This window comes from Dama dama, chromosome 12 (genome assembly GCF_033118175.1).
Source record: "Dama dama isolate Ldn47 chromosome 12, ASM3311817v1, whole genome shotgun sequence".
In the NCBI taxonomy this organism is placed as follows: Eukaryota; Metazoa; Chordata; class Mammalia; order Artiodactyla; family Cervidae; genus Dama; species Dama dama.
The window spans coordinates 102057538-102201716 of record NC_083692.1 but is presented as its reverse complement, the minus strand read 5'-3'; positions in this window follow the sequence as shown (position 1 = coordinate 102201716).

The window sequence follows — 144179 nt, the reverse complement described above, 5'->3', positions numbered from 1 at the left end:
AAAAGTGTGAAAAATATGAAGAGCTTCAAAAGTGTCAAAAATATAAGGAGCATGAAACGGCCTGAAAAATAGGAGAAGCAAGAAGCGGGGTTGAAAAACATGAAGAGACTGAAAAGCTGTGAAAAATATGAAGAGCTTCAAAAGGTGTGAAAAATATGAGAAGCATGAAACAGCCTGAAATTTAGGGAGAACATGAAGCGGTGTTGAAAAACATGAAGAGCCTGAAAAGGTGTGAAAAATATGAAGAGCTTCAAAAGGTGTCAAAAATATGAGGAGCATGAAGCGGTGTTGAAAAACATGAAGAGCCTGAAAAGGTGTGAAATATATGAAGAGGTTCAAAAGGTGTCAAAAATATGAGGAGCATGAAACGGTCTCAAAAATAGGAGGAGCATGAAGTGGTGTTCAAAAACATGAAGAGCCTGAAAAGGTGTGAAATATATGAAGAGGTTCAAAAGGTGTCAAAAATATGAGGAGCATTAAACGGTCTGAAAAATAGGAGGAGCATGAAGCGGTGTTCAAAAACATGAAGAGCCTGAAAAAGTGTGAAAAATATGAGGAGCTTGAAAAGAAGTGAAATACATGAGGAGCATTAAACGGTCTGAAAAATAGGAGGAGCATGAAGCGGTGTTGAAAAACATGAAGAGCCTGAATATGTGTGAAAAATATGAAGAGCTTCAAAAGGTGTCAAAAATGAGATGAGCATGAAACGGTCTGAAAAATAGGAGGAGCATGAAGCGGTGTTGAAAACCATGAAGAGCCTGAAAAGGTGTGTAATGTATGAAGAGTCTCAAAACGTGTCAAAAATATGAGGAGCATGAAACGGTCTGAAAAATAGGAGGAGCATGAAGCGGTGTTGAAAAACATAAAGAGCCTGAAAACGTGTGAAAAATATAAAGAGCTTCAAAAGCTGTGAGAAATATGAAGAGCTTTAAAAGGTGTCAAAAATGAGGAGAGCATGAAACGGTCTACAAAATAGGAGGAGCATGAAGTAGTGTTGAAAAACATGAAGAGCCTGGAAAGTTGTGAAATATATGAAGAGCTTCAAAAGGTGTCAAAAATATGAGGAGCATGAAACGGTCTGAAAAATAGGAGGAGCATGAAACGGTGTTCAAAAACATAAAGAGCCTGAAAAGGTGTCAAAAATATGAAGAGCTTCAAAAGGTGTCAAAAATATGAGGAGCATGAAACGGTCGGAAAAATATGAGGAGCATGAAGTGATGTTCAAAAACATGGAGAGCCTGAAAAGGTGTGAAAAATATGAAGAGCTTCAAAAGGTGTCAAAAATATGAGGAGCATGAAACCGTCTGAAGAATAGGAGGAGCATGAATCGGTGTTTAAAACATGAAGAGTCTGAAAAGGTGTGAAAAATATGAAGAGCTTCAAAAGGTGTCAAAAACATGAGGAGCATGAAACAGTCTGAAAAATAGGAGGAGTATGAAGTGGTGTTGAGAAACATGAAGAGCCTGAAAAGGTGTGAAAAATATGAAGAGCTTCAAAGGGTGTGAAATTCATGAGGAGCATGAAACGGTCTGAAATATAGGAGGAGCATGAAGCTGGGCTCAAAAACATGAAGAACCTGAAAAGGTGTGAAAAAATGAAGAGCTTCAAAAGGTGTCAAAAATATGAGGAGCATTAAACGGTCTGAAAAATAGGAGGAGCATGAAACGGTGTTCAAAAACAAGAAGAGCCTAAAAACGTGTGAAAAACATGAAGAGACTGAAAAGGTGTGAAAATTATGAAGAGCTTCAAAAGGTGTCAAAAATATGAGGAAAATGAAACGGTCTGAAAAATAGGAGGCTCATGAAACGGTGTTGAAAAACATGAAAAGCCTGAAAACGTGTCAAAAATATGAAGAGCTTCAGGCTGGCGGGTAAAGCTGGGAGGTTCCGGCCGGGGGCGCAGGTTGGAGACATGATTGCAATGTGGGCCTTAGGATTTGAGCCAAAGAAAGAAGAAATTAAAAAGATGATAGCTGAAACTGACAAAGAAGGAATTGGCACCATTAATTTTGAAGAATTTTTTGCCATAATGAGTGTAAAAATGAGTGAAAAGGATGAAAAAGAAGAAATATTGAAGGCTTTCAAACTATTTGATGATGATGATACAGGAAGTATATCATTGAACAATATCAAGAGGGTTGCTAAGGAGCTTGGGGAAAATTTAACAGATGATGAACTTCAGGAAATGCTTGATGAGGCTGATCATGATGGGGATAGAGAAATAAACAAGGAAGAATTTTTGAAAATGATGCAAAAGACCACTCTTTATTAACACTGTCTTTTGTGCCTTTAGGAAAGTTGTTAACAAGTTTGTATTTGCTATAAGTTCCATAATAGCTGAATATATTCATTTTCAGTGTTTAAGTTTAGATACATAAACTGGTCTCTTGATGTCTAATCCATGTGAGAAGTTACATGTTGCTACCAATATGTTGTTAAATCTATAACATCAAGAAATAAAATGTAGTGACTTCCTTAAACTATGAATCTGAAGAACAGTATTAATTACAAGTGCTATTTTTAGAGCCCCAGTTTCTAAAACTTGGATTTTTTATTTAACTTATGGAACTTGGCCCCACATCATAAGCCAGCCATCACTTTCCGTATTATTTTCATTTTGTGCAACTCTAAAAATGAACATTTGCTTTTTAACTGATTATTCAGATATGTAAAGTCTTAAATAAAACTGGCAGCATCAAAAGGTGTGAAAAATATGAAGAGCTTCAAAAGGTGTCAAAAATGAGATGAGCATGACACTGTCTGAAAAATAGGAGGAGCATGAAACGGTGTTCAAAAACATGAAGAGCCTGAAAAGGTGTGAAAAATATGAAGAGCTCCAAAAGGTGTCAAAAATATGAGGAGCATGAAAACGTCTGAAAAATAGGAGGAGCATGAAGCGATGTTGAAAAATATGAATAGCCTGAAAAAGTATGAAAAATATGATGAGCTTCAAAAGGTGTGAAAAATATTAAGAGCTTCAAAAGGTGTGAAAAATATTAAGAGCTTCAAAAGGTGTCAAAAATGAGATGAGCATGAAACGGTCTGAAAAATAGTAGAAGCATGAAGCGGTGTTGAAAAAAATGAAGAGCCTGAAAAGGTGTGAAATACATGAAGAGCTTCAAAAGGTGTCAAAAATATGAGGAGCATGAAGCGGTCTGAAAAATAGGAGGAGCATGAAACGGTGTTCAAAAACTTGAAGAGCCTGAAAAGTTGTGCAAAATATGAAGAGATTCAAAAGTTGTGAAATACATGAGGAGCATGAACCGGTCTGAAAAATAGGAGGAGCATGAAGCGGTGTTGAAAAACATGAAGAGCCTGAAAAAGTGTGAAAAATATGAAGAGCTTCAAAAGGTGTCAAAAATATAAGGAGCATGAAACGGCCTGAAAAATAGGAGAAGCAAGAAGCGGGGTTGAAAAACATGAAGAGACTGAAAAGCTGTGAAAAATATGAAGAGCTTCAAAAGGTGTGAAAAATATGAGAAGCATGAAACAGCCTGAAATTTAGGGAGAACATGAAGCGGTGTTGAAAAACATGAAGAGCCTGAAAAGGTGTGAAATATATGAAGAGCCTCAAAATGTGTCAAAAATATGAAGAGCTTCAGAAGGTGTGAAAAATATGAGGAGCATGATACGGTGTGAAAATTTAGAGAGGCATGAAACGCTGTTCAAAAACATGAAGAGCCTGAAAACGTTTGAAAAATATGAAGAGCTTGAAAAGGTGTCAAAAATATAAACAGCTTCAAAAGGTGTCAAAAATGAGATGAGCATGAAGCGATCAGAAAAATAGGAGGAGCATGAAGCGGTGTTCAAAAACATGAAGAGTCTGAAAAGGTGTAAAAATATGAAGAGCGTCAAAAGGTGTGAAAAATATGAGGAGCTTCAAATGGTGTCAAAAGTATGCGGGGCATGAAACTGTCTGAAAAATAGGAGGAACATGAAGCGGTGTTCAAAAAAATGAAGAGATTGAAAAGGTGTGAAAAATATGACAAGCTTCAAAAGGTGTCAAATATGAGGAGCATGAAACGGTCTGAAAAGAGGAGGATCATGATGCGGTGCTGAAAAACTTGAAGAGCCTGAAAAGCTGTGACAAATATGAAGAGCTTCAAAAGGTGTCTAAAATATGAAGAGCATGAAACGATCTGAAAAATAGGAGGACAATGAAGCGGTTTTCAAAAATATGAGGAGCCAGAAAAGGTGTGGAAAATATGAAGAGCTTCAAAAGTTGTCAAAATATGAGGAGCATGAAACGGTATGAAAACTAGGAGGAGCATGAAACGGTGTTCAAAAACAGGAAGAGCTTGAAAAGGTGTGAAAAATATGAAGAGCTTCAAAAGGTGTGAAATACATGAGGAGCATGAAACGGTCTGAAAAATAGGAGGAGCAAGAAGCTGTGTTCAAAAACATGAGAGCCTGAAAAGGTGTGAAAAATATGAAGACCTTCAAAATGTGTAAAAAATATGAAGAGCTTCAAAAGGGGTCAAAAATATGAAGAGCTTCAAAAGGGGTCAAAAATTAGATGAGCATGAAATGGTTTGAAAAATAGGAGGAGCATGAGGTGCTATTGAAAAACATGAAGAGCCTGAAAAGGTGTGAAATATATGAAGAGCTTCAAAAGGTGTAAAAAATATGAAGAGCTTCAAAAGGTGTCAAAAATATGAGGAGCATGAAGCAGTCTGAAAAATAGGAGGAGCATGAAACGGTGTTCAAAAACATGAAGAGCCTGAAAAGTTGTGAAAAATATGAAGAGATTCAAAAGTTGTGAAATACATGAGGAGCATGAACCGGTCTGAAAAATAGGAGGAGCATGAAGCGGTGTTGAAAAACATGAAGAGCCTGAAAAAGTGTGAAAAATATGAAGAGCTTCAAAAGTGTCAAAAATATAAGGAGCATGAAACGGCCTGAAAAATAGGAGAAGCAAGAAGCGGGGTTGAAAAACATGAAGAGACTGAAAAGCTGTGAAAAATATGAAGAGCTTCAAAAGGTGTGAAAAATATGAGAAGCATGAAACAGCCTGAAATTTAGGGAGAACATGAAGCGGTGTTGAAAAACATGAAGAGCCTGAAAAGGTGTGAAAAATATGAAGAGCTTCAAAAGGTGTCAAAAATATGAGGAGCATGAAGCGGTGTTGAAAAACATGAAGAGCCTGAAAAGGTGTGAAATATATGAAGAGGTTCAAAAGGTGTCAAAAATATGAGGAGCATGAAACGGTCTCAAAAATAGGAGGAGCATGAAGTGGTGTTCAAAAACATGAAGAGCCTGAAAAGGTGTGAAATATATGAAGAGGTTCAAAAGGTGTCAAAAATATGAGGAGCATGAAGCGGTGTTGAAAAACATGAAGAGCCTGAAAAGGTGTGAAATATATGAAGAGGTTCAAAAGGTGTCAAAAATATGAGGAGCATTAAACAGTCTGAAAAATAGGAGGAGCATGAAGCGGTGTTCAAAAACATGAAGAGCCTGAAAAAGTGTGAAAAATATGAGGAGCTTGAAAAGAAGTGAAATACATGAGGAGCATTAAACGGTCTGAAAAATAGGAGGAGCATGAAGCGGTGTTGAAAAACATGAAGAGCCTGAATCTGTGTGAAAAATATGAAGAGCTTCAAAAGGTGTCAAAAATGAGATGAGCATGAAACGGTCTGAAAAATAGGAGGAGCATGAAGCGGTGTTGAAAACCATGAAGAGCCTGAAAAGGTGTGTAATGTATGAAGAGTCTCAAAACGTGTCAAAAATATGAGGAGCATGAAACGGTCTGAAAAATAGGAGGAGCATGAAGCGGTGTTGAAAAACATAAAGAGCCTGAAAACGTGTGAAAAATATAAAGAGCTTCAAAAGCTGTGAGAAATATGAAGAGCTTTAAAAGGTGTCAAAAATGAGGAGAGCATGAAACGGTCTACAAAATAGGAGGAGCATGAAGTAGTGTTGAAAAACATGAAGAGCCTGGAAAGTTGTGAAATATATGAAGAGCTTCAAAAGGTGTCAAAAATATGAGGAGCATGAAACGGTCTGAAAAATAGGAGGAGCATGAAACGGTGTTCAAAAACATAAAGAGCCTGAAAAGGTGTCAAAAATATGAAGAGCTTCAAAAGGTGTCAAAAATATGAGGAGCATGAAACGGTCGGAAAAATATGAGGAGCATGAAGTGATGTTCAAAAACATGGAGAGCCTGAAAAGGTGTGAAAAATATGAAGAGCTTCAAAAGGTGTCAAAAATATGAGGAGCATGAAACCGTCTGAAGAATAGGAGGAGCATGAATCGGTGTTTAAAACATGAAGAGTCTGAAAAGGTGTGAAAAATATGAAGAGCTTCAAAAGGTGTCAAAAACATGAGGAGCATGAAACAGTCTGAAAAATAGGAGGAGTATGAAGTGGTGTTGAGAAACATGAAGAGCCTGAAAAGGTGTGAAAAATATGAAGAGCTTCAAAGGGTGTGAAATTCATGAGGAGCATGAAACGGTCTGAAATATAGGAGGAGCATGAAGCTGGGCTCAAAAACATGAAGAACCTGAAAAGGTGTGAAAAAATGAAGAGCTTCAAAAGGTGTCAAAAATATGAGGAGCATTAAACGGTCTGAAAAATAGGAGGAGCATGAAACGGTGTTCAAAAACAAGAAGAGCCTAAAAACGTGTGAAAAACATGAAGAGACTGAAAAGGTGTGAAAATTATGAAGAGCTTCAAAAGGTGTCAAAAATATGAGGAAAATGAAACGGTCTGAAAAATAGGAGGCTCATGAAACGGTGTTGAAAAACATGAAAAGCCTGAAAACGTGTCAAAAATATGAAGAGCTTCAGGCTGGCGGGTAAAGCTGGGAGGTTCCGGCCGGGGGCGCAGGTTGGAGACATGATTGCAATGTGGGCCTTAGGATTTGAGCCAAAGAAAGAAGAAATTAAAAAGATGATAGCTGAAACTGACAAAGAAGGAATTGGCACCATTAATTTTGAAGAATTTTTTGCCATAATGAGTGTAAAAATGAGTGAAAAGGATGAAAAAGAAGAAATATTGAAGGCTTTCAAACTATTTGATGATGATGATACAGGAAGTATATCATTGAACAATATCAAGAGGGTTGCTAAGGAGCTTGGGGAAAATTTAACAGATGATGAACTTCAGGAAATGCTTGATGAGGCTGATCATGATGGGGATAGAGAAATAAACAAGGAAGAATTTTTGAAAATGATGCAAAAGACCACTCTTTATTAACACTGTCTTTTGTGCCTTTTGGAAAGTTGTTAACAAGTTTGTATTTGCTATAAGTTCCATAATAGCTGAATATATTCATTTTCAGTGTTTAAGTTTAGATACATAAACTGGTCTCTTGATGTCTAATCCATGTGAGAAGTTACATGTTGCTACCAATATGTTGTTAAATCTATAACATCAAGAAATAAAATGTAGTGACTTCCTTAAACTATGAATCTGAAGAACAGTATTAATTACAAGTGCTATTTTTAGAGCCCCAGTTTCTAAAACTTGGATTTTTTATTTAACTTATGGAACTTGGCCCCACATCATAAGCCAGCCATCACTTTCCGTATTATTTTCATTTTGTGCAACTCTAAAAATGAACATTTGCTTTTTAACTGATTATTCAGATATGTAAAGTCTTAAATAAAACTGGCAGCATCAAAAGGTGTGAAAAATATGAAGAGCTTCAAAAGGTGTCAAAAATGAGATGAGCATGACACTGTCTGAAAAATAGGAGGAGCATGAAACGGTGTTCAAAAACATGAAGAGCCTGAAAAGGTGTGAAAAATATGAAGAGCTCCAAAAGGTGTCAAAAATATGAGGAGCATGAAAACGTCTGAAAAATAGGAGGAGCATGAAGCGATGTTGAAAAATATGAATAGCCTGAAAAAGTGTGAAAAATATGATGAGCTTCAAAAGGTGTGAAAAATATTAAGAGCTTCAAAAGGTGTGAAAAATATTAAGAGCTTCAAAAGGTGTCAAAAATGAGATGAGCATGAAACGGTCTGAAAAATAGTAGAAGCATGAAGCGGTGTTGAAAAAAATGAAGAGCCTGAAAAGGTGTGAAATACATGAAGAGCTTCAAAAGGTGTCAAAAATACGAGGAGGATGAAACGGTCTGAAAAACAGGAGGAGCATGAAGCAGTGTTGAAAAACATGAAGAGCCTGAAAAGGTGTTAAAAATATGAAGAGCTTCAAAAGTGTCAAAAACATGAGGAGCATGAAACGTTCAGAAATATAGGAGGTGCATGAAGTGGTGTTCAAAATCATGAAGAGCCTGAAAATGTGTGAAGTATAGGAAGAGTTTCAAAAGTTGTGAAAAGTAAGAAGAGCTTCAAAAGGTGTCAAAAATGAGACAAGCATGAAACGGTCTGAAATATAGGAGTTGCATGAAGTGGTGTTCAAAAACATGAAGAGCGTGAAAAGGTGTGAAATATATGAAGAGCTTCAAAAGGTGTGAAATGTAAGAAGAGCTTCAAAAGTTGTCAAAAATGAGATGGGCATGAACCGGTCTGAAAAATAGGAGAAGCATGAAGCGGTGTTGAAAAACATGAAGAGTTTGAAAAGGTTTGAATAATATGAAGTGCTGCAAAAGGTGTCAAAAATAAGAAGAGCATGAAACGGTCTGAAAAATAGGAGAAGCATGAAGAGGTGTTCAAAAACATGAAGAGCCTAAAAGGTGTGAAAAATATGAAGAGCTGCAAAAGGTGTGAAAAATATGAAGAGTTACAAAAGGTGTCAAAAATGAGATGTGCATGAAACGGACTGAAAAATAGTAGGAGCATGAAGAGTTGTTGAAAAACATGAAGAGCCTGAAAAGGTGTGAAATATATGAAGAGCTTCAAAAGGTGTCAAAAATATGAGGAGCATGAAACGGTCTGAAAAATAGGAGGAGCATGAAACGGTGTTGAAAAACATGAAGAGCCGGAAAACGTGTGAAAAATATGAAGACCTTCAAAAGGTGTGAAAAATATGAAGAGCTTCAAAAGGTGTCAAAAATGAGATGTGCATGAAACGGACTGAAAAATAGGAGGAGCATGAAGTGGTGTTGAAAAACATGAAGGGCCTGAAAAGGTGTGAAAAATATGAACAGCTTCAAAAGGTGTCAAAAATATGAAGAGCTTCAAAAGGTGTCAAAAAATGAGGAGCATTAAACGGTCTGAAAAATAGGAGAAGCATGAAACGGTGTTAAAAAAACATGAAGAGCCTGAAAAGGTGTGAAATATATGAAGAGCTTCAAAAGGTGTCAAAAATATGAGGAGCATGAAACTGTCTGAAAAATAGGAGGAGCATTTAGCGATGTTCAAAAACATGAAAAGCCTGAAAAGGTGTGAAAACTATGAAGAGCATCAAAAGTTGTCAAATATATGAGGAGCATGAAACGGTCTGAAAAACAGGAGGAGCATGAAACGGTGTTCAAAAGCATGAAGAGCCTGAAAAGGTGTGAAAAATATGAAGACCTTCAAAATGTGTAAAAAATATGAAGAGCTTCAAAAGGGGTCAAAAATATGAAGAGCTTCAAAAGGGGTCAAAATTTAGATGAGCATGAAATGGTTTGAAAAATAGGAGGAGCATGAGGTGCTATTGAAAAACATGAAGAGCCTGAAAGGTGTGAAATATATGAAGAGCTTCAAAAGGTGTAAAAAATATGAAGAGCTTCAAAAGGTGTCAAAAATATGAGGAGCATGAAGCGGTCTGAAAAATAGGAGGAGCATGAAACGGTGTTCAAAAGCTTGAAGAGCCTGAAAAGTTGTGAAAAATATGAAGAGATTCAAAAGTTGTGAAATACATGAGGAGCATGAACCGGTCTGAAAAATAGGAGGAGCATGAAGCGGTGTTGAAAAACATGAAGAGCCTGAAAAAGTGTGAAAAATATGAAGAGCTTCAAAAGGTGTCAAAAATATAAGGAGCATGAAACGGCCTGAAAAATAGGAGAAGCAAGAAGCGGGGTTGAAAAACATGAAGAGACTGAAAAGCTGTGAAAAATATGAAGAGCTTCAAAAGGTGTGAAAAATATGAGAAGCATGAAACAGCCTGAAATTTAGGGAGAACATGAAGCGGTGTTGAAAAACATGAAGAGCCTGAAAAGGTGTGAAATATATGAAGAGCCTCAAAATGTGTCAAAAATATGAAGAGCTTCAGAAGGTGTGAAAAATATGAGGAGCATGATACGGTGTGAAAATTTAGAGAGGCATGAAACGGTGTTCAAAAACATGAAGAGCCTGAAAACGTTTGAAAAATATGAAGAGCTTGAAAAGGTGTCAAAAATATGAACAGCTTCAAAAGGTGTCAAAAATGAGATGAGCATAAAGCGATCAGAAAAATAGGAGGAGCATGAAGCGGTGTTCAAAAACATGAAGAGTCTGAAAAGGTGTAAAATTATGAAGAGCGTCAAAAGGTGTGAAAAATATGAGGAGCTTCAAATGGTGTCAAAAGTATGCGGGGCATGAAACTGTCTGAAAAATAGGAGGAACATGAAGCGGTGTTCAAAAAAATGAAGAGATTGAAAAGGTGTGAAAAATATGACAAGCTTCAAAAGGTGTCAAATATGAGGAGCATGAAACGGTGTGAAAAGAGGAGGATCATGATGCGGTGCTGAAAAACTTGAAGAGCCTGAAAAGCTGTGACAAATATGAAGAGCTTCAAAAGGTGTCTAAAATATGAAGAGCATGAAACGATCTGAAAAATAGGAGGACAATGAAGCGGTTTTCAAAAATATGAGGAGCCAGAAAAGGTGTGGAAAATGTGAAGAGCTTCAAAAGTTGTCAAAATATGAGGAGCATGAAACGGTATGAAAACTAGGAGGAGCATGAAACGGTGTTCAAAAACAGGAAGAGCTTGAAAAGGTGTGAAAAATATGAAGAGCTTCAAAAGGTGTGAAATACATGAGGAGCATGAAACGGTCTGAAAAATAGGAGGAGCAAGAAGCTGTGTTCAAAAACATGAGAGCCTGAAAAGGTGTGAAAAATATGAAGACCTTCAAAATGTGTAAAAAATATGAAGAGCTTCAAAAGGGGTCAAAAATATGAAGAGCTTCAAAAGGGGTCAAAAATTAGATGAGCATGAAATGGTTTGAAAAATAGGAGGAGCATGAGGTGCTATTGAAAAACATGAAGAGCCTGAAAAGGTGTGAAATATATGAAGAGCTTCAAAAGGTGTAAAAAATATGAAGAGCTTCAAAAGGTGTCAAAAATATGAGGAGCATGAAGCAGTCTGAAAAATAGGAGGAGCATGAAACGGTGTTCAAAAACATGAAGAGCCTGAAAAGTTGTGAAAAATATGAAGAGATTCAAAAGTTGTGAAATACATGAGGAGCATGAACCGGTCTGAAAAATAGGAGGAGCATGAAGCGGTGTTGAAAAACATGAAGAGCCTGAAAAAGTGTGAAAAATATGAAGAGCTTCAAAAGTGTCAAAAATATAAGGAGCATGAAACGGCCTGAAAAATAGGAGAAGCAAGAAGCGGGGTTGAAAAACATGAAGAGACTGAAAAGCTGTGAAAAATATGAAGAGCTTCAAAAGGTGTGAAAAATATGAGAAGCATGAAACAGCCTGAAATTTAGGGAGAACATGAAGCGGTGTTGAAAAACATGAAGAGCCTGAAAAGGTGTGAAAAATATGAAGAGCTTCAAAAGGTGTCAAAAATATGAGGAGCATGAAGCGGTGTTGAAAAACATGAAGAGCCTGAAAAGGTGTGAAATATATGAAGAGGTTCAAAAGGTGTCAAAAATATGAGGAGCATGAAACGGTCTCAAAAATAGGAGGAGCATGAAGTGGTGTTCAAAAACATGAAGAGCCTGAAAAGGTGTGAAATATATGAAGAGGTTCAAAAGGTGTCAAAAATATGAGGAGCATGAAACGGTCTCAAAAATAGGAGGAGCATGAAGTGGTGTTCAAAAACATGAAGAGCCTGAAAATGTGTGATAAATATGAAGATCTTAAAAAGGTGTCAAAAATATTAAGAGCATGAAACGGTCTGAAAAATAGAAGGAGCATGAAACGGTGTTCATAAACTTGAAGAGACTAAAAGGTGTGAAAAATATGAAGAGCTTCAAAAGGTGTCAAAAATATGAGGAGTATGAAACGTTCTGAAAAATAGGAGTAGCAAGAAACGGTGTTCAAAGACAAGAAGAGCCTGAAAATGTGTGAAAAATATGAAAAGCTTCAAAAAGTGTGAAAAATATGAGGAGAATGAAAGGTTCTGAAATATAGGAGTAGCATGAAACGGTGTTCAAAAGCATGAAGAGCCTGAAAAGGTGTGAAATATATGAAGAGCTTCAAAAGGTGTCAAAAATATGAAGAGCTTCAAACGGTGTGAAATACATGAGGAGCATGAAACGGTCTGAAAAATACGAGGAGCATGAAACGGTGTTCAAAAACAAGAAGAGCCTGAAAACGTGTGAAAAACGTGAAGAGCCTGAAAAGGTGTGAAAATTATGAAGAGCTTCAAAAGTGTCAAAAATATGAGGAAAATGAAACGGTCTGAAAAATAGGAGGCTCATGAAACGTTGTTGAAAAACATGAAAAGCCTGAAAAAGTGTCAAAAATGTAAAGAGCTTCAGGCTGGCGGGTAAAGCTGGGAAGTACCGGCCGGGGGCGCCGGTTGGAGACATGATTGCAATGTGGGCCTTAGGATTTGAGCCAAAGAAAGAAGAAATTAAAAAGATGATAGCTGAAACTGACAAAGAAGGAATTTGCACCATTAATTTTGAAGAATTTTTTGCCATAATGAGTGTAAAAATGAGTGAAAGGGATGAAAAAGAAGAAATATTGAAGGCTTTCAAACTATTTGATGATGATGATACAGGAAGCATATCACTGAACAATATCAAGAGGGTTGCTAAGGAGCTAGGGGAAAATTTAACAGATGATGAACTTCAGGAAATGCTTGATGAGGCTGATCATGATGGGGATGGAGAAATAAACAAGGAAGAATTTTTGAAAATGATGCAAAAGACCACTCTTTATTAACACTGTCTTTTGTGCCTTTTGGAAAGTTGTTAACAAGTTTGTATTTGCTATAAGTTCCATAATAGCTGAATATATTCATTTTCAGTGTTTAAGTTTATATACATAAACTGGTCTCTTGATGTCTAATCCATGTGAGAAGTTACATGTTGCTACCAATATGTTGTTAAATCTATAACATCAAGAAATAAAATGTAGTGACTTCCTTAAACTATGAATCTGAAGAACAGTATTAATTACAAGTGCTATTTTTTGAGACCCACGTTCTAAAACTTAGATTTTTTATTTAACTTATGGAAATTGGCCCCACATCATAAGCCAGCCATCACTGTCCCTATTATTTTCCTTTTGTGCAATTCTAAAAATGAACATTTGATTTTAAATGATTATTCAGATATGTAAAGTCTTAAATATAACTGGCAGCATCAAAAGGTGTGAAAAATATGAAGAGCTTCAAAAGGTGTCAAAAATGAGATGAGCATGACACTGTCTGAAAAATAGGAGGAGCATGAAATGGTGTTCAAAAACATGAAGAGTCTGAAAAGGTGTGAAATCCATGAAGAGCTTCAAAAGGTGTGAAAAATATGAGGAGCATGAAACGGTCTGAAAAATAGGAGGAGCATGAAGTGGTGTTGAAAAACATAAAGAGCTTGAAAAGGTGTGAAAAATATGAGAAGCATTAAACGGTCTGAAAAATAGGAGGAGCATGAAGCGGTGTTGAAAAACATGAAGAGACTGAAAACGTGTGAAAAATATTAAGAGCTTCAAAAGGTGTCAAAAATATGAGGAGCATGAAACGGTCTGAAAAATAGGAGGAGCATGAAGTAGTGTTGAAAAACATGAAGAGCCTGAAAAGGGGTGAAAAATATGAAGAGCTTCAAGAGGTGTGAAAAATATGAGGAGCATTAAACGGTCTGAAAAATAGGAGGAGCATGAAGCGGTGTTGAAAAACATGAAGAGCCTGAAAAAGTGTGAAAATTATGAGGAGCTTGAAAAGAAGTGAAATACATGAGTAGCATTAAACGGTCTGAAAAATAGGAGGAGCATGAAGCGGTGTTGAAAAACATGAAGAGCCTGAAAAGGGGTGAAAAATATGAAGAGCTTCAAGAGGTGTGAAAAATATGAGGAGCATTAAACGGTCTGAAAAATAGGAGGAGCATGAAGCGGTTTTCAAAAATATGAAGAGCCTGAAAAAGTGTGAAAAATATGAGGAGCTTGAAAAGAAGTGAATTACATGAGGAGCATTAAACGGTCTGAAAAATAGGAGGAGCATGAAGCGGTGTTGAAAAACATGAAGAGCCTGAATATGTGTGAAAAATATGAAGAGCTTCAAAAGCTGTCAAAAATGAGATGAGCATGACACTGTCTGAAAAATAGGAGGAGCATGAGGCGGTGTTGAAAAACATGAAGAGCCTGAAAATGTGTGAAATATATGAAGAGCTTCAAAAGGTGTCAAAAATATGAGGATCTTAAAACGGTCTCAAAAATAGGAGGAGCATGAAGGGCTGTTCAAAAACATGAAGAGCCTAAAAAGTTATGAATAATATGAAGAGCTTCAAAAGGTGTCAAAAATATGAGGAGCATGAAACGGTCTGAAAAATCGGAGGAGCATGAAACGGTGCTCAAAAACATGAAGGGCCTGAAAAGGTGTGAATTATATGAAGAGCTTCAAAAGGTGTCAAAATATGAAGAGCTTCAAAAGGTGTCAAAAATACGAGGAGCATGAAACTGTCTGAAAAATAGGAGGAGCTTGAAAATGTGTTGAAAAACATGAAGAGTCTGAAAAGGTGTGAAAAAATATGAAGATCTTCAAAACGTGTGAAAAATATGAAGAGCTTCAAAAGGTGTCAAAAATGTGAGGGGCATGAAACAGTGTGAAAAATACTAGGAGTATGAAACGGTGTTCAAAAACATGAAGAGCCTGAAAAGGTGTGAAATATATGAAGAGCTTCAAAAAGTGTGAAAAAATGAGGAGAATGAACCGGTCTGAAAAATAGGAGTAGCATGAAACGGTGTTCAAAATCATGAAGAGCCTGAAAAGGTGTGAAAAATATGAAGAGCTTCAAAAGGTGTCAAAAATATGAAGAGCTTCAAAAGCTGTCAAAAATAGGAGGAGCATGAAACGGTCTGAAAAATAGGAGGAACATCGAACGGTGTTCAAAAACATGAAGAGCCTGAAAAGGTGTGAAATATATGAAGAGCTTCAAAAGGTGTCAAAAATATGAGGAGCATGAAACAGTGTGAAAAATACTAGGAGCATGAAAAGCTGTTGAAAAACATGAAGAGTCTGAAAAGGTGCGAAACATATGAAGAGCTTCAAAAGGTGTCAAAAATATGAGGAGCATGAAACGGTCTGAAAAATAGGAGGAGCATGAAGCGGTGTTCAAAAACATGAAGCCTGAAATGGTGTGAAAAATATGAAGAGCTTCAAAAGGTTTGAAAAATAGGAGGAACATGAAACGGTCTGAAAAATAGGAGGAGCATGAAGCAGTGTTGAAAAACATGAAGAGCCTGAAAAGGTGTGAGAAATATGAAGAGCTTCAAAAGGTTTCAAAAATATGAGGGGCACGAAACGTTCTGAAAAATAGGAGGAGCATGAAGCGGTGTTGAAAAACATGAAAAGCCTGATAAGTTGTCAAATATATGAAGAGCTTCAAAAGGTATGAAAAATATGAAGAGCATGAAACGGTCTGAAAATAGGAGGAGCATGAAGCAGTGTTGAAAAACATGAAGAGCCTCAAAAGATGTGAAAAATATGAAGAGCTTCAAAATGTTTAAAAAATATGTGGAGCATGAAAGTGACTGAAAAATAGGAGGAGCATGAAACGGCGTTGAAAAACATGAGGAGAATGAAACGGTCTGAAAAATAGGAGGAGCATGAAACGGTGTTGAAAAACATGAAGAGACTGAAAATGTGTGAAAAATATGAAGAGCTTCAAACGATGTCAAAAACATAGGGAGCATGAAACGGTCTGAAAAATAGGAGGAGCATGAAAAGGTGTTGAAAACATGAAGAGCCTTAAAAGGTGTGAAAAATATGTAGAGCTTAAAAAGGTGTCAAAATATGAGGAGCATGAAACGGTCTGAAAATTAGGAGGAGCATGAAGCTCTGTTGAAAATATGAAGAGCCTGAAGAGGCGTGAAATATATGAAGAGCTTCAAAATGTGTCAAAAATATGAGGAGCATGAAACATTCTGAAAAAGAGGAGGAACACGAAGTGGTGTTGAAATACATGAAGTGCCGGAAAAGGTGTGAAAAATATGAAGAGCTTCAAAAGGTGTCAAAAATATGAGGAGCATGAAACGGTCTGAAAAATAGGAGGAGACATGAAGTGGTGTTGAAAAACATGGAGAGCCTGAAAAGGTGTGAAAAATATGAAGAGCTTAAAAAGCTGTCAAAAATATGAGGAGCATGATACGGTCTGAAATATAAGGGAGCATGAAACGGTGTTCAAAACCACGAGCAGCCTGAAAAGGTGTGAAAAATATGAAGAGCTTAAAAATGTGTGAAAAATATGACGAGCATGAAACGGTCGGAAAAATAGGAGGAGCGTGAAGGGGTGTTCAAAAACATGAAGAGCCTGAAAAGGTGTGAAAAATATGAAAAGCTTCAAAAGGTGTCAAAAATATGAGGAGCATGAAATTATCTGAAATATAGGAGGAGCATGAAGCGGTGATGAAAAACAGGAAGAGCCTGAAAAGTTGTGAAAGAAATGAAGAGCTTCAAAATTTGTCAAATATATGAAGAGCATGAAACGGTCTGAAATTTAGGAGGAGCATGAAGTGGTGTAGAAAAGCATGAACAGACTGAAAAGGTGTTAAAAATATGAACAGCTTCAAAAGGTGTGAAAAATATGAGGATCATGAAACGTTCTCAAAAATAAGAGGAGCATGAAGCGGTGTTGAAAAACATGAAGAGCCTAAAAAGGTATGAATAATATGAAGAGCTTCAAAAGTTGTCAAAAATATGCAGAGCATGAAATGATCTGAAATATAGGAGGAGCATGAAATTGTGCTCAAAAACATGAAGAGCCTGAAAAGGTGTGAATTATATGAAGAGCTTCAAAAGGTGTCAAAAATATGAGGAGCATGAAACGGTCTGAAAAATAGGAGGAGCATGAAACGGTGTTCAAAAACATAAAGAGCCTGAAAAGGTGTCAAAAATATTAAGAGCTTCAAAAGGTGTCAAAAATATGAGGAGCATGAAACGGTCGGAAAAATATGAGGAGCATGAAGCGATGTTCAAAAACATGGAGAGCCTGAAAAGGTGTGAAAAATATGAAGAGCTTCAAAAGGTGTCAAAAATATGAGGAGCATGAAACCGTCTGAAGAATAGGAGGAGCATGAATCGGTGTTTAAAACATGAAGAGTCTGAAAAGGTGTGAAAAATATGAAGATCTTCAAAAGGTGTCAAAAACATGAGGAGCATGAAACAGTCTGAAAAATAGGAGGAGTATGAAGTGGTGTTGAGAAACATGAAGAGCCTGAAAAGGTGTGAAAAATATGAAGAGCTTCAAAGGGTGTGAAATTCATGAGGAGCATGAAACGGTCTGAAATATAGGAGGAGCATGAAGCTGGGCTCAAAAACATGAAGAACCTGAAAAGGTGTGAAAAAATGAAGACCTTCAAAAGGTGTCAAAAATATGAGGAGCATTAAACGGTCTGAAAAATAGGAGGAGCATGAAACGGTGTTCAAAAACAAGAAGAGCCTAAAAACGTGTGAAAAACATGAAGAGACTGAAAAGGTGTGAAAATTATGAAGAGCTTCAAAAGGTGTCAAAAATATGAGGAAAATGAAACGGTCTGAAAAATAGGAGGCTCATGAAACGGTGTTGAAAAACATGAAAAGCCTGAAAACGTGTCAAAAATATGAAGAGCTTCAGGCTGGCGGGTAAAGCTGGGAGGTTCCGGCCGGGGGCGCAGGTTGGAGACATGATTGCAATGTGGGCCTTAGGATTTGAGCCAAAGAAAGAAGAAATTAAAAAGATGATAGCTGAAACTGACAAAGAAGGAATTGGCACCATTAATTTTGAAGAATTTTTTGCCATAATGAGTGTAAAAATGAGTGAAAAGGATGAAAAAGAAGAAATATTGAAGGCTTTCAAACTATTTGATGATGATGATACAGGAAGTATATCATTGAACAATATCAAGAGGGTTGCTAAGGAGCTAGGGGAAAATTTAACAGATGATGAACTTCAGGAAATGCTTGATGAGGCTGATCATGATGGGGATGGAGAAATAAACAAGGAAGAATTTTTGAAAATGATGCAAAAGACCACTCTTTATTAACACTGTCTTTTGTGCCTTTTGGAAAGTTGTTAACAAGTTTGTATTTGCTATAAGTTCCATAATAGCTGAATATATTCATTTTCAGTGTTTAAGTTTAGATACATAAACTGGTCTCTTGATGTCTAATCCATGGGAGAAGTTACATGTTGCTACCAATATGTTGTTAAATCTATAACATCAAGAAATAAAATGTAGTGACTTCCTTAAACTATGAATCTGAAGAACAGTATTAATTACAAGTGCTATTTTTAGAGCCCCAGTTTCTAAAACTTGGATTTTTTATTTAACTTATGGAACTTGGCCCCACATCATAAGCCAGCCATCACTTTCCCTATTATTTTCATTTTGTGCAACTCTAAAAATGAACATTTGCTTCTTAACTGATTATTCAGATATGTAAAGTCTTAAATAAAACTGGCAGCATCAAAAGGTGTGAAAAATATGAAGAGCTTCAAAAGGTGTCAAAAATGAGATGAGCATGACACTGTCTGAAAAATAGGAGGAGCATGAAATGGTGTTCAAAAACATGAAGAGCCTGAAAAGGTGTGAAAAATATGAAGAGCTTCAAAAGTGTCAAAAACATGAGGAGCATGAAACGTTCAGAAATATAGGAGGTGCATGAAGTGGTGTTCAAAATCATGAAGAGCCTGAAAAGGTGTGAAGTATAGGAAGAGTTTCAAAAGTTGTGAAAAGTAAGAAGAGCTTCAAAAGGTGTCAAAAATGAGACAAGCATGAAACGGTCTGAAATATAGGAGTTGCATGAAGTGGTGTTCAAAAACATGAAGAGCGTGAAAAGGTGTGAAATATATGAAGAGCTTCAAAAGGTGTGAAATGTAAGAAGAGCTTCAAAAGTTGTCAAAAATGAGATGGGCATGAATCGGTCTGAAAAATAGGAGAAGCATGAAGCGGTGTTGAAAAACATGAAGAGTTTGAAAAGGTTTGAACAATATGAAGTGCTTCAAAAGGTGTCAAAAATAAGAAGAGCATGAAACGGTCTGAAAAATAGGAGGAGCATGAAGAGGTGTTCAAAAACATGAAGAGCCTAAAAGGTGTGAAAAATATGAAGAGCTGCAAAAGGTGTGAAAAATATGAAGAGTTACAAAAGGTGTCAAAAATGAGATGTGCATGAAACGGACTGAAAAATAGTAGGAGCATGAAGAGTTGTTGAAAAACATGAAGAGCCTGAAAAGGTGTGAAATATATGAAGAGCTTCAAAAGGTGTCAAAAATATGAGGAGCATGAAACGGTCTGAAAAATAGGAGGAGCATGAAACGGTGTTGAAAAATATGAAGAGCCTGAAAACGTGTGAAAAATATGAAGACCTTCAAAAGGTGTGAAAAATATGAAGAGCTTCAAAAGGTGTCAAAAATGAGATGTGCATGAAACGGACTGAAAAATAGGAGGAGCATGAAGTGGTGTTGAAAAACATGAAGGGCCTGAAAAGGTGTGAAAAATATGAACAGCTTCAAAAGGTGTCAAAAATATGAAGAGCTTCAAAAGGTGTCAAAAAATGAGGAGCATTAAACGGTCTGAAAAATAGGAGAAGCATGAAACCGTGTTAAAAAAACATGAAGAGCCTGAAAAGGTGTGAAATATATGAAGAGCTTCAAAAGGTGTCAAAAATATGAGGAGCATGAAACTGTCTGAAAAATAGGAGGAGCATTTAGCGGTGTTCAAAAACATGAAAAGCCTGAAAAGGTGTGAAAACTATGAAGAGCATCAAAAGTTGTCAAATATATGAGGAGCATGAAACGGTCTGAAAAATAGGAGGAGCATGAAACGGTGTTCAAAAGCATGAAGAGCCTGAAAAGGTGTGAAAAATATGAAGACCTTCAAAATGTGTAAAAAATATGAAGAGCTTCAAAAGGGGTCAAAAATATGAAGAGCTTCAAAAGGGGTCAAAAATTAGATGAGCATGAAATGGTTTGAAAAATAGGAGGAGCATGAGGTGCTATTGAAAAACATGAAGAGCCTGAAAAGGTGTGAAATATATGAAGAGCTTCAAAAGGTGTAAAAAATATGAAGAGCTTCAAAAGGTGTCAAAAATATGAGGAGCATGAAGCGGTCTGAAAAATAGGAGGAGCATGAAACGGTGTTCAAAAACATGAAGAGCCTGAAAAGTTGTGAAAAATATGAAGAGATTCAAAAGTTGTGAAATACATGAGGAACATGAACCGGTCTGAAAAATAGGAGGAGCATGAAGCGGTGTTGAAAAACATGAAGAGCCTGAAAAAGTGTGAAAAATATGAAGAGCTTCAAAAGGTGTCAAAAATATAAGGAGCATGAAACGGCCTGAAAAATAGGAGAAGCAAGAAGCGGGGTTGAAAAACATGAAGAGACTGAAAAGCTGTGAAAAATATGAAGAGCTTCAAAAGGTGTGAAAAATATGAGAAGCATGAAACAGCCTGAAATTTAGGGAGAACATGAAGCGGTGTTGAAAAACATGAAGAGCCTGAAAAGGTGTGAAAAATATGAAGAGCTTCAAAAGGTGTCAAAAATATGAGGAGCATGAAGCGGTGTTGAAAAACATGAAGAGCCTGAAAAGGTGTGAAATATATGAAGAGGTTCAAAAGGTGTCAAAAATATGAGGAGCATGAAACGGTCTCAAAAATAGGAGGAGCATGAAGTGGTGTTCAAAAACATGAAGAGCCTGAAAAGGTGTGAAATATATGAAGAGGTTCAAAAGGTGTCAAAAATATGAGGAGCATGAAACGGTCTCAAAAATAGGAGGAGCATGAAGTGGTGTTCAAAAACATGAAGAGCCTGAAAATGTGTGATAAATATGAAGATCTTAAAAAGGTGTCAAAAATATTAAGAGCATGAAACGGTCTGAAAAATAGAAGGAGCATGAAACGGTGTTCATAAACTTGAAGAGACTAAAAGGTGTGAAAAATATGAAGAGCTTCAAAAGGTGTCAAAAATATGAGGAGTATGAAACGTTCTGAAAAATAGGAGTAGCAAGAAACGGTGTTCAAAGACATGAAGAGCCTGAAAATGTGTGAAAAATATGAAAAGCTTGAAAAAGTGTGAAAAATATGAGGAGAATGAAAGGTTCTGGAAAATAGGAGTAGCATGAAACGGTGTTCAAAAGCATGAAGAGCCTGAAAAGGTGTGAAATATATGAAGAGCTTCAAAAGGTGTCAAAAATATGAAGAGCTTCAAACGGTGTGAAATACATGAGGAGCATGAAACGGTCTGAAAAATACGAGGAGCATGAAACGGTGTTCAAAAACAAGAAGAGCCTGAAAACGTGTGAAAAACATGAAGAGCCTGAAAAGGTGTGAAAATTATGAAGAGCTTCAAAAGGTGTCAAAAATATGAGGAAAATGAAACGGTCTGAAAAATAGGAGGCTCATGAAATGGTGTTGAAAAACATGAAAAGCCTGAAAACGTGTCAAAAATATGAAGAGCTTCAGGCTGGCCGGTAAAGCTGGGAAGTACCGGCCGGGGGCGCCGGTTGGAGACATGATTGCAATGTGGGCCTTAGGATTTGAGCCAAAGAAAGAAGAATTTAAAAAGATGATAGCTGAAACTGACAAAGAAGGAATTTGCACCATTAATTTTGAAGAATTTTTTGCCATAATGAGTGTAAAAATGAGTGAAAGGGATGAAAAAGAAGAAATATTGAAGGCTTTCAAACTATTTGATGATGATGATACAGGAAGCATACCACTGAACAATATCAAGAGGGTTGCTAAGGAGCTAGGGGAAAATTTAACAGATGATGAACTTCAGGAAATGCTTGGTGAGGCTGATCATGATGGGGATGGAGAAATAAACAAGGAAGAATTTTTGAAAATGATGCAAAAGACCACTCTTTATTAACACTGTCTTTTGTGCCTTTTGGAAAGTTGTTAACAAGTTTGTATTTGCTATAAGTTCCATAATAGCTGAATATATTCATTTTCAGTGTTTAAGTTTATATACATAAACTGGTCTCTTGATGTCTAATCCATGGGAGAAGTTACATGTTGCTACCAATATGTTGTTAAATCTATAACATCAAGAAATAAAATGTAGTGACTTCCTTAAACTAAGAATCTGAAGAACAGTATTAATTACAAGTGCTATTTTTTGAGACCCACGTTCTAAAACTTAGATTTTTTATTTAACTTATGGAAATTGGCCCCACATCATAAGCCAGGCATCACTGTCCCTATTATTTTCCTTTTGTGCAATTCTAAAAATGAACATTTGATTTTAAATGATTATTCACATATGTAAAGTCTTAAATATAACTGGCAGCATCAAAAGGTGTGAAAAATATGAAGAGCTTCAAAAGGTGTCAAAAATGAGATGAGCATGACACTGTCTGAAAAATAGGAGGAGCATGAAATGGTGTTCAAAAACATGAAGAGCCTGAAAAGGTGTGAAATCCATGAAGAGCTTCAAAAGGTGTGAAAAATATGAGGAGCATGAAACGGTCTGAAAAATAGGAGGATCATGAAGTGGTGTTGAAAAACATAAAGAGCTTGAAAAGGTGTGAAAAATATGAGAAGCATTAAACGGTCTGAAAAATAGGAGGAGCATGAAGCGGTGTTGAAAAACATGAAGAGACTGAAAACGTGTGAAAAATATTAAGAGCTTCAAAAGGTGTCAAAAATATGAGGAGCATGAAACGGTCTGAAAAATAGGGGAAGCATGAAGTAGTGTTGAAAAACATGAAGAGCCTGAAAAGGGGTGAAAAATATGAAGAGCTTCAAGAGGTGTGAAAAATATGAGGAGCATTAAACGGTCTGAAAAATAGGAGGAGCATGAAGCGGTGTTGAAAAACATGAAGAGCCTGAAAAAGTGTGAAAAATATGAGGAGCTTGAAAAGAAGTGAAATACATGAGTAGCATTAAACGGTCTGAAAAATAGGAGGAGCATGAAGTGGTGTTGAAAAACATGAAGAGCCTGAAAAGGGGTGAAAAATATGAAGAGCTTCAAGAGGTGTGAAAAATATGAGGAGCATTAAACGGTCTGAAAAATAGGAGGATCATGAAGCGGTTTTCAAAAACATGAAGAGCCTGAAAAAGTGTGAAAAATATGAGGAGCTTGAAAAGAAGTGAAATACATGAGGAGCATTAAACGGTCTGAAAAATAGGAGGAGCATGAAGCGGTGTTCAAAAACATGAAGAGCCTGAAAAGGTGTGAAAAATATGAAGAGCTTCAAAAGGTGTCAAAAATATGAGGAGCATGAAACAGTGTGAAAAATACTAGGAGCATGAAAAGCTGTTGAAAAACATGAAGAGTCTGAAAAGGTGCGAAAAATATGAAGAGCTTCAAAAGGTGTCAAAAATATGAGGAGCATGAAACGGTCTGAAAAATAGGAGGAGCATGAAGCGGTGTTCAAAAACATGAAGCCTGAAATGGTGTGAAAAATATGAAGAGCTTCAAAAGGTTTGAAAAATAGGAGGAACATGAAACGGTCTGAAAAATAGGAGAAGCATGAAACGGTGTTCAAAAACATGAAGCCTGAAATGGTGTGAAAAATATGAAGAGCTTCAAAAGGTTTGAAAAATAGAAGGAACATGAAACGGTCTGAAAAATAGGAGGAGCATGAAGCGGTGTTGAAAAACATGAAAAGCCTGATAAGGTGTCAAATATATGAAGAGCTTCAAAAGGTATGAAAAATATGAAGAGCATGAAACGGTCTGAAAATAGGAGGAGCATGAAGCAGTGTTGAAAAACATGAAGAGCCTCAAAAGATGTGAAAAATATGAAGAGCTTCAAAATGTTTAAAAAATATGTGGAGCATGAAAGTGTCTGAAAAATAGGAGGAGCATCAAACGGCGTTGAAAAATATGAGGAGAATGAAACGGTCTGAAAAATAGGAGGAGCATGAAACGGTGTTGAAAAACATGAAGAGACTGAAAATGTGTGAAAAATATGAAGAGCTTCAAACGATGTCAAAAACATAGGGAGCGTGAAACGGTCTGAAAAATAGGAGGAGCATGAAAAGGTGTTGAAAACATGAAGAGCCTTAAAAGGTGTGAAAAATATGTAGAGCTTAAAAAGGTGTCAAAATATGAGGAGCATGAAACGGTCTGAAAATTAGGAGGAGCATGAAGCTGTGTTGAAAACATGAAGAGCCTGAAGAGGCGTGAAATATATGAAGAGCTTCAAAATGTGTCAAAAATATTAGGAGCATGAAACATTCTGAAAAATAGGAGGAACACGAAGTGGTGTTGAAATACATGAAGTGCCGGAAAAGGTGTGAAAAATATGAAGAGCTTCAAAAGGTGTCAAAAATATGAGGAGCATGAAACGGTCTGAAAAATAGGAGGAGACATGAAGTGGTGTTGAAAAACATGGAGAGCCTGAAAAGGTGTGAAAAATATGAAGAGCTTAAAAAGGTGTCAAAAATATGAGGAGCATGATACGGTCTGAAATATAAGGGAGCATGAAACGGTGTTCAAAACCACGAGCAGCCTGAAAAGGTGTGAAAAATATGAAGAGCTTAAAAATGTGTGAAAAATATGACGAGCATGAAACGGTCGGAAAAATAGGAGGAGCGTGAAGGGGTGTTCAAAAACATGAAGAGCCTGAAAAGGTGTGAAAAATATGAAGAGCTTCAAAAGGTGTCAAAAATATGAGGAGCATGAAATGATCTGAAATATAGGAGGAGCATGAAGCGGTGTTGAAAAACATGAAGAGCCTGAAAAGTTGTGAAAAAAATGAAGAGCTTCAAAATTTGTCAAATATATGAAGAGCATGAAACGGTCTGAAATTTAGGAGGAGCATGAAGTGGTGTAGAAAAGCATGAACAGACTGAAAAGGTGTTAAAAATATGAACAGCTTCAAAAGGTGTGAAAAATATGAGGATCATGAAACGTTCTCAAAAATAAGAGGAGCATGAAGCGGTGTTGAAAAACATGAAGAGCCTAAAAAGGTATGAATAATACGAAGAGCTTCAAAAGTTGTCAAAAATATGCAGAGCATGAAATGATCTGAAATATAGGAGGAGCATGAAATTGTGCTCAAAAACAAGAAGAGCCTGAAAAGGTGTGAATTATATGAAGAGCTTCAAAAGGTGTCAAAAATATGAGGAGCATGAAGCGGTGTTGAAAAACATGAAGAGCCTGAAAAGGTGTGAAATATATGAAGAGGTTCAAAAGTTGTCAAAAATATGAGGAGCATGAAACGGTCTCAAAAATAGGAGGAGCATGAAGTGGTGTTCAAAAACATGAAGTGCCTGAAAAGGTGTGAAAAATATGAAGAGATTCAAAAGGTGTCAAATATTTGAGGAGGATGAAACGGTCTGAAAAATAGGAGGAGCGTGAAACGGTGTTCAAAAACATGAAGAGCCTGAAAATGTGTGATAAATATGAAGATCTTAAAAAGGTGTCAAAAATATTAAGAGCATGAAACGGTTTGAAAAATAGAAGGAGCATGAAACGGTGTTCATAAACTTGAAGAGACTAAAAGGTGTGAAAAATATGAAGAGCTTCAAAAGGTGTCAAAAATATGAGGAGTATGAAACGTTCTGAAAAATAGGAGTAGCAAGAAACGGTGTTCAAAGACATGAAGAGCCTGAAAAGGTGTGAAAAATATGAAGAGCTTCAAAAAGTGTGAAAAATATGAGGAGAATGAAACGTTCTGAAAAATAGGAGTAGCATGAAACGGTGTTCAAAAGCATGAAGAGCCTGAAAAGGTGTGAAAAATATGAAGAGCTTCAAAAGGTGTCAAAAATATGAAGAGCTTCAAAAGGTGTCAAAAATACGAGGAGCATGAAACTGTCTGAAAAATAGGAGGAGCTTGAAAATGTGTTGAAAAACATGAAGAGTCTGAAAAAGTGTGAAAAAATATGAAGAGCTTCAAAACGTGTGAAAAATATGAAGAGCTTCAAAAGGCGTCATAAATATGAGGAACTTGAAACGGTCAGAAAAATAGGAGGAGCATGAAACGGTGTTCAAAAACATGAAGAGCCTGAAAAGGTGAGAAATATAAAGAGCTTCAAAATGTTTCAAAAATATGAGGAGCATGAAACGGTCTGAAAAACAGGAGGAACATGAAACGGTGTTCAAAAACATGAAGAGCCTGAAAAGGTGTGAAAAATATGAAGAGCTTCAATTCTTGTCAAAAATATGAGGAGCATGAAACTGTCTGAAAAATAGAAGGAGCATGAAACGGTGTTCAAAACATGAAGAGCTGGAAAAGCAGTGAAAAATATGAAGAGCTTCAAAAGGTGTCAAAAATATGAAGAGCATGAAACGGTCTGAAAATTAGGAGGAGCATGAAACGGTGTTGAAAGCATGAAGAGCCTGAAAAGGTGTGAAAAATATGAAGAGCTTCAAAAAGTGTGAAAAATATGAGGAGAATGAAACATTCTGAAAAATAGGAGTAGCATGAAACAGTGTTCAAAAACATGAAGAGCCTGAAAATGTGTGAAAAATATGAAGAGCTTCAAAAGCTGTCAAAAATATGAAGAGCTTCAAAAGGTGTCAAAAATAGGAGGAGCATGAAAAGGTCTGAAAAATAGGAGGAACATCGAACGGCGTTCAAAAACATGAAGAGCCTGAAAAGGTGTGAAATATATGAAGAGCTTCAAAAGGTGTCAAAAATATGAGGAGCATGAAACGGTGTCAAAAATAGGAGAAGCATGAAATGGTGTTCAAAAACATGAAGCCTGAAATGGTGTGAAAAATATGAAGAGCTTCAAAAGGTGTGAAAAATATGAAGAGTTTGAAACAGTCTGAAAAATAGGAGAAGCATGAAACGGTGTTCAAAAACATGAAGCCTGAAATGGTGTGAAAAATATGAAGAGCTTCAAAAGGTTTGAAAAACAGAAGGAACATGAAACGGTCTGAAAAATAGGAGGAGCATGAAGCGGTGTTCAAAAACATGAAGCCTGAAATGGTGTGAAAAATATGAAGAGCTTCAAAAGGTTTGAAAAATAGGAGGAACATGAAACGGTCTGAAAAATAGGAGGAGCATGAAAGGTGTTGAAAAACATGAAAAGCCTGATAAGGTGTCAAATATATGAAGAGATTCATAAGGTATGAAAAATATGAAGAGCATGAAACGGTCTGAAAATAGGAGGAGCATGAAGCGGTGTTGAAAAACATGAAGAGTCTGAAAAGGTGCGAAAAATATGAAGAGGTTCAAAAGGTGTCAAAAATATGAGGAGCATGAAACGGTGTCAAAAATAGGAGAAGCATGAAATGGTGTTCAAAAACATGAAGCCTGAAATGGTGTGAAAAATATGATGAGCTTCAAAAGGTGTGAAAAATATGAGGAGTTTGAAGCAGTCTGAAAAATAGGAGAAGCATGAAACGGTGTTCAAAAACATGAAGCCTGAAATGGTGTGAAAAATATGAAGAGCTTCAAAAGGTTTGAAAAATAGAAGGAACATGAAACGGTCTGAAAAATAGGAGGAGCATGAAGCGGTGTTCAAAAACATGAAGCCTGAAATGGTGTGAAAAATATGAAGAGCTTCAAAAGGTTTGAAAAAGAGGAGGAACATGAAACGGTCTGAAAAATAGGAGGAGCATGAAACGGTGTTGAAAAACATTAAAAGCCTGATAAGGTGTCAAATATATGAAGAGCTTCATAAGGTAAGAAAAATATGAAGAGCATGAAATGGTCTGAAAATAGAAGGAGCATGAAGCAGTGTTGAAAACCATGAAGAGCCTCAAAAGATGTGAAAAATATGAAGAGCTTCAAAATGTTTAAAAAATATGTGGAGCATGAAAGTGTCTGAAAAATAGGAGGAGCATGAAACGGCGTTGAAAAACATGAGGAGCATGAAACGGTCGGTAAAATAGGAGGAGCATGAAACGGTGTTGAAAAACATGAAGAGACTGAAAATGTGTGAAAAATATGAAGAGCCTCAAACGATGTCAAAAACATACGGAGCATGAAACGGTCTGAAAAATAGGAGGAGCATGAAACGGTGTTGAAAACATGAAGAGCCTTAAAAGGTGTGAAAAATATGTAGAGCTTAAAAATGTGTCAAAATATGAGGAGCATGAAACGGTCTGAAAATTAGGAAGAGCATGAAGCTGTGTTGAAAACATGAAGAGCCTGAAGAGGCGTGAAATATATGAAGAGCTTCAAAATGTGTCAAAAATATGAGGAGCGTGAAACATTCTGAAAAATAGGAGGAACACGAAGTGGTGTTGAAATACATGAAGTGCCGGAAAAGGTGTGAAAAATATGAAGAGCTTCAAAAGGTGTCAAAAATATGAGGAGCATGAAACGGTCTGAAAAATAGGAGGAGCATGAAGCGGTGTTGAAAAACATGAAGAGCCTGAAAATGTGTGAAATATATGAAGAGCTTCAAAAGGTGTCAAAAATATGAGGATCTTGAAACGGTCTCAAAAATAGGAGGAGCATGAAGTGGTGTAGAAAAGCATGAACAGACTGAAAAGGTGTTAAAAATATGAACAGCTTCAAAAGGTGTGAAAAATATGAGGATCATGAAACGTTCTCAAAAATAAGAGGAGCATGAAGCGGTGTTGAAAAACATGAAGAGCCTAAAAAGGTATGAATAATATGAAGAGCTTCAAAAGTTGTCAAAAATATGCAGAGCATGAAATGATCTGAAATATAGGAGGAGCATGAAACGGTGCTCAAAAACATGAAGAGCCTGAAAAGGTGTGAAATATATGAAGAGCTTCAAAAGGTGTCAAAAATATGAAGAGCTTCAAACGGTGTGAAATACATGAGGAGCATGAAACGGTCTGAAAAATACGAGGAGCATGAAACGGTGTTCAAAAACAAGAAGAGCCTGAAAACGTGTGAAAAACATGAAGAGCCTGAAAAGGTGTGAAAATTATGAAGAGCTTCAAAAGTGTCAAAAATATGAGGAAAATGAAACGGTCTTAAAAATAGGAGGCTCATGAAACGGTGTTGAAAAACATGAAAAGACTGAAAACGTGTCAAAAATATGAAGAGCTTCAAAAGGTGTCAAAAATGAGATGAGCATGAAACGGTCTGAAAAATAGGAGGAGCATGAAGTGGTGTTGAAAAACATAAAGAGCATGAAAAGGTGTGAAAAATATGAGAAGCATTAAACGGTCTGAAAAATAAGAGGAGCATGAAGTGGTGTTGAAAAACATAAAGAGCTTGAAAAGGTGTGAAAAATATGAGAAGCATTAAATGGTCTGAAAAATAGGAGGAGCATGAAGCGGTGTTGAAAAACATGAAGTGAGTGAAAACGTGTGAGAAATATGAGGAGCTTGAAAAGAAGTGAAATACATGAGGAGCATTAAACGGTCTGAAAAATAGGAGGAGCATGAAGCGGTGTTGAAAAACATGAAGATCCTAAAAAGGGGTGAAAAATATGAAGAGCTTCAAGAGGTGTGAAAAATATGAGGAACATTAAACGGTCTGAAAAATAGGAGGAGCATGAAGCGGTGTTCAAAAACATGAAGAGCCTGAAAAAGTGTGAAAAATATGAGGAGCTTGAAAAGAAGTGAAATACATGAGGAGCATTAAACGGTCTGAAAAATAGGAGGAGCATGAAGTGGTGTTGAAAAACATTAAGAGCCTGAATATGTGTGAAAAATATGAAGCGCTTCAAAAGGTGTCAAAAATGAGATGAGCATGAAACGGTCTGAAAAATAGGAGGAGCATGAAGCGGTGTTGAAAAACATGAAGAGCCTGAAAAGGTGTGTAATGTATGAAGAGTCTCAAAACGTGTCAAAAATATGAGGAGCATAAAACGGTCTGAAATATAGGAGGAGCATGAAGCGGTGTTGAAAAACATGAAGAGCCTGAAATGGTGTGAAAAATATGAAGAGCTTCAAAAGGTGTGAAAAATATGAGGAGCATGAAACGGTCTGAAAAATAGGAGGAGCATGAACCTGTGTTGAAAAACATGAAGAGCCTAAAAAGGTGTGAAAAATATGAAGAGCCTCAAAACGTGTCAAAAATATGAGGAGCATGAAACGGTCTGAAAAAGAGGAGGAGCATGAAGCGGTGTTGAAAAACATAAAGAGCCTGAAAACGTGTGAAAAATATAAAGAGCTTCAAAAGCTGTGAGAAATATGAAGAGCTTTAAAAGGTGTCAAAAATGAGGAGAGCATGAAACGGTCTACAAAATAGGAGGAGCATGAAGTGGTGTTGAAAAACATGAAGAGCCTGAAAAGTTGTGAAATATATGAAGAGCTTCAAAAGGTGTCAAAAATATGAGGAGCATGAAACGGTCTGAAAAATAGGAGGAGCATGAAACGGTGTTCAAAAACATAAAGAGCCTGAAAAGGTGTCAAAAATATGAAGAGCTTCAAAAGGTGTCAAAAATATGAGGAGCATGAAACGGACGGAAAAATATGAGGAGCATGAAGCGATGTTCAAAAACATGGAGAGCCTGAAAAGGTGTGAAAAATATGAAGAGCTTCAAAAGGTGTCAAAAATATGAGGAGCATGAAACCGTCTGAAGAATAGGAGGAGTATGAATCGGTGTTTAAAACATGAAGAGTCTGAAAAGGTGTGAAAAATATGAAGAGCTTCAAAAGGTGTCAAAAACATGAGGAGCATGAAACAGTCTGAAAAATAGGAGGAGTATGAAGTGGTGTTGAGAAACATGAAGAGCCTGAAAAGGTGTGAAAAATATGAAGAGCTTCAAAGGGTGTGAAATTCATGAGGAGCATGAAACGGTCTGAAATATAGGAGGAGCATGAAGCTGGGCTCAAAAACATGAAGAACCTGAAAAGGTGTGAAAAAATGAAGAGCTTCAAAAGGTGTCAAAAATATGAGCTGCATTATACGGTCTGAAAAATAGGAGGAGCATGAAACAGTGTTCAAAAACAAGAAGAGCCTAAAAACGTGTGAAAAACATGAAGAGCCTGAAAAGGTGTGAAAATTATGAAGAGCTTCAAAAGGTGTCAAAAATATGAGGAAAATGAAACGGTCTGAAAAATAGGAGGCTCATGAAACGGTGTTGAAAAACATGAAAAGCCTGAAAACGTGTCAAAAATATGAAGAGCTTCAGGCTGGCGGGTAAAGCTGGGAGGTTCCGGCCGGGGGCGCAGGTTGGAGACATGATTGCAATGTGGGCCTTAGGATTTGAGCCAAAGAAAGAAGAAATTAAAAAGATGATAGCTGAAACTGACAAAGAAGGAATTGGCACCATTAATTTTGAAGAATTTTTTGCCATAATGAGTGTAAAAATGAGTGAAAGGGATGAAAAAGAAGAAATATTGAAGGCTTTCAAACTATTTGATGATGATGATACAGGAAGTATATCATTGAACAATATCAAGAGGGTTGCTAAGGAGCTAGGGGAAAATTTAACAGATGATGAACTTCAGGAAATGCTTGATGAGGCTGATCATGATGGGGATGGAGAAATAAACAAGGAAGAATTTTTGAAAATGATGCAAAAGACCACTCTTTATTAACACTGTCTTTTGTGCCTTTAGGAAAGTTGTTAACAAGTTTGTATTTGCTATAAGTTCCATAATAGCTGAATATATTCATTTTCAGTGTTTAAGTTTAGATACATAAACTGGTCTCTTGATGTCTAATCCATGTGAGAAGTTACATGTTGCTACCAATATGTTGTTAAATCTATAACATCAAGAAATAAAATGTAGTGACTTCCTTAAACTATGAATCTGAAGAACAGTATTAATTACAAGTGCTATTTTTAGAGCCCCAGTTTCTAAAACTTGGATTTTTTATTTAACTTATGGAAATTGGCCCCACATCATAAGCCAGCCATCACTTTCCCTATTATTTTCATTTTGTGCAACTCTAAAAATGAACATTTGCTTTTTAACTGATTATTCAGATATGTAAAGTCTTAAATAAAACTGGCAGCATCAAAAGGTGTGAAAAATATGAAGAGCTTCAAAAGGTGTCAAAAATGAGATGAGCATGACACTGTCTGAAAAATAGGAGGAGCATGAAACGGTGTTCAAAAACATGAAGAGCCTGAAAAGGTGTGAAATACATGAAGAGCTTCAAAAGGTGTCAAAAATACGAGGAGGATGAAATGGTCTGAAAAACAGGAGGAGCATGAAGCAGTGTTGAAAAACATGAAGAGCCTGAAAAGGTGTTAAAAATATGAAGAGCTTCAAAAGTGTCAAAAACATGAGGAGCATGAAACGTTCAGAAATATAGGAGGTGCATGAAGTGGTGTTCAAAATCATGAAGAGCCTGAAAAGGTGTGAAGTATAGGAAGAGTTTCAAAAGTTGTGAAAAGTAAGAAGAGCTTCAAAAGGTGTCAAAAATGAGATAAGCATGAAACGGTCTGAAATATAGGAGTTGCATGAAGTGGTGTTCAAAAACATGAAGTGCCTGAAAAGGTGTGAAAAATATGAAGAGATTCAAAAGGTGTCAAATATTTGAGGAGGATGAAATGGTCTGAAAAATAGGAAGAGCGTGAAACGGTGTTCAAAAACATGAAGAGCCTGAAAATGTGTGATAAATATGAAGAGCTTAAAAAGGTGTCAAAAATATTAAGAGCACGAAACGGTCTGAAAAATAGAAGGAGCATGAAACGCTGTTCATAAACTAGAAGAGACTAAAAGGTGTGAAAAATATGAAGAGCTTCAAAAGGTGTCAAAAATATGAGGAGCATGAAACGGTCTCAAAAATAGGAGGAGCATGAAGTGGTGTTCAAAAACATGAAGTGCCTGAAAAGGTGTGAAAAATATGAAGAGATTCAAAAGGTGTCAAATATTTGAGGAGGATGAAACGGTCTGAAAAATAGGAAGAGCGTGAAATGGTGTTCAAAAACATGAAGAGCCTGAAAATGTGTGATAAATATAAAGAGCTTAGAAAGGTGTCAAAAATATTAAGAGCACGAAACGGTCTGAAAAATAGAAGGAGCATGAAACGGTGTTCATAAACTAGAAGAGACTAAAAGGTGTGAAAAATATGAAGAGCTTCAAAAGGTGTCAAAAATATGAGGAGCATGAAACGTTCTGAAAAATAGGAGTAGCAAGAAACGGAGTTCAAAGACATGAAGAGCCTGAAAAGGTGTGAAAAATATGAAGAGCTTCAAAAAGTGTGAAAAATATGAGGAGAATGAAACGTTCTGAAAAATAGGAGTAGCATGAAACGGTGTTCAAAAGCATGAAGAGCCTGAAAAGGTGTGAAAAATATGAAGAGCTTCAAAAGGTGTCAAAAATATGAAGAGCTTCAAAAGGTGTCAAAAATACGAGGAGCATGAAACTGTCTGAAAAATAGGAGGAGCTTGAAAATGTGTTGAAAAACATGAAGAGTCTGAAAAGGTGTGAAAAATATGAAGAGCTTCAATTCTTGTCAAAAATATGAGGAGCATGAAACTGTCTGAAAAATAGAAGGAGCATGAAACGGTGTTCAAAGCATGAAGAGCTGAAAAAGCAGTGAAAAATATGAAGAGCTTCAAAAGGTGTCAAAAATATGAAGAGCATGAAACGGTCTGAAAATTAGGAGGACCATGAAACGGTGTTGAAAGCATGAAGAGCCTGAAAAGGTGTGAAATATATGAGAGCTTCAAAAGTTGTCAAAAATGTGAGGAGAATGAAACAGTGTGAAAAATACGAGGAGTATGAAACGGTGTTCAAAAACACGAAGAGCCTGAAGGTGTGAAAAATATGAAGAGCTTCAAAAAGTGTGAAAAATATGAGGAGAATGAAACGTTCTGAAAAATAGGAGTAGCATGAAACGGTGTTCAAAAACATGAAGAGCCTGAAAACGTGTGAAAAATATGAAGAGCTTCAAAAGGTGTCAAAAATATGAAGAGCTTCAAAAGGTGTCAAAAATAGGAGGAGCATGAAACGTTCTGAAAAATAGGAGGAACATCGAATGGTGTTCAAAAACATGAAGAGCCTGAAAAGGTGTGAAATATATGAAGAGCTTCAAAAGGTGTCAAAAATATGAGGAGCATGAAACAGTGTGAAAAATACTAGGAGCATGAAAAGCTGTTGAAAAACATGAAGAGTCTGAAAAGGTGCGAAAAATATGAAGAGCTTCAAAAGGTGTCAAAAATATGAGGAGCATGAAACGGTGTCAAAAATAGGAGAAGCATGAAATGGTGTTCAAAAACATGAAGCCTGAAATGGTGTGAAAAATATGAAGAGCTTCAAAAGGTTTGAAAAATAGGAGGAACATGAAACGGTCTGAAAAATAGGAGGAGCATGAAGCGGTGTTCAAAAACATGAAGCCTGAAATGGTGTGAAAAATATGAAGAGCTTCAAAAGGTTTGAAAAATAGGAGGAACATGAAACGGTCTGAAAAATAGGAGGAGCATGAAGCGGTGTTGCAAAACATGAAGAGCCTGAAAAGGTGTGAGTAATATGAAGAGCTTGAAAAGGTTTCAAAAATATGAGGGGCACGAAACGTTCTGAAAAATAGGAGGAGCATGAAGCGGTGTTGAAAAACATGAAAAGCCTGATAAGGTGTCAAATATATGAAGAGCTTCATAAGGTATGAAAAATATGAAGAGCATGAAACGGTCTGAAAATAGAAGGAGCATGAAGCAGTGTTGAAAAACATGAAGAGCCTCAAAAGATGTGAAAAATATGAAGAGCTTCAAAATGTTTAAAAAATATGTGGAGCATGAAAGTGTCTGAAAAATAGGAGGAGCATGAAACGGCATTGAAAAACATGAGGAGAATGAAATGGTCTGAAAAATAGGAGGAGCATGAAATGGTGTTGAAAAACATGAAGAGACTGAAAATGTGTGAAAAATATGAAGAGCTTCAAAAGATGTCAAAAACATACGGAGCATGAAACGGTCTGAAAAATAGGAGGAGCATGAAACGGTGTTGAAAACATGAAGAGCCTTAAAAGGTGTGAAAAATATGTAGAGCTTAAAAAGGTGTCAAAATATGAGGAGCATGAAACGGTCTGAAAATTAGGAGGAGCATGAAGCTGTGTTGAAAACATGAAGAGACTGAAGGGGCGTGAAATATTTGAAGAGCTTCAAAATGTGTCAAAAATATGAGGAGCATGAAACATTCTGAAAAATAGGAGGAACACGAAGTGGTGTTGAAATACATGAAGTGCCGGAAAAGGTGTGAAAAATATGAAGAGCTTCAAAAGGTGTCAAAAATATGAGGAGCATGAAACGGTGTCAAAAATAGGAGAAGCATGAAATGGTGTTCAAAAACATGAAGCCTGAAATGGTCTGAAAAATATGAAGAGCTTCAAAAGGTTTGAAAAATAGGAGGAACATGAAACGGTCTGAAAAATAGGAGGAGCATGAAGCGGTGTTCAAAAACATGAAGCCTGAAATGGTGTGAAAAATAGGAAGAGCTTCAAAAGGTTTGAAAAATAGGAGGAACATGAAACGGTCTGAAAAATAGGAGGAGCATGAAGCGGTGTTGCAAAACATGAAGAGCCTGAAAAGGTGTGAGTAATATGAAGAGCTTGAAAAGGTTTCAAAAATATGAGGGGCACGAAACGTTCTGAAAAATAGGAGGAGCATGAAGCGGTGTTGAAAAACATGAAAAGCCTGATAAGGTGTCAAATATATGAAGAGCTTCATAAGGTATGAAAAATATGAAGAGCATGAAACGGTCTGAAAATAGGAGGAGCATGAAGCAGTGTTGAAAAACATGAAGAGCCTCAAAAGATGTGAAAAATATGAAGAACTTCAAAATGTTTAAAAAATATGTGGAGCATGAAAGTGTCTGAAAAATAGGAGGAGCATGAAACGGCGTTGAAAAACATGAGGAGAATGAAACGGTCTGAAAAATAGGAGGAGCATGAAATGGTGTTGAAAAACATGAAGAGACTGAAAATGTGTGAAAAATATGAAGAGCTTCAAGAGATGTCAAAAACATACGTTGCATGAAACGGTCTGAAAAATAGGAGGAGCATGAAACGGTGTTGAAAACATGAAGAGCCTTAAAAGGTGTGAAAAATATGTAGAGCTTAAAAAGGTGTCAAAATATGAGGAGCATGAAACGGTCTGAAAATTAGGAGGAGCATGAAGCTGTGTTGAAAACATGAAGAGCCTGAAGAGGCGTGAAATATATGAAGAGCTTCAATATGTGTCAAAAATATGAGGAGCTTGAAACATTCTGAAAAATAGGAGGAACACGAAGTGGTGTTGAAATACATGAAGTGCCGGAAAAGGTGTGAAAAATATGAAGAGCTTCAAAAGGTGTCAAAAATATGAGGAGCATGTAACGGTCTGAAAAATAGGAGGAGACATGAAGTGGTGTTGAAAACATGAAGAGCTTGAAATGGTGTGAAAAATATGACGAGCTTCAAAAGGTGTCAAAAATATAAAGAGCATGAAACGGTCTGAAAAATAGGAGGAGCATGAAACGGTGTTGAAAAACATGAAAAGCCTGATAAGGTGTGAAATATATGAAAAGCTTCAAAAGGTGTCAAAAATATGAAGAGCATGAAACGTTCTGAAAAATAGGAGGAGCATGAAGCGGTGTTGAAAAACATGAAGAGCCTGAAAAGGTGTCAATAATATGAAGAGTTTCAAAACGTGTGAAAAATATGAAGAGCTTCAAAAGGTGTCAAAAAATGAGGAGCATGAAACGGTCTGAAAAATAGGAGGAGCATGAAGCGGTGTTGAAAAACATGGAGAGCCTGAAAAGGTGTGAAAAATATGAAGAGCTTCAAAAGGTGTCAAAAATATGAGGAGCATGATACAGTCTGAAATATAAGGGAGCATGAAACGGTGTTCAAAAACACGAGCAGCCTGAAAAGGTGTGAAAAATATGAAGAGCTTAAAAATGTGTGAAAAATATGACGAGCATGAAACGGTCGGAAAAATAGGAGGAGCGTGAAGGGGTGTTGAAAAACATGAAGAGCCTGAAAAGGTGTGAAAAATATGAAGAGCTTCAAAAGGTGTCAAAAATATGAGGAGCATGAAATGATCTGAAATATAGGAGGAGCATGAAGCGGTGTTGAAAAACATGAAGAGCCTGAAAAGGTGTGAAAAAAATGAAGAGCTTCAAAATTTGTCAAATATATGAAGAGCATGAAACGGTCTGAAATTTAGGAGGAGCATGAAGTGGTGTAGAAAAGCATGAACAGACTGAAAAGGTGTTAAAAATATGAACAGCTTCAAAAGGTGTGAAAAATATGAGGATCATGAAACGTTCTCAAAAATAAGAGGAGCATGAAGCGGTGTTGAAAAACATGAAGAGCCTAAAAAGGTATGAATAATATGAAGAGCTTCAAAAGTTGTCAAAAATATGCAGAGCATGAAATGATTGAAATATAGGAGGAGCATGAAACGGTGCTCAAAAACATGAAGAGCCTGAAAAGGTGTGAATTATATGAAGAGCTTCAAAAGGTGTCAAAAATATGAGGAGCATGAAGCGGTGTTGAAAAACATGAAGAGCCTGAAAAGGTGTGAAATATATGAAGAGGTTCAAAAGGTGTCAAAAATATGAGGAGCATGAAACGGTCTCAAAAATAGGAGGAGCATGAAACGGTGTTAAATACATGAAGAGCCTGAAAAGGTGAGAAATATGAAGAGCTTCAAAATGTTTCAAAAATATGAGGAGCATGAAACGGTCTGAAAAACAGGAGGAGCATGAAACGGTGTTCAAAAACATGAAGAGCCTGAAAAGGTGTGAAAAATATGAAGAGCTTCAATTCTTGTCAAAAATATGAGGAGCATGAAACTGTCTGAAAAATAGAAGGAGCATGAAACGGTGTTCAAAACATGAAGAGCTGGAAAAGCAGTGAAAAATATGAAGAGCTTCAAAAGGTGTCAAAAATATGAAGAGCATGAAACGGTCTGAAAATTAGGAGGAGCATGAAACGGTGTTGAAAGCATGAAGAGCCTGAAAAGGTGTGAAAAATATGAAGAGCTTCAAAAAGTGTGAAAAATATGAGGAGAATGAAACGTTCTGAAAAACAGGAGTAGCATGAAACGGTGTTCAAAAACATGAAGAGCCTGAAAAGGTGTGAAAAATATGAAGAGCTTCAAAAGGTGTCAAAAATATGAAGAGCTTCAAAAGGTGTCAAAAATAGGAGGAGCATGAAACGGTCTGAAAAACAGGAGGAGCATGAAGCAGTGTTGAAAAACATGAAGAGCCTGAAAAGGTGTTAAAAATATGAAGAGCTTCAAAAGTGTCAAAAACATGAGGAGCATGAAACGTTCAGAAATATAGGAGGTGCATGAAGTGGTGTTCAAATTCATGAAGAGCCTGAAAAGGTGTGAAGTATAGGAAGAGTTTCAAAAGTTGTGAAAAGTAAGAAGAGCTTCAAAAGGTGTCAAAAATGAGACAAGCATGAAACGGTCTGAAATATAGGAGTTGCATGAAGTGGTGTTCAAAAACATGAAGAGCGTGAAAAGGTGTGAAATATATGAAGAGCTTCAAAAGGTGTGAAATGTAAGAAGAGCTTCAAAAGTTGTCAAAAATGAGATGGGCATGAATCGGTCTGAAAAATAGGAGAAGCATGAAGCGGTGTTGAAAAACATGAAGAGTGTGAAAAGGTTTGAACAATATGAAGTGCTTCAAAAGGTGTCAAAAATAAGAAGAGCATGAAACGGTCTGAAAAATAGGAGGAGCATGAAGAGGTGTTCAAAAACATGAAGAGCCTAAAAGGTGTGAAAAATATGAAGAGCTGCAAAAGGTGTGAAAAATATGAAGAGCTACAAAAGGTGTCAAAAATGAGATGTGCATGAAACGGACTGAAAAATAGTAGGAGCATGAAGAGTTGTTGAAAAACATGAAGAGCCTGAAAAGGTGTGAAATATATGAAGAGCTTCAAAAGGTGTCAAAAATATGAGGAGCATGAAACGGTCTGAAAAATAGGAGGAGCATGAAACGGTGTTGAAAAACATGAAGAGCCTGAAAACGTGTGAAAAATATGAAGACCTTCAAAAGGTGTGAAAAATATGAAGAGCTTCAAAAGGTGTCAAAAATGAGATGTGCATGACACGGACTGAAAAATAGGAGGAGCAAGAAGTGGTGATGAAAAACATGAAGGGCCTGAAAAGGTGTGAAAAATATGAACAGCTTCAAAAGGTGTGAAAAATATGAAGAGCTTCAAAAGGTGTCAAAAAATGAGGAGCATTAAACGGTCTGAAAAATAGGAGAAGCATGAAACGGTGTTAAAAAAACATGAAGAGCCTGAAAAGGTGTGAAATATATGAAGAGCTTCAAAAGGTGTCAAAAATATGAGGAGCATGAAACTGTCTGAAAAATAGGAGGAGCATTAAGCGGTGTTTAAAAACATGAAAAGCCTGAAAAGGTGTGAAAACTATGAAGAGCATCAAAAGTTGTCAAATATATGAGGAGCATGAAACGGTCTGAAAAATAGGAGGAGCATGAAACGGTGTTCAAAAACATGAAGAGCCTGAAAAGGTGTGAAAAATATGAAGACCTTCATAATGTGTAAAAAAAATGAAGAGCTTCAAAAGGTGTAAAAAATATGAAGAGCTTCAAAACCGGTCCAAAATTAGATGAGCATGAAATGGTTTGGAAAATAGGAGGAGCATGAGGTGCTATTGAAAAACATGAAGAGCCTGAAAAAGTGTGAAATATATGAAGAGCTTCAAAAGGTGTAAAAAATATGAAGAGCTTCAAAAGGTGTCAAAAATATGAGGAGCATGAAACGGTCTGAAAAATAAGAGGTGCATGAAGTGATGTTGAAAAACATGAAGAGCCTGAAAAGGTGTGAAAAATATGAAGAGCTTCAAAAGGTGTCAAAAATATAAGGAGCATGAAACGGCCTGAAAAATAGGAGAAGCAAGAAGCGGGGTTGAAAAACATGAAGAGTCTGAAAATCTGTGAAAAATATGAAGAGCTTCAAAAGGTGTGAAAAATATGAGAAGCATGAAACAGCCTGAAATTTAGGGAGAACATGAAGCGGTGTTGAAAAACATGAAGAGCCTGAAAAGGTGTGAAAAATATGAAGAGCTTCAAAAGGTGTCAAAAATATGAGGAGCATGAAACAGAATGAAAAATAGGAGGAGCATGTTGAGGTGTTGTAAAACATGAAGAGCCTGAAAAGGTGTGAAAAATATGAAGAGCCTCTAGAGGTTTCAAAAATATGAGGAGCCTGAAACAATCTGAAAAATCGGAGGAGCATGAAACAGTGTTGAAAAAAATGAAGAGCCTGAAAAGTTGTGGAAAAAAGGAAGAGCTTCAAAATGTGTGAAAGACATGAGGAGAATGAAACGGTCTGTAAAATAGGAGGAGCATGAAGTGGTGTTCAAAAACATGAAGAGCATGAAAAGGTATGAAAAATATGAAGAGCTTCAAAAGATGTGAAAAATATGAGGAGCATGAAACTGTCTGAAATATGGGAGAAGCATGAAGTGGTGTTCAAAACATGAAGAGCCTGAAAAGGTGTGAAAAATATGCAGAGCTTCAAAAGGTGTCAAAAAAATGAGGAGCATAAAAAAGTCTGAAAAATATCAGGAGCATGAAGCTGTGTTCAAAAACATGAAGAGCCTGAAAAGGTGTGAAAAATATGAAGAGCTTCACAACGTGTCAAAAATATAAGGAGCATGAAACGGCCTGAAAAATAGGAGGAGCATGAAGCGGTGTTCAAAAACAAGAAGAGCCTGAAAAGGTGTGAAAAATATGTAGAACTTCAAAAGGTGTCAAAAATGAGATGAGCATGAAACGGTCTGAGAAATAGGAGGAGCATGTAGTGGTGTTGAAAAACATGAAGAGCCTGAAGAGGTGTGAAATATATGAAGAGCTTTAAAGGTGTCAAAAATATGAGGAGCATGAAACGGTCTAAAAAATAGGAAGAGCATGAAGCGGTGTTGAAAAACATGAAGAGCCTGAAAACGTGTGAAAAATATGAAGAGCATGAAACGGTCTGAAAAATAGGAGGATCATGAAGCAGTGTTGAAAAACATGAAGAGCCTGAAAAGTTGTGAAAAATATGAAGAGCTTCCAAAGGTGTCAAAAATATGAGGAGCAGGAAATGGTCTGATATATAAGAGCAGCATAAAACCGTGTTAAAAAACATGAAGAGCTTGAAAAGGTGTGAAAAATATGAAGAGCTTCAAAGGGTGTGAAATACATGAGGAGCATGAAACGGTCTGAATAATAGGAGGAGCATGAAACGGGGTTAAAAACAAGAAGACCCTGAAAACGTGTGAAAAACATGAAGAGCCTGAAAAGGTGTGAAAATTATGAAGAGCTTCAAAAGGTGTCAAAAATATGAGGAGCATGAAACGGTCTGAAAAATAGGAGGCTCATGAAATGGTGTTGAAAAACATGAAAAGCCTGAAAACGTGTCAAAAATATGAAGAGCTTCAGGCTAGCGGGTAAAGCTGGGAGGTCCCGGCCGGGGACGCCGGTTGGAGACATGATTGCAATGTGGGCCTTAGGATTTGAGCCAAAGAAAGAAGAAATTACAAAGATGATAGCTGAAACTGACAAAGAAGGAATTGTCACCATTAATTTTGAAGAATTTTTTGCCATAATGAGTGTAAAAATGAGTGAAAAGGATGAAAAAGAAGAAATATTGAAGGCTTTCAAACTATTTGATGATGATGATACAGGACGTATATCATTGAACAATATCAAGAGGGTTGCTAAGGAGCTAGGGGAAAATTTAACAGATGATGAACTTCAGGAAATGCTTGATGAGGCTGATCATGATGGGGATGGAGAAATAAACAAGGAAGAATTTTTGAAAATGATGCAAAAGACCACTCTTTATTAACACTGTCTTTTGTGCCTTTTGGAAAGTTGTTAACAAGTTTGTATTTGCTATAAGTTCCATAATAGCTGAATATATTCATTTTCAGTGTTTAAGTTTATATACAAAAACTGGTCTCTTGATGTCTAATCCATGTGAGAAGTTACATGTTGCTACCAATATGTTGTTAAATCTATAACATCAAGAAATAAAATGTATTGACTTCCTTAAACTATGTATCTGAAGAACAGTACTAATTACAAGTGCTATTTTTAGAGCCCCAGGTTCTAAAACTTAGATTTTTTATCTAATTTATGTAAATTGGCCCCACATCATAAGCCAGCCATCACTTTCCCTATTATTTTCCTTTTGTGCAACTCTAAAAATGAACATTTTCTTTTTAACTGATTATTCAGATATGTAAAGACTTAAATAAAACTGGCAGCATCAAAAGGTGTGAAAAATATGAAGAGCTTCAAAAGGTGTCAAAAATATGAGGAGCATGAAACGGTGTTCAAAAACATGAAGAGCCTGAAAAGGTTTGAAAAATATGAAGAGCTTGAAAAGGTGTCAAAAATATGAGGACCATGAAACGGTCTGAAAAATAGGAGGAACATGAAGCGGAGTTCAAAAACACGAAGTGCTTGAAGAGGTGTGAAAAACATGAAGAGCTTCAAAAGGTGTGAAAAATATGAAGAGCTTCAAAAGGTGTCAAAAAAGACATGAGAATGAAACGGTCTGAAAAATAGGAGGAGCATGAAGTGGTGTTCAAAAACATGAAGAGCCTGAAAAGTTGTGAAAAATATGAAGAGGTTCAAAAGGTTTGAAAAATATGAGGAGCATGATACGGTCTGAAAAACAGGAGGAGCATGAAGAGGTGTTCAAAAACATGAAGAGCCTGAAAAGTTGTGATAAATATGAAAATCTTCAAAAGGTGTCAAAAATATGAGGAGCATGAAACGGTCTGAAAAATAGGAGGAGCATGAAAATGTGTTCAAAAACATGAAGAGCCTGAAAAGGTGTGAAAAATATGAAGAGCTTCAACAGGTGTGAAATACATGAGGAGCACTAAACGGTCTGAAAAATAGGAGGAGCATGAAACGGTGCTGAAAAACATGAAGAGCGTGAAAAGGTGTGAAAAACAAGAAGATCCTCAAAAGATTTGAAATGTATGAAGAGTTTCAAAAGGTGTCAAAAATGTGATGAGTATAAAACGGTCTGAAAAATAGCCGGAGCATGAAGCGGTGTTGAAAAAATGAAGAGCATGAAAAGGTGTGTAAAATATGAAGAGCCTCAAACCGTGTCAAAAATATGAGGAGTATGAAACGTTCTGAAAAATAGCAGGAGCATGAAGCGGTGTTGAAAAACATGAAGAGCCTGAAACGTGTGAAAAATAAGAAGAGCTTCAAAAACGGGAAAAACATGAAGAGCTTCAAAAGGTGTGAAAAATATGAATAGCTTCAAAAAGTGTCAAAAATGAGATGAGCATGAAACGGTCTGAAAATTAGGAGAAGTATGAAGCAATGTTGAAAATCATGAAGAGCCTGAAAAGGTGTGAAAAGTATGAAGAGCTTCTAAAGGTGTCAAAAATATGAGGAGCAAGAAACGGTCTGAAAAATAGGAGGAGCATGAAACGGTGTTCAAAAACATGAAGAGCCTGAAAAGGTGTGAAAAATATGAAGACCTTCAAAAGGTGTCAAAAATATGAAGAGCTTCAAAAGCTGTCAAATATTAGATGAGCATGAAATGGTCTGAAAATAGGAGGAGCATTTGGTGGTATTGAAAAACATGAAGAGCCTGAAAAGGTGTGAAATATATGAAGAGCTTCAAAAGGTGTGAAAAATATGAAGAGCTTCAAAAGGTGTCAAAATTATGAGGAGCATGAAACGGTCTGAAAAATACGAGGAGCATGAAATGGTGTTGAAATACATGAAGAGTCTGAAATTGTGTGAAAAATATGAAGAGCCTCAAACGTGTCAAAAATATGAGGAGCAAGAAACGTTCTGAAAAATAGGAGTAGCATGAAGTGGTGTTGACAAACATGAAGAGCCTGAAAACGTGTGAAAAATATGAAGAGCTTCAAAACGTGTCAAAAATATGAGGAGCATGAAACGGTCTGAAAAATATGAGGAGCATGAAGCGGTGTTGGAAATCATGAAGAGCTTCCAAAGGTGGGAAAAAATATGAAGAGCATCAAAAAGAGTCAAAATTGAGATGTGCATGAAAGGGAATGAAAAACAGGAGGAGTATGAAGTAGTGTTGAAAATCATGAAGAGCCTGAAACGGTGTGAAAAATATGAAGAGCTTCAAAAAGTGTCAAAAATATGAGGAGCATGAAACGGTCTGAAAAACAGGAGGAGCATGAACCTGTGTTGAAAAACATGTAGAGCCTGAAAAGGTGTGAAAAATATGAAGAGATTCAAAAGGAGTCAAAAATATGGGAAGCATGAAACGTTCTGAAAAATAGAAGGAGCATGAAGCGGTGTTGAAAAACATAAAGAGCCTGAAAAGGTGTGAAATATATGAAGAGCTTCAACAGGTGTAAAAAATATGAGGAGCATGAAACGGTCTGAAAAATAGGAGGAGCATGAAGCGGTGTTCAAAAACATGAAGAGCCTGAAAAGTTGTGAAAAATATGAAGAGCTTCAAAATCTGTGAAAAATGAAAGGTGCATGAAAAGTTCTGAAAAATAGGAGGAGCATGAAGTGGTGTTGAAAAACATGAAGAGCCTGAAAATGTGTGAAATATATGAAGAGCTTGAAAAGGTGTCAAAGATACGAGAAGCATGAAACAGTCTATAAAATAGGAGGAACATGAAACGGTGTTCAAAAACATGAAGAGCCTGAAAAGGTGTGAAAAATATGAAGAGTTTCAAAAGGTGTGAAATACATGAGGAGCATGAAACAGTCTGAAAAACTGGAGGAGCATGAAGCGGTGTTCAAAAATTTGAAGAGCCTGAAAAGGTGTAAAAATATGAAGAGCTTCAAAAAGTGTCAAAAATATGAAGAGCTTCAAAATCTGTGAAAAATGAAAGGTGCATGAAAAGGTCTGAAAAATAGGAGGAGCTTGAAGTGGTGTTGAAAAACATGAAGAGCCTGAAAATGTGTGAAAAATATGAAGAGCTTGAAAAGGTGTCAAAGATACGAGAAGCATGAAACAGTCTATAAAATAGGAGGAACATGAAACGGTGTTCAAAAACATGAAGAGCCTGAAAAGGTGTGAAAAATATGAAGAGTTTCAAAAGGCGTGAAATACATGAGGAGCATGAAACAGTCTGAAAAACTGGAGGAGCATGAAGCGGTTTTCAAAAATTTGAAGAGCCTGAAAAGGTGTAAAAATATGAAGAGCTTCAAAAAGTGTCAAAAATATGAGGAGGATGAAATTGTCTGAAAAATAGGAGGAGCATGAAACGGTGTTCAAAAACGTGAAGAGCCTGAAAAGTTGTGAAAAATATGAAAAGCTTCAAAAGGTGTGAAATAAATGAGGAGCATTAAACGTTCTGAGAAATAGGAGCATGAAGTGGTGTTCAAAAACATGAAGAGCCTGAAAAGGTGTGAAAAATATGAAGAGCTTCAAAAGGTGTCAGAAATATGAGGAGCATGTTACGGTCTGAAAAATAAGGGGAGCATGATGTGGTGTTCAAAAACATGAAGAGCCTGAAAAGGTGTGAAAAAAATGAAGAGCTTCAAAAGGTGTGAAAAATATGAAGCGCCTCAAAACGTGTCACAAACATGAGGAGCATGAAACGGTCTGAAAAATAGGAGGAGCATGAAGTGGTGTTGAAAACATGAAGAGCCTGAAAAGGTGTGAAAAAAATGAAGAGCTTCAAAAGGTGTGAAAAATATGAGGAGCATGAAACGGTCTGAAAAATAGGAGGAGAGTGAAGCGTGTTGAAAAACATGAAGAGCCTGAAAAGGTGTGAAAAATATGCAGAGCTTCAAAAGGTGTCAAAAATATGAAGAGCATGAAAAAGTGTGAAAATTGGAGGAGCATGAAGCTGTGTTCAAAAACATGAAGAGCCTTAAAAGGAGTGAAAAATATGAAGAGCTTCAAAACGTGTCAAATATATGAGGAGCATGAAACAGTCTGAAAAATAGGAGGAGAGTGAAGCGGTGTTGAAAAACATGAAGAGCCTGAAAAGGTGTGAAAAATATGCAGAGCTTCAAAAGGTGTCAAAAATATGAAGAGCATGAAAAAGTGTGAAAATTGGAGGAGCATGCAGCTGCATTCTAAAACATGAAGAGCCTTAAAATGAGTGAAAAATATGAAGAGCTTCAAAACGTGTCAAATATATGAGGAGCATGAAACGGTCTGAAAAATAGGAGGAAAGTGAAGCGGTGTTGAAAAACATGAAGAGCCTGAAAAGGTGTGAAAAATATGCAGAGCTTCAAAAGGTGTCAAAAATATGAAGAGCATGAAAAAGTGTGAAAATTGGAGGAGCATGAAGCTGTGTTCAAAAACATGAAGAGCCTTAAAAGGAGTGAAAAATATGAAGAGCTTCAAAACGTGTCAAATATATGAGGAGCATGAAACGGTCTGAAAAAAAAGAGGAGCATGAAGCGGTGTTGAAAAACATGAAGTGCCTGAAAAGGTGTGAAAAATATGAAGAGCTTCAAAACGTGTCAAATATATGAGGATCATGAAACGGTCTGAAAATAGGAGGAGCATGAAGTGGTGTTGAAAACCACGAAGAGCCTGAAAACGTGTGAAAAATATGAAGATCTTCAAAAGGTGTGAAATATATGAAGAGCTTTAAAAGGTGTCAAAAATGAGATGTGCATGAAACGATCAGAAAAATAGGAGTGGCATGAAGTGGTGTTGAAAAACCTGAAAAGCCTGAAAAGGTGTGAAATACAAGAAGAGCTTCAAAAGGTGTCAAAAATATGAGGAGCATGAAATGGTCTGAAAAATAGGAGGAGCATGAAACCGTCTGAAAAATAGGAGGAGAATGAAGCGGTGTTGAAAAACATGAAGAGCCTGAAAACGTTTGAAAAATATGAAGAACTTCAAAAGGTGTGAAAAATATGAAGGGCTTCAAACGGTGTCAAAAATAGGAGGAGCATGAAATGTTCTGAAAAAGGAGGAGAATGAAACGGTGTTCAAAAACGTGAAGAGCCTGGAAAGGTGTGAAAAATATGAAGAGCCTCAAAACGTGTAAAATATATGAGGAGCATGAAATGGTCTGAAAAATAGGAGGAGCATGAAGCGGTGTTGAAAAACATGAAGAGCCTGAAAAGGTGTGAAAAATATGAAGAGCTTCAAAACGTGTCCAAAATATGAGGAGCGTTAAACGGACTGAAAAATAGGAGGAGCATGAAACGGTTTTGAAAAAGATGAAGAGCGTGATAAGGTGTGAAATATATGAAGAGTTTCAAAAGGTGACAAAAATATGAGGAACATGAAACGGTCTGAAAAATAGGAGGAGCACGAAATGGTCTGAAAAAAAGGTGGAGCATGAAACGGTTTGGAAAAACATGAAGAGCCTGAAAACGTGTGAAAAATAGGAATAGTTTCAAAAAGTGTCAAAAATATGAGCAGCATGAAACGGCCTGTAAAATAGGAGAAGCAGGAAGCGGTGTTCAAAAATATAAAGAGTCTGAAAATTTGTGAAAAATAGGAAGAGTTTCAAAAAGTGTCAAAAATATGAGGAGCATGAAACGGTCTGAAAAATAGGAGGAGCATGAAGCGGTGTTCAAAAATATAAAGAGTCTGAAAATTTGTGAAAAATAGGAAGAGTTTCAAAAAGTGTCAAAAATATGAGGAGCATGAAACGGTCTGTAAAATTGGAGAGGCAGGAAGTGGTGTTCAAAAATATAAAGAGCCTGAAAAGGTGTGAAAAACATGAACAGCTTCAAAAGCTGTGAGAAATATGAAGAGCTTCAAAAGGTGACAAAAATGAGATGAGCATGAAACGGTCTGAAAATTACGAGGAGCATGAAGTGGTGTTGAAAAACATGAAGAGCCTCAAATGGTGTCAAATATATGAAGAGATTCAAAAGGTGTCAAAAATATGAGGAACATGAAACTTTCTAAAAATGGAGGAGCATGAAACGGTGTGGAAAAACATGAAGAGCCTGAAAAGGTGTGAAAAATAAGAAGAGCTTCAAATAGTGTGAAAAATATGAAGAGGCTCAAAATATGTCAAGAATATGAGGAGCATGAAACGGTCTGAAAAATAGGAAGAGCATGATGTGGTGTTGAAAAACTTGAAGAGCCTGAAAAGGTGTGAAAAATATGAAGAGCTTCAAAATGTGTCAAAATATGAGGAGCATGAAACGGTCTGAAAAATAGGAGGAGCATGAAGCGGTGTTCAAAAACATGAAGAGCGTGGAAAGGTGTGAAAAATATGAAGAGCTTCAAAAGGTGTCAAAATTATGAGGAGTATGAAACGGTCTGAAAATAGGAGGAGCATGAAATGGTGTAAAAAATCATTAAGAGCCTGAAAAGGTGTGAAAAATATGAAGAGCTATAAAAGGTGTGAAAAATATTTGGAACATGAAACGATCTGAAGTATAGGAGGATCATGAAGCGGTGTTGAAAAACATGAAGAGCCGGAAAAGGTGTGAAAAATATGAAGAGCTTCAAAATGTGTCAAAAATATGAGGAACATGAAACGGTGTGAAAAATAGGAAGAGCATGAAGCAGTGTTGAAAAACATGAAGAGCCTGAAAAGGTGTGAAAAATATGAAGAGCTTCAAAAGGTGTGAAAAATATGAATACCTTCAAAAGGTGTCAAAGATGAGATGAGCATGAAACGGTCGGAAAAATAAGAGGAGCATGAAACAGTCGGAAAAATAGGAAGAGCATGAAACGGTGTGGAAAAACATGGAGAGCCTGAAAAGGTGTGAAAAATATGAAGAGCTATAAAAGGTGTGAAAAATATTTGGAACATGAAACGATCTGAAGTATAGGAGGATCATGAAGCGGTGTTGAAAAACATGAAGAGCCGGAAAAGGTGTGAAAAATATGAAGAGCTTCAAAATGTGTCAAAAATATGAGGAACATGAAACGGTGTGAAAAATAGGAAGAGCATGAAGCGGTGTTGAAAAACATGAAGAGCCTGAAAAGGTGTGAAAAATATGAAGAGCTTCAAAAGGTGTCAAACATATGAGGAGCAAGAAACGGTCTGAAAAATAGGAGGAGCATGAAGCGGTATTCAAAGATATGGAGAGCCTGAAAAGGTGTGAAAAATATGAAGAGATTCAAAAGGTGTCAAATATATGAGGAGCATGAAACGTTCTGAAAAAGGAGTAGCATGAAACGGTGTTTAAAAACATGAAGAGCCTGGAAATGTGTGAAAAATGTGAAGAGCCTCAAAAAGTGTCAAAAACATGAGGAGCATGAAACGATCTGAAAAATAGGAGGAGCATGAAGCAGTGTTGAAAAACATGAAGAGCCTGAAAAGGTGTGAAAAATATGAAGAGCTTCAAAAGGTGTCAAATTATGAGGAGCATGAAACGGTCTGAAAGATAGGAGGAGCATGAATCGGTGTTGAAAAACATGGAGAGCCTGAAAAGGTGTGAAAAATATGAAGAGCTTCCAAAGTTGTCCAAAATATGAGGATCATGAATCGGTTTGAAAATAGGAGGAGCATGAAACTGTGTTCCCAAACATGAAGAGCCTGAAGAGATGTGAAAAAATGAAGAGCTTCAAAAGGTGTGAAAAATATGAAGAGCTTCAAAAGGTGTCAAAAATAGGAGGAGCATGAAACCGTCTGAAAAATAGGAGGAGAATGAAGCGGTGTTGAAAAACATGAAGAGCCTGAAAACGTTTGAAAAATATGAAGAGCTTCAAAACGTGTCCAAAATATGAAGGGCTTCAAAAGGTGTCAAAAATAGGAGGAGCATGAAATGTTCTGAAAAAGGAGGAGCATGAAACGGTGTTCAAAAACATGAAGAGCCTGGAAAGGTGTGAAAAATATGAAGAGCCTCAAAACGTGTAAAATATATGCGGAGCATGAAATGGTCTGAAAAATAGGAGGAGCATGAAGCGGTGTTGAAAAACATAAAGAGCCTGAAAAGGTGTGAAAACTATGAAGAGCTTCAAAACGTGTCCAAAATATGAGGAGCGTTAAACGGACTGAAAAATAGGAGGAGCATGAAGCGGTTTTGAAAAAGATGAAGAGCGTGATAAGGTGTGAAATATATGAAGAGTTTCAAAAGGTGACAAATATATGAGGAACATGAAACGGTCTGAAAAATAGGAGGAGCAAGAAATGGTCTGAAAAAAAGGTGGAGCATGAAACGGTTTGGAAAAACATGAAGAGCCTGAAAACGTGTGAAAAATAGGAATAGTTTCAAAAAGTGTCAAAAATATGAGCAGCATGAAACGGCCTGTAAAATAGGAGAAGCAGGATGCGGTGTTCAAAAATATAAAGAGTCTGAAAATTTGTGAAAAATAGGAAGAGTTTCAAAAAGTGTCAAAAATATGAGGAGCATGAAACGGTCTGAAAAATAGGAGGAGCATGAAGCGGTGTTCAAAAATATAAAGAGTCTGAAAATTTGTGAAAAATAGGAAGAGTTTCAAAAAGTGTCAAAAATATGAGGAGCATGAAACGGTCTGTAAAATTGGAGAGGCAGGAAGTGGTGTTCAAAAATATAAAGAGCCTGAAAAGGTGTGAAAAACATGAACAGCTTCAAAAGCTGTGAGAAATATGAAGAGCTTCAAAAGGTGACAAAAATGAGATGAGCATGAAACGGTATGAAAATTACGAGGAGCATGAAGTGGTGTTGAAAAACATGAAGAGTCTCAAATGGTGTCAAATATATGAAGAGATTCAAAAGGTGTCAAAAATATGAGGAACATGAAACTTTCTAAAAATGGAGGAGCATGAAACGGTGTGGAAAAACATGAAGAGCCTGAAAAGGTGTGAAAAATATGAAGAGCTTCAAATAGTGTGAAAAATATGAAGAGGCTCAAAATATGTCAAGAATATGAGGAGCATGAAACGGTCTGAAAAATAGGAAGAGCATGATGTGGTGTTGAAAAACTTGAAGAGCCTGAAAAGGTGTGAAAAATATGAAGAGCTTCAAAATGTGTCAAAATATGAGGAGCATGAAACGGTCTGAAAAATAGGAGGAGCATGAAGCGGTGTTGAAAAACATGAAGAGCCTGGAAAGGTGTGAGAAATATAAAGAGCTTCAAAGGGTGTGAAAAATATGAGGAGCATAAAACGGTCTGAAAAATACGAGGAGCATGAAGTGGTGTTGAAAAACATGAAGAGCCTGAAAAGGTGTGAAAAATATGAAGAGCTTCAAAAGGTATCAAAATTATGAGGAGTATGAAACGGTCTGAAAATAGGAGGAGCATGAAACGGTGTTAAAAACCATTAAGAGCCTGAAAAGGTGTGAAAAATATGAAGAGCTTCAAAAGATGTCAAAAATATGAGGAGCATGAAGCGATCTGAAAAATCAGAGGAGCATGAAGCGGTGTTGAAAAACATGAAGAGCCTGAAAACGTGTGAAAAATATGAAGAGCTTCAAAAGCTGTTAGGAATATGAAGAGCTTCAAAAGGGGTCAAAAATGAGATGAGCATGAAAAGGTCTGAAAAAATAGGAGTAGCATGAAGTGGTGTTGAAAAACATGAAGAGCCTGAAAAGGTGTGAAATATATGAAGAGCTTCAAAACGTGTCAAAAATATGAGGAGCATGAAACGGTCTGAAAAATACGAGGAGCACGAAACGGTGTGGAAAAACATGGAGAGCCTGAAAATTGTGAAAAATAGGAAGAGCTTCAAAAGGTGTCAAAAATATGTGGAGCATGAAACGGTCTGAAAAACAGGAGGAGCATGAAGCGGTGTTCAAAAATATGATGAGCCTGAAAAGGTGTGAAAAATATGAAGAGCTTCAAAAGGTGTGAAAAATATGAGGAGCATGAAACGGTCTGAAATATAGGAGCAGCATGAAGGGGTGTTGAAAAACATGAAGAGCTTGAAAAGGTGTGAAAAATATGAAGAGCTTCAAAAGGCGTCAAAAATATGAGGAGATGAAAAGGTCTGAAAAATAGGAGGGGCATGAAGCCGTGTTCAAAAACATGAAGAGCCTGAAAACGTGTGAAAAATATGAAGAGCTTCAAAAGGTGTGAGAAATATGAGTAGCATAAAACGGTCTGAAAAATAGGAGGAGCATGAAGTGGTGTTGAAAAACATGAAGAGCATGAAAAGGTGTGAAAAATATGAAGAGCTTCAAAAGGTGTCAAATTATGAGGAGCATGAAACGGTCTGTAAAATAGGAGGAGCATGAAGCGGTGATGAAAAACATGAAGAGCCTGAAAAGTTGTGAAAAATATGAAGAGATTAAAAAGGTGTCAAAAATATGAGGAGCATGAAACGTTCTGAAAAAGTAGTAGCATGAAACGGTGTTCAAAAACATGAAGAGCCTGGAAATGTGTGAAAAATATGAGGAGCCTCAAAAAGTGTCAAAAACATGAGGAGCATGAAACGATCTGAAAAATAGGAGGAGCATGAAGCAGTGTTGAAAAACAAGAAGAGCCTGAAATCGTGTGGAAAATATGTAGAGCTTCAAAAGGTGTGAAAAATATTAAGAGCTTCAAATGGTGTAAATAATGTAATGAGCATGAAACGGCCTGAAAAATAGGAGGAGCATGAAGTGGTGTTGAAAAATATGAAGAGCCTGAAAAGGTGTGAAAAATATGAAGAGCTTCAAAACGTGTCCAAAATATGAGGAGCATTAAACGGACTGAAAAATAGGAGGAGCATGAAACGGTTTTGAAAAAGATGAAGAGCGTGATAAGGTGTGAAATATATGAAGAGTTTCAAAAGGTGACAAATATATGAGGAACATGAAACGGTCTGAAAAATAGGAGAAGCACGAAATGGTCTGAAAAAAAGGTGGAGCATGAAACGGTTTGGAAAAACATGAAGAGCCTGAAAACGTGTGAAAAATAGGAATAGTTTCAAAAAGTGTTAAAAATATGAGCAGCATGAAACGGTCTGTAAAATAGGAGAAGCAGGAAGCGGTGTTCAAAAATATAAAGAGTTTGAAAATTTGTGAAAAATAGGAAGAGTTTCAAAAAGTGTCAAAAATATGAGGAGCATGAAACGGTCTGAAAAATAGGAGGAGCATGAAGCGGTGTTCAAAAATATAAAGAGTCTGAAAATTTGTGAAAAATAGGAAGAGTTTCAAAAAGTGTCAAAAATATGAAGAGCATGAAACGATCTGTAAAATTGGAGAGGCAGGAAGTGGTGTTCAAAAATATAAAGAGCCTGAAAAGGTGTGAAAAACATGAACAGCTTCAAAAGCTGTGAGAAATATGAAGAGCTTCAAAAGGTGACAAAAATGAGATGAGCATGAAACGGTCTGAAAATTACGAGGAGCATGAAGTGGTGTTGAAAAACATGAAGAGCCTCAAATGGTGTCAAATATATGAAGAGATTCAAAAGGTGTCAAAAATATGAGGAACATGAAACTTTCTAAAAATGGAGGAGCATGAAACGGTGTGGAAAAACATGAAGAGCCTGAAAAGGTGTGAAAAATATGAAGAGCTTCAAATAGTGTGAAAAATATGAAGAGGCTCAAAATATGTCAAGAATATGAGGAGCATGAAACGGTCTGAAAAATAGGAAGAGCATGATGTGGTGTTGAAAAACTTGAAGAGCCTGAAAAGGTGTGAAAAATATGAAGAGCTTCAAAATGTGTCAAAATATGAGGAGCATGAAACGGTCTGAAAAATAGGAGGAGCATGAAGCGGTGTTCAAAAACATGAAGAGCCTGGAAAGGTGTGAGAAATATAAAGAGCTACAAAGGGTGTGAAAAATATGAGGAGCATAAAACGGGCTGAAAAATGCGAGGAGCATGAAGTGGTGTTGAAAAACATGAAGAGCCTGAAAAGGTGTGAAAAATATGAAGAGCTTCAAAAGGTGTCAAAATTATGAGGAGTATGAAACGGTCTGAAAATAGGAGGAGCATGAAACGGTGTTAAAAATCATTAAGAGCCTGAAAAGGTGTGAAAAATATGAAGAGCTTCAAAAGGTGTGAAAAATATGAGGAGCATGAAACGGACTGAAATATAGGAGAAGCATGAAGGGGTGTTGAAATACATGAAGAGATTGAAAAGGTGTGAAAAATATGAAGAGCCTCAAAACGTGTCAAAAATATGAGGAGAGTGAAACGGTCTGAAAAATAGGAGGAGCCTGAATACGTGTCCAAAAACATAAAGAGCCTGAAAACGTGTGAAAAATATGAAGAGCTTCAAAAGGTGTGAAAAATATGAATACCTTCAAAAGGTGTCAAAGATGAGATGAGCATGAAACGGTCGGAAAAATAAGAGGAGCATGAAACGGCCGGAAAAATAGGAAGAGCATGAAACGGTGTGGAAAAACATGGAGAGCCTAAAAAGGTGTGAAAAATATGAAGAGCTATAAAAGGTGTGAAAAATATTTGGAACATGAAACGATCTGAAGTATAGGAGGATCATGAAGCGGTGTTGAAAAACATGAAGAGCCTGAAAAGGTGTGAAAAATATGAAGAGCTTCAAAATGTGTCAAAAATATGAGGAACATGAAACGGTGTGAAAAATAGGAAGAGCATGAAGCGGTGTTGAAAAACATGAAGAGCCTGAAAAGGTGTGAAAAATATGAAGAGCTTCAAAAGGTGTGAAAAATATGAAGAGCTTCAAAAGCTTTCAAAAATATGAGGAGCATGAAACAGTCTGAAAAATAGGAGGAGCATGAAGCGGTGTTGAAAAACATGAAAAGCCTGAAAAGGTGTGAAAAATATGAAGAACTTCAAAAGGTGTGAAAAATATGAGGAGCATGAAACGGTCTGAAAAATACGAGGAGCACGAAACGGTGTGGAAAAATATGGAGAGCCTGAAAATTGTGAAAAATAGGAAGAGCTTCAAAAGGTGTCAAAAATATGTAGAGCATGAAACGGTCTGAAAAACAGGAGGAGCATGAAGCGGTGTTCAAAAATATGATGAGCCTGAAAAGGTGTGAAAAATATGAAGAGCTTCAAAAGGTGTGAAAAATATGAGGAGCATGAAACGGTCTGAAATATAGGAGCAGCATGAAGGGGTGTTGAAAAACATGAAGAGCTTGAAAAGGTGTGAAAAATATGAAGAGCTTCAAAAGGCGTCAAAAATATGAGGAGATGAAAAGGTCTGAAAAATAGGAGGGGCATGAAGCCGTGTTCAAAAACATGAAGAGCCTGAAAACGTGTGAAAAATATGAAGAGCTTCAAAAGGTGTGAGAAATATGAGTAGCATAAAACGGTCTGAAAAATAGGAGGAGCATGAAGTGGTGTTGAAAAACATGAAGAGCATGAAAAGGTGTGAAAAATATGAAGAGCTTCAAAAGGTGTCAAATTATGAGGAGCATGAAACGGTCTGTAAAATAGGAGGAGCATGAAGCGGTGATGAAAAACATGAAGAGCCTGAAAAGTTGTGAAAAATATGAAGAGATTAAAAAGGTGTCAAAAATATGAGGAGCATGAAACGTTCTGAAAAAGGAGTAGCATGAAACGGTGTTCAAAAACATGAAGAGCCTGGAAATGTGTGAAAAATATGAGGAGCCTCAAAAAGTGTCAAAAACATGAGGAGCATGAAACGATCTGAAAAATAGGAGGAGCATGAAGCAGTGTTGAAAAACAAGAAGAGCCTGAAATCGTGTGGAAAATATGTAGAGCTTCAAAAGGTGTGAAAAATATTAAGAGCTTCAAATGGTGTAAATAATGTAATGAGCATGAAACGGCCTGAAAAATAGGAGGAGCATGAAGTGGTGTTGAAAAATATGAAGAGCCTGAAAAGGTGTGAAAAATATGAAGAGCTTCAAAACGTGTCCAAAATATGAGGAGCATTAAACGGACTGAAAAATAGGAGGAGCATGAAACGGTTTTGAAAAAGATGAAGAGCGTGATAAGGTGTGAAATATATGAAGAGTTTCAAAAGGTGACAAATATATGAGGAACATGAAACGGTCTGAAAAATAGGAGAAGCACGAAATGGTCTGAAAAAAAGGTGGAGCATGAAACGGTTTGGAAAAACATGAAGAGCCTGAAAACGTGTGAAAAATAGGAATAGTTTCAAAAAGTGTTAAAAATATGAGCAGCATGAAACGGCCTGTAAAATAGGAGAAGCAGGAAGCGGTGTTCAAAAATATAAAGAGTTTGAAAATTTGTGAAAAATAGGAAGAGTTTCAAAAAGTGTCAAAAATATGAGGAGCATGAAACGGTCTGAAAAATAGGAGGAGCATGAAGCGGTGTTCAAAAATATAAAGAGTCTGAAAATTTGTGAAAAATAGGAAGAGTTTCAAAAAGTGTCAAAAATATGAAGAGCATGAAACGATCTGTAAAATTGGAGAGGCAGGAAGTGGTGTTCAAAAATATAAAGAGCCTGAAAAGGTGTGAAAAACATGAACAGCTTCAAAAGCTGTGAGAAATATGAAGAGCTTCAAAAGGTGACAAAAATGAGATGAGCATGAAACGGTCTGAAAATTACGAGGAGCATGAAGTGGTGTTGAAAAACATGAAGAGCCTCAAATGGTGTCAAATATATGAAGAGATTCAAAAGGTGTCAAAAATATGAGGAACATGAAACTTTCTAAAAATGGAGGAGCATGAAACGGTGTGGAAAAACATGAAGAGCCTGAAAAGGTGTGAAAAATATGAAGAGCTTCAAATAGTGTGAAAAATATGAAGAGGCTCAAAATATGTCAAGAATATGAGGAGCATGAAACGGTCTGAAAAATAGGAAGAGCATGATGTGGTGTTGAAAAACTTGAAGAGCCTGAAAAGGTGTGAAAAATATGAAGAGCTTCAAAATGTGTCAAAATATGAGGAGCATGAAACGGTCTGAAAAATAGGAGGAGCATGAAGCGGTGTTCAAAAACATGAAGAGCCTGGAAAGGTGTGAGAAATATAAAGAGCTACAAAGGGTGTGAAAAATATGAGGAGCATAAAACGGGCTGAAAAATGCGAGGAGCATGAAGTGGTGTTGAAAAACATGAAGAGCCTGAAAAGGTGTGAAAAATATGAAGAGCTTCAAAAGGTGTCAAAATTATGAGGAGTATGAAACGGTCTGAAAATAGGAGGAGCATGAAACGGTGTTAAAAATCATTAAGAGCCTGAAAAGGTGTGAAAAATATGAAGAGCTTCAAAAGGAGTGAAAAATATGAGGAGCATGAAACGGACTGAAATATAGGAGAAGCATGAAGGGGTGTTGAAATACATGAAGAGATTGAAAAGGTGTGAAAAATATGAAGAGCCTCAAAACGTGTCAAAAATATGAGGAGAGTGAAACGGTCTGAAAAATAGGAGGAGCCTGAATACGTGTCCAAAAACATAAAGAGCCTGAAAACGTGTGAAAAATATGAAGAGCTTCAAAAGGTGTGAAAAATATGAATACCTTCAAAAGGTGTCAAAGATGAGATGAGCATGAAACGGTCGGAAAAATAAGAGGAGCATGAAACGGCCGGAAAAATAGGAAGAGCATGAAACGGTGTGGAAAAACATGGAGAGCCTAAAAAGGTGTGAAAAATATGAAGAGCTATAAAAGGTGTGAAAAATATTTGGAACATGAAACGATCTGAAGTATAGGAGGATCATGAAGCGGTGTTGAAAAACATGAAGAGCCTGAAAAGGTGTGAAAAATATGAAGAGCTTCAAAATGTGTCAAAAATATGAGGAACATGAAACGGTGTGAAAAATAGGAAGAGCATGAAGCGGTGTTGAAAAACATGAAGAGCCTGAAAAGGTGTGAAAAATATGAAGAGCTTCAAAAGGTGTGAAAAATATGAAGAGCTTCAAAAGCTTTCAAAAATATGAGGAGCATGAAACAGTCTGAAAAATAGGAGGAGCATGAAGCGGTGTTGAAAAACATGAAAAGCCTGAAAAGGTGTGAAAAATATGAAGAACTTCAAAAGGTGTGAAAAATATGAAGGGCTTCAAAAGGTGTCAAAAATATGAGAAGCATGAAACGTTCTGAAAAAGGAGTAGCATGAAACGGTGTTTAAAAACATGAAGAGCCTGGAAATGTGTGAAAAATGTGAAGAGCCTCAAAAAGTGTCAAAAACATGAGGAGCATGAAACGATCTGAAAAATATGAGGAACATGAAGCAGTGTTGAAAAACATGAAGAGCCTGAAAAGGTGTGAAAAATATGAAGAGCTTCAAAAGGTGTCAAATTATGAGGAGCATGAAACGGTCTGAAAGATACGAGGAGCATGAATCGGTGTTGAAAAACATGGAGAGCCTGAAAAGGTGTGAAAAATATGAAGAGCTTCCAAAGTTGTCAAAAATATGAGGATCATGAAACGGTTTGAAAATAGGAGGAGCATGAAACTGTGTTCCCAAACATGAAGAGCCTGAAGAGGTGTGAAAAAATGAAGAGCTTCAAAAGGTGTGAAAAATATGAAGAGCTTCAAAATGTGTCAAAAATAGGAGGAGCATGAAACCGTCTGAAAAATAGGAGGAGAATGAAGCGGTGTTGAAAAACATGAAGAGCCTGAAAACGTTTGAAAAATATGAAGAACTTCAACAGGTGTGAAAAATATGAAGGGCTTCAAAAGGTGTCAAAAATATGAGGAGCATGAAATGTTCTGAAAAAGGAGGAGCATGAAACGGTGTTCAAAAACATGAAGAGACTGGAAAGGTGTGAAAAATATGAAGAGCCTCAAAACGTGTAAAATATATGCGGAGCATGAAATGGTCTGAAAAATAGGAGGAGCATGAAGCGGTGTTGAAAAACATGAAGAGCCTGAAAAGGTGTGAAAAATATGAAGAGCTTCAAAACGTGTCCAAAATATGAGGAGCGTTAAACGGACTGAAAAATAGGAGGAGCATGAAGCGGTTTTGAAAAAGGTGAAGAGCGTGATAAGGTGTGAAATATATGAAGAGTTTCAAAAGGTGACAAAAATATGAGGAACATGAAACGGTCTGAAAAATAGGAGGAGCATGAAGCGGTGTTCAAAAATATAAAGAGCCTGAAAAGGTGTGAAAAACATGAACAGCTTCAAAAGCTGTGAGAAATATGAAGAGCTTCAAAAGGTGCCAAAAATGTGATGAGCACGAAACGGTCTGAAAATTACGAGGAGCATGAAGTGGTGTTGAAAAACATGAAGAGCCTCAAATGGTGTCAAATAAATGAAGAGTTTCAAAGGGTGTCAAAAATATGAGGAACATGAAACTTTCTAAAAATGGAGGAGCATGAAACGGTTTGGAAAAACATGAAGACCTGAAAAGGTGTGAAAAATATGAAGAGATTCAAATAGTGTGAAAAATATGAAGAGGCTCAAAATATGTCAAGAATATGAGGAGCATGAAACGGTCTGAAAAATAGGAAGAGCATGATGTGGTGTTGAAAAACTTGAAGAGCCTGAAAAGGTGTGAAAAATATGAAGAGCTTCAAAATGTGTCAAAATATGAGGAGCATGAAACGGTCTGAAAAATAGGAGGAGAATGAAGCGGTGTTCAAAAACATGAAGAGCCTGGAAAGGTGTGAGAAATATAAAGAGCTTCAAAGGGTGTGAAAAATATGAGGAGCATAAAACGGTCTGAAAAATACGAGGAGCATGAAGTGGTGTTGAAAAACATGAAGAGCCTGAAAAGGTGTGAAAAATATGAAGAGCTTCAAAAGGTGTCAAAAATATGAGGAGCATGAAGCGATCTGAAAAATCGGAGGAGCATGAAGCGGTGTTGAAAAACATGAAGAGCCTGAAAACGTGTGAAAAATATGAAGAGCTTCAAAAGCTGTTAGAAATATGAAGAGCTTCAAAAGGTGTCAAAAATGAGATGAGCATGAAAAGGTCTGAAAAAATAGGAGTAGCATGAAGTGGTGTTGAAAAACATGAAGAGCCTGAAAAGGTGTGAAATATATGAAGAGCTTCAAAACGTGTCAAAAATATGAGGAGCATGAAACGGTCTGAAAAATAGGAGGAGCATGAAACGGTGTGGAAAAACATGGAGAGCCTGAAAATTTGTGAAAAATAGGAAGAGCTTCAAAAGGTGTCAAAAATATGTGGAGCATGAAACGGTCTGAAAAACAGGAGGAGCATGAGGCGGTGTTCAAAAATATGATGAGCCTGAAAAGGTGTGAAAAATATGAAGAGCTTCAAAAGGTGTGAAAAATATGAGGAGCATGAAACGGTCTGAAATATAGGAGCAGCATGAAGGGGTGTTGAAAAACATGAAGAGCTTGAAAAGGTGTGAAAAATATGAAGAGCTTCAAAAGGCGTCAAAAATATGAGGAGATGAAAAGGTCTGAAAAATAGGAGGGGCATGAAGCCGTGTTCAAAAACATGCAGAGCCTGAAAACGTGTGAAAAATATGAAGAGCTTCAAAAGGTGTGAGAAATATGAGTAGCATAATACGATCTGAAAAATAGGAGGAGCATGAAGTGGTGTTGAAAAACATGAAGAGCATGAAAAGGTGTGAAAAATATGAAGAGCTTCAAAAGGTGTCAAATTATGAGGAGCATGAAACGGTCTGTAAAATAGGAGGAGCATGAAGCGGTGTTGAAAAACATGAAGAGCCTGAAAAGTTGTGAAAAATATGAAGATATTCAAAAGGTGTCAAAAATATGAGGAGCATGAAACGTTCTGAAAAAGGAGTAGCATGAAAAGGTGTTCAAAAACATGAAGAGCCTGAAAAGGTGTGAAAAATGTGAAGAGCCTCAAAAAGTGTCAAAAACATGAGGAGCATGAAACGATCTGAAAAATAGGAGGAGCATGAAGCAGTGTTGAAAAACAAGAAGAGCCTGAAATCGTGTGGAAAATATGAAGAGCTTCAAAAGGTGTGAAAAATATTAAGAGCTTCAAATGGTGTAAATAATGAAATGAGCATGAAACGGCCTGAAAAATAGGAGGAGCATGATGTGGTGTTGAAAAACATGAAGAGCCTGAAAAGGTGTGAAAAATATGAAGAGCTTCAAAAGGTGTCAAATTATGAGGAGCATGAAACGGTCTGAAAGATAGGAGGAGCATGAATCGGTGTTGAAAATCATGGAGAGAATGAAAAGGTGTGAAAAATATGAAGAGCTTCCAAAGTTCTCAAAAATATGAGGAGCATGAAACGGTTTGAAAATAGGAGTAGCATGAAACTGTGTTCCCAAACATGAAGAGCCTGAAAAGGTGTGAAAAAATGAAGAGCTTCAAAAGATGTGAAAAATATGAAGAGCTTCAAAAGGTGTCAAAAATAGGAGGAGCATGAAACCGTCTGAAAAATAGGAGGAGCATGAAACGGTGTGGAAAAACATGAAGAGCCTGAAAAGGTGTGAAAAATATTAAGAGCTTCAAATAGTGTGAAAAATATGAGGAGCATGTAACGGTCTGAAAAATAGGAGGAGCATGAAAAGGTCTGAAAAATAGGAGGAGCATGAAACGGTGTGGAAAAACTGGAGAGCCTGAAATGGTGTGAAAAATATGAAGAGCTTCAAAAGGTGCCAAAAATGAGATGAGCATGAAACGGTCTGAAAATTAGGAGGAGCATGAAGTGGTGTTGAAAAACATGAAGAGCCTGAAAAGGTGTGAAAAATATGAAGAGCTTCAAAATGTGTCAAAATATGAGGAGCATGAAACGGTCTGAAAAATAGGAGGAGCAAGAAATGGTCTGAAAAATAGGAGGAGCATGAAGTCGTGTTGAAAAACAGGAAGAGCATGTATTGGTGTGCAAAATATGAAGAGCCTCAAAAGGTGTCAAAAATGAGATAACCATGAAACGGTCTGAAAAATAGGAGGAACATGAAGTGGTGTTGAAAAACATGAAGAGCCTGAAAAGGTGTGAAATATATGAAGAGCTTCAAAAGTTGTTAAAAATATGAGTAGCGTGAAAAGGTCTGAAAAATTGGAGGAGCATGAAGCGGTGTTCAAAAACGTGAAGAGCGTGGAAAGGTGTGCGAAATATGAGGAGCTTCAAAAGCTGTGAAAAATATGAGGAGCATGAAACGGTCTGAAAAACAGGAGGATCATGAAACGGGGTTCAAAAACATGAAGAGTCTGAAAAGGTATGAAAAATATGAAGAGCTTCAAAAGGTGTCAATAATATGAGGTGCATGAAACAGTGTGAAAAATAGGAGGAGCATAAAACGGTGTTGAAAAATATGAAGAGCATGACAGATGTGAAAAAGCTGAAGAGCTTCTAAAGGTGTCAAAAATATGAGGAGCATGAAACGGTCTGAAAATAGGAGGAGCATGAAGCGGTGTTGAAAAACATGAAGAACATGAAAAGGTGTGAAAAAAATGAAGAGCTTCAAAAGGTGTGAAAAATATGAAGAGCTTCAAAAGGTGTCAAAAATGAGATGAGCATGAAACGGTCTGAAAAATGGCAGGAGCAAGAAGTGGCTTGAAAAACATGAAGAGCCTGAAAAGGTGTGAAATATATGAAGAGCTTCAAAATGAGTGAAAAATATGAAGAGCTTCAAAAGGTGTCAAAAATGAGATGAGCATGAAACGGTCTGAAAAATAGGAGGAGCATGAAGTGGTGTTGAAAAACATGAAGAACATGAAAAAGTGTGAAATATACGAAGAGCTTCAAAAGGTGAAAAAATATGAGGAGCATGAAACGGTCTGAAAAATAGGAGGAGCATGAAAAGTTGTTGAAAAACATGAAAAGGCTGTAAACGTGAGAGAAATATGAAGAGCTTCAAAATGTATGAAAAATATGAAGAGCTTCAAAAGTTGTCAAAAATATGAAAAGCATGAAAAGTGTTGAAAAACATGAAGAGCTTGAAAAGGTGTGAAAAATATGAGGAGCATGAAACGGTCTGAAAAATAGGAGGAGCATGAAGCATTGTTGAAAATCATGAAGAAGAGGAAAAGGTATGAAAAATATACAGAGTATCAAAAGGTGTGAAAAATATGAGGAGCATGAAACGGTCTCTAAAATAGGAGGAGCATGAAGCGGTGTTGAAAAATATGAAGAGCCAGAAAAGGTTTTAAAAAAATGAAGAGCTTCAAAATGTATCAAAAATATGAGGAGCATGAAACGGTCTGAAAAAGAGGAGGAGCATGAAGCGGTGATCAGAAAAATGAAGAGCCTGAAACGGTGTGAAAAATATGAAGAGCTTCAAAAGGTGTCAAAAATATGAGGAGCATGAAACGGTCTGAAAAATAGGAAGAGCATGATGCGGTGTTGAAAAACATGAAGAGCCTGAAAAGGAGTGAAAATATGAAGAGCTTCAAAAGGTGTCAAAAATATGAAGAGCTTCAAAAGGTGTCAAAAATATGAGGAGCATGAAACGGTGTTCAAAAACTTGAAGAGCGTGAAAAGGTGGGAAAAATATGAACAGATTAAAAGGTGTTAAAAATATGAGGAGCATGAAATGATCTGAAAAATAGAAGGAGCATGAAGTGGTGTTGAAAATCATGAAGAGCCTGAAAAGATGTGAAAAATATGAAAAGCTTCAAAAGGTGTCAAAAATATGAAGACCATGAAATGGTCTGAAAATAGGAGGAGCATGAAGCGGTGTTGAAAATTATGAAGAGCCTGAAAAGGTGTGAAAAATACAAAGAGCTTCAAAAGGTTTCAAAAATATGAGGAGCATGAAACGGTCTGAGAAATAGGAGGAGAATGAAGTGGTGTTGAAAACATGAAGAGCCAGTAAAGGTGTGAAAAATATGAAGAGTTTCAAAGGTGTCAAAAATATGAGGAGCATGAAACGGTCTGAGAAATAGGAGGAGCATGAAACGATGTTCAGAAACATGAAGAGCCTGAAAAGGTGTGAAAAATATGAAGAGCTTCAAAACTTGTGAAATATATGAAGAGTTTCAAAAGGTGTCAAAAATCTGAGGAGCAGGAAACGGTCTGAACAATAGGAGGAGCATGATGTGGTGTTGAAAAACATGAAGAGCCTGAAATGATGTGAAAAATATAAAGAGCCTGAAAAGGTGTGAAAAATATGAAGAGTTTCAAAAGGTGTCAAAAATATGAGGAGCATGAAGCGGTCTGATCAATAGGAGGAGCATGATGTGGTGTTGAAAAACATGAAGAGCCTGAAAAGGTGTGAAAAAATATAAAGAGCCTCAAAAGGTGTGAACAATATGAAGAGCTTCAAAAGGTGTCAAAAATATGAGGAGCATAAAACAGTCTGAAAAATAGGAGGAGCATGAAACGGTGTTGAAATACATGAAGAGCCTGAAAAGGTGTGAAATATATGAAGAGCTTCAAAAGGTGTCAAACATATGAGGAGCAAGAAACTGTCTGAAAAATAGGAGGAGCATGAAGCGGTATTCAAAAATATGGAGAGCCTGAAAAGGTGTGAAGAATATGAAGAGATTCAAAAGGTGTCAAAATATGAGGAGCATGAAACGTTCTGAAAAAGGAGTAGCATGAAACGGTGTTTAAAAACATGAAGAGCCTGGAAATGTGTGAAAAATGTGAAGAGCCTCAAAAAGTGTCAAAAACATGAGGAGCATGAAACGATCTGAAAAATATGAGGAACATGAAGCAGTGTTGAAAAACATGAAGAGCCTGAAAAGGTGTGAAAAATATGAAGAGCTTCAAAAGGTGTCAAATTATGAGGAGCATGAAACGGTCTGAAAGATAGGAGGAGCATGAATCGGTGTTGAAAAACATGGAGAGCCTGAAAAGGTGTGAAAAATATGAAGAGCTTCCAAAGTTGTCAAAAATATGAGGATCATGAAACGGTTTGAAAATAGGAGGAGCATGAAACTGTGTTCCCAAACATGAAGAGCCTGAAGAGGTGTGAAAAAATGAAGAGCTTCAAAAGGTGTGAAAAATATGAAGAGCTTCAAAATGTGTCAAAAATAGGAGGAGCATGAAACCGTCTGAAAAATAGGAGGAGAATGAAGTGGTGTTGAAAAACATGAAGAGCCTGAAAACGATTGAAAAATATGAAGAACTTCAAAAGGTGTGAAAAATATGAAGGGCTTCAAAAGGTGTCAAAAATAGGAGGTGCATGAAATGTTCTGAAAATTACGAGGAGCATGAAGTGGTGTTGAAAAACATGAAGAGCCTCAAATGGTGTCAAATATATGAAGAGATTCAAAGGGTGTCAAAAATATGAGGACCATGAAACTTTCTAAAAATGGAGGAGCATGAAACGGTTTGGAAAAACATGAAGACCTGAAAAGGTGTGAAAAATATGAAGAGATTCAAATAGTGTGAAAAATATGAAGAGGCTCAAAATATGTCAAGAATATGAGGAGCATGAAACGGTCTGAAAAATAGGAAGAGCATGATGTGGTGTTGAAAAACTTGAAGAGCCTGAAAAGGTGTGAAAAATATGAAGAGCTTCAAAATGTGTCAAAATATGAGGAGCATGAAACGGTCTGAAAAATAGGAGGAGCATGAAGCGGTGTTCAAAAACATGAAGAGCGTGGAAAGGTGTGAGAAATATAAAGAGCTTCAAAGGGTGTGAAAAATATGAGGAGCATAAAACGGTCTGAAAAATACGAGGAGCATGAAGTGGTGTTGAAAAACATGAAGAGGCTGAAAAGGTGTGAAAAATACGAAGAGCTTAAAAAGGTGTGAAAAATATGAAGAGCTTCAAAAGGTGTTAAAAATGAGATGAGCATGAAACGATCTGAAAAATAGGCGGAGCATAAAGGGTGTTGAAAAAATTGAAGAGCCTGAAAGGTGTGAAAAATATGAAGAGCTTCAAAAATGTGGAAATTATGAAGAGCTTGAAAAGGTGGCAAAATTCGATTAGCTTGAAATGGTCTGAAAAATAGGAGGAGCATGAAGTGGTGCTGAAAAACATGAAGAGCCTGAAAAGGTGTGAAAAATATGAAGGATTTCCAAAGGTGTTAAAAATATGAGAAGCATGAAACAGTTTGAAAAACAGGAGGAGCATGAAGCCGTGTTGAAAAACGTGAAGAGCCTGAAAATGTGTGAAAAATATTAAGAGCTTCAAAAGGTGTGAAAAATATGAAGAGCTTCAAAAGGTGGCAAAATTCGATTAGCTTGAAATGGTCTGAAAAATAGGAGGAGCATGAAGTGGTGCTGAAAAACATGAAGAGCCTGAAAAGGTGTGAAATATATGAAGAGCTTCAAAAGGTGTCAAAAATATAAGGAGCATGTAACGGTCTGAAAATTAGGAGGAGCATGAAGGAGAGTTGAAAAACATGAAGAGCCTGAAAAGGTGTGAAAAACATGAAGAGCCTGAAAAGATGTGAAAAACATGAAGAGCCTGAAAAGGTGTGAAATATATGAAGAACTTCAAAAGTTGTGAAAAATAGGAGGTGCATGAAGCGGTGTTCAAAAACAAGAAGATCCTGAAAAGGTGTGAAAAATATGAAGAGATTCAAAAGGTGTCAAAAATATGAGGAGCATGAAGCGGTGCTGAAAAATAGGAGGAGCATGAAGCGGTGTTCAAAAACAAGAAGATCCTGAAAAGGTGTGAAAAATATGAAGAGATTCAAAAGGTGTCAAAAATATCAGGAGCAGGATACGGTCTGAAAGATAGGAGGAGCATGAAACGGTGTTCAAAAACATGAAGAGCCTGAAAAGATGTGAAAAATATGAAGATCTTCAAAAGGTTTCAGAAATATGAGGAGCATGAAACGGTCTGAAAAATAGGAGGAGCTTGAAGCGGTGTTGAAAAACATGTAGAGCCTGAAAACTTGTGAAAAATATGAAGAGCTTCAAAGGTGTGAAAAATATGAAGAGCTTGAAAAGGTGTCAAAAATGAGATGAGGATGAAGCCGTCTGAAAAATAAGAGGAGCATGATGTGGTGTTGAAAAACATGAAGAGCCTGAAAAGGTGTGAAATATATGAACAGCTTCAAAAGGTGTCAAAAATATGAGGAGCATGAAACGGTCTGAAATATAGGAAGAGAATGAAGTGGTGTTGAAAAACAGGAAGAGCCTGAAAAAGTGTGAAAAATATGAAAAGTTTCAAAACGTGTGAAAAATATGAAGACCTTCAAAAGGTGTCAAAAATGAGATGAGCATGAAACGGTCTGAAAAATAGGAGGAGCATGATGTGGTGTTGAAAAACATGAACAGCCTGAAAAGTTGTGAAAAATATGAACAGCTTCCAAAGATGTCAAAAATATTCGGCGTATGAAACGGTCTGAAAAATAGGAGCAGCATGAAACGATGTTCAAAAACATGAAGAGCCTGAAAAGGTGTGAAATATATGAAGACCTTCAAAAGATGTGAAATACATGAGGAGCTTGAAACGGTCTGAAAATGGTAGGAGCATGAAGAGGTGTTCAAAAACATCAAGAGCCTGAAAATTTGTGAAAAATATGAAGAGCTTCAAAAGGTGTCAAAAATATGAGGAGCATGAAACAATCTGAAAAATCGGAGGAGAATGAAGCGGTTTTCAAAAATATGAGGAACCTGAAAAGGGGTGAAAAATATGAAGAGCTTCAAAAGGTTTGAAATACATGAAGAGCATGAAACGGTCTGAAAAATAGGAGGACGATGAAACGGTGTTGAAAAACGTGAAGAGCCTGAAAAGGTGTAAAAAATATGAAGAGCTTCAAAAGGTGTGAAATATACGAAGAGCTTCAAAAGGTGTAAAAATATGAGGAGCATGAAACGGTCTGAAAAATAGGAGGAGCATGAAAAGTTGTTGAAAAACATGAAAAGGCTGTAAACGTGAGAGAAATATGAAGAGCTTCAAAATGTATGAAAAATATGAAGAGCTTCAAAAGTTGTCAAAAATATGAAAAGCATGAAAAGTGTTGAAAAACATGAAGAGCTTGAAAAGGTGTGAAAAATATGAGGAGCATGAAACGGTCTGAAAAATAGGAGGAGCATGAAGCATTGTTGAAAATCATGAAGAAGAGGAAAAGGTATGAAAAATATACAGAGTATCAAAAGGTGTGAAAAATATGAGGAGCATGAAACGGTCTCTAAAATAGGAGGAGCATGAAGCGGTGTTGAAAAATATGAAGAGCCAGAAAAGGTTTTAAAAAAATGAAGAGCTTCAAAATGTATCAAAAATATGAGGAGCATGAAACGGTCTGAAAAAGAGGAGGAGCATGAAGCGGTGATCAGAAAAATGAAGAGCCTGAAACGGTGTGAAAAATATGAAGAGCTTCAAAAGGTGTCAAAAATATGAGGAGCATGAAACGGTCTGAAAAATAGGAAGAGCATGATGCGGTGTTGAAAAACATGAAGAGCCTGAAAAGGTGTGAAAATATGAAGAGCTTCCAAAGGTGTCAAAAATATGAAGAGCTTCAAAAGGTGTCAAAAATATGAGGAGCATGAAACGGTGTTCAAAAACTTGAAGAGCGTGAAAAGGTGGGAAAAATATGAACAGATTAAAAGGTGTTAAAAATATGAGGAGCATGAAATGATCTGAAAAATAGAAGGAGCATGAAGTGGTGTTGAAAATCATGAAGAGCCTGAAAAGATGTGAAAAATATGAAAAGCTTCAAAAGGTGTCAAAAATATGAAGACCATGAAATGGTCTGAAAATAGGAGGAGCATGAAGCGGTGTTGAAAATTATGAAGAGCCTGAAAAGGTGTGAAAAATACAAAGAGCTTCAAAAGGTTTCAAAAATATGAGGAGCATGAAACGGTCTGAGAAATAGGAGGAGAATGAAGTGGTGTTGAAAACATGAAGAGCCAGTAAAGGTGTGAAAAATATGAAGAGTTTCAAAGGTGTCAAAAATATGAGGAGCATGAAACGGTCTGAGAAATAGGAGGAGCATGAAACGATGTTCAGAAACATGAAGAGCCTGAAAAGGTGTGAAAAATATGAAGAGCTTCAAAACTTGTGAAATATATGAAGAGTTTCAAAAGGTGTCAAAAATCTGAGGAGCAGGAAACGGTCTGAACAATAGGAGGAGCATGATGTGGTGTTGAAAAACATGAAGAGCCTGAAAAGATGTGAAAAATATAAAGAGCCTGAAAAGGTGTGAAAAATATGAAGAGTTTCAAAAGGTGTCAAAAATATGAGGAGCATGAAGCGGTCTGATCAATAGGAGGAGCATGATGTGGTGTTGAAAAACATGAAGAGCCTGAAAAGGTGTGAAAAAATATAAAGAGCCTCAAAAGGTGTGAACAATATGAAGAGCTTCAAAAGGTGTCAAAAATATGAGGAGCATAAAACAGTCTGAAAAATAGGAGGAGCATGAAACGGTGTTGAAATACATGAAGAGCCTGAAAAGGTGTGAAATATATGAAGAGCTTCAAAAGGTGTCAAACATATGAGGAGCAAGAAACTGTCTGAAAAATAGGAGGAGCATGAAGCGGTATTCAAAAATATGGAGAGCCTGAAAAGGTGTGAAGAATATGAAGAGATTCAAAAGGTGTCAAAAATATGAGGAGCATGAAACGTTCTGAAAAAGGAGTAGCATGAAACGGTGTTTAAAAACATGAAGAGCCTGGAAATGTGTGAAAAATGTGAAGAGCCTCAAAAAGTGTCAAAAACATGAGGAGCATGAAACGATCTGAAAAATAGGAGGAACATGAAGCAGTGTTGAAAAACATGAAGAGCCTGAAAAGGTGTGAAAAATATGAAGAGCTTCAAAAGGTGTCAAATTATGAGGAGCATGAAACGGTCTGAAAGATAGGAGGAGCATGAATCGGTGTTGAAAAACATGGAGAGCCTGAAAAGGTGTGAAAAATATGAAGAGCTTCCAAAGTTGTCAAAAATATGAGGATCATGAAACGGTTTGAAAATAGGAGGAGCATGAAACTTTGTTCCCAAACATGAAGAGCCTGAAGAGGTGTGAAAAAATGAAGAGCTTCAAAAGGTGTGAAAAATATGAAGAGCTTCAAAATGTGTCAAAAATAGGAGGAGCATGAAACCGTCTGAAAAATAGGAGGAGAATGAAGTGGTGTTGAAAAACATGAAGAGCCTGAAAACGATTGAAAAATATGAAGAACTTCAAAAGGTGTGAAAAATATGAAGGGCTTCAAAAGCTGTCAAAAATAGGAGGAGCATGAAATGTTCTGAAAATTACGAGGAGCATGAAGTGGTGTTGAAAAACATGAAGAGCCTCAAATGGTGTCAAATATATGAAGAGATTCAAAGGGTGTCAAAAATATGAGGACCATGAAACTTTCTAAAAATGGAGGAGCATGAAACGGTTTGGAAAAACATGAAGACCTGAAAAGGTGTGAAAAATATGAAGAGATTCAAATAGTGTGAAAAATATGAAGAGGCTCAAAATATGTCAAGAATATGAGGAGCATGAAACGGTCTGAAAAATAGGAAGAGCATGATGTGGTGTTGAAAAACTTGAAGAGCCTGAAAAGGTGTGAAAAATATGAAGAGCTTCAAAATGTGTCAAAATATGAGGAGCATGAAACGGTCTGAAAAATAGGAGGAGCATGAAGCGGTGTTCAAAAACATGAAGAGCGTGGAAAGGTGTGAGAAATATAAAGAGCTTCAAAGGGTGTGAAAAATATGAGGAGCATAAAACGGTCTGAAAAATACGAGGAGCATGAAGTGGTGTTGAAAAACATGAAGAGCCTGAAAAGGTGTGAAAAATATGAAGAGCTTCAAAAGGTGTCAAAAATATGAGGAGCATGAAGCGATCTGAAAAATCGGAGGAGCATGAAGCGGTGTTGAAAAACATGAAGAGCCTGAAAACGTGTGAAAAATATGAAGAGCTTCAAAAGCTGTTAGAAATATGAAGAGCTTCAAAAGGTTTCAAAAATGAGATGAGCATGAAAAGGTCTGAAAAAATAGGAGTAGCATGAAGTGGTGTTGAAAAACATGAAGAGCCTGAAAAGGTGTGAAATATATGAAGAGCTTCAAAACGTGTCAAAAATATGAGGAGCATGAAACGGTCTGAAAAATAGGAGGAGAATGAAACGGTGTGGGAAAACATGGAGAGCCTGAAAAGTGTGAAAAATAGGAAGAGCTTCAAAAGGTGTCAAAAATATGTGGAGCATGAAACGGTCTGAAAAACAGGAGGAGCATGAGGCGGTGTTCAAAAATATGATGAGCCTGAAAAGGTGTGAAAAATATGAAGAGCTTCAAAAGGTGTGAAAAATATGAGGAGCATGAAACGGTCTGAAATATAGGAGCAGCATGAAGGGGTGTTGAAAAACATGAAGAGCTTGAAAAGGTGTGAAAAATATGAAGAGCTTCAAAGGCGTCAAAAATATGAGGAGATGAAAAGGTCTGAAAAATAGGAGGGGCATGAAGCCGTGTTCAAAAACATGAAGAGCCTGAAAACGTGTGAAAAATATGAAGAGCTTCAAAAGGTGTGAGAAATATGAGTAGCATAATACGGTCTGAAAAATAGGAGGAGCATGAAAAGTTGTTCAAAAACATGAAGAGCATGAAAACCGCTAAAAAATATGAAGAGCTTCAAACGGTGTGAAATACATGAAGAGCATGAAACGGTCTGAAAAATAGGAGGAGCATGAAGTGGTGTACAAAACACTGAAGAGCCTGAAACGGTGTGAAAAATATGAAGAGCTTCAAAAGTTGTCAAAAATATGAGGAGCAAGAAAGGGTCTGAAAAATAGAAGGAGCATGAAGCTTTGTTAAAAAACATGAAGAGCCTGAAATGGTGTGAAAAATATGAAGACCTTCAAAAGATATCAATAATATGAGGAGCATGAAACGGTCTGAAAAATGGAGCAGCACGAAGCCGTGTTCAAAAACATGAAGAGCTGGAAAAGGTATGCAAAATATGAAGAGCTTCAAAAGGTGTCAAAAATATCAGGAGCATGAAACGGTCTGAAAAAGAGGAAAAGCATGAATCCGTGTTCAAAAACATGAAGAGGCTGAAAAGGTGTGAAAAATACGAAGAGCTTAAAAAGGTGTGAAAAATATGAAGAGCTTCAAAAGGTGTTAAAAATGAGATGAGCATGAAACGATCTGAAAAATAGGCGGAGCATGAAGCGGTGTTGAAAAAATTGAAGAGCCTGAAAGGTGTGAAAAATATGAAGAGCTTTAAAAATGTGGAAATTATGAAGAGCTTCAAAAGGTGGCAAAATTCGATTAGCTTGAAATGGTCTGAAAAATAGGAGGATCATGAAGTGGTGCTGAAAAACATGAAGAGCCTGAAAAGGTGTCAAAAATATGAAGAGTTTCAAAAGGTGTCAAAAATATGAGGAGCATGAAACGGTCTGAACAATAGGAGGAGCATGATGTGGTGTTGAAAAACATGAAGAGCCTGAAAAGGTGTGAAAAATATAAAGAGCCTCAAAAGGTGTGAACAATATGAAGAGCTTCAAAAGGTGTCAAAAATATGAGGAGCATAAAACAGTCTGAAAAATAGGAAGAGCATGAAACGGTGTTGAAATACATGAAGAGCCTGAAAAGGTGTGAAATATATGAAGAGCTTCAAAAGGTGTCAAAAATATGAGGAGCATGAAACGGTGTTCAAAAACTTGAAGGGCCTGAAAAGGTGGGAAAAATATGAAGAGATTAAAAGGTGTTAAAAATATGAGGAGCATGAAATGATCTGAAAAATAGAAGGAGCATGAAGAGGTGTTGAAAATAATGAAGAGCCTGAAAAGATGTGAAAAATATGAAAAGATTCAAAAGGTGTCAAAAATATGAAGAGCATGAAAGGGTCTGAAAAATAGGAGGAGCATGAAGCGGTGTTGAAAATTATGAAGAGAATGAAAAGGTGTGAAAAATATGAAGAGCTTTAAAAGGAGTCAAATATATGAAGAGCATGAAACGTTCTGAAATATAGGAGGAGCGTGAAGCGGTGTTGAAAAGCATGAAGAGCCTGAAAATGTGTGAAAAATATGAAGAGCTTCAAAAGGTGTCAAAAATATGAGGAGCATGAAACAGTCTGAAAAATTGGAGGAGCATGAAACGGTGTTGAAAAACATGAAGAGCAGGAAACGGTTTGAAAAATACGAAGACCTTCAAAAGGTGTCAAAAATAGAAGTAGCATGAAACGTTCTGAAAAATAGGAGGAGCATGAAGCTGTGTTCAAAAATATGAAGAGCCTGAAAATGTGTGAAAAATATGAAGAGCTTCAAAATGTGTCAAAATATGAGGAGCATGAAACGGTCTGAAATATAGGAGTAGCATGAAGCGGTGTTCAAAAACTTGAAGAGCCTGAAAATGTGTGAAAAATATAAAGAACTTAAAAGATGTCAAAAATATGAGGAGCATGAAACGTTCTGAAAAATAGGAGGAGCATGAAGCGGTGTTCAAAAACATGAAAAAAAAATAAAAATAAATAAAAAAAATATAAAAAAAAAACATGAAGAGCCTGAAAAAGTGTGAAAAATATGAAGAGCTTCAAAAGGTGTGAAAAATATGAACAGCTTCAAAAGGTGTCAAAAATGAGATGAGCATGAAGCGATTAGAAAAATAGGAGGAGCATCTAGCGGTGTTCAAAAACATGAACAGCCTGAAAACGTGTGAAAAATATGAAGAGATTCAAAAGGTGTGAAATACATGAGGAGCATGAAACGGTCTGAAAAATACGAGGAGCATGAAGCGGTCTTCAAAGACATGAAGAGCCTGAAAACGTGTGAAAAATATGAAGAGCTTCAAAAAGTCAGAAATACATGAAGACCATGAAACGGTCTCAAAAATAGGAGGAGCATTAAGTGGTGTTGAAAAAGATGAAGAGCCTGAAAACGTGTGAAAAATATGAAGAGCTTCAAACAGTGCCAAAAATATGAGGAGCATGAAACGGTCTGAAAATAGGAGGAGCATGAAGCGGTGTTGAGAAACATGAAGAGCCTGAAAAAGTGTGAAAAATATGAAGAGCTTCAAAAGGTGTGAAACACATGAAGAGCATGAATCGGTCTGAAAAATAGGAGGAGCATGAAACGGTGTCCAAAAACATGAAGAGCCTGAAAAGGTGTGAAAAATATTAAGAGCTTCAAAAGGTGTCAAAAAGATGAGGAGCATGAAACGGTCTGAAAAATACGAGTAGCATGAAACTGTGTTCAAAAACATGAAGAGACTGAAAAGGTGTTAAAAATAGCAAGAGCTTCAAAAGTGTGAAATATAAGAGGAGCATGAAACGGTCTGAAAAATAGGAGGAGCAAGAAGCTGTGTTCAAAAACATGAGAGCCTGAAAAGGTGTGAAAAATATGAAGAGCTTCAAAAAGTGTGAAATACATGAGGAGCATGAAACGATCTGAAAAATAGGATGAGCATGAAGCGGTGTTCAAAAACATGAAGAGCCTGAAAAGGTGTGAAATATATGAAGAGCTTAAAATGGTGTCAAAAATATGAGGAGCCTAAAACGGTCTGAAAAATAGGAGGAGCATGAAGCGGTGTTCAAAAACATGAAGAGCCTGAAAAGGTGTGAAAAATATGAAGAGCTGCAAAAGGTGTGAAATACATGAAGAGCTTGAAACGGTCCGAAAATAGTAGGAGCATGAAGCGTTGTTCAAAATCATGAAGAGCCTGTAAAGGTGTGAAAAATATGAAGAGCTTCAAATAGTGTCAAATATATGAGGAGCATGAAACGATCTGCAAAATAGGAGGAGCGTGAAGCGGTGTTCAAAAACTTGAAGAGCCTGAAAAGGTGTGAAATATATGAGGACTTTCAAAAGGTGTCTACACTAAGAAGAGCATGAAACGGTCTGAAAAATAGAGGAGCATGAAGCGGTGTTCAAAACATGAAGTGCCTGAAAATGTGTGAAACATATGAAGTGCTTCAAAAGGTGTGAAATATATGAGGAGTAAAAACGGTCTGAAAAATAGTAGGAGCAAGAAGCGGTGTTCAAAAACATGAATAGCCTGAAAAGTTGTGAAAAATATGAAGACCTTCAAAAGGTGGGAAATACAAGAGGAGCATGAAACGGTATGAAAAATAGGAGGATCATAAAACGGTGTTGAAAAACATGAAGAGCCTGAAAAGGTGTGAAATATATGAAGAGCTTCAAAGGGTGTGAAATACATGAGGAGCATGAAACGGTCTGAAAAATAGAGGAGCATGAAGCAGTCTTCAAAAACATGAAGAGCCTGAAAAAGTGTGAAAAATATGAAGAGCTTCAAACGGTGTCAAAAATATGAGGAGCATGAAACGGTCTGAAATATAGGAGGAGCATGAAACGGTGTTCAAAAACATGAAGAGCCTGAAATGTTGTGAAAAATACGAAGAGCTTCAAAAGGTGTGAAAAATATGAAGAGCTTCAAAATGTGTCAAAAATATGAGGAGCATGAAACGGTCTGAAATATAGGAGGATCATGAAACGCTGTTCAAAAACATGAAGAGCCTGCAATGGTGTGAAAAATATGAAGAGCCCCAAAAAGTGTCGAAAACATGAGAAGCATGAAACGGTCTGAAAAATAGGAGCAGCATGAAATGGTGTTCAAAAACATGAAGAGCCTGAAAAGGTGTGAAAAATATGAACAGCTTCAAAAGATGTCAAAAATATGAGGAACATGAAACGGTCTGAAAATAGGAGGAGCATGAAGCAGTGTTGAAAAACATGAAGAGCCTGAAAAGGTGTGAAAAATATGAAGAGCTTCAAAAGTTATCAAAAATATGAGGAGCATGAAACGTTCTGAAAATAGGAGGAGCATGAAGCGGTGTTGAAAAACATGAAGAGCCTGAAAAGGTGTGAAAAATATGAAGAGCTTCAAAAGGTGTCAAAAATATGAGGAACATGAAACGGTCTGAAAAATAGAAGGCACATGAAGCGGTGTTTAAAAACATGAAGAGCCTGTAAAGCTGTGAAAAATATGAAGAGCTTCAAAAGGTGTCAAAAATATGAGGAACATGAAACGGTCTGAAAAATAGGAGGAGCATGAAACGGTGTTCAAAAACATGAAGAGCCTGAAAAGGTATGGAAAATATGAAGAGCTTCAAAAGGTGATAAAAATATGAGGAACCTGAAACGGTCTCAAAAATAGGAGGAGCATGAAACGGTGATCAGAAACATGAAGAGCCTGAAAAGGTTGAAAAATATGAAGACCTTCAAAAGGTCTGAAATATATGAGGCGCATGAAACTCTCTGAAAAATAGGAGGAGCAAGAAGCAGTGTTGAAAAACATCAAGAGCCTGAAAAGGTGTGAAAAATATGAAGACCTTCAAAAGGTGTGAAATACATGAGGCGCATGAAACTCTCTGAAAATTAGGAGGAGCAAGAAGCAGTGTTCAAAAACATGAAGAGCCTGAAAAGGTGTGAAAAATATGAAGACCTTCAAAAGGTGTGAAATACATGAGGCGCATGAAACTCTCTGATAATTAGGAGGAGCAAGAAGCAGTGTTCAAAAACATGAAGAGCCTGAAAACTTGTGAAAAATATGAAGAGCTTCAAAAGGGGTCAAAAATATGAAGAACATGAAACCGTCTGAAAAATAGGAGGAGCATGAGGTGGTGTTGAAAAACATGAAGAGCCTGAAAACGTTTGAAAAATATGAAGATCTTTAAAAGGTGTGAAAAATATGAAGAGCTTCAAAAGGTTTGAAATATATGAAGAGCTTCAAAATGTGTCAAAAATATGAGGAGCATGAAACGGTCTGAAATATAGGAGGATCATGAAACGCTGTTCAAAAACATGAAGAGCCTGAAAAGGTGTGAAAAATATGAAGAGCTTCAAAAGTTATCAAAAATATGAGGAGCATGAAACGTTCTGAAAATAGGAGGAGCATGAAGCGGTGTTGAAAAACATGAAGAGCCTGAAAAGGTGTGAAAAATATGAAGAGCTTCAAAAGGTGTCAAAAATATGAGGAACATGAAACGGTCTGAAAAATAGAAGGCACATGAAGCGGTGTTTAAAAACATGAAGAGCCTGTAAAGCTGTGAAAAATATGAAGAGCTTCAAAAGGTGTCAAAAATATGAGGAACATGAAACGGTCTGAAAAATAGGAGGAGCATGAAACGGTGTTCAAAAACATGAAGAGCCTGAAAAGGTATGGAAAATATGAAGAGCTTCAAAAGGTGATAAAAATATGAGGAACCTGAAACGGTCTCAAAAATAGGAGGAGCATGAAACGGTGATCAGAAACATGAAGAGCCTGAAAAGGTTGAAAAATATGAAGACCTTCAAAAGGTCTGAAATATATGAGGCGCATGAAACTCTCTGAAAAATAGGAGGAGCAAGAAGCAGTGTTGAAAAACATCAAGAGCCTGAAAAGGTGTGAAAAATATGAAGACCTTCAAAAGGTGTGAAATACATGAGGCGCATGAAACTCTCTGAAAATTAGGAGGAGCAAGAAGCAGTGTTCAAAAACATGAAGAGCCTGAAAAGGTGTGAAAAATATGAAGACCTTCAAAAGGTGTGAAATACATGAGGCGCATGAAACTCTCTGATAATTAGGAGGAGCAAGAAGCAGTGTTCAAAAACATGAAGAGCCTGAAAACTTGTGAAAAATATGAAGAGCTTCAAAAGGGGTCAAAAATATGAAGAACATGAAACCGTCTGAAAAATAGGAGGAGCATGAGGTGGTGTTGAAAAACATGAAGAGCCTGAAAACGTTTGAAAAATATGAAGATCTTTAAAAGGTGTGAAAAATATGAAGAGCTTCAAAAGGTTTGAAATATATGAAGAGCTTCAAAATGTGTCAAAAATATGAGGAGCATGAAACGGTCTGAAAAATAGGAGGAGCATGAAGTGGTGTTCAAAAACATGAAGAGCCTGAAAAGATGTGAAAAATATGAGGAGCTTCAAAAGGTGTCAAAAATACGAGGAGCATGAAACGGTCTGAAAAATAGGAGGAGCATGAAGCGTTGTTCAAAAACGTGAAGAGCCTGAAAAGGTGTGAAAAATATGAAGAGCTTCAAAACGTGTCAAAAATATGAGGAGCATGAAACGGTCTGAAAAATAGGAGGAGCAAGAAAGGGTGTTGAAAAACATGAAGAGCCTGAAAACGTGTGAAAAATATGAAGAGCTTCAAAGTTGTGAATAATATGAAGAGCTTCAAAAGGTGTCAAAAATGAGATGAGTATGAAAGGTCTGAAAAATAGCAGGAGCATGAAGCGGTGTTGAAAAACATGAAGCGCCGGAAAAGGTGTGAAAAATATGAAGAGCTTCAAAAGGTGTCAAAAATATGAGGAGCATGAAACAGTCTGAAAAATAATATGAGCATGAAGTGTTGTTGAAAACATGAAGAGATTGAAATGTTGTGAAAAATATGAAGAGCTTCAAAAAGTGTGAAAAATAGGAGGAGCATGAAACGGTCTGAAAAATAGGAGGAGCATGAAGCGGTGTTCAAAAACATGAAGAGCCTGAAAAGGTGTGAAAACTATGAAGTGCTTCAAAATGTATCAAATATATGAGGAGCAGGAAAAGGTCTGAAAATTAGGAGGAGCATGAAGCGGTGTTCAAAAACATGAAGAGCCTGAAAAGGTTTGAAAACTATGAGAGCGTCAAAAATATTAGGAGCATAAAACGGTCTGAAAAATAGGAAGATCATGAAACGTTGTTCAAAAAAATGAAGAGCCTGAAAAGGTGTGAAAACTATGAAGAGCTTCAAAAGGTGTGAAAAATATGAAGAGCTACAAAAGGTGTAAAAATTTAGATGAGCCTGAAACGGTCTGAAAAATAGGAGGAGCATGAAACTGTGTTGAAAAACATGAAGAGCCTGAAAAGGTGTGAAATATATGAAGAGCTTCAAAAGGTGTGAAAAATATGAAGAGCTTCAAAAGGTGTCAAATTTATGAGGAGCATGAAACGGTCTGAAAATAAGCGGAGCATGAAACGGTGTTCAAAAACATAAAGAGCTTGAAAAAGTGTGAAATATATGAAGAGTTTCAAAACGTGTGAAATACATGAGGAGCATGAAACGATCTGAAAAAAAGGAGGACCATGAAGCGGTGTTCAAATACATGAAGATCCTGAAAAAGTGTGAAAAATATGAAGAGCTTCAAAAGGTGTCAAAAATGAGATATGCATGAAACGGTCTGAAAAAAAGGAGGAGCATGAAGTGGTTGTTATAAACATGAAGAGCCTGAAAAGGTGTGAAAAATATGAAGAGTTTCAAAAGGTGACAAAAATGTGATGAGCATGAAACGGTCTGAAAAATATGAGGAGCATGAAGCGGTGTTGGAAATCATGAAGAGTCTGAAAAGATGTGAAATATATGAAGAGCTTCAAAAGTTGTCAAAAATATGAGGAGCATGAAATGGTCTGAAAAATAGGAGGAGCATGAAACGATATTCAAAAACATGAAGAGCCTGAAGAGATGTGAAATATATGAAGAGCTTCAAAAGGTGTGAAATACATGAGGAGCATGGAATGGTCTGAAAAATAGGAGAAGCGTGAAGTTGTGTTGAAAAACATGAAGAGCCTGAAAAGCTGTGAAAAATAGGAGGAGGTTCAAAAGGTGTCAAAAATATGAGGAGCATGAAATGGTATGAAAATATGAGGAGCATGAAACGGTCTGAAAAATAGGAGGAGCATGAAGCGGTGTTGAGAAACATGAAGAGCCTGAAAAGGTGTGAAAAATAGGAGGAGGTTCAAAAGGTGTCAAAAATATGAGGAGCATGACACGGTCTGAACATACGAGGAGCATGAAGCGGTGTTCAAAAACATGAAGAGCCTGAAAAGGTGTGAAAAATATGAAGAACTTCAAAAAGGATGAAAAATATGAGGAGCATGAAACTGTCAGAAAAATAGGAGGATCATGAAGCGGTGTTGAAAAACATGAAGAGCCTGAAAAGGTGAGAAAAATACGAAGAGCTTCTAAAGGTGTGAAAAATATGAGGAGCATGAAACGTTCTGAAAAATAGGAGGAGCATGAAGCGATGATGAAAAAAAAGAAGAGCATGAAAAGGTTTGAAGAATATAAGGAGCTTCAAATGGTATCAAAAATAGTAGTAGCATGAAACGGTGTTGAAAAACTTGTAGAGCCTGAAAATGTGTAAAATATGAACAGGGTAAAAGGTGCCAAAATATGAGGAGCATGAAACGTTCTGAAAAATAGGAGGAGCATGAAGCGGTGTTCAAAAACATGAAGAGCATGAAAAGGTGTGAAAAATATGAAGAGCTTCAAAACGTGTTAAAAAGATGAGGAGCATGAAACGTTCTCAAAAATAGGAGGAGCAGCAAACGGTGTTCAAAAATAAGAAGAGCCTGAAAAGGTGTGAAAAATATGAAGAGCATGAAACGTTCTGAAAAATAGGAGGAGCATGAAGCGGTGTTCAGAAACATGAAGAGCCTGAAAACTGTGAAAATTATGAAGAGCTTCAAAAACTGTGAAAATTATGAAGAGCTTCAAAAAGTGTGAAAATTATGAAGAGCTTCAAAAACTGTGAAAATTATGAAGAGCTTCAAAAAGTGTGAAAAATATGAAGACCTTTAAAAGGTTTGAAAAATATGACGAGCATGAAACGGTCTGAAAAATTGGAGGAGCATGAAGCGGTGTTGAAATATATGAAGAGCCTCTAAAGGTTTGAAAAATAGAAGAGCTTCAAAAAGTGACAAAAATATGAGGAGCATGAAACAGTCTGAAAAATAGGAGGAGCATGAAACGGTGTTGAAAAACATGAAGAGCATGAAATGGTGTGAAAAAAATGAAGAGCTTCAAAAGGTGTTTAAAATATGAGGAGCATGAAGCGGTGTTGAAAAACATGAAGAGCCTGAAAAGGTGTAAAAAACAAGAAGAGCCTGAAAAGGTGTGACATATACGAAGAGCTTCAAAAGGTGTCAAAAATATGAGGAGCATGAAACGGTCTGAAAAATAGGAGGAGCATGATGGGGTGTTGAAAAACATGAAGAGCCTGAAAAGGTGTGAAAAACATGAAGAGATTGAAAAGGTGTGAAATATATGAAGAGCTTCAAAAGGTGTCAAAAATATGAGGAGCATGAAACGGTCTGAAAAATAAGAGGTGCATGAAGTGATGTTCAAAAACATGAAGATCCTGAAAAGGTGTGAAATATATGAAGAGCTTCAAAAGGTGTCAGAAATATGAGGAGCATGAAACGGTCTGAAAAATAGGAGGAGCATGAAGCTTTGTTGACAAAAATGAAGAACATGAAAAGGTGTGAAAAATATGAAGAGCTTCAAAAGGTGTCAAAAATTTGAGAAGCATGAAACGGTCTGAAAAATAGGAGCTTGAAATGGTGTTGAAAAACAAGAAGAGCCTGAAATGGTATGAAAAATATGAAGAGCTTCAACAGGTGTGTAAAAGATGAGGAGCATGAAACGGTCTGAAAAATAGGAGGAGCATGAAGCTTTGTTGACAAAAATGAAGAACATGAAAAGGTGTGAAATATATGAAGATTTTCAAAAGGTGTGAAAAATCGGAGGAGCATGAAGCTGTGCTCAAAAACATGAAGATCCAGAAAAGATGTGAAAAATATGAAGAGCTTCGAAAGGTGTGACAAATATGAGGAGCATGAAACGGTCTGAAAATTTGGAGGAGTATGAAACGTGCTGAAAAATAGGAGGAACATGAAACTGTCAGAAAAATAGGAGGATCATGAAGCCGTGTTGAAAAACATGAAGAGCGTGAAAGGTTGTGAAAAATAGGAGGAGCTTCAAAATGTGTGAAAAATATGAGGAGCATGAAACGGTCTGAAAATAGGAGGAGCATGAAGTGGTGTTGAAAAACATGAAGAGCCTGAAAAGGTGTGAAAAAAATGAAGAGCTTCAATACGTGTCAAAAATATGAGGAGCATGAAACGTTCTGAAAAATAGGAGCATGAAGCTGTGTTGAAAACCATGAAGAGCCTGAAAAGGTGTGAAAAATATGAAGAGCTTCTAGAGGTGTCAAAAATATGAGGAGCATGAAACGGTCTTAAAAATACGAGGAGTATGAAGTGGTGTTGAAAAACATGAAGAGCCTGAAAAGGTGTGAAATATATGAAGAGCTTCAAAAGGTGTCAAAAATATGAGGAGCATGAAACGGTTTTAAAAATAAGAGGAGCATGAAGTGGTGTTGAAAAACATGAAGAGCCTGAAAAGATGTGAAAAATATGAAGAGCTTCAAAAGGTGTGAAATATATGAGGTGCAAGAAACGGTCTGAAAAAAAGGAGGAGCATGAAGCGGTGTTGAAAAACACGAAGAGCCTGAAAAGGTGTGTAAAATATGAAGAGCTTCAAAAGGTGTCAAAAATATGAGGAGCATGAAACGTTCTGAAAAATAGGAGGAGCATGAAGCAGTGTTGAAAAACATGAAGAGCCTGAAAAGTTGTGAAAAATATTAAGAGCTTCAAAATGTGTGAAAAATATGAAGAGCTTCAAAAGGTGTCAAAAAAGAGATGAGCATGAAACAGTCTGAAAAATAGGAGGAGAATGAAGTGGTGTTGAAAAAAATGAGGATCCTGAAAAGGTGTGAAAAATATGAAGAGCTTCAAAAGGTGTCAAAAATGAGATGATCATTAAACGGTGTGAAAAATAGGAGGTGCATGAGGTGGTGTTGAAAAAAAAGAAGAGACTGAAAAGGTGTGAAATATATGAAGAGCTTCAAAAGGTGTCAAAATATGAGGAGCATGATACGGTCTGAAAAATAGGAGGAGCATGAAGCTGTGTTGAAAAACATGAAGAGCCTGAAAAGGTGTGAAAAATATGAAGAGCTTCAAAAGGTGTCAAAAATATGAGGAGCAAGCAACGGTCTGAAAAATAGGAGGAGGATGAAGAGGTGTTCAAAAATATGAAGAGGCTGAAAAGGTGTGAAAAATATGAAGAGCTTCAAAACGTGTGAAAAATATGAAGAGCATGATACGGTCTGAAATATAGGAGGAGCATGAAGCGGTGTTGAAAACATGAAGAGCCTGAAAAGTTGTGAAAAATATGAAAAGCTTCCAAAGGTGTCAAAAATGAGATGAGCATGAAACGGTCTGAAAAATAGGAGGAGCATGAAGCGGTGTTGAAAAAATGAAGAGCCTGAAAAGGTGTGAAAAATATGAAGAGCATCAAAAGGTGTCAAAAATATGAGGAGTATGAAACGGTCTGAAAAATAGGAGGAGCATGAAGCGATGTTGCAAAACATGAGGAGCCTAAAAAGGTGTGAAAAATATGAAGAGCTTCAAAAGATGAGAAAAATATGAGGTGCATGAAACGGTCTGAAAAATAGGAGGAGCAAGAAAGGGTGTTGAACAACACGAAGAGCCTGAAAACGTGTGAAAAATATGAAGAGCTTCAAAAGATGTGAAAAATATGAAGAGCTTCAAAAGGTGTCAAAAATGAGATGAGCATGAAACCGTCTGAAAAATAGGAGGAGCATGAAGTAGTGTTGAAAAACATGAAGAACCTGAAAAGCTGTGAGAAATATGAAGAGCTTCAAAATGTGGGAAAATATGAAGAGCTTCAAAACGTTTCAAAAATATGAGGACATTGAAATGGTCTGAAAAATAGGAGGAGCAAGAAAGGGTGTTGAAAACCTGAAGAGCCTGAAAAGGTGTGAAATATATGAAGAGCTTCAAAAGGTGTGAAAAATATGAAGAGCTTCAAAAGGTGTCAAAAATGAGATGAGCATGAAACCGTCTGAAAAATAGGAGGAGCATGAAGAAGTGTTGAAAAACATGAAGAACCTGAAAAGCTGTGAGAAATATGAAGAGCTTCAAAAGGTGGGAAAATATGAAGAGCTTCAAAAAGTGTCAAAAATATGAGGAGCATGAAATGGTCTGAAAAATAGGAGGAGCAAGAAATGGTGTTGAAAACATGAAGAGCCTGAAAAGGTGTGAAATATATGAAGAGCTTCAGAAGGTGTGAAAAATATGAAGAGCTTGAAAAGGTGTCAAAAATGAGATGAGCATGAAACCGTCTGAAAAATAGGAGGAGCATGAAGTAGTCTTGAAAAACATGAAGAACCTGAAAAGCTGTGAGAAATATGAAGAGCTTCAAAATGTGTCAAAAATATGAGGAGCATGAAACGGTCTGAAAAAGAGGAGGAGCAAGAAGCAGTGTTGAGAAACATGAAGAGCCTGAAAATGTGTGAAAAATATGAAGAGCTTCTAAAGGTGTCAAAAATATGAGGAGCATGAAACGGTCTTAAAAATACGAGGAGCATGAAGTGGTGTTGAAAAACATGAAGAGCCTGAAAAGGTGTGAAAAATATGAAGAGCTTCAAAAGGTGTGAAATATATGCGGTGCAAGAAACGGTCTGAAAAATAGGAGGAGCATGAAGCGGTGTTGAAAAACACGAAGAGCCTGAAAAGGTGTGAAAAATATGAAGAGCTTCAAAAGGTGTCAAAAATATGAGGAGCATGAAACGTTCTGAAAAATAGGAGGAGCATGAAGCAGTGTTGAAAAACATGAAGAGCCTGAAAAGGTGTGAAAAATATGAACAGCTTCAAACGGTGTCAAAAATATGAGGAGCATGAAACGGACTGAAAAATCGGAGGAGCATGAAGCTGTGTTGAAAAACATGAAGAGCCTGAAAAGGTGTGAAAAATATGAAGAGCTTCAAAACGTGTCAAAAATATGAGAAGCATGAAACGGTCTGAAAAATAGGAGGAGCAAGAAAGAGTGTTGAACAACATGAAGAGCCTGAAAACGTGTGAAAAATATGAAGAGCTTCAAAAGATGTGAAAAATATGAAGAGCTTCAAAAGGTGTCAAAAATGAGATGAGCATGAAACCGTCTGAAAAATAGGAGGAGCATGAAGTAGTGTTGAAAAACATGAAGAACCTGAAAAGCTGTGAGAAATATGAAGAGCTTCAAAAGGTGGGAAAATATGAAGAGCTTCAAAAGGTGTCAAAAATGAGATGAGCATGAAACCGTCTGAAAAATAGGAGGAGCATGAAGTAGTGTTGAAAAACATGAAGAGCCTGAAAAGGGGTGAAAAATGTGAAGAGCTTCAAAAGATGTGAAATACATGAGGAGCATGAAACGGGTTGAAAAATAGGAGAAGCATGAAGTGGTGTGGAAAACATCAAGAGCCTGAAAAGGAGTGAAAAATATGAAGAGCTTCAAAAGGTGTGAAATACATGAGGAGCAAGCAACGGTCTGAAAAATAGGAGGAGAATGAAGAGGTGTTCAAAAATATGAAGAGCCTGAAAAGGTGTGAAAAATATGAAGAGCTTCAAAAGGTGTGAAAAATATGAAGAGCATGATACGGTCTGAAATATAGGAGGAGCATGAAGCGGTGTTCAAAACATGAAGAGCCTGAAAAGTTGTGAAAAACATGAAAAGCTTCCAAAGGTGTCAAAAATGAGATGAGCATGAAACGGTCTGAAAAATAGGAGGAGCATGAAGCGGTGTTGAAAAAATGAAGAGCCTGAAAAGGTGTGAAAAATATGAAGAGCATCAAAAGTTGTCAAAAATATGAGGAGTATGAAACGGTCTGAAAAATAGGAGGAGCATGAAGCAGTGTTGCAAAACATGAGGAGCCTAAAAAGGTGTGAAAAATATGAAGAGCTTCAAAAGGTGAGAAAAATATGAGGTGCATGAAACGGTCTGAAAAATAGGAGGAGCAAGAAAGGGTGTTGAACAACATGAAGAGCCTGAAAACGTGTGAAAAATATGAAGAGCTTCAAAAGATGTGAAAAATATGAAGAGCTTCAAAAGGTGTCAAAAATGAGATGAGCATGAAACCGTCTGAAAAATAGGAGGAGCATGAAGTAGTGTTGAAAAACATGAAGAACCTGAAAAGCTGTGAGAAATATGAAGAGCTTCAAAAGGTGGGAAAATATGAAGAGGTTCAAAACGTGTCAAAAATATGAGGACATTGAAATGGTCTGAAAAATAGGAGGAGCAAGAAAGGGTGTTGAAAACATGAAGAGCCTGAAAAGGTGTGAAATATATGAAGAGCTTCAAAAGGTGTGAAAAATATGAAGAGCTTCAAAAGGTGTCAAAAATGAGATGAGCATGAAACCGTCTGAAAAATAGGAGGAGCATGAAGTAGTGTTGAAAAACATGAAGAACCTGAAAAGCTGTGAGAAATATGAAGAGCTTCAAAATGTGTCAAAAATATGAGGAGCATGAAACGGTCTGAAAAAGAGGAGGAGCAGGAAGCAGTGTTGAGAAACATGAAGAGCCTGAAAATGTGTGAAAAATATGAAGAGCTTCTAAAGTTGTCAAAAATATGAGGAGCATGAAACGGTCTTAAAAATACGAGGAGCATGAAGTGGTGTTGAAAAACATGAAGAGCCTGAAAAGGTGTGAAAAATATGAAGAGCTTCAAAAGGTGTCAAAAATATGAGGAGCATGAAACGGTTTTAAAAATAAGAGGAGCATGAAGTGGTGTTGAAAAACATGAAGAGCCTGAAAAGATGTGAAAAATATGAAGAGCTTCAAAAGGTGTGAAATATATGCGGTGCAAGAAACGGTCTGAAAAATAGGAGGAGCATGAAGAAGTGTTCAAAAACATGAAGAGCCTGAAAACGTGTGAAAAATACGAAGAGCTTCAAAAGGTGTGAAAAATATGAGGAGGATGATACGGTTTGAAAAATAGGAGGAGCATGAAGCGGTGTTGAAAAACATGAAGAGGCTGAAAACGTGTGAAATTATGAAGAATTTCAAAAATATGAAAAATATGAAGAGCTTCAAAAGGTGTGAAAAATATGAAGAGCTTCAAAAGGTGTCAAAATGAGATGAACATGAAACGGTCTGAAAAATAGGAGGAGCATGAAACGGTGTTGAAAATCATAAAGAGCCTGAAAATTTGTGAAAAATATGAAGAGCTTCAGAAAATGTGAAAAACATGAACAGCTTCAAAAGGTGTCAAAATGAGATGAGCATGAAACGGTCTGAAAAATAAGAGGAGCATGAAGTGCTGTTGAAAATAATGAAAAGCCTGAAAAGGTGTGAAATATATGAAGAGCTTCAAAAGGTGTCAAATATATGAGGAGAATGAAACGGTCTGTAAAATAGGAGGAGCATGAAATGGTGTTCAAAAACATGAAGAGCCTGAAAAGGTGTGAAAAATATGAAGAGCTTCAAAAGGTGTCAAAAATATGAGGAGCATGAAAAGTTCTGAAAAATAGGAGGAGCATGAAGCGGTGTTCAAAAACAGGAAGACCATGAAAAGGTGTGAAAAATATGAAGAGCTTCAAAAGGTGTCAAAAATATGAGGAGCATGAAACGGTCTGACAAATAGGAGGACTATGAAACGGTGTTCAAAAACATGAAGAGCCTGAAAAGGTGTGAAAAATATGAAGAGCTTCAAAACGTGTCAAAAATATGAGAAGCATGAAACGGTCTGAAAAATAGGAGGAGCAAGAAAGGGTGTTGAAAAACATGAAGAGCCTGAAAAGGTGTGAAATATATGAAGAGCTTCAAAAGGTGTGAAAAATATGAAGAGCTTCAAAAGGTGTCAAAAATGAGATGAGCATGAAACCGTCTGAAAAATAGGAGGAGCATGAAGTAGTGTTGAAAAACATGAAGAACCTGAAAAGCTGTGAGAAATATGAAGAGCTTCAAAAGGTGGAAAAATATGAAGAGCTTCAAAACGTGTCAAAAATATGAGGAGCATTAAATGGTCTGAAAAATAGGAGGAACAAGAGAGGGTGTTGAAAACATGAAGATCCTGAAAAGGTGAGAAATATATGAAGAGCTTCAAAAGGTGTGAAAAATATGAAGAGCTTCAAAAGGTGTCAAAAATGAGATGAACATGAAACCGTCTGAAAAATAGGAGGAGCATGAAGTAGTGTTGAAAAACATGAAGAACCTGAAAAGCTGTGAGAAATATGAAGAGCTTCAAAATGTGTCAAAAATATGAGGAGCATGAAACGGTCTGAAAAAGAGGAGGAGCAGGAAGCAATGTTGAGCAACATGAAGAGCCTGAAAATGTGTGAAAAATATGAAGAGCTTCTAAAGGTGTCAAAAATATGAGGAGCATGAAACGGTCTTAAAAATACGAGGAGCATGAAGTGGTGTTGAAAAACATGAAGAGCCTGAAAAGGTGTGAAATATATGAAGAGCTTCAAAAGGTGTCAAATATATGAGGAGCATGAAACGGTCTAAAAAATAGGATGATCATGAAACGCTGTTGAAAAACATGAAGAGCCTGAAAAGTTGTGAAAAATATGAAGAGCTTCAAAAGGTGTGAAAAATATGAGGAGCATGAAATGGTCTGAAAAATAGGAGGAGCATGAAGCCGTGTTGAAAAACATGAAGAGCCTGAAAAGGTGTGAAAAATAAGAAGAGCTTAAAATGGTGTCAAAAATATGAGGAGCATGAACGGGTCTGAAAAATAGGAGGAGCATGAAGCGGTGTTGAAAAACTTGAAGAGCCTGAAAAGGTGTGAAAAATATGAAGAGTTTCAAAAGGTGTCAAAAATATGAGGAGCATGAAGCGGTCTGAAAAACACGAGGAGCATGAAACCGTGTTGAAAAACATGAAGAGTCTGAAAACGGGTGAAAAATATGAAGAACTACAAAAGTTGTGAAAGATATGAAGAGCTTCAAAAGGTGTCAAAAATGAGATGAGCATGAAACGGTCTGAAAAATAGTAGGAGCATGAAGTGGTGTTCAAAGAAAAGAAGAGCCTGAAAAGGTGTGAAAAATATGAAGAGCTTCAAAAGGTGTGAAAAATAGGAGGAACATGAAGCGGTGTTGAAAAACATAAAGAGCATGAAAACTTGTGAAAATTATGAAGAGCTTCAAAAGGTGTGAAAAATATGAACAGCTTCAAAAAGTGTCAAAAATGAGATCAGGATGAAGCGGTCTGAAATATAAGAGGAGCATAAAGTGTTGTTGAATAACATGAAGAGCCTGAAAAGGTGTGAAAATATGAAGAGCTTCAAAAGGTGTGAAATACATGAGGAGCATTAAACGGTCTGAAACATAGGAGGAGCATGAAGCAGTGTTGAAAAACATGAAGAGCCTGAAAAGGTGTGAAAAATATGAAGAGCTTCAAAAGATATGAAATACAGGAGGAGCATTAAACGGTCTGAAAAATAGGAGGAGCATGAAGCGGTGTTCAAAAACATGAAGAGCCTGAAAAGGTTTGAAAAATATGAAGAGCTTCAAAAGGTGTGAAATATAGGAGGAGCATGAAGAGGTGTTCAAAAAAATGAAGAGCCTGAAAAGTTGTGAAAAATATAAAGAGCTTCAAAAGGTGTCAAAAACATGAGGAGCATGAAACGGTCTGAAAAATAGGAGGCACATGAAGCGGTCTTCAAAAACATGAAGAGCCTGAAAAGGTGTGAAAAATATGAAGAACTTCAAAAGGTGTCCAAATATGAGGAGCATGAAATGGTTTGAAAAATAGGAGAAACATGAAGCGAAGTTGAAAATCATGAAGAGCCTGAAAAGGTGTGAAAAATATGAAGAGCTTCAAAAGGTGTGAAATACATGAGGAGCATGAAATGGTCAGAAAAATAGGAGGAGCATGAAGAGTTGTTAAAAAACATGAACAGCCAGAAAAGGTGTGAAAAATATGAAAACCTTCAAAAGGTGTGAAAAATATGAGGAGCATGAAACGATCAGAAAATTAGGAGGAGCATGAAGCCGTGATGAAAAACATGAAGAGCCTGAAAAAGTGTGAAACATATGAAGAGCTTCAAAAGGTGTGAAATTCATGAGGAGCATGAAACGGTTTGAAAAATAGGAGGAGCATGAAGCGGTGTTCAAAAACAAGAAGAGCTTGAAAATGTGTGAAAAATATGAAGAGCTTCAAAAGGTGTCAAAAATAGCAGGAGCATGAAGCGGTGTTCAAAAACATGAAGAGCCTGAAAAGGAGTGAAAAATATGAAAGCTTCAAAAGGTGTCAAAAATATGAGGAGCATGAAACGGTCTGAAAATTAGGAGGAGCAAGAAGCGGTGTTGAAAATCATAAAGAGCCTGAAAACGTGTGAAAAATATGAAGAGCTTCAAAAGCGGTGAAAAATATGAAGAGTTTCAAAAGATGTCAAAAATGAGATGAGCATGAAACGGTCTGAAAAATAGGGGGAGCATGAATTTGTGTTGAAAAACATGAATAGCCTGAAAATGTGTGAAATATTTGAAGAGCTTCAAACGCTGTCAAAAATATGAGGAGCATGAAATGGTCTGAAATATAGGAGGAGCATGAAACGGTGTTCAAAAACATGAAGAGCCTGAAAAGTTGTGAAAAATATGAAGAGCTTCAAAAGGTGTGAAAAATATGAGGAGCTTCAAAAGGTGTCAAAAATATGAGGAGCATGAAACGGTCTGAAAAATAGGAGGACCATGAAGTGGTGTTCAAAAAAATGACGAGCCTGAAAAGGTGTGAAATATAGGAAGAGCTTTAAAAGGTGTCAAAAATTTGAGGAGCATGAAACGGTCTGAAAAATAGGAGGAGCATGAAGCGGTGTTGAAAAACATGAAGAGCCTGAAAAAGTGTGAGAAATATGAAGAGCTTCAAAAGGTGTCAAAAATATGAAGAGCTTCAAAAGGTGTCAAAAATGAGATGAGCATGAAGCCGTCTGAAAAATATTTGGAGGATGAAGTGGTGTTGAAAAACATTAAGAGCCTGAAAAGGTGTGAAATTTATGAAGAGCTTCACAAGGTGTCAAAAATATGAGGAGCATGGAACGGTCTGAAAATAGGAGGAGCATGATGCGCTGTTCAAAAACATGTGGAGCCTGAAAAGGAGTGAAAAATATGAAGAGCTTCAAAAGGTTTCAAAAATATGAGGAGCATGAAATGACCTGAAAAATAGGAGGAGCATGAAGCAGTGTTCAAAAACATGAAGAGCCTGAAAAGGTGTGAAGAATCGAAGGAGCATGAAACGCTGTTCAAAAACATGAGGAGCCTGAAAAGGAGTGAAATATATGAAGAGCTTCAAAAGGGGTGAAATACAAGTGGAGCATGAAACGGTCTGAAAAATAGGAGGAGCATGAAGTGGTGTTCACAAATATGAAGAGCTGAAAAGGTGTGAAAAATATGAAGAGCTTCAAAAGGTGTCAGAAATATGAGGAGCATGAAACGGTCTAAAAAATAGGAGGAGTAAGAAGCGGTGTTCAGAATAATGAAGAGCCTGAAAAAGTGTGAAAAAGATGAAGAGCTTCAAAAGTTGTCAAATACATGAGGAGCATTATACGGTCTGAAAAATAGGAGGAGCATGAAGCAGTGTTCAAAAACATGAAGAGCCCGAAAAGGTGTGAAAAAATATGAAGAGATTCAAAACGTGTGAAAAATAGGAGGAGCATCAAGCGGTGTTCAAAAACATGAAGAGCCTGAAAAGGTGTGAAAAATATGCAGAGCTTCAAAAGGTGTGAAATACATGAGGAGCATGAAACGGTCTGAAAAATAGGAGAAGCATGAAGTGGTGTGGAAAAACATGAAGAGCCTGAAAAGGTGAGAAAAATAGGAAGGGCTTCAAAAGGTGTGAAAAATATGAGGAGCATGATACAGTAGACAAAATAGGAGGAGCATGAGGCGGAGTTCAAAAACAAAAGAGGCTGAAAAGGTGTGAAAAATATGAAGAGCTTCAAAAGGTGTGAAAAATATGAGGAGCATGAAAGTGTCTGAAAAAGAAGAGGAGAATGAAGCGATGTTCAAACACATGAAGAGCCTGAAAAGGTGTGAAAAATATGAAGAGCTTCAAAAGGTGTGAAATACAAGAGAAGCAAGAAATAGTATGAAAAATAGGAGGAGCATGAAGCAGTGTTCAAAAACATGAAGAGTCCGAAAAGGTGTGAAAAAATATGAAGAGATTCAAAACGTGTGAAAAATAGGAGGAGCATGAAGCGGTGTTCAAAAACATGAAGAGCCTGAAAAGGTGTGAAAAATATGAAGAGCTTCAAAATGTGTGAAAAATATGAGGAGCATGAAACGGTCTGAAAAATAGGAGGAGCATGAAGCCGTGTTGAAAAACATGAAGAGCCTGAAAAGGTGTGAAACATATGAAGAGCTTCAAAAGGTGTGAAATACATGAGGAGCATGAAACGGTTTGAAAAATAGGAGGAGCATGAAGCGGTGTTCAAAAACAAGAAGAGCCTGAAAAGGTGTGAAAAATATGAAGAGCTTCAAAACGTGTGAAAAATATGAGGAGCATGAAACTGTCTGAAAAAGAAGAGAAGCATGATGCGGTGTTCAAACACCTGAAGAGCCTGAAAAGGTGTGAAAAATATGAAGAGCTTCAAAAGGTGTGAAATACAAGAGAAGCAAGAAACAGTATGAAAAATAGGAGGAGCATGAAGTGGTGTTGAAAAACATGAAGAACCTGAAAAGGTGTGAAAAAATTGAAGAGCTTCAAAAGGTGTCAAAAATATGAGGAGCATGAAATGGTATGAAGAATAGAAGGAGCATGAAACGCTGTTCAAAAACATGAGGAGCCTGAAAAGGAGTGAAATATATGAAGAGCTTCAAAAGGGGTGAAATACAAGTGGAGCATGAAAAGGTCTGAAAAATAGTAGGAGCATGAAGCGGTGTTCAAAAACATGAAGAGCTGAAAAGGTGTGAAAAATATGAAGAGCTTCAAAAGGTGTCAGAAATATGAGGAGCATGAAACGGTCTAAAAAATAGGAGGAGCAAGAAGCGGTGTTCAGAATAATGAAGAGCCTGAAAAAGTGTGAAAAATATGAAGAGCTTCAAAAGGTGTGAAAAATATGAGGAGCATGAAACGGTCTGAAAAATAGGAGGAGCATGAAGCCGTGTTGAAAAACATGAAGAGCCTGAAAATGTGTGAAACATATGAAGAGCTTCAAAAGGTGTGAAATACATGAGGAGCATGAAACGGTTTGAAAAATAGGAGGAGCATGAAGCGGTGTTCAAAAACAAGAAGAGCTTGAAAATGTGTGAAAAATATGAAGAGCTTCAAAAGGTGTCAAAAATAGGAGCATCATGAAGCGGTGTTCAAAAACATGAAGAGCATGAAAAGGTGTGAAAAATATGAAAAGCTTCAAAAGGTGTCAAAAATATGAGGAGCATGAAACGGTCTGAAAAATAGGAGAAGCATGAAGTGGTGTTGAAAAAGATGAAGAGCCCGAAATCGTGTAAAAAATATGTAGAAATTCAAAGGGTGAGAAATATATGAAGAGCTTCAAAACGTGTCAAAAATATGAAGAGCATGAAACGGTCTGGAAAATAGGATGAGCATGAAAAGGTGGTGAAAAACATGAAGAGCCTCAAAATGTGTAAAAAATATGAAAAGCTTCAAAAGGTGTGAAAATATGAAGTGCTTCAAAATTGTCAAAAATGAGAGAAGCATGAAACCGTCTGAAAAATAGGAGGAGCATGAAGCGGTGTTCAAAAAAATGAAGAGCCTGAAAAGGTGTGAAATATATGAAGAGCTTCAAAAGGTGATAAAATTATGAGGAGCATGAAACGGTCTGAAAAATAGGAGGAGCATGAAGCGATGTTGAAAAACATGCAGAGCCTGAAAGGTGTGAAATATATGAAGAGTTTCAAAAGGTGTCAAAAATATGAGGAGCACGAAACGGTGTGAAAAATAGGAGGAGCATGAAACGGTGTTCAAAAACATGAAGAACATGAAAAGGTGTGAAAAATATGAAGAGCTTCAAAAGGTGTGAAAAATATGAGGAGCATGAAACGGTCTTTAAAATAGGAGCAGCATGAAGCGGTGTTCAAAAACATGAAGAGCATGAAAAGATGTGAAAAATATGAAGAGCTTCAAAAGGTGTGAAAAATATGAGGAGCATGAAACGGTCTGAAAAATAGGAGGAGCATGAAGCCGTGTTGAAAAACATGAAGAGCCTGAAAAGGTGTGAAACATATGAAGAGCTTCAAAAGGTGTGAAATACATGAGGAGCATGAAACGGTTTGAAAAATAGGAGGAGCATGAAGCGGTGTTCATAAACAAGAAGAGCTTGAAAATGTGTGAAAAATATGAAGAGCTTCAAAAGGTGTCAAAAATAGGAGGAGCATGAAGCGGTGTTCAAAAACATGAAGAACCTGAAAAGGAGTGAAAAATATGAAAGCTTCAAAAGGTGTCAAAAATATGAGGAGCATGAAACGGTCTGAAAATTAGGAGGAGCAAGAAGCGGTGTTGAAAATCATAAAGAGCCTGAAAACGTGTGAAAAATATGAAGAGCTTCAAAAGCTGTGAAAAATATGAAGAGTTTCAAAAGATGTCAAAAATGAGATGAGCATGAAACGGTCTGAAAAATAGGGGGAGCATGAATTTGTGTTGAAAAACATGAATAGCCTGAAAATGTGTGAAATATTTGAAGAGCTTCAAACGCTGTCAAAAATATGAGGAGCATGAAATGGTCTGAAATATAGGAGGAGCATGAAACGGTGTTCAACATTATGAAGAGCATGAAAAGGTGTGAAAAATATGAAGAGCTTCAAAATGTGTCAAAAACATGAGGATCGTAAAACGATGTGAAAAATAGGAGGAGCAAGAAGCGGTGTTGATGACATGAAGACCTTGAAAAGGTGTGAAAAATATGGAGAGCTTCAAGGGTTTCAAAAATATGCGGAGCATAAAACGGGCTGAAAAATAGGAGGAGCATGAAGCGGTGTTGAAAAACATGAAGAGCCTGAAAAGGTGTGAAAAACATGAAGAGCTTCTAAAGGTGTCAAAAATATGTGGAGCATGAAACGGTCTGGAAAATAGGAGGAGCATGAAGCGCTGTTCAAAAACATGAAGAGCCTGAAAAGGTGTGAAAAATATGAAGAGCTTCAAAAGGTGTCAAATACATGAGGTGCATGAAACAGCTTCAAAAATAGGATGAGCAAGAAATGGTTTTGAAAAGGTGAAGCGCCTGAAAAGGTGTGAAACATATGAAGAGCTTCAAAAGGTGTCAAAAATATGAGAAACATGAAACGACTGAAAATAGGAGGAGCATGAAGCGGTGTTGAAAAACAAGAAGAGTCTGAAAAGGTGTGAAATATATGAAGAGCTTCAAAAGGTTTTAAAAATGAGATGATAATGAAGCGGTCTGAAAAATTGGAGGAGCATGAAGCGCTGTTGAAAACCATGAAGAGCCTCAAAAGGTGTGAAAAATATGAAGAGCTTCAAAAGCTGTGAAAAATATGAAGAGCTTCAAAAGGAGACAAACATATAAGGAGCATGAAACGGTCTGAAAAATAGGAGGAGCATGAAGGTGTGCTCAAAAACATGAAGAGCCTGAAAAGGTGTGAAAAATATGAAGAGCTTCAAAAGGTGTCAAAATATGAGGAGCATGAAAAAGTCTGAAAAATAGGAGGAGCAAGAAACGGTGTTCAAAAATATAAAGAGCCTGAAAAGGTGTGAAAAATATGAACAGCTTCAGAAGGTGTCAAAAATATGAGGAGCATGAAATGGTCTGAAATATAGGAGGATCATGAGCGGTGTTCAAAAACATGAAGAGCCTGAAAAGGTGTGAAAAACATGAAGAGCTTCAAAAGGTGTGAAAAGTATGAGGAGCATGAAATGGTCGGAAAAATAGGAGGAACATGAAATGGTGTTTAAACACATGAAGAGACTGAAAAGGTGTGAAAAACATGAAGAGCTTCAAATCGTGTGAAATACATGAGGAGCATGAAACGGTCTGAAAAATAGGAGGAGCATGAATGTGTGCTAAAAAACATGAAGACCCTGAAAAGATGTGAAAAACATGAAGAGCTTCAAAAGGTGTGAAAAGTATGAGGAGCATGAAATGGTCGGAAAAATAGGAGGAGCATGAAGCAGTGTTCAAAAATATGAAGAGCCTGAAAAGGTGTGAACAATATGAAAAGCTTCAAAATGTGTCAAAAATGACATGAGCCTGAAACGGTCTGAAAAATAGCAGGAGAATGAAGTGGTGTTGAAAAACATGAACAGCCTAAAAATGTGTGAAATATATGAGGAGCTTCAAAAGGTGTCAAAAATATGAGGAGCATGAAACCGCCTGAAAACTAGGAGGAGTATGAAGCGTTGTTCAAAAACATGAAGAGCCTGAAAAGTTGTGAAACATGTGAAGAGCTTCAAAATGTGTCAAAAATATGAGGAGCATGAAACCGTCTGAAAAATAGGAGTTGCATGAAGTTGTGTTCAAAAACATGAAGAGCTTGAAAAGGTGTGAAAAATATGAAGAGCTTCAAAAGTTGGGAAATACATGAGGAGCAAGAACGGACTGAAAAATAGGAGGAGCATGAAGCGGTGTTCAAAAACATGAAGAGCCTGAAAAGGTGTGAAAAATATGAAGAGCTTCAAAAGGTGTCAAAAATATGAGGAGCATGAAATGATCTGAAAAATAGGAAGAACATGAAACGGTCTGAAAAATAGGAGGAGCATGAAGCGGTGTTCAAAAACATGAATAGCCTGAAAAGGTGTGAAAAATTTGAAGAGCTTCAAAAGGTGTGAAATCCATGAGGAGCATGAAACGGTCTGAAAAATAGAAGCGGCATGAAATGGTGTTGAAAAACATAAAGAGCCTGAAAAGGTGTGAAATATATGAAGAGCTTCAAAAGTTTGAAAAATATGAGGAGCTTGAAAAGGTCTGAAAAATAGGAGGAGCATGAAACGGTGTTCAAAAACATGAAGAGCCTGAAAAGGTGTGAAAAATATGAAGAGGTTCAAAAGGTGTGAAAAATATGAACAGCTTCAAAAGGTGTCAAAAATGAGATGAGCATGAAGCGGTCTGAAAAATAGGAGGAGCATGAAGTGGTGTTGAAAAACATGAAAAGCCTGAAAAAGTGTGAAATATATGAAGAGATTGAAAAAGTGTGAAAAATATTAGGAGCTTCAAAAGTTGTCAAAAATATGAGGAGCAGGAAAATGTCTGAAAAATAGCGGGAGCATGAAACGGTGTTCAAAAACATGAAGAGCCTGAAAAAGTGTGAAAAATATGAAGAGCTTCAAAACGTGTGAAAATATGAGGAGCATGAAACGGTCTGAAAAATAGGAGGAGCATGAAGCAGTGTTGAAAAACATGCAGAACTTGAAAAGGTGTGAAAAATATGAAGAGCTTCAAAAGGTGTCAAAAATACGAGGAGCATTAAACAGTCTGAAAAATAGCTGGAGCATGATGCAGTGTTGTAAAACATGAAGAGCCTGAAAAGCTGTGAAAAATATGAAGAGCTTCAAAAGCTGTCAAAATATGAGGAGCATGAAACAGTCTGAACAATAGGAGGAGCATGAAGCGGTGTTGAAAAACATGAAGAGCCTGAAAATTTGTGAAAAATATGAAGAGCTTCAAAAGGTGTGAAAATTATGAACAGCTTCAATAGCTGTCAAAATTGAGATGAGCATGAAACGGTCTGAAAAATAGGAGGAGAATGAAGTGGTGTTCAAAAACATGAAGAGCATGAAAAGGTGTGAAAATATAAAGAGCTTCAAAAGGTGTGAAAAATATGAGGAGCATGAAACGATCTGAAAAATAGGAGGAGCATGAAGCGGTGTTCTAAACATGAAGAGTCTGAAAAGGTGTGAAAAATATGAAGAGCTTCAATATGTGTCAAAAATGACATGAGCCTGAAACGGTCTGAAAAATAGCAGGAGAATGTAGTGGTGTTGAAAAACATGAAGAGCCTAAAAATGTGTGAAATATATGAGGAGCTTCAAAAGGTGTCAAAAATATGAGGAGCATGAAACCGCCTGAAAACTAGGAGGAGTATGAAGCGGTGTTCAAAAACATGAAGAGCCTGAAAAGGTGTGAAAAATATGAAGAGCTTCAAAATGTGTCAAAACTATGAGGAGCATGAAACCGTCTGAAAAATAGGAGTTGCGTGAAATTGTGTTCAAAAACATGAAGAGCCTGAAAAGGTGTGAAAAATATGAAGAGCTTCAAAAGGTGTCAAAAATATGAGGAGCATGAAATGATCTGAAAAATAGGAGGAACATGAAACGGTCTGAAAGATAGGAGTTGCATGAAGTTGTGTTCAAAAATATGAAGAGCCTGAAAAGGTGTGAAAAATATGAAGAGCTTCAAAATGTGTTAAAAATATGAGGAGCATGAAACCGTCTGAAAAATAGGAGTTGCATGAAGTTGTGTTCAAAAACATGAAGAGCTTGAAAAGGTGTGAAAAATATGAAGAGCTTCAAAAGATGGGAAATACATGAGGAGCAAGAAACGGACTGAAAAATAGGAGGAGCATGAAGCGGTGTTCAAAAACATGAAGAGCCTGAAAAGGTGTGAAAAATATGAAGAGCTTGAAAAGGTGTCAAAAATATGAGGAGCATGAAATGATCTGAAAAATAGGAGGAACATGAAACGGTCTGAAAAATAGGAGGAGCATGAAGCGGTGTTCAAAAACATGAATAGCCTGAAAAGGTGTGAAAAATTTGAAGAGCTTCAAAAGGTGTGAAATCCATGAGGAGCATGAAACGGTCTGAAAAATAGGCGGAGCAGGAAGCTGTTTTCAAAAACATGAGAGCCTGAAAAGGTGTGAAAAATATAAAGAGCTACAAAAGGTGTCAAAAATGTGAGGAGCATGAAACGGGGTTCAAAAACATGAGGAGACTGAAAATGTCTGAAAAATATGAAGAGCCTCAAAATGTGTCAAAAATATGAAGAGCTTCAGAAGGTGTGAAAAATATGAGGAGCATGATACTGTGTGAAAATTTAGAGAGGCATGAAACGGTGTTCAAAATCATGAAGAGCCTGAAAACGTGTGAAAAATATGAAGAGCTTGAAAAGGTGTCAAAAATATGAACAGCTTCAAAAGTTGTCAAAAATGAGATGAGCATGAAGCGATCAGAAAAATAGGAGGAGCATGAAGCGGTGTTCAAAAACATGAAGAGTCTGAAAAGGTGTAAAAATATGAAGAGCGTCAAAAGGTGTGAAAAATATGAGGAGCTTCAAATGGTGTCAAAAGTATGCGGGGCATGAAACTGTCTGAAAAATAGGAGGAACATGAAGCGGTGTTCAAAAAAATGAAGAGATTGAAAAGGTGTGAAAAATATGACAAGCTTCAAAAGGTGTCAAATATGAGGAGCATGAAACGGTCTGAAAAGAGGAGGATCATGATGTGGTGCTGAAAAACCTGAAGAGCCTGAAAAGCTGTGACAAATATGAAGAGCTTCAAAAGGTGTCTAAAATATGAAGAGCATGAAACGATCTGAAAAATAGGAGGACAGTGAAGCGGTTTTCAAAAACATGAGGAGCCAGAAAAGGTGTGGAAAATATGAAGAGCTTCAAAAGTTGTCAAAATATGAGGAGCATGAAACGGTATGAAAACTAGGAGGAGCATGAAACGGTGTTCAAAAACAGGAAGAGCTTGAAAAGTTGTGAAAAATATGAAGAGCTTCAAAAGGTGTGAAATACATGAGGAGCATGAAACGGTCTGAAAAATAGGAGGAGCAAGAAGCTGTGTTCAAAAACATGAGAGCCTGAAAAGGTGTGAAAAACATGAAGAGCTTCAAAAGGTGTCAAAAATATGAGGAGCATGAAACGGTGTTGAAATACATGAAGTGCCTGAAATGGTGTGAAAAATATGAAGAGCTTTAAAACGTGTCAAAAATATTAGGAGCATGAAACGGTCTGAAAAATAGGAGGAGCATCAGGCGGTGTTGAAAAACATGAAGAGCCTGAAAACGTGTGAAAAATATGAAGATCTTCAAAAGGTGTGAAAAATATGAACAGCTTCAAAAGGTGTAAAAAATGAGATGAGCATGAAGCGATCTGAAAAATAGGAGGAGCATGAAGTGATGTTGAAAAATATGAAGAGCCTGAAAAGGAGTGAAAAATATGAAGAGCTTCAAAAGGTGTCAAAAATATGAGGAGCATGAAACGGTCTGAAAAATAGGAGGATCATGCAGTGGTGTTGAAAAACATGAAGAGCCTTAAAACGTGCGAAAAATATGAAGAGCTTCAAAAGGTGTGAAAACTATGAAGAGCTTCAAAATGTGTCAAAAATGAGATGAGCATGAAACGGTCTGAAAAATAGGAGGATCATGCAGTGGTGTTGAAAAACATGAAGAGCCTGAAAACGTGTGAAAAATATGAAGAGTTTCAAAAGGTGTGAAAATTATGAAGAGCTTCAAAATGTGTCAAAAATGAGATGAGCATGAAACGGTCTGAAAAATAGGAGGATCATGCAGTGGTGTTGAAAAACATGAAGAGCCTGAAAACGTGTGAAAAATATGAAGAGCTTCAAAAGGTGTGAAAACTATGAAGAGCTTCAAAATTTGTCAAAAATGTGATGAGCATGAAACGGTCTGAAAAATAGGAGGAACATGCAGTGGTGTTGAAAAACATGAAGAGCCTGAAAACGTGTGAAAAATATGAAGAGCTTCAAAAGGTGTGAAATACATGAGGAGCATGAAACGGTCTGAAAAGTAGGAGGAGCATGAAGAAGTGTTCAGTAACATGAAGAGCCTGAAAAGGTATGAAAAATATGGAGAACTTCAAAAGGTGTCAAAAATATGAGGAGTATGAAACGGTTTGAAAAATAGGAGGAGCTTGAAACGGTGTTCAAAAACATGAAGAGCATGAAAAGGTGTGAAAAATATGAAGAGATTCAAAAGCTGTGAAATACATGTGGAGCATAAAACGGTCTCAAAAATAGGAGGAGCATGAAGCGGTGTTCGAAAACATGAAGAGCCTGACAAGGTGTGAAAAATATAAAGAGCTTCAAAAGGTGTGAAATACATGAGGAGCATGTAACGGTCTGAAAAATAGGAGGAGCATGAAGTGGTGTGGAAAAAGCTGAAGAGCCTGAAAAGGTGTGAAAAATATGAAGAGCTTCAAAAGGTGTCAAAAATATGAGGAGCATGAGACGGTCTGAAAAATAGGAGGAGCATGAAACGCTGATCAAAAACATGAAGAGCCTGAAAGGTGGGAAAATTATGAAGAGATTCAAAAGGTGTGAAATACATGAGGAGCATCAAAGGGTCTGAAAATTAGGAGGAGCATGAAGAAGTGTTTAGTAACATGAAGAGCCTGAAAAGGTACGAAAAATATGGAGAGCTTCAAAAGGTGTCAAAAATATGAGGAGTATGAAACGGTTTGAAAAATAGGAGGAGCTTGAAACGGTGTTCAAAAACATGAAGAGCATGAAAAGATGTGAAAAATATGAAGAGATTCAAAAGCTATGAAATACATGTGGAGCATAAAACGGTCTCAAAAATAGGAGGAGCATGAAGCGGTGTTCGAAAACATGAAGAGCCTGACAAGGTGTGAAAAATATAAAGAGCTTCAAAAGGTGTGAAATACATGAGGAGCATGAAACGGTCTGAAAAATAGGAGGAGCATGAAGTGGTGTGGAAAAAGCTGAAGAGCCTGAAAAGTTGTGAAAAATATGAAGAGCTTCAAAAGGTGTCAAAATTATGAGGAGCATGAAACGGTCTGAAAAATAGGAGGAGCATGAAGTGGTGTTGAAAAACATGAAGAGCCTGAAAAGGTGTGAAAAATATGAAGAGCTTCAAAAGGTGTGAAATACATGAGAGGAATGAAACTGTCTGAAAAATAGGAGGAGCATGAAGCGGTTGTGAAAAACATGAAGAGCCTGAAAAGTTGTGAAAAATATAAAGAGCTTCTAAAGGTGTCAAAAATATGAGGACAATGAAACGCTCTGGAAAATAGGAGTAGCATGAAGTGGTGTTGAAAAAGATGAAGAGCCTGAAAAGGTGTGAAAAATTTGAAGAGCTTCAAAAGGTGTCAAGTATATGAGGAGCATGAAACGGTCTGAAAAATAGGAGGAGCATGAAGTGGAGTTGAAAAACATGAAGAGCCTGAAATGATGTGGAATATATGAAGAGGTTCAAAAGGTGTGAAAAATATGAGGAGGTTCAAAAAGGGTCAAAAATATGAGGAGCATGAAACGGTCTGAAAAATACGAGGAGCATGAAAAGGTGTTCAAAAACATGAAGAGCCTGAAAAGGTGTGAAAAATATGAAGAGCTTCAAAAGGTGTTAAATACATGAATAGCATGAAACGGTCTGAAAAATAGGAGGAGCAAGAAGCGGTGTTCAAAAACATGAAGAGCCTGAAAAGGTGTGAAAAATATGAAGAGGTTCAAAATGTGTCAAAATTATGAGGAGCATGAAACGGTCTGAAAAAAAGGAGGAGCATGAAACGGTGTTCAAAAACATGAAGAACCTGAAAAGGTGTAAAAAATATGAAGAGTTTCTAAAGGTGTCAAAAATATGAGGAGCATGAAACGGTCTGAAAAATAGGAAGACCATGAAACGATGTTCAAAAACATGAAGAGCCTGAAAGGTGGGAAAATTATGAAGAGATTCAAAAGGTGTGAAATACATGAGGAGCATCAAAGGGTCTGAAAATTAGGAGGAGCATGAAGAAGTGTTTAGTAACATGAAGAGCCTGAAAAGGTATGAAAAATATGGAGAGCTTCAAAAGGTGTCAAAAATATGAGGAGTATGAAACGGTTTGAAAAATAGGAGGAGCTTGAAACGGTGTTCAAAAACATGAAGAGCATGAAAAGGTGTGAAAAATATGAAGAGATTCAAAAGCTGTGAAATACATGTGGAGCATAAAACGGTCTCAAAAATAGGAGGAGCATGAAGCGGTGTTCGAAAACATGAAGAGCCTGACAAGGTGTGAAAAATATAAAGAGCTTCAAAAGGTGTGAAATACATGAGGAGCATGAAACGGTCTGAAAAATAGGAGGAGCATGAAGTGGTGTTGAAAAACATGAAGAGCCTGAATATGTGTGAAAAATATGAAGAGCTTCAAAAGGTGTGAAATACATGAGGAGCATGAAACGGTCTGAAAAGTAGGAGGAGCATGAAGAAGTGTTCAGTAACATGAAGAGCCTGAAAAGGTATGAAAAATATGGAGAACTTCAAAAGGTGTCAAAAATATGAGGAGTATGAAACGGTTTGAAAAATAGGAGGAGCTTGAAACGGTGTTCAAAAACATGAAGAGCATGAAAAGGTGTGAAAAATATGAAGAGATTCAAAAGCTGTGAAATACATGTGGAGCATAAAACGGTCTCAAAAATAGGAGGAGCATGAAGCGGTGTTCGAAAACATGAAGAGCCTGACAAGGTGTGAAAAATATAAAGAGCTTCAAAAGGTGTGAAATACATGAGGAGCATGTAACGGTCTGAAAAATAGGAGGAGCATGAAGTGGTGTGGAAAAAGCTGAAGAGCCTGAAAAGGTGTGAAAAATATGAAGAGCTTCAAAAGGTGTCAAAAATATGAGGAGCATGAAACGGTCTGAAAAATAGGAGGAGCATGAAACGCTGATGAAAAACATGAAGAGCCTGAAAGGTGGGAAAATTATGAAGAGATTCAAAAGGTGTGAAATACATGAGGAGCATCAAAGGGTCTGAAAATTAGGAGGAGCATGAAGAAGTGTTTAGTAACATGAAGAGCCTGAAAAGGTACGAAAAATATGGAGAGCTTCAAAAGGTGTCAAAAATATGAGGAGTATGAAACGGTTTGAAAAATAGGAGGAGCTTGAAACGGTGTTCAAAAACATGAAGAGCATGAAAAGATGTGAAAAATATGAAGAGATTCAAAAGCTATGAAATACATGTGGAGCATAAAACGGTCTCAAAAATAGGAGGAGCATGAAGCGGTGTTCGAAAACATGAAGAGCCTGACAAGGTGTGAAAAATATAAAGAGCTTCAAAAGGTGTGAAATACATGAGGAGCATGAAACGGTCTGAAAAATAGGAGGAGCATGAAGTGGTGTGGAAAAAGCTGAAGAGCCTGAAAAGTTGTGAAAAATATGAAGAGCTTCAAAAGGTGTCAAAATTATGAGGAGCATGAAACGGTCTGAAAAATAGGAGGAGCATGAAGTGGTGTTGAAAAACATGAAGAGCCTGAAAAGGTGTGAAAAATATGAAGAGCTTCAAAAGGTGTGAAATACATGAGAGGAATGAAACTGTCTGAAAAATAGGAGGAGCATGAAGCGGTTGTGAAAAACATGAAGAGCCTGAAAAGTTGTGAAAAATATAAAGAGCTTCTAAAGGTGTCAAAAATATGAGGACAATGAAACGCTCTGGAAAATAGGAGTAGCATGAAGTGGTGTTGAAAAAGATGAAGAGCCTGAAAAGGTGTGAAAAATTTGAAGAGCTTCAAAAGGTGTCAAGTATATGAGGAGCATGAAAAGGTCTGAAAAATAGGAGGAGCATGAAGTGGAGTTGAAAAACATGAAGAGCCTGAAATGATGTGGAATATATGAAGAGGTTCAAAAGGTGTGAAAAATATGAGGAGGTTCAAAAAGGGTCAAAAATATGAGGAGCATGAAAAGGTCTGAAAAATACGAGGAGCATGAAAAGGTGTTCAAAAACATGAAGAGCCTGAAAAGGTGTGAAAAATATGAAGAGCTTCAAAAGGTGTTAAATACATGAATAGCATGAAACGGTCTGAAATATAGGAGGAGCAAGAAGCGGTGTTCAAAAACATGAAGAGCCTGAAAAGGTGTGAAAAATATGAAGAGGCTCAAAATGTGTCAAAAATATGAGGAGCATGAAACGGTCTGAAAAAAAGGAGGAGCATGAAACGGTGTTCAAAAACATGAAGAACCTGAAAAGGTGTAAAAAATATGAAGAGTTTCTAAAGGTGTCAAAAATATGAGGAGCATGAAACGGTCTGAAAAATAGGAAGACCATGAAACGATGTTCAAAAACATGAAGAGCCTGAAAGGTGGGAAAATTATGAAGAGATTCAAAAGGTGTGAAATACATGAGGAGCATCAAAGGGTCTGAAAATTAGGAGGAGCATGAAGAAGTGTTTAGTAACATGAAGAGCCTGAAAAGGTATGAAAAATATGGAGAGCTTCAAAAGGTGTCAAAAATATGAGGAGTATGAAACGGTTTGAAAAATAGGAGGAGCTTGAAACGGTGTTCAAAAACATGAAGAGCATGAAAAGGTGTGAAAAATATGAAGAGCTTCAAAAGGTGTCAAAAATATGAGGAGCATGAAATGATCTGAAAAATAGGAGGAACATGAAACGGTCTGAAAGATAGGAGTTGCATGAAGTTTTGTTCAAAAACATGAAGAGCCTGAAAAGGTGTGAAAAATATGAAGAGCTTCAAAATGTGTTAAAAATATGAGGAGCATGAAACCGCCTGAAAAATAGGAGTTGCATGAAGTTGTGTTCAAAAACATGAAGAGCTTGAAAAGGTGTGAAAAATATGAAGAGCTTCAAAAGATGGGAAATACATGAGGAGCAAGAAACGGACTGAAAAATAGGAGGAGCATGAAGCGGTGTTCAAAAACATGAAGAGCCTGAAAAGGTGTGAAAAATATGAAGAGCTTGAAAAGGTGTCAAAAATATGAGGAGCATGAAATGATCTGAAAAATAGGAGGAACATGAAACGGTCTGAAAAATAGGAGGAGCATGAAGCGGTGTTCAAAAACATGAATAGCCTGAAAAGGTGTGAAAAATTTGAAGAGCTTCAAAAGGTGTGAAATCCATGAGGAGCATGAAACGGTCTGAAAAATAGGCGGAGCAGGAAGCTGTTTTCAAAAACATGAGAGCCTGAAAAGGTGTGAAAAATATAAAGAGCTACAAACGGTGTCAAAAATGTGAGGAGCATGAAACGGGGTTCAAAAACATGAGGAGACTGAAAATGTCTGAAAAATATGAAGAGCCTCAAAATGTGTCAAAAATATGAAGAGCTTCAGAAGGTGTGAAAAATATGAGGAGCATGATACGGTGTGAAAATTTAGAGAGGCATGAAACGGTGTTCAAAATCATGAAGAGCCTGAAAACGTGTGAAAAATATGAAGAGCTTGAAAAGGTGTCAAAAATATGAACAGCTTCAAAAGGTGTCAAAAATGAGATGAGCATGAAGCGATCAGAAAAATAGGAGGAGCATGAAGCGGTGTTCAAAAACATGAAGAGTCTGAAAAGGTGTAAAAATATGAAGAGCGTCAAAAGGTGTAAAAAATATGAGGAGCTTCAAATGGTGTCAAAAGTATGCGGGGCATGAAACTGTCTGAAAAATAGGAGGAACATGAAGCGGTGTTCAAAAAAATGAAGAGATTGAAAAGGTGTGAAAAATATGACAAGCTTCAAAAGGTGTCAAATATGAGGAGCATGAAACGGTCTGAAAAGAGGAGGATCATGATGCGGTGCTGAAAAACCTGAAGAGCCTGAAAAGCTGTGACAAATATGAAGAGCTTCAAAAGGTGTCTAAAATATGAAGAGCATGAAACGATCTGAAAAATAGGAGGACAATGAAGCGGTTTTCAAAAACATGAGGAGCCAGAAAAGGTGTGGAAAATATGAAGAGCTTCAAAAGTTGTCAAAATATGAGGAGCATGAAACGGTATGAAAACTAGGAGGAGCATGAAACGGTGTTCAAAAACAGGAAGAGCTTGAAAAGTTGTGAAAAATATGAAGAGCTTCAAAAGGTGTGAAATACATGAGGAGCATGAAACGGTCTGAAAAATAGGAGGAGCAAGAAGCTGTGTTCAAAAACATGAGAGCCTGAAAAGGTGTGAAAAACATGAAGAGCTTCAAAAGGTGTCAAAAATATGAGGAGCATGAAACGGTGTTGAAATACATGAAGTGCCTGAAATGGTGTGAAAAATATGAAGAGCTTTAAAACGTGTCAAAAATATTAGGAGCATGAAACGGTCTGAAAAATAGGAGGAGCATCAGGCGGTGTTGAAAAACATGAAGAGCCTGAAAACGTGTGAAAAATATGAAGATCTTCAAAAGGTGTGAAAAATATGAACAGCTTCAAAAGGTGTAAAAAATGAGATGAGCATGAAGCGATCGGAAAAATAGGAGGAGCATGAAGTGATGTTGAAAAATATGAAGAGCCTGAAAAGGAGTGAAAAATATGAAGAGCTTCAAAAGGTGTCAAAAATATGAGGAGCATGAAACGGTCTGAAAAATAGGAGGATCATGCAGTGGTGTTGAAAAACATGAAGAGCCTTAAAACGTGCGAAAAATATGAAGAGCTTCAAAAGGTGTGAAAACTATGAAGAGCTTCAAAATGTGTCAAAAATGAGATGAGCATGAAACGGTCTGAAAAATAGGAGGATCATGCAGTGGTGTTGAAAAACATGAAGAGCCTGAAAACGTGTGAAAAATATGAAGAGCTTCAAAAGGTGTGAAAATTATGAAGAGCTTCAAAATGTGTCAAAAATGAGATGAGCATGAAACGGTCTGAAAAATAGGAGGATCATGCAGTGGTGTTGAAAAACATGAAGAGCCTGAAAACGTGTGAAAAATATGAAGAGCTTCAAAAGGTGTGAAAACTATGAAGAGCTTCAAAATTTGTCAAAAATGTGATGAGCATGAAACGGTCTGAAAAATAGGAGGAACATGCAGTGGTGTTGAAAAACATGAAGAGCCTGAAAACGTGTGAAAAATATGAAGAGCTTCAAAAGGTGTGAAATACATGAGGAGCATGAAACGGTCTGAAAAGTAGGAGGAGCATGAAGAAGTATTCAGTAACATGAAGAGCCTGAAAAGGTATGAAAAATATGGAGAACTTCAAAAGGTGTCAAAAATATGAGGAGTATGAAACGGTTTGAAAAACAGGAGGAGCTTGAAACGGTGTTCAAAAACATGAAGAGCATGAAAAGGTGTGAAAAATATGAAGAGATTCAAAAGGTGTGAAATACATGAGGAGCATCAAAGGGTCTGAAAATTAGGAGGAGCATGAAGAAGTGTTTAGTAACATGAAGAGCCTGAAAAGGTACGAAAAATATGGAGAGCTTAAAAAGGTGTCAAAAATATGAGGAGTATGAAATGGTTTGAAAAATAGGAGGAGCTTGAAACGGTGTTCAAAAACATGAAGAGCCTGAAAAGGTGTGAAAAATATGAAGAGCTTCAAAAGGTGTTAAATACATGAATAGCATGAAACGGTCTGAAATATAGGAGGAGCAAGAAGCGGTGTTCAAAAACATGAAGAGCCTGAAAAGGTGTGAAAAATATGAAGAGGCTCAAAATGTGTCAAAAATATGAGGAGCATGAAACGGTCTGAAAAAAAGGAGGAGCATGAAACGGTGTTCAAAAACATGAAGAGCCTGAAAAGGTACGAAAAATATGAAGAGTTTCTAAAGGTGTCAAAAATATGAGGAGCATGAAACGGTCTGAAAAATAGGAAGACCATGAAACGATGTTCAAAAACATGAAGAGCCTGAAAGGTGGGAAAATTATGAAGAGATTCAAAAGGTGTGAAATACATGAGGAGCATCAAAGGGTCTGAAAATTAGGAGGAGCATGAAGAAGTGTTTAGTAACATGAATAGCCTGAAAAGGTATGAAAAATATGGAGAGCTTCAAAAGGTGTCAAAAATATGAGGAGTATGAAACGGTTTGAAAAATAGGAGGAGCTTGAAACGGTGTTCAAAAACATGAAGAGCATGAAAAGGTGTGAAAAATATAAAGAGCTTCAAAAGGTGTGAAATACATGAGGAGCATGAAACGGTCTGAAAAATAGGAGGAGCATGAAGTGGTGTTGAAAAACATGAAGAGCCTGAATATGTGTGAAAAATATGAAGAGCTTCAAAAGGTGTGAAATACATGAGGAGCATGAAACGGTCTGAAAAGTAGGAGGAGCATGAAGAAGTGTTCAGTAACATGAAGAGCCTGAAAAGGTATGAAAAATATGGAGAACTTCAAAAGGTGTCAAAAATATGAGGAGTATGAAATGGTTTGAAAAATAGGAGGAGCTTGAAACGGTGTTCAAAAACATGAAGAGCATGAAAAGGTGTGAAAAATATGAAGAGATTCAAAAGATGTGAAATACATGTGGAGCATGAAACGGTCTGAAAAATAGGAGGAGCATGAAACGCTGATCAAAAACATGAAGAGCCTGAAAGGTGGGAAAATTATGAAGAGATTCAAAAGGTGTGAAATACATGAGGAGCATCAAAGGGTCTGAAAATTAGAAGGAGCATGAAGAAGTGTTTAGTAACATGAAGAGCCTGAAAAGGTACGAAAAATATGGAGAGCTTCAAAAGGTGTCAAAAATATGAGGAGTATGAAACGGTTTGAAAAATAGGAGGAGCTTGAAACGGTGTTCAAAAACATGAAGAGCATGAAAAGATGTGAAAAATATGAAGAGATTCAAAAGCTATGAAATACATGTGGAGCATAAAACGGTCTCAAAAATAGGAGGAGCATGAAGCGGTGTTCGAAAACATGAAGAGCCTGACAAGGTGTGAAAAATATAAAGAGCTTCAAAAGGTGTGAAATACATGAGGAGCATGAAACGGTCTGAAAAATAGGAGGAGCATGAAGTGGTGTGGAAAAAGCTGAAGAGCCTGAAAAGTTGTGAAAAATATGAAGAGCTTCAAAAGGTGTCAAAATTATGAGGAGCATGAAACGGTCTGAAAAATAGGAGGAGCATGAAGTGGTGTTGAAAAACATGAAGAGCCTGAAAAGGTGTGAAAAATATGAAGAGCTTCAAAAGGTGTGAAATACATGAGAGGAATGAAACTGTCTGAAAAATAGGAGGAGCATGAAGCGGTTGTGAAAAACATGAAGAGCCTGAAAAGTTGTGAAAAATATAAAGAGCTTCTAAAGGTGTCAAAAATATGAGGACAATGAAACGCTCTGGAAAATAGGAGTAGCATGAAGTGGTGTTGAAAAAGATGAAGAGCCTGAAAAGGTGTGAAAAATTTGAAGAGCTTCAAAAGGTGTCAAGTATATGAGGAGCATGAAACGGTCTGAAAAATAGGAGGAGCATGAAGTGGTGTTGAAAAAGATGAAGAGCCTGAAAAGGTGTGAAAAATATGAAGAGCTTCAAAAGGTGTCAAAAATATGAGGAGCATGAAACGGTCTGAAAAAAAAAATGAGCATGAAATGGTTTTGAAGAAGATGAAGAGCATGAAATGGTGTGAAAAATATGAAGAGCTTCAAAAGGTGTCAAAAATATGAGAAGCATGAAATGAGTGAAAAAAAGGAGGAGCATGAAGCAGTGTTGAAAAACATGAAGAGCATGAAAAGGTGTGAAAAATATGAAGAGCTTCAAAAGGTGTCACATAAATGAGGAGAATGTAACGGTCTGAAAAATAGGAGGAGCATGAAGCGGTGTTTAAAAACATGAAGATCCTGCAAAGGTGTGTAAAATATGAAGAGCTTCAAAAGGTGTCAAAAATATGAGGAGCATGAAACAGTCTGAAAAATAGCATGAGATTGATACGGTTTTGAAAAAGATGAAGAGCATGAAAAGGTGTGAAAAATATGAAGAGCTTCAAAACGTGCCAAAAATATGAGGAGCATGAAACGGTCTGAAAAAGAGGAGGAGCATGAAGCGGTGTTGAAAAACATGAAGAGCCAGACAAGGTGTGAAATATATGAAGAGCTTCAAAAGGTGCCAAAAATATGAGGAATCTGAAACGGTGTGAAAAATAGGAGGTGCATGAAGCAGTGTTCAAAAATATGAAGAGCCTGAAAAATTGTGAAAAATAGGAAGAGCTTGAAAAAGTGTCAAAAATATTAGGAGAATGAAAAGCTCTGAAAAATAGGAAGAGCATGAAGCGGTGTTTAAAAACATGAAGATCCTGAAAAGGTGTGAAAAATATGAAGAGCTTCAAAATTTGTCAAAAATATGAGGAGCATGACACAGTCTGAAAATTAGGATGAGAATGAAACTGTTTTGAAAAAGATGAAGAGCAAGAAAACGTGTGAAAATTATGAAGAGGTTCCAAAGTTATCAAAAATATGAGAAGCATGAAACGGTATGAAAATAGAAGCAGCATGAAGCGGTGTTGAAAAACATGAAATCCTGAAAAGGTGTGAAATATATGAAGAGCTTCAAAAGGTGTCAAAAATATGAGGAGCATGAAACGGTCTGAAAAATAGGAGGAGCCTGAAGCTTTGATGAGAAATATGAAGAACCTGAAACGGTGTGAAAAATATGAAGAGCTTCAAAAGGTGCCAAAAATATGAGGAATCTGAAACGGGGTGAAAAATAGGAGGTGCATGAAGCAGTGTTCAAAAATATGAAGAGGCTGAAAAATTGTGAAAAATAGGAAGAGCTTCAAAAAGTGTCAAAAATATTAGGAGAATGAAAAGCTCTGAAAAATAGGAAGAGCATGAAGCGGTGTTTAAAAACATGAAGATCCTGAAAAGGTGTGAAAAATATGAAGAGCTTCAAAATTTGTCAAAAATATGAGGAGCATGACACAGTCTGAAAATTAGGATGAGAATGAAACTGTTTTGAAAAAGATGAAGAGCAAGAAAACGTGTGAAAATTATGAAGAGGTTCCAAAGTTATCAAAAATATGAGAAGCATGAAATGACTGAAAAATAGGAGGAGCACAAAGCGGTGTTGAAAAACATGAAGAGCCTGAAAAGGTGTGAAAAATATGAAGAGCTTCAAAAGTTGTCAAAAATATGAGGAGCAAGAGACAGTCTGAAAATTACGATGAGAATGAAACTGTTTTGAAAAAGATGAAGAGCATGAAAAGGTGTGAAAAATACGAAGAGCTTCAAAAGGTGTCAAAAATATGAGGAGCATGAAACGGTCTGAAAAATTGGAGGAGCATGAAGCGGTGGTCAAATACATGAAGAGCATGAAAAGGGGTGAAAAATATGAAGAACTTCAAAAGGTGTCAAAAATATGAGAAGCATGAAATGACTGAAAAATAGGAGGAGCATGAAGCGGTGCTGAAAAACATGAAGAGCCTGAAAAGGTGTGAAAAATATGAAGAGCTTCAAAAGGTGTCAAAAATATGAGGAGCATGAAACAGTCTGAAAAATAGGAGGAGCAAGAAGCAGTGTTTAAAAACATGAAGATCCTGAAAAGCTTTGAAAAATATGAAGAGCTTCAGACGGTGTCAAAAATATGAGGCGCATGAAAAGGTCGGAAAAATAGGAGGAGCATGAAGCGGTGGTTAAAAGATGAAGACCGTAAAAGGTGTAAATAATATGAAGAGATTCAAAAGTTGTCAAAAATATGAGGAGCATGAAACATTCTGAAAAATAGGATGAGAATGAAACGGTTCTGAAAAACAGGAAGAGCATAAAAAGGTGTGAAAAATATGAAGAGCTTCAAAAGTTGTCAAAAATATGAGGAGCATGAAACAGTCTGAAAAATAGGAGGAGCATGAAACTGTGTTCAAAAACATGAAGAGCCTGAAAAGGTGTGAAAAATATGAAGAACTTCAAAAGGTGTCAAAACTATGATTAGCATGAAACAGTCTGAAAAATAGGATGAGCATGAAATTGTTTTGAAGAATATGAAGAGCATGAAAAGGTGTGAAAAATATGAAGAGCTTCAAAAGGTGTGAAATACATGAGGAGCATGAAACGGTCTGAAAAATATGAGGAGCATGAAGCGTTGTTCAAAAACATGAAGAGCCTCAAAACTTGTCAAAAATATGAGGACCATGAAACGGTCTGAAAAATAGGAGGAACATGAACTGGTGTTGAAAAAGATGAAGAGCCTGAAAAGGTGTGAAATACATGAAGAGCTTCAAAAAATGTCAAAAATATGAGGAGCAAGTAACGGTCTGAAAAATAGGAGGAGCATGAAGCTGTGTTCAAAAACATGAAGAGCCTGAAAAGTGGTGGAAAATATGAAGAGCTTCAAAAGCTGTCAAATATATGAGGAGCATGAAACGGTCTGAAAATTAGGAGGAGCATGAAACGGTCTAAAAAATAGGAGGAGCATGAAGCTGTGTTCAAAAACATGAAGAGCCTGAAAAGGTGTGAAAAATATGAAGAGCTTCAAAATGTGAGAAAAATATGAGGAGAATGAAACGGTCTGAAAAATAGGAGAAGCGTGAAGCGGTTTTTAAAAACATGAAGAGCCTTAAAATGTGTGAAAAATATGAAGAGCTTCAAAAGCTGTCAAAAAAATGAGGAGGATGAAACGGTCTGAAAATTAGGAGGAGCATGAAGTGGTGTTGAAAAACATGAAAAGCCTGAAAAGGTGTGAAAAATATGAAGAGCTTCAAAAGGTGTCAAAAATATGAGGAGCATGAAACGGTCTGAAAATGGGAGGAGCATGAAACGGTCTGAAAAATATGAGGAGCATGAAACTGTGTTGAAAAAAGAGAAGAGCCTGAAAAGGTGTGAAAAATAGGAGGAGCTTCAAAAGGTTTCAAAAATATGAGGAGCATGAAACGCTCTGAAAAATAGGAGGAGCATGAAGCGGTCTCAAAAATATGAGGAGCATGAAACGGTCTGCAAAATAAGAGGATCATGAAGCGGTGTTGAAAAACATGAACAGCTTCCTTATCCATTCATCTGCTGATGGGCATCTAGGTTGCTTCCATGTCCTGGCTGTTATAAACAGTGCTGCGATGAACATTGGGGTGCACGTGTCTCTTTCAGATCTGGTTTCCTCAGTGTGTATGCCCAGAAGTGGGATTGCTGGGTCATATGGCAGTTCTATTTCCAATTTTTTAAGAAATCTCCACACTGTTTTCCATAGCGGCTGTACTAGTTTGCATTCCCACCAACAGTGTAAGAGGGTTCCCTTTTCTCCACACCCTCTCCAGCATTTATTGCTTGTAGACTTTTGGATAGCAGCCAACCTGACTGGCGTGTAATGGTACCTCATTGTGGTTTTGATTTGCATTTCTCTAATAATGAGTGATGTTGAGCATCTTTTCATGTGTTTGTTAGCCATTTGTAAGTCTTCTTTGGAGAAATGTCTGTTTAGTTCTTTGGCCCATTTTTTGATTGGGTCATTTATTTTTCTGGAATTGAGCTGCAGGAGTTGCTTGTATATTTTTGAGATTAATCTTTTGTCTCTTTCTTCATTTGCTATAATTTTCCCCCAATCTGAGGGCTGTCTTTTCACCTTACTTATAGTTTCCTTTGTAGTGCAAAAGCTTTTAAGTTTCATTAGGTCCCATTTGTTTAGTTTTGCTTTTACTTCCAATATTCTGGGAGGTGGGTCATAGAGGATCTTGCTTTGATTTATGTCGGAGAGTGTTTTGCCTATGTTCTCCTCTAGAAGTTTTATAGTTTCTGGTCTTACATTTAGATCTTTAATCCATGAACGGATAAGGAAGCTGTGGTACATATACACCATGGAATATTACTCAGCCATTAAAACGAATTCATTTGAACCAGTCCTAATGAGATGGATGAAGCTGGAGCCCATTATACAGAGTGAAGTAAGCCAGAAAGATAAAGAACATTACAGCATACTGACACATGTATATGGAATTTAGAAAGGTGATAACGATAAACCTATATGCAGAACAGAAAAAGAGACACAGAAATACAGAACAGAATTTTGAACTTTGTGGGAGAATGTGAGGGTGGGATATTTCAAAAGAACAGCATGTATACTATCTATGGTGAAACAGATCACCAGCCCAGGTGGGATGCACGAGACAAGTGCTCCGGCCTGGTGCACTGGGAAGACCCAGAGGAATCGGGTGGAGAGGGAGGTGGGAGGGGGGATCGGGATGGGGAATACATGTAAATCCATGGCTGATTCATATCAATGTATGACAAAACCCACTGGAAAAAAAAATAAAAATAAAAAAAAAAAAAAGAAAAACATGAACAGCCTGAAAAGGTGTGAAAAATATGAAGAGTTTCAAAAGGTGTGAAATACATGAGGAGCATGAAACGGTCTGAAAAATAGGAGGAGCATCAAGCGGTGTTCAAAAACATGAAGAGCTTGAAAAGGTGTGAAAAATATGAAAAGCTTCAAAAGGTGTCAAAAATGAGGTGAGCAGGAAACGGTCTGAAAATTAGGAGGGGCATGAAGCGGTGTTGAAAACATTAAGAGCCTGAAAAGGTGTGAGAAATATGAAGAGCTTCAAAATGTGAGAAATATGAAGAGCTTCAAAAGATGTGAAAAATATGAAGAGCTTCAAAAGGTGTCAAAAAAGAGATGAGCATGAAACGGACTGAAAAATAGGAGGAGCAAGAAGCGGTGTTGAAAATCATGAAGAGCCTGAAAAGGTGTGAAAAATACGAAGAGCGTCAAAAGGTGTCAAAAATATGAGGAGCATCAAACGGTTTGAAAAATAGGAGGAACATGAAGTGGTGTTGAAAAACATGAAGAGCCTGAAAAGGTGAGAAAAATATGAAGAGCTTCAAAATGTGTGAAATACATGAGGAGCATGAAACGGTCTGAAAAATAGGAGGACCATGAAGCCATGTTGAAAAACATGAAGAGGCTGAAAAGGTGTGAAAAATATGAAGAACTTCAAAAGGTGTGAAAAATATGAGGAGCATGAAACGGTCTGAAAAATAGGAAGAGCATGAAGCCATGTTGAAAAACATGAAGAGGCTGAAAAGGTGTGAAATATATGAAGAGCTTCAAAAGGTGTGAAAAATATGAGTAGCTTCAAAAGGTGTCAAAATATGAGGAGCCTGAGACGGTCTGAAAAATAGGAGGAGCATGAAGTGGTGTTGAAAAATATGAAGAGCCTGAAAAGGTGTGAAATATATGAGGAGCTTCAAAAGGTGTCAAAAATAAGAAGAGCATGATACCCTCTGAAAAATAGAGAAGCATGAAGTGGTGTTGAAAATCATGAAGAGCCTATAAAGATGTGAAAAATATGAAGAGCTTCAAAAGGTGTCAAAAATATGAGGAACATGAAAAGGTCTGAAAAATAGAGGAGCATGAAGTCGTGTTGAAAATCATGAAGAGCCTATAAAGATGTGAAAAATATGAAGAGGTTCAAAAGGTGTCAAAAATATGAGGAACATGAAAAGGTCTGAAAAGTAGGAGGAGCAAGAAGCTGTGTTAAAAAATATGAGAGCCTGAAAAGGTGTGAAAAATGTGAATAGCTTCAAAAGGTGTGAAATATATGAGAAGCATGAAACGGTCTGACAAATAGGAGGAGCATGAAGCGGTGTTCAAAAACATGAAGAGCCTGAAAAGGTGTGAAAAATATAAAGAGCTTCAAAAGGTGTGAAATACATGAGGAGCATAAAACGGTCTGACAAATTGGAGGATCATGAAGCGGTGTTGAAAAACATGAAGAACCTGAAAAGGTGTGAAAAATATGAAGAGCTTCAAAAAGTGTCAAAAATAGGAGGAGCATGAAACGTTCTGAAAAATAGGAGGAGCATGAAACGGTGTTCAAAAACATGAAGAGCCTGAAAAGGGGTGAAAAATATGAAGAGTTTCAAAAGGTGTCAAAAATATGAGAGCATGAATCGGTGTTCAAAAACATGAAGAGCCTCAAAAAGTGTGAAATATGAAGAGCTTTAAAAGGTGTCAAAAATATGAGGAGCATGAAACGGTCTGAAAAATAGGAGAAGCATGAAGTGGTGTGGAAAAACATGAAGAACCTGAAAAGGTGTGAACAATATGAAGAGCTTCAAAAGATGTGAAATACATAAGGAGCATGAAACGATCTGAAAAATTGAAGGAGCGTGAAGCTGTGTTGAAAAACATGAAGAGCCTGAAAAGGTGTGAAAAATATGAAGAGTTTCAAAAGGTGTCAAAAATATGAAGAGCATGAAACGGTCTGAAAAATAGGAGGAACAAGAAGCGGTGTTGAAAAACATAAAGAGCCTGAAAACGTTTCAAAAACATGAAGAGCTTCAAAACATGTGAAAAATATGAAGAGCTTCAAAAGGTGTCAAAAATGAGATGAGCATGAAACGGTCTGAAAAATTGGAGGAGGATGAAGTGGTTTTGAAAAACATGAAGAGCCTGAAAATGTGTAAAATATATGAAGAGCTTCAAAAGGTGTCAAAAATATGAGGAGCATGAAACGGTCTGAAATAGAGGAGGAGCCTGAAACGGTGTTCAAAAACATGAGGAGCCTGAAAAGGTCTGAAAAATATGAACAGCTTTAAAAGGTGTGAAAAATATGAGGAGCTTCAAAAGGTGTGAAAAATAAGAGGAGAATGAAAGGGTCTGAAAAATAGGAGAAGCATGAAGTGGTGTGGAAAAACATGAAGAACCTGAAAAGGTGTGAACAATATGAAGAGCTTCAAAAGATGTGAAATACATAAGGAGCATGAAACGATCTGAAAAATTGAAGGAGCGTGAAGCTGTGTTGAAAAACATGAAGAGCCTGAAAAGGTGTGAAAAATATGAAGACTTCAAAATGGGTCAAAAGTATGAGGAGAAAGAAACGGACTGAAAATAGAAGGAGCATGAAGCGGTGTTGAAAAATATGAAGAGCCTGAAAAGGTGTGAAAAATATGAAGAGCTTCAAAATTTGTCAAAAATATGAGGAACAGGAAACGGTCTGAAAAATAGGAGGAGCATGAAATGATGTTGAAAAACATGAAGAGCCTGAAAACGTGTGAAAAATATGAAGAGCCTCAAAAACTCTCAAAAATATGAGGAGCATGAAATGGTCTGAAAAATAGGAGGAGCATGAAGCAGTGTTGAAAAACAAGAAGAGCCTGAAAAGGTGTGAAAAATACGAAGAACTTCAAAAGTGTGAAAAATATGAAGAGCTTCAAAAGGTGTGAAACACATGAGAAGCATGAAACGGTCTGAAAAATAGGAGGAACATGAAGCGGTGTTCAAAAACATGAAGAGCCTGAAAAGGTGTGAAATATATGAAGAGATTCAAAAGGTGTCAAAAATATGAGGAGCATGAAACGGTCTGAAAAATAGGAGGAGTATGAAGCGGTGTTGAAAAACATTAAAAGCCTGAAAAGGTGTGAAAAATATGAAGAGCTTCAAAATGTGTGAAATACATGAGGAGCATGAAACGGTCTGAAAAATAGGAGGACCATGAAGCCATGTTGAAAAACATGAAGAGGCTGAAAAGGTGTGAAAAATATGAAGAACTTCAAAAGGTGTGAAAAATATGAGGAGCATGAAACGGTCTGAAAAATAGGAGGAGCATGAACCGGTGTTCAAAAACATGAAGAGCCTGAAAACGTGTGAAAAATATGAAGAGCTTCAATAGGTGTCAAAATATGAGGAGCATGAAACGATCTGAAAAATAGGAGGAGCATGAAGCGCTGTGGAAAAACATGAAGAGCCTGAAAATGTGTGAAAAATATGAAGAGCTTCAAAAGGTGTCAAAAAATTGATGAGCATGAAACGGGCTGAAAAATAGGACGAGCATGAAGTGCTGTTCAAAACATGAAGAGCCTGAAAAGGTGTGAAAAATATGAAGAACTTCAAAATGTGTGAAAAATATGAGAAGCATGAAAAGGTCTGAACGATAGGAGGAGCATGAAGTGGTGTTGAAAAACCTGAAGTGCCTTAAAAGGTGTGAAATATATGAAGAGCTTCAAAAGGTGTGAAAAATATGAGTAGCTTCAAAAGGTGTCAAAATATGAGGAGCCGGAAACGGTCTGAAAAATAGGAGGAGCATGAAGTGGTGTTGAAAAATATGAAGAGACTGAAAAGGTGTGAAATATATGAGGAGCTTCAAAAGGTGTCAAAAATAGGAAGAGCATGATACCGTCTGAAAAATAGAGAAGCATGAAGTGGTGTTGAAAATCATGAAGAGCCTATAAAGATGTGAAAAATATGAAGAACTTCAAAAGGTGTCAAAAATATGAGGAACATGAAAAGGTCTGAAAAATAGAGGAGCATGAAATCGTGTTGAAAATCATGAAGAGCCTATAAAGATGTGAAAAATATGAAGAGCTTCAAAAGGTGTCAAAAATATGAGGAACATGAAAAGGTCTGAAAAGTAGGAGGAGCATGAAGCTGTGTTAAAAAATATGAGAGCCTGAAAAGGTGTGAAAAATGTGAAGAGCTTCAAAAGGTGTGAAATATATGAGGAGCATGAAACGGTCTGACAAATAGGAGGAGCATGAAGCGGTGTTCAAAAACATGAAAAGCCTGAAAAGGTGTGAAAAATATGAAGAGCTTCAAAAGGTGTGAAATACATGAGGAGCATAAAACGGTCTGACAAATAGGAGGATCATAAAGCGGTGTTGAAAAACATGAAGAACCTGAAAAGGTGTGAAAAATATGAAGAGCTTCAAAAGGTGTCAAAAATATGAGCAGCATGAATCGGTGTTCAAAAACATGAAGAGCCTGAAAAAGTGTGAAATATGAAGAGCTTTAAAAGGTGTCAAAAATATGAGGAGCATGAAACGGTCCGAAAAAAAGAAGGAGCATGATGCGGTGTTCAAAAACATGAAGCCTGAAAAGGTGTGAAAAATATGAAGAGTTTCAAAAGGTGTCAGAAATATGAAGAGTATGAAACGGTCTGAAAATAGGAGGAACAAGAAGCGGTGTTGAAAAACTTAAAGAGCCTGAAAACGTTTCAAAAACATGAAGAGTTTCAAAACATGTGAAATATATGAAGAGCTTCAAAAGGTGTCAAAAATGAGATGAGCATGAAACGGTCTGAAAAATTGGAGGAGGATGAAGTGGTTTTGAAAAACATGAAGAGCCTGAAAAGGTGTGAAATATATGAAGAGATTCAAAAGGTGTCAAAAATATGAGGAGCATGAAACGGTCTGAAAAATAGGAGGAGTATGAAGCGGTGTTGAAAAACATTAAAAGCCTGACAAGGTGTGAAAAATACGAAGAGCTTCAAAAGGTGTCAAAAATATGAGGAGCATGAAACGGTCTGAAAAATAGGACGAGCATGAAGCGGTGTTGAAAAGTGAAGAGCCTGAAAAGGTGTGAAAAACATGAAGCGCTTCAAAAGTTGTCAAAAATATGAGGACCATGAAACGGTCTGAAAAATAGGAGGAGCAAGAATCGGTGTTGAAAAAAAGAAGAGCCTGAAAAGTTGTGAAATATATGAAGAACTTCAAAACGTGTCAAATATATGAGGAGCATGAAACGGTCTGAAAAATAGGAGCAGCATGAAGCGGTGTTAAAAAACATAAACAGCCTGAAAAGGTGTGAAATATATGAAGAGCTTCATAAGGTGTCAAAAATATGAGGAGCATAAAACGCTCTGAATATTAGGGGGAGCATGAAACGGTCTTCAAAAACATGAAGAGCCTGAAAAGGTGTTAAAAATATGAAGAGCTTCAAAACTTGTCAATAATATAATGAGAATGAAACGGTCTGAAAAATAGGAGGAGCATGAAGCGGTGATGAAAAACATGAAAAGCCTGAAAAGTTGTGAAAAATAAGAAGAGCTTCAAAAGTGTCAAAAATATGAGGAGCATGAAACGGTCTGAAAAACAGGAGGAGCATGACGCGGTGTTGAAAAACATGAGGAGCCTGAAAAGGTGTGAAATATATGAAGAGCTTCAAAAGGTGTCAAAAATATGAGGAGCATGAAAAGATCTGAAGAATAGGAGGAGTAAGAAGCGGTGTTGAAAAACATGAAGAGCCTGAAAAGGTGTGAAATACATGAAGACCTTCAAAATTGTCAAAAATATGAAGAGCATGAAACGGTCTGAAAAATAGGAGGAGCATGAAGCGGTGTTGCAAATCATGAAGAGCCTGAAAAGGTGTGAAAAACATGAAGAGCCTGAAAATGTGTGAAATATATGAAGAGCTTCAAAAGGTGTCAAAAATATGAGGATCATGAAACAGTCTGAAAAATATGAGGAGCATGAAACGGCGTTCAAAAACATGAAGAACCTGAAATGGTGTGAAAAATATGAAGAACTTAAAAACGTGTCAAAAATAGGAGGAGTTTCAAAGGGTCCGAAAAATAGGAAGAGCATGAAGGGCTGTTGCAAAACATGAAGAGCCTGAAAAGGTGTGAAAAACATGAAGAGCCTGAAAAGGTGTAAAAAATATGAAGAGCTTCAAAAAGTGTCAAAAATATGAGGAGCATGAAATGATCTGAAACATAGTAGGAGCATGCAGCGTTGTTCAAAAACATGAAGAGCCTGAAAAGGTGTGAAATATATGAAGAGCTTCAAAAGGTGTCAAAAATATAAGAAGCATGAAACGGTCTTAAAAATAGGAGGAGCATGTAACGGTGTTGAAAAACATGAAGAGACTGAAAATGTGTGAAAAATATGAAGAGATTCAAAAGGTGTCAAAAATAGAAGGAGCATGAAGCGGAGTTGAAAAACATGAAGAGCTTCAAAATGTGTCAAAAATATGAGGAGCATGATACGGTCTCAAAAATAGGAGGAGCATGAAGCGGTGTTGAAAAACATGAAGAGCCTGGAAAGGTGTGAAATATATGAAGAGATTCAAAAGTGTCACAAATAGGAGGAACATGAAACGGTCTGAAAAATAGGAGGAGCATGAAGTGGAGTTGAAAAAAATGAATAGCCTGAAAAGGTGTGAAAAATATTAGGAGCATGAAACAGTCTGAAAATAGGAGGAGCATCAAATGGTGCTGAAAAACATGGAGAGCCTGAAAAGGTTTGAAAAATATGAAGAGCTTCAAAAGGTGTCAAAAATATGAGGAGCATGAAATGGTCTGAAAAATAGGAGGAGCATGTAATGGTGTTGAAAACCACGAAGAGCCTGAAGAGGAGTGAAATACATGAAGAGCTTCAAAAGGTGTCATAAATATGAGAAGCATGAAATGGTGTTCAAAAACATGAAGAGCCTGAAAATGTGTGAAAAATATGAGGAGCATGAAACGGTCTTAAAAATATGTGGAGCATGAAGCGGTGTTCAAAAACATGAAGAGCCTGACAAGGTGTGAAAAATATGAAGAGGTTCAAAAAGTGTCAAAAATATGAGGAGCATGAAACTGTTCTGAAAAATAGGTGCAGCATAAAGCGATGTTGAAAAACATGAAGGGTCAGAAAATGTGTGAAACATATGAAGAGCTTCAAAAGTTGAAAAAATATGAGGAGCATGAAACGGTCTGAAACATACGAGGAGCATGAAGGAGTGTTCAAAACATGCAGAGCCTGAAAAGGTGTGAAAAATATGAAGAGCTCCAAAAGTTGTCAAAAATATGAGGAGCAGGAAACGGTCTGAAAAATAGGAGGAGCATGAAACGGTGTTCAAAAACTTGAAGATACTGAAAAGATGTGAAAAATATGAAGAGCTTCAAAAGGTGTCAAAATATGAGGAGCACGAAACATTCTGAAAAATAAGAGGAGTATGAAACGGTGTTGAACAACATGAAGAGCATGAAAAGGTGTGAAAAATATGAAGAGATTAAAAAGGTGTCAAAATATGAGGAGCATGAAACGGTCTGAAAAATAGGAGGATCATGAAGTGGTGTTGAAAAACATGAAGAGCCTGAAAATGTGTGAAAAATATAAAGAGCTTCAGAAGGTGTGAATAATATGAGGAGCATGAAGCGGTGTTCAAAAACTTGAAGATACTGAAAAGGTGTGAAAAATATGAAGAGCTTCAAAAGGTGTCAAAAATATGAGGAGCATGAAACGGTCTGAAAAATATTAGGAGCATGAAACGGTGTTGAAAACCTGAAGCGCCTGAAAAGGTGTGAAACATATGAAGAGTTTCAAAACATGTAAAAATATGAGGAGCATGAAACGGTGTTCAGAAACATGAAGAGCCTGAAAATGTGTGAAATATATGAAGAGCTTCAAAAGGTGTCAATTATATAAGGAGCATGAAACGGTCTGAAAAAAAGCAGGAGCGTGAAACGGTGTTCAAAAACATGAAGAGCCTGAAAAAGTGTGAAATATATGAAGAGGTTCAAAAGGTGTCAAAAATATGAGGAACATGAAACGGTCTGAAAAATAGGAGGAGCAAGAATCGGTGTTGAAAAAAAGAAGAGCTTGAAAAGTTGTGAAATATATGAAGAGCTTCAAAATGTGTCAAAAATATGAGGAGCATGAAGCGTTCTGAAGATTAGGAGGAGCATGAAAAAGTCTTCAAAAACATGAAGAGCCTGAAAAGGTGTGAAAAATATGAAGAGCTTCAAAACGTGTCAAAAATATGAGGTGCATGAAACGGTCTGAAAAATAGGAGGAGCATGAAACGGTGTTCAAAAACATGAAGAGCCCGAAAAGGTGTGAAACATATCAAAAGCATGAAAAGGTGTGAAATATATGAGGAGCCTGAAACGGTCTGCAAAACAGGAGGAGCATGAATCGGTGTTGAAAAAAATGAAGAGCATGAAAAGGTGTGAAAAATATGAAGAGCTTCAAAAGGTGTCAAAAATATGAGGAGGAAGAAACCTTGTGAAAAAATGAGGGGGAAGAAGTGGTGTCCAAAAACATGAAGAGCCTGAAAAAGTGTGAAAAACATGAAGAGCTTCAAAAGGTGTCAAAAATGTGAGGAGCATGAAACAGTCTGAAAAATAGGAGGAGCGTGAAACGGTGTTCAAAAACATGAAGAGCCTGAAAAGGTGGGAAAAATATGAAAAGGTTCAAAAGTGTAAAAAATATGAGGAGCAAGAAACGGTCTGAAAAATAGGAGGAGCATGAAACGGTGTTCAGAAACATGAAGAGCCTGAAAAGGTTTGAAATATATGAAGAGCTTCAAAAGGTGACAAAAATATGAGGAGCATGAAACGGTCTAAAAAATAGGAGGAGCATGAAGTGGTGTTGAAAAACATGAAGAGCCTGAAAAGGTGTAAAAAATATGAAGAGCTTCAAACAGTGTCAAAAATATGAGGAGCATGAAACGATCTGAAACATAGTAGGAGCATGAAGTGTTGTTCAAAAACATGAAGAGCCTGAAAAGTTGTGAAATATATGAAGAGTTTCAAAAGGTGTCAAAAATATGAGGAGCATGACATGGTCTGAAAAATAGGAGGAGCATGAAGCAGTGTTGAAAAACATGAAGAGCCTGAAAAGGTGTGAAAAATATGAAGAGGTTCAAAAAGTTTGAAAAATATGAAGAGCTTCAAAAGGTGTCAAAAATATGAGGAGCAAGAAACGGTCTGAAAAATAGGAGGAGCATGAAACGGTGTTCAAAACCATGAAGAGACTGAAAAGGTGTGAAATATATGAAGACTTCAAAAGGTGTCAAAAATATGAGGAGCATGAAACGGTCTGAAAAATATTAGGACCATGAAACGGTGTTGAAAACCTGATGCGCCTGAAAAGGTGTGAAAAATATGAAGAGTTTCAAAACATGTAAAAATATGAGGAGCATGAAACGGTGTTCAGAAACATGAAGAGCCTGAAAAAGTGTGAAATATATGAAGAGCTTCAAAAGGTGTCAAATATATAAGGAGCATGAAAAGGTCTGAAAAATAGCAGGAGCGTGAAACGGTGTTCAAAAACATGAAGAGCCTGAAAAAGTGTGAAATATATGAAGAGGTTCAAAAGGTGTCAAAAATATGAGGAGCACGAAACATTCTGAAAAATAAGAGGAGTATGAAACGGTGTTGAACAACATGAAGAGCATGAAAAGGTGTGAAAAATATGAAGAGATTAAAAAGGTGACAAAATATGAGGAGCATGAAACGGTCTGAAAAATAGGAGGAGCATGATGTGGTGTTGAAAAATATGAAGAGCCTGAAAAGGTGTGAAATATATGAAGAGCTTCAAAAGGTGTCAAAAATATGAGGAGCATGAAAAGTTCTGAAAAATAGGAGTAGAATGAAGCGGTGTTCAAAAACATGAAGAGCTTGAGAAGGTGTGAAATATATGAAGAGCTTCAAAAGATGTGATAAATAGGAGGAGCATGAAGCGCTGTTCAAACACATGAAGAGCCTGAAAAGGTGTGAATAATATGAAGAGCTTCAAAAGGAGTCAAATATATGAGGAGCATGAAACTGTCTGAAAAATAGGAGGAGCATGAAACGGTCTGAAAAATAGGAGGAGCATGAAACGGTGTTGCAAAACATGAAGAGCCTGAAAAGGTGTGAAATATATGAAGAGCTTCAAAAGTTTTCAAAAGTATGAGGAGCATGATACGGTCTGAAAAATAGGAGGAGCATGAAGCGGTTTCGAAAAGTGAAGAGCCTGAAAAGGTGTGAAAAACATGAAGCGCTTCAAAAGTTGTCAAAAATATGAGGAACATGAAACGGTCTGAAAAATAGGAGGAGCAAGAATCGGTGTTGAAAAAAAGAAGAGCCTGAAAAGTTGTGAAATATATGAAGAACATCAAAACGTGTCAAATATATGAGGAGCATGAAACGGTCTGAAAAATAGGAGCAGCATGAAGCGGTGTTAAAAAACATAAACAGCCTGAAAAGGTGTGAAATATATGAAGAGCTTCAAAAGATGTCAAAAATATGAGGAGCATAAAACGCTCTGAATATTAGGGGGAGCATGAAACGGTCTTCAAAAACATGAAGAGCCTTAAAAGGTGTTAAAAATATGAAGAGCTTCAAAACTTGTCAATAATATAATGAGAATGAAACGGTCTGAAAAATAGGAGGAGCATGAAGTGGTGTTGAAAAACATGAAAAGCCTGAAAAGGTGTGAAAAATAAGAAGAGCTTCAAAAGGGGTGAAAAATATGAGGAGCATGAAACGGTCTGAAAATAGGAGGAGCATGAAACGGTGTTGAAAAACATGAAGAGCCTGAAAACGTGTGAAAAATATCAAGAGCTTCAAAAATGTGTCAAAAATAGGAGGAGCATGAAACAGTCTGAAAAATAGGAGGAGCATGAAACGGTGTTGAAAAACATGAAGAGCCTGAAAATGTGTGAAAAATATCAAGAGCTTCAAAAGGTGTCAAAAATATGAGGAGCATGAACCGGGCTGAAAAATAGGAGGAGCATGAAACGGTGTTGAAAAACATGAAGAGCATGAAAAGGATTGAAAAATATGAAGAGCTTCAAAAGGTGTGAAAAATACGAGTAGCATGAAGCGGTGTTCAAAAACTTGAAGAGCCTGAAAATGTGTTAAAAATATGAAGAGCTTAAAAGGTTTCAAAAATATGAGGAACATGAAATGGTCTGAAAAATAGGTTGAGCATGGAAGGGTGTTCAAAACATGAAGAGCCTGAAAGGTGTGAATAATATTAAGCTTTCAAAACGTAGCAAAAATATGAGGAGCATGAAACGGTCTGAAAAATAGGAGGAGCACGAAGCGCTGTTCAAAATCATGAAGAGCCTGAAAACGGGTGAAATATATGAAGAGCATCAAAAGGTGTCAAAAATATGAGGAGCATGAAGCGGTCTGAAAAAATAGGAGGAGCATGAAGTGGTGTTCAAAACATGAAGAGCCTGAAAAGGTGTGAAAAATATGAAGAGCTTCAAAAGGTGTCAAAAATATGAGGAGCATGAAACGATCTGAAAAATAGGAGGAGCATCAAGCGGTGTTCAAAAACAAAAAGAGCCTGCAAAGGTGTGAAAAACATGAAGAGCTTCAAAAGGTTTTAAAAATATGAGGACCATGAAACGGTCTGAAAAAAAGGACGAGCATGAATCGATGTTGAAAAACATGAAGAGCCTGAAAAGGTGTGAAAAATATGAACAGCTTCAAATGGTGTCTAAAATAGGAGTAGCATGAAGCGGTGTTCCAAATCTTGAAGAGCCTGAAAATGTGTTAAAAATATGAAGAGCTTAAAAGGTGTCAAAATTATGAGGAGCATGAAATGGTCTGAAAAATAGGAGGAGCATGAAACGGTGTTCAAAAACATGAAGAGTCTGAAAGGTGTGAAAAATATGAAGGGCTTCAAAACGTGTCAAAATTATGATGAGCATGAAAAGGTCTGAAGAATAGGAGGAGCATGAAGCGGTGTTGCAAAATATGAAGAGCCTGAAAAGGTGTGAAATATATGAAGAGCTTCAAAAGGTGTCAAAAATATGAGGAGCATGAAAAGGTCTGAAGAATAGGAGGAGTAAGAAGTGGTGTTGAAAAATATCAAGAGCCTGAAAAGGTGTGAAATATATGAAGAGCTTCAAAAGGTGTCAAAAATATGAGGAGCATGAAAAGGTCTGAAGAATAGGAGGAGTAAGAAGTGGTGTTGAAAAACATGAAGAGCCTGAAAAGGTGTGAAATATATGAAGAGCTTCAAAATTGTCAAAAATATGAGGAGCATGAAACAGTCTGAAAAATAGGAGGAGCATGAAGCGGTGTTGCAAAATATGAAGAGCCTGAAAAGGTGTGAAATATATGAAGAGTTTCAAAAGGTGTCAAAAATAGACGGAGCATGAAGCGGAGTTGAAAAACATGAAGAGCTTCAAAATGTGTCAAAAATATGAGGAGCATGATACGGTCTCAAAAATAGGAGGAGCATGAAGCGGTGTTGAAAAACATGAAGAGCCTGGAAAGGTGTGAAATATATGAAGAGATTCAAAAGTGTCAAAAATATGAGGAGCATGAAAAGGTCTGAAAAATAGGAGGAGCATGTAATGGTGTTGAAAACCACGAAGAGCCTGAAGAGGAGTGAAATACATGAAAAGCTTCAAAAGGTGTCATAAATATGAGAAGCATGAAATGGTGTTCAAAAACATGAAGAGCCTGAAAATGTGTGAAAAATATGAGGAGCATGAAACGGTCTTAAAAATATGTGGAGCATGAAGCGGTGTTCAAAAACATGAAGAGCCTGACAAGGTGTGAAAAATATGAAGAGCTTCAAAAAGTGTCAAAAATATGAGTAGCATGAAACTGTTCTGAAAAATAGGTGCAGCATAAAGCGGTGTTGAAAAACATGAAGGGTCTGAAAATGTGTGAAACATATGAAGAGCTTCAAATGGTGAAAAAATATGAGGAGCATGAAACGGTCTGAAACATAGGAGGAGCATGAAGGAGTGTTCGAAACATGCAGAGCCTGAAAAGGTGTGAAAAATATGAAGAGCTCCAAAAGTTGTCAAAAATATGAGGAGCAGGAAACGGTCTGAAAAATAGGAGGAGCAAGAAACGGTGTTCAAAATCATTAAGAGCCTGAAAAGGTGTCAAAAATATGAGGAGCATGAAACAGTCTGAAAATAGGAGGAGCATGAAGTGGTGTTCAAAAACATGAAGAGCCCGAAAAGGTGTGAAAAATATGAAGAGATTAAAAAGTTGTCAAAATATGAGGAGCATGAAACGGTCTGAAAAATAGGAGGCGCATGAAGTGGTGTTCAAAAACATGAAGAGCCCGAAAAGGTGTGAAAAATATGAAGAGCTTCAAAAGGTGTCAAATATATGAGGAGCATGAAACTGTCTGAAAAATAAGAGGAGTATGAAACGGTGTTCAAAATCATTAAGAGCCTGAAAAGGTGTCAAAAATATGAGGAGCATGAAACAGTCTGAAAATAGGAGGAGCATGAAACGGTGTTGGAAAACATGAAGAGCATGAAAAGGTGTGAAAAATATGAAGAGCTTCAAAAGGTGTCAAATAGGAGTAGCATGAAACAGTGTTCAAAAACATGAAGAGCCTGAAAAGGTGTGCAAAATTTGAAGAGCTTCAAAACATATGAAAAATTTGAGGAGCATGAAACGGTCTGAAAAATAGGAGGAGCATGAAACGGTCTTGAAAAACATCAAGAGCATGAAACGGTCTGAAAAATAGGAGGAGCATGAAATGGTGTTCAAAAACATGAAGATCCTGAAAACATGTGAAAAATATGAAGCATTTCAAAAGGTGTGAAAAATATGAGAAGCATAAAGCGGTTATCAAAAACTTGAAGATACTGAACAGGGGTGAAAATTATGAAGAGCTTCAAAAAGTGGCAAAAATATGAGGAGCATGAAACGGTCTGAAAAATAGGAGGAGCATGAAGTGGTGTTGAAAAACATGAAGAGCCTGAAAATGTGTGAAAAATATGAAGAGCTTCAGAAGGTGTGAATAATATGAGGAGCATGAAGCGGCGTTCAAAAACTTGAAGATACTGAAAAGGTGTGAAAAATATGAAGAGCTTCAAAAGGTGTCAAAAATATGAGGAGCATGAAACGGTCTGAAAAATAGGAGGAGCATGAAGCTGTGTTCAAAATCATTAAGAGCCTGAAAAGGTGTGAAAAATATGAAGAGCTTCAAAAGGTGTCAAAAATATGAGGAGCATGAAACGGTCTGAAAAATATTAGGAGCATGAAACGGTGTTGAAAAACACGAAGAGCCTAAAAAGCAGTGAAAAATATGAAAAGCTTCAAAAGGTGTCAAATATATAAGGAGCATGAAACGGTCTGAAAAATATGAGCAACCTGAAACGGTGTGGAAAAACATGAAGAGACTGAAAATGTGTGAAAAATATGAAGAGCTTCAAAAGGTTTCAAAATTATGATGCACATGAAACTGTCTTAAAAATAGGAAGAGCATGAAGCGGTGTTGAAAAACATGAAGAGCCTGAAAAGGTGTGAAATATATGAAGAGCTACAAAATGTGTCAAAAATATGAGGAGCATGAAGCGTTCTGAAAAATAGGAGGAGCATGAAACGGTGTTGAAAAACACGAAGAGCCTAAAAAGGAGTGAAATATATGAAGAGCTTCAAAAGAAGTCAAAAATATAAGAAGCATGAAACGGTCTGAAAAATAGGAGGAGCATGAAGCGGTGTTGAAAAATATGAAGAGCCTGAAAAGGTGTGATATATAAGAAGCGCTTCAAAAGGTGTGAAAAAAATTAGTCCCATGAACGGTCTGAAAAATAGGAGGAGCATGAAATGGTGTTGAAAAACATGAAGAGCCTGAAAAGGTGTGAAACATATGAAGAGCTACAAAAGGTGTCAAAAATGAGAGGAGAAAGAAACGGTCAGAAAAATAGGAGGAGTATGAAGTGGTGTTGAAAAACATGAAGAGCCAGAAAAGGTGTGAAACATATGAAGAACTTCAAAAGGTGTGAAAAACATGAAGAGCTTCAAAAGGTGTCAAAAATGTGAGGAGCATGAAACGGTCTGAAAAATAGGAGGAGCATGAAGCGGTGTTGAAAAACATGAAGAGCCTGAAAAGGTGTGAAATATATGAAGACCTTCAAAAGGTGTCAAAAATATGAGGAGCATGAAACGGTGTTAAAATCATGAAAAGCCTGAAAAGTTGTGATAAATGTATAGAGCTTCAAAAGGTGTGAAAAATATGAGGAGCAATAAACGGTCTGGAAAATAGGAGGAGAATGAAGTGGTGTTGAAAAACATGAAGAGCCTGAAATGGTGTGAAAAATATGAAGAGCTTCAAAAGGTGTCAAAAATATGAGCAGCATGAAACTGTATGGAAATTAGAAGGAGCTGGAAGTGGTGTTGAAATACATGAAGAGCCTCAAAAGGTGTGAAATACATGAAGAACTTCAAAAGGTGTCAAAATTATGAGGAGCATGAAACAGTGTTCAAAAAGATGAAAAGCCTGAAAAACTGTGAAGAATATAAATAGCTTCAAAAGGTGTGAAACAGATGAGGAGCATGAAATGGTCTGAAAAATAGGAGGAGCACGAAGCGGTGTTGAAAAACATGAACAGCCTGAAAAGGTGTGAAATATATGAAGGGCTTCAAACGGTGTCAAAAATATGAGGAGCATAAAACAGTGTTCAAAAACATGAAAAGCCTGAAAAACTGTGAAGAATATAAAGAGCTTAAAAAGGTATGAAACAGATGAGGAGCATGAAACGGTGATGAAAAACATGAAGAGCATGAAAAGGTGTGAATATAGGAAGAGATTCAAAAGGTGTCAAAAATATGAGGAGCACGACACTGTCCGAAAAAATGTAGGAGAATGAAACGGTCTGAAAAAAGGGGGAGCATGAAATGGTGTTCAGAAACATGAAGAGCCTGAAAAGGTGTGAAATATATGAAGAACTTAAAAAGGTGTCAAAAATATGAGGAGCATGAAACAGTCAAAAAATAGGAGGAGCATGAGACGGTGTTGAAAAAATGAAGACCATAAAGAGGTTTGAAAAATATGAAGAGCTTCAAAAGGTGTCAAAATTATGAGGAGCATGAAACGGTCTGAAAAATAGGAGGAGCATGAAGCGGTCTTGAAAAACATGAAGAGCCTGAAAAGGTGTGAAATATATGAAGACCATCAAAAGGTGTCAAAAATATGAGGAGCATGAAACGGTGTTAAAAACATGAAAAGCCTGAAAAGTTGAGATAAATATATAGAGCTTTAAAAGGTGTGAAAAATATGAGGAGCAATAAACGGTCTGAAAAATAGGAGGAGAATGAAGTGGTGTTGAAAAACATGAAGAGCCTGAAATGGTGTGAAAAATATGAAGTGCTTCAAAAGGTGTCAAAAATATTAGGAGCATGAAACGGTCTGAAAAATAGGAGGAGCCTGAAGCGGTGTTGAAATACATGAAGAGCCTGAACAGGTGTGAAATACATGAAGAGCTTCAAAAGGTGTCAAAAATATAAGGAGCATGAAACAGTGTTCAAAAGCATGAAAGGCCTGATAACCTAAAGAATATAAAGAGCTTCAAAAGGTGTGAAACAGATGAGGAACATGAAATGGTCTGAAAAATAGGAGGAGCATGAAGTGGTGCTGAAAAACCTGAGGAGCTTGAAAAGGTGTGAAATATTTGAAGAGCTTCAAAATGTGTCAAAAATATGAGGAGCATGAATCGGTCTGAAATATAGGAGGAGCATGAAGCGGTGTTCAAAAACATGAAGAGCTTGAAAAGGTGTGAAAAATATGAAGAGCTCCAAAAGGTGTCAATAATATGAGGAGCAAGAAACGGTCTGAAAAAGAGGAGGAGCATGAAGCGGTATTGAAAAACATGAACAGCCTGAAAAGGTGTGAAATATTTGAAGAGCTTCAAAATGTGTCAAAAATATGAGGAGCATGAATCGGTCTGAAATATAGGAGGAGCATGAAGCGGTGTTCAAAAACATGAAGAGCCTGAAAAGGTGTGATATATATGAAGAGCTTCAATAAGTGTGAAAAATATTAGTAGCATGAAAGGTCTGAAAAATAGGAGGAGCATGAAGCAGGGTTGAAAAACATGAAGAGGCTGAAAATGTGTGAAAAATATGAAGAGCTTCAAAAGATGTGAAATACATGAGGAGTATGAAACGGTAGAAAAAATACGAGGAGCCTGAAGCTATGTTCAAAAACATGAAGAGCCTGAAAAGGTGTGAAAAATATGAAGAGCTTCAAAAAGTGTCAAAAATATGAGGAGCATGAAACGGTCTGAAAAACAGGAGGAGCATGAAACCGTGTTTAAAAAAAAGAAGAGCCTGAAAAGGTGTGAAAAATATGAAGAGTTTCAAAACGTGTCAAAAATATGAGGAGCAAGAAACGGTCTGAAAAAAAGGAGGAGCATGAAGCGGTGTTCAAAAACATGAAGAGCCTGAAACGGTGTGAAAAATATGAAGAGCTTCAAAAGTTGTGAAAAATATGAAGAGCTTCAAAAGGTGTCAAAAATGAGATGAGCATGAAACGATCTGAGAAATAGGAGGAGCATGAAGCGGTGTTGAAAAACATGAAGAGCCTGAAAAGGTGTGAAAAATATGAAGAGATTCAAAAGGTGTCAAAAATGAGATGAGCATGAAACGTTCTGAAAAATAGGAGGAGCCTGAAGCGGTGTTCAAAAACATGAAGAGCCTGAAAAGGTGTGAAAAATATGAAGAGCTTCAAAATGTTTCAAAAATATGAGGAGCATGAAATGGTTTGAAAAATAGAAGGAGCATGAAGCGCTGTTCAAAAACATGAAGAGCATGAAAAGTTGTGAAAAATATGAAGAGCTTCAAATCGTGTCAAAATATGAGGATCATGAAACGGTCTGAAAAATAGGAGGACCATGAAGCGGTGTTGAAAAACTAGAAGAGCTTGAAAACCTGTGAAAAATATGAAGAGCTTCAAAAGGTGTGAAAAATATGAAGAGCTTCAAGACGTGTCAAAAATATGAAGAGCTTCAAAAGGTGTCAAAAATGAAATGAGCATGAAACGGTCTGAAAAATAGGAGGAGAATGAAGCGGTGTTGAAAAACATGAAGAGCCTGAAAAGGTTTGAGAATTATGAAGAGCTTCAAAAGGTGTCAAAAATATGAGGAGCATGAAACGGTCTGAAAAATAGGAGGAGCATGAAGCGGTGTGAAAAACATGAAGAGCCTGAAATGGTGTGAAAAATATGAAGAGCTTCAAAAGGAGTCAAAAATATGAGCAGCATGAAACGGTCTGAAAAATAGAAGGAGCTGGAAGTGGTGTTGAAACACATGAAGAGCCTTAAAGGTGTGAAAAATATGAAGAGCTTCAAAATGTGTCAAAAATATGAGGAGCATGAAACGGTCTGACAAATACGAGGAGCATGAAGCGGTGGTTAAAAACATGAAGAGCCTGAAAAGGGGTGAAAAACATGAAGAGCTTCTAAATGACTTAAAAATATGAGAAGCATGAAACAACTGAAAAATAGGAGGAGCATGAAGCGGTGTTGAAAAACATGAAGAGCCTGAAAAGGTTTGAAATATATGAAGAGCTTCAATGGTGTCAAAACTAGGAGGAGCATGAAACAGTCTGAAAAATAGGAGAAGCATGAAGCGGTGTTGAAAAACATGAATAGCCTAAAAAGAAGTGAAAAATATGAAGAGCTTCAAAAGGTGTCAAAAATATGAGGAGCATGAAACGGTATGAAATATAGGAGGAGCATGAAACGGTGTTCAAAAACCTGAAGAGCCTGAAAAGGTGTGAAAAATATGAAGACCTTCAAAAGGTGTCAAAAATATGAGAAGCATGAAACGAATGAAAAATAGGAGGAGCATGAAGAGGTGCTGAAAAACATTAAGAGCCTGAAAAGGTGTGAAATATATGAAGAGTTTCAAAAGGTGTCATAAATATCAGGAGCATGAAACGGTCTGAAAAATAGGAGGAGCATGAAGCGGTGTTTAAAAACATGAAGTGCCTGAAAAGGTGTGAAAAATATGAAGAGCTTCAAAAGATCTCAAAAATATGAGGAGCATGAAACGGTCTGAAAAATAGGAGGAGCATGAAGCGGTCCTCAAAAACATGAAGAGCCTGAAAAGTTGTGAAAAATATGAAGAGCTTCAAAAGGTGTCTAAAATATGAGGTGCATTAAACAGTGTGAAAAATAGGAGGAGTATGAAACGGTGTTGAAAAACATGAAAAGCATGAAAAAGTGTGAAAAATATGAACAATTTCAAAGGGTGTCAAAAATATGAGAAGCATGAAGCGGTCTGAAAAATAGGAGAAGCATGAAGCGGTGTTGCAAAATATGAATAGCGTGAAAAGCTGTGAAATATATGAAGAGCTTCAAAAGGTGTCAAAAATATGAGGAGCATGAAACGGTGTGAAATATAGGAGAAGCATGAAGCGGTGTTGAAAAACATGCAGAGCAGGAAAAGGTGTGAAAAATATGAAGAGCTTCAAAAGGTGTCAAGAAAATGAGGAGCATGAAACGGTCTGAAAAATAGGAGGAACATGAAGCTGTGTTCAAAAACATGAAAAGCCTGAAAAGATGTGAAAAATATGAAGAGCTTCAAAAGGTGGCAAAAATATGAGGAGCATGAAACGTTCTGAAAAATAGGAGGTGCATGAAGCGGTGTTGAAAATCATGAAGAGCCTGAAAAGGTGTGAAAAATATGAAAAGCTTCAAAAGGTGTCAAAAATGAGATGAGCATGAAACGGTCTGAAAAATAGGAGGAGCATGAAGCGGTGGTGAAAATCATGAAGAGCCTGAAAAGGTGTGAAAAATATGAAGAGCTTCAAAAGGTGTGAAATACATGAGGAGGATTAAACGGTCAGAAAAATAGGAGGAGCATGAGGCGTTGTTGAAAAACATGAACAGCCTGAAAAGCTGTGAAAAATATGAAGAGCTTCTAAAGGTGTCAAAAATATGAGGAGCAAGAAATGGTCTTAAAAATATGAGGAACATAAAGTGGTGTTGAAAAACATGAAGAGCCTGAAAAGGTGTGAAATATATGAAGAGCTTCTAAAGGTGTCAAAAATATGAGGAGCATGAAACGGTCTTAAAAATAGGAGGACGATGAAGCGGTGTTCAAAAACTTGAAGAGGATGAAAAGGTGTGAAAAATATGAAGAGCTTTAAACGGTGTCAAAAATATGAGGAGCATGAAACGGTCTTAAAAATAGGAGGAGGATGAAGCGGTGTTCAAAAACTTGAAGAGGATGAAATGGTGTGAAAAATATGAAGAGCTTCTAAAGGTGTCAAAAATATGAGGAGCATGAAACGGTCTTAAAAATAAGAGGAGGATGAGGCGGTGTTGAAAAACTTGAAGAGGATGAAAAGGTGTGAAAAATATGAAGAGCTTTAAAAGGTGTCCAAAATATGAGGAGCATGAAACGGTCTGAAAAATAGGAGGATTATGAAACGGTGTTCAAAAACATGAAGAGCCTGAAAAGGTGTGAAAAATATGAAGAGTCTCAAAACGTGTCAAAAATATGAGGAGTATGAAACGGTATGATAAATAGCAGGAGCATGAACCGGTGTTGAAAAACATGAAGAGTCTGAAATCGTGTGAAAAATATGAAGAGCTTCAAAAATGTGAAAAATATGAAGAGCTTCAAAAGATGTGAATAATATGCAAAGCTTCAAAAGATGTCAAAAATGAGATGAGCATGAAACGGTCTGAAAAAAAGGAGGAGAATGAAGCGGTGTTGAAAAACATCAAGAGCCTGAAAAGGTGTGAAAAATATGAAGAGCTTCAAAAGGTGTGAAATAGATGAGGAGCATTAAATGGTCTAAAAAATAGGAGGAGCATGAAGTGGTTTTCAAAAACATGAAGAGCATGAAAAGCTGAGAAAAATATGAAGAGCTTCAAAAGGTGTCAAAAATATGAGGAGCATGAAACGGTCTGAAAAATAGGAGGAGCATGAAACGGTGATCAACCACATGAAGAGCCTGAAAAGTTGTGAAAAACATGAAGAGATTCAAAAGCTGTGAAATACATGAGGAGCATGAAACGGGCTGAAAAATAGGAGAAGCATGAAGTGGTGTGGAAAAACATCAAGAGCCTGAAAAGTTGTGAAAGATATGAAGAGCTTCAAAAGGTGTGAAAAATATGAGGAGCAAGAAATGGTCTGAAAAATAGGAGGATTATGAAACGTTGTTCAAAAACAAGAAGAGCCTGAAAAGGTGTGAAAAATAGTAAAAGCCTCAAAAAGTGTCAAAAATATGAGGAGCATGAAACGGTCTGAAAAATTGCAGGAGCATGAAGTGGTGTTGAAAAACCTGAAGAGTCTGAAAACGTCTGAAAATAAGAAGAGCTTCAAAAATATGAGAAATATGAAGAGCTTCAAAAGGTATCAAAATGAGATGAGCATGAACCGGTCTGAAAAATAGGAGGAGCATGAAGTGGGGTTGAAAAAATGAAAAGCCTGAAAAGGTGTGAAATATATGAAGTGCTTCAAAGGTGTCAAAAATATGAGGAAAATGAAAAGGTCTGAAAAATAGGAGGAGCATGAAGTGGTGTTGAAAAACATGAAGAGCCTGAAAACGTGTGAAAAATATGAAGACCTTCAAAAAGTGTGAAAAATATGAAGAGTTTCAAAAGGTGTGAAAAAAGAGATGAGCATGAAACGGACTGAAAAACAGGAGGAGAATGAAGCAGTGTTGAAAATCATCAAGAGCATGAAAAGGTGTGAAAAATATGAAGAGCTTCAAAAGGTGTCAAAAAGGGATGAGCATGAAAAGGTCTGAAAAATAGGAGGAGCAAGAAGTGGTGTTGAAAAAAATGAGAAGCCTGAAAAGGTGTGAAATATATAAAGAGCTTCAAAAGGTGTGAAATACATGAGAAGCATGAAACTCTCTGAAAAATAGAAGGAGCATGAAGAGTTGTTGTAAAACATGAAGAGCCTGAAAAGGTTGAAAAATATGAAGAGCTTCAAAAGGTGCCCAAAATATGAGGAGCATGAAACGGTCTGAAAAATAGGAGGAGCATGAAGCGGTGTTGAAAAACATGAAGAGCCTGAAAAGGTGTGAAAAATATGAAGAGCTTCAAAAGGTGTTCAAAATATGAGGAGCATGAAACGGTCTGAAAAGTAGGAGGAGCATGAAGCGGTGTTTAAAAACATGAAGAGCCTGAAAAGCTGTGAGAAATATGAATAGCTTCAAAAGGTGTCAAAAATATGAGGAGCAAGAAACGGTCTGAAAAATAGGAGGAGCATGAAGCGGTGTTTAAAAACATGAAGAGCCTGAAAAGCTGTGAGAAATATGAATAGCTTCAAAATGTGTCAAAAATATGAGGAGCATGAAACGGTCTGAAAAATACGAGGAGCATGAAGCGGTGGTTAAAAACATGAAGAGCCTGAAAAGGGGTGAAAAACATGAAGAGCTTCTAAATGAGTAAAAAATATGAGAAGCATGAAACGACTGAAAAATAGGAGGAGCATGAAGCGGTGTTGAAAAACATGAAGAGCCTGAAAATTTTGAAATATATGAACAGCTTCAATGGTGTCAAAACTAGGAGGAGCATGAAACAGTCTGAAAAATAGAAGAAGCATGAAGCGGTGTTGAAAAACATGAATAGCCTAAAAAGAAGTGAAAAATATGAAGAGCTTCAAAAGGTGTCAAAAATATGAGGAGCATGAAACGGTATGAAAAATAGGAGGAGCATGAAGCGTTGTTGAAAAACATGAACAGCCTGAAAAGGTGTGAAAAATATGAAGAGCTTCTAAAGGTGTCAAAAATATGAGGAGCAAGAAATGGTCTTAAAAATATGAGGAACATAAAGTGGTGTTGAAAAACATGAAGAGCCTGAAAAGGTGTGAAATATATGAAGAGCTTCTAAAGGTGTCAAAAATATGAGGAGCATGAAACGGTCTTAAAAATAGGAGGACGATGAAGCGGTGTTCAAAAACTTGAAGAGGATGAAAAGGTGTGAAAAATATGAAGAGCTTTAAAAGGTGTCAAAAATATGAGGAGCATGAAACGGTCTTAAAAATAGGAGGAGGATGAAGCGGTGTTCAAAAACTTGAAGAGGATGAAATGGTGTGAAAAATATGAAGAGCTTCTAAAGGTGTCAAAAATATGAGGAGCATGAAACGGTCTTAAAAATAAGAGGAGGATGAGGCGGTGTTGAAAAACTTGAAGAGGATGAAAAGGTGTGAAAAATATGAAGAGCTTTAAAAGGTGTCCAAAATATGAGGAGCATGAAACGGTCTGAAAAATAGGAGGATTATGAAACGGTGTTCAAAAACATGAAGAGCCTGAAAAGGTGTGAAAAATATGAAGAGTCTCAAAACGTGTCAAAAATATGAGGAGTATGAAACGGTATGATAAATAGCAGGAGCATGAACCGGTGTTGAAAAACATGAAGAGTCTGAAATCGTGTGAAAAATATGAAGAGCTTCAAAAATGTGAAAAATATGAAGAGCTTCAAAAGATGTGAATAATATGCAAAGCTTCAAAAGATGTCAAAAATGAGATGAGCATGAAACGGTCTGAAAAAAAGGAGGAGAATGAAGCGGTGTTGAAAAACATCAAGAGCCTGAAAAGGTGTGAAAAATATGAAGAGCTTCAAAAGGTGTGAAATAGATGAGGAGCATTAAATGGTCTAAAAAATAGGAGGAGCATGAAGTGGTGTTCAAAAACATGAAGAGCATGAAAAGCTGAGAAAAATATGAAGAGCTTCAAAAGGTGTCAAAAATATGAGGAGCATGAAACGGTCTGAAAAATAGGAGGAGCATGAAACGGTGATTAACCACATGAAGAGCCTGAAAAGTTGTGAAAAACATGAAGAGATTCAAAAGCTGTGAAATACATGAGGAGCATGAAACGGGCTGAAAAATAGGAGAAGCATGAAGTGGTGTGGAAAAACATCAAGAGCCTGAAAAGTTGTGAAAGATATGAAGAGCTTCAAAAGGTGTGAAAAATATGAGGAGCAAGAAATGGTCTGAAAAATAGGAGGATTATGAAACGTTGTTCAAAAACAAGAAGAGCCTGAAAAGGTGTGAAAAATAGTAAAAGCCTCAAAAAGTGTCAAAAATATGAGGAGCATGAAACGGTCTGAAAAATTGCAGGAGCATGAAGTGGTGTTGAAAAACCTGAAGAGTCTGAAAACGTCTGAAAATAAGAAGAGCTTCAAAAATATGAGAAATATGAAGAGCTTCAAAAGGTATCAAAATGAGATGAGCATGAACCGGTCTGAAAAATAGGAGGAGCATGAAGTGGGGTTGAAAAAATGAAAAGCCTGAAAAGGTGTGAAATATATGAAGTGCTTCAAAGGTGTCAAAAATATGAGGAAAATGAAAAGGTCTGAAAAATAGGAGGAGCATGAAGTGGTGTTGAAAAACATGAAGAGCCTGAAAACGTGTGAAAAATATGAAGACCTTCAAAAAGTGTGAAAAATATGAAGAGTTTCAAAAGGTGTGAAAAAAGAGATGAGCATGAAACGGACTGAAAAACAGGAGGAGAATGAAGCAGTGTTGAAAATCATCAAGAGCATGAAAAGGTGTGAAAAATATGAAGAGCTTCAAAAGGTGTCAAAAAGGGATGAGCATGAAAAGGTCTGAAAAATAGGAGGAGCAAGAAGTGGTGTTGAAAAAAATGAGAAGCCTGAAAAGGTGTGAAATATATAAAGAGCTTCAAAAGGTGTGAAATACATGAGAAGCATGAAACTCTCTGAAAAATAGAAGGAGCATGAAGAGTTGTTGTAAAACATGAAGAGCCTGAAAAGGTTGAAAAATATGAAGAGCTTCAAAAGGTGCCCAAAATATGAGGAGCATGAAACGGTCTGAAAAATAGGAGGAGCATGAAGCGGTGTTGAAAAACATGAAGAGCCTGAAAAGGTGTGAAAAATATGAAGAGCTTCAAAAGGTGTTCAAAATATGAGGAGCATGAAACGGTCTGAAAAGTAGGAGGAGCATGAAGCGGTGTTTAAAAACATGAAGAGCCTGAAAAGCTGTGAGAAATATGAAGAGCTTCAAAAGGTGTCAAAAATATGAGGAGCATGAAACGGTCTGAAAAATAGGAGGAGCTGGAAGTGGTGTTGAAACACATGAAGAGCCTTAAAGGTGTGAAAAATATGAAGAGCTTCAAAATGTGTCAAAAATATGAGGAGCATGAAACGGTCTGAAAAATACGAGGAGCATGAAGCGGTGGTTAAAAACATGAAGAGCCTGAAAAGGGGTGAAAAACATGAAGAGCTTCTAAATGACTTAAAAATATGAGAAGCATGAAACGACTGAAAAATAGGAGGAGCATGAAGCGGTGTTGAAAAACATGAAGAGCCTGAAAATTTTGAAATATATGAACAGTTTCAATGGTGTCAAAACTAGGAGGAGCATGAAACAGTCTGAAAAATAGGAGAAGCATGAAGCGATGTTGAAAAACATGAATAGCCTAAAAAGAAGTGAAAAATATGAAGAGCTTCAAAAGGTGTCAAAAATATGAGGAGCATGAAACGGTATGAAAAATAGGAGGAGCATGAAACGGTGTTCAAAAACCTGAAGAGCCTGAAAAGGTGTGAAAAATATGAAGAGCTTCAAAAGATCTCAAAAATATGAGGAGCATGAAACGGTCTGAAAAATAGGAGGAGCATGAAGCGGTCCTCAAAAACATGAAGAGCCTGAAAAGTTGTGAAAAATATGAAGAGCTTCAAAAGGTGTCTAAAATATGAGGTGCATTAAACAGTGTGAAAAATAGGAGGAGTATGAAACGGTGTTGAAAAACATGAAAAGCATGAAAAAGTGTGAAAAATATGAAGAATTTCAAAGGGTGTCAAAAATATGAGAAGCATGAAGCGGTCTGAAAAATAGGAGAAGCATGAAGCGGTGTTGCAAAATATGAATAGCGTGAAAAGCTGTGAAATATATGAAGAGCTTCAAAAGGTGTCAAAAATATGAGGAGCATGAAACGGTCTGAAATATAGGAGAAGCATGAAGCGGTGTTGAGAAACATGCAGAGCAGGAAAAGGTGTGAAAAATATGAAGAGCTTCAAAAGGTGTCAAGAATATGAGGAGCATGAAACGGTCTGAAAAATAGGAGGAACATGAAGCTGTGTTCAAAAACATGAAAAGCCTGAAAAGATGTGAAAAATATGAAGAGCTTCAAAAGGGGTCAAAAATATGAGGAGCATGAAACGTTCTGAAAAATAGGAGGTGCATGAAGCGGTGTTGAAAATCATGAAGAGCCTGAAAAGGTGTGAAAAATATGAAAAGCTTCAAAAGGTGTCAAAAATGAGATGAGCATGAAACGGTCTGAAAAATAGGAGGAGCATGAGCGGTGTTGAAAATCATGAAGAGCCTGAAAAGGTGTGAAAAATATGAAGAGCTTCAAAAGGTGTGAAATACATGAGGAGGATTAAACGGTCAGAAAAATAGGAGGAGCATGAAGCGTTGTTGAAAAACATGAACAGCCTGAAAAGGTGTGAAAAATATGAAGAGCTTCTAAAGGTGTCAAAAATATGAGGAGCAAGAAATGGTCTTAAAAATATGAGGAACATAAAGTGGTGTTGAAAAACATGAAGAGCCTGAAAAGGTGTGAAATATATGAAGAGCTTCTAAAGGTGTCAAAAATATGAGGAGCATGAAACGGTCTTAAAAATAGGAGGACGATGAAGCGGTGTTCAAAAACTTGAAGAGGATGAAAAGGTGTGAAAAATATGAAGAGCTTTAAAAGGTGTCAAAAATATGAGGAGCATGAAACGGTCTTAAAAATAGGAGGAGGATGAAGCGGTGTTCAAAAACTTGAAGAGGATGAAATGGTGTGAAAAATATGAAGAGCTTCTAAAGGTGTCAAAAATATGAGGAGCATGAAACGGTCTTAAAAATAAGAGGAGGATGAGGCGGTGTTGAAAAACTTGAAGAGGATGAAAAGGTGTGAAAAATATGAAGAGCTTTAAAAGGTGTCCAAAATATGAGGAGCATGAAACGGTCTGAAAAATAGGAGGATTATGAAACGGTGTTCAAAAACATGAAGAGCCTGAAAAGGTGTGAAAAATATGAAGAGTCTCAAAACGTGTCAAAAATATGAGGAGTATGAAACGGTATGATAAATAGCAGGAGCATGAACCGGTGTTGAAAAACATGAAGAGTCTGAAATCGTGTGAAAAATATGAAGAGCTTCAAAAATGTGAAAAATATGAAGAGCTTCAAAAGATGTGAATAATATGCAAAGCTTCAAAAGATGTCAAAAATGAGATGAGCATGAAACGGTCTGAAAAAAAGGAGGAGAATGAAGCGGTGTTGAAAAACATCAAGAGCCTGAAAAGGTGTGAAAAATATGAAGAGCTTCAAAAGGTGTGAAATAGATGAGGAGCATTAAATGGTCTAAAAAATAGGAGGAGCATGAAGTGGTGTTCAAAAACATGAAGAGCATGAAAAGCTGAGAAAAATATGAAGAGCTTCAAAAGGTGTCAAAAATATGAGGAGCATGAAACGGTCTGAAAAATAGGAGGAGCATGAAACGGTGATTAACCACATGAAGAGCCTGAAAAGTTGTGAAAAACATGAAGAGATTCAAAAGCTGTGAAATACATGAGGAGCATGAAACGGGCTGAAAAATAGGAGAAGCATGAAGTGGTGTGGAAAAACATCAAGAGCCTGAAAAGTTGTGAAAGATATGAAGAGCTTCAAAAGGTGTGAAAAATATGAGGAGCAAGAAATGGTCTGAAAAATAGGAGGATTATGAAACGTTGTTCAAAAACAAGAAGAGCCTGAAAAGGTGTGAAAAATAGTAAAAGCCTCAAAAAGTGTCAAAAATATGAGGAGCATGAAACGGTCTGAAAAATTGCAGGAGCATGAAGTGGTGTTGAAAAACCTGAAGAGTCTGAAAACGTCTGAAAATAAGAAGAGCTTCAAAAATATGAGAAATATGAAGAGCTTCAAAAGGTATCAAAATGAGATGAGCATGAACCGGTCTGAAAAATAGGAGGAGCATGAAGTGGGGTTGAAAAAATGAAAAGCCTGAAAAGGTGTGAAATATATGAAGTGCTTCAAAGGTGTCAAAAATATGAGGAAAATGAAAAGGTCTGAAAAATAGGAGGAGCATGAAGTGGTGTTGAAAAACATGAAGAGCCTGAAAACGTGTGAAAAATATGAAGACCTTCAAAAAGTGTGAAAAATATGAAGAGTTTCAAAAGGTGTGAAAAAAGAGATGAGCATGAAACGGACTGAAAAACAGGAGGAGAATGAAGCAGTGTTGAAAATCATCAAGAGCATGAAAAGGTGTGAAAAATATGAAGAGCTTCAAAAGGTGTCAAAAAGGGATGAGCATGAAAAGGTCTGAAAAATAGGAGGAGCAAGAAGTGGTGTTGAAAAAAATGAGAAGCCTGAAAAGGTGTGAAATATATAAAGAGCTTCAAAAGGTGTGAAATACATGAGAAGCATGAAACTCTCTGAAAAATAGAAGGAGCATGAAGAGTTGTTGTAAAACATGAAGAGCCTGAAAAGGTTGAAAAATATGAAGAGCTTCAAAAGGTGCCCAAAATATGAGGAGCATGAAACGGTCTGAAAAATAGGAGGAGCATGAAGCGGTGTTGAAAAACATGAAGAGCCTGAAAAGGTGTGAAAAATATGAAGAGCTTCAAAAGGTGTTCAAAATATGAGGAGCATGAAACGGTCTGAAAAGTAGGAGGAGCATGAAGCGGTGTTTAAAAACATGAAGAGCCTGAAAAGCTGTGAGAAATATGAATAGCTTCAAAAGGTGTCAAAAATATGAGGAGCATGAAACGGTCTGAAAAATAGGAGGAGCTGGAAGTGGTGTTGAAACACATGAAGAGCCTTAAAGGTGTGAAAAATATGAAGAGCTTCAAAATGTGTCAAAAATATGAGGAGCATGAAACGGTCTGAAAAATACGAGGAGCATGAAGCGGTGGTTAAAAACATGAAGAGCCTGAAAAGGGGTGAAAAACATGAAGAGCTTCTAAATGACTTAAAAATATGAGAAGCATGAAACGACTGAAAAATAGGAGGAGCATGAAGCGGTGTTGAAAAACATGAAGAGCCTGAAAATTTTGAAATATATGAACAGTTTCAATGGTGTCAAAACTAGGAGGAGCATGAAACAGTCTGAAAAATAGGAGAAGCATGAAGCGATGTTGAAAAACATGAATAGCCTAAAAAGAAGTGAAAAATATGAAGAGCTTCAAAAGGTGTCAAAAATATGAGGAGCATGAAACGGTATGAAAAATAGGAGGAGCATGAAACGGTGTTCAAAAACCTGAAGAGCCTGAAAAGGTGTGAAAAATATGAAGAGCTTCAAAAGATCTCAAAAATATGAGGAGCATGAAACGGTCTGAAAAATAGGAGGAGCATGAAGCGGTCCTCAAAAACATGAAGAGCCTGAAAAGTTGTGAAAAATATGAAGAGCTTCAAAAGGTGTCTAAAATATGAGGTGCATTAAACAGTGTGAAAAATAGGAGGAGGATGAAACGGTGTTGAAAAACATGAAAAGCATGAAAAAGTGTGAAAAATATGAAGAATTTCAAAGGGTGTCAAAAATATGAGAAGCATGAAGCGGTCTGAAAAATAGGAGAAGCATGAAGCGGTGTTGCAAAATATGAATAGCGTGAAAAGCTGTGAAATATATGAAGAGCTTCAAAAGGTGTCAAAAATATGAGGAGCATGAAACGGTCTGAAATATAGGAGAAGCATGAAGCGGTGTTGAGAAACATGCAGAGCAGGAAAAGGTGTGAAAAATATGAAGAGCTTCAAAAGGTGTCAAGAATATGAGAAGCATGAAACGGTCTGAAAAATAGGAGGAACATGAAGCTGTGTTCAAAAACATGAAAAGCCTGAAAAGATGTGAAAAATATGAAGAGCTTCAAAAGGTGTCAAAAATATGAGGAGCATGAAACGTTCTGAAAAATAGGAGGTGCATGAAGCGGTGTTGAAAATCATGAAGAGCCTGAAAAGGTGTGAAAAATATGAAAAGCTTCAAAAGGTGTCAAAAATGAGATGAGCATGAAACGGTCTGAAAAATAGGAGGAGCATGAGCGGTGTTGAAAATCATGAAGAGCCTGAAAAGGTGTGAAAAATATGAAGAGCTTCAAAAGGTGTGAAATACATGAGGAGGATTAAACGGTCAGAAAAATAGGAGGAGCATGAAGCGTTGTTGAAAAACATGAACAGCCTGAAAAGGTGTGAAAAATATGAAGAGCTTCTAAAGGTGTCAAAAATATGAGGAGCAAGAAATGGTCTTAAAAATATGAGGAACATAAAGTGGTGTTGAAAAACATGAAGAGCCTGAAAAGGTGTGAAATATATGAAGAGCTTCTAAAGGTGTCAAAAATATGAGGAGCATGAAACGGTCTTAAAAATAGGAGGACGATGAAGCGGTGTTCAAAAACTTGAAGAGGATGAAAAGGTGTGAAAAATATGAAGAGCTTTAAAAGGTGTCAAAAATATGAGGAGCATGAAACGGTCTTAAAAATAGGAGGAGGATGAAGCGGTGTTCAAAAACTTGAAGAGGATGAAATGGTGTGAAAAATATGAAGAGCTTCTAAAGGTGTCAAAAATATGAGGAGCATGAAACGGTCTTAAAAATAAGAGGAGGATGAGGCGGTGTTGAAAAACTTGAAGAGGATGAAAAGGTGTGAAAAATATGAAGAGCTTTAAAAGGTGTCCAAAATATGAGGAGCATGAAACGGTCTGAAAAATAGGAGGATTATGAAACGGTGTTCAAAAACATGAAGAGCCTGAAAAGGTGTGAAAAA